The sequence below is a fragment of the Perna viridis genome, chromosome 5 (genome assembly GCF_037379345.1).
Source record: "Perna viridis isolate PV_CMFRI_1.1 ecotype Kerala chromosome 5, ASM3737934v1, whole genome shotgun sequence".
Classification (NCBI taxonomy): domain Eukaryota; kingdom Metazoa; phylum Mollusca; class Bivalvia; order Mytilida; family Mytilidae; genus Perna; species Perna viridis.
Window position 1 is genome coordinate 24,715,499 of NC_142449.1, and position 124,637 is coordinate 24,840,135.

The 124,637-nt window shown below is 35.1% G+C and overlaps 1 protein-coding gene and 119 non-coding genes across 121 annotated transcripts in view; 119 read left to right on the forward strand and 1 right to left on the reverse strand.

Annotated features, from left to right (window-relative positions):
• Positions 1-6,503, reverse strand: part of LOC148616671 (alpha-protein kinase vwkA-like) — a 22,911-nt gene extending 16,408 nt beyond the window's left edge. The window contains exons 1-2 of one of the 2 annotated variants that reach the window (XM_088583875.1): positions 6,294-6,503; positions 4,627-4,741 (exon numbers count right to left, since the gene is read on the reverse strand). The gene's annotated coding sequence lies outside the window, so the exon portion shown is untranslated. Of the gene's footprint in view, positions 1-4,141; positions 4,240-4,626; positions 4,742-6,293 lie in introns of those variants that run through there. The other variant, XM_088583876.1, reaches the window with a different exon arrangement.
• A 35,246-nt stretch (positions 6,504-41,749) lies between these two features.
• Trnal-uaa (transfer RNA leucine (anticodon UAA)) lies at positions 41,750-41,832 on the forward strand. The gene has a single exon. It is a non-coding gene; the product is annotated as a tRNA-Leu (tRNA).
• Positions 41,833-42,277: 445 nt separating this feature from the next.
• Positions 42,278-42,360, forward strand: Trnal-uaa (transfer RNA leucine (anticodon UAA)). The gene has a single exon. It is a non-coding gene; the product is annotated as a tRNA-Leu (tRNA).
• Positions 42,361-42,805: 445 nt separating this feature from the next.
• Trnal-uaa (transfer RNA leucine (anticodon UAA)) lies at positions 42,806-42,888 on the forward strand. The gene has a single exon. It is a non-coding gene; the product is annotated as a tRNA-Leu (tRNA).
• Positions 42,889-43,333: 445 nt separating this feature from the next.
• Positions 43,334-43,416, forward strand: Trnal-uaa (transfer RNA leucine (anticodon UAA)). The gene has a single exon. It is a non-coding gene; the product is annotated as a tRNA-Leu (tRNA).
• Positions 43,417-43,861: 445 nt separating this feature from the next.
• Positions 43,862-43,944, forward strand: Trnal-uaa (transfer RNA leucine (anticodon UAA)). Its single transcript has one exon. It is a non-coding gene; the product is annotated as a tRNA-Leu (tRNA).
• A 445-nt stretch (positions 43,945-44,389) lies between these two features.
• Trnal-uaa (transfer RNA leucine (anticodon UAA)) lies at positions 44,390-44,472 on the forward strand. Its single transcript has one exon. It is a non-coding gene; the product is annotated as a tRNA-Leu (tRNA).
• Positions 44,473-44,917: 445 nt separating this feature from the next.
• Trnal-uaa (transfer RNA leucine (anticodon UAA)) lies at positions 44,918-45,000 on the forward strand. The gene has a single exon. It is a non-coding gene; the product is annotated as a tRNA-Leu (tRNA).
• A 445-nt stretch (positions 45,001-45,445) lies between these two features.
• Trnal-uaa (transfer RNA leucine (anticodon UAA)) lies at positions 45,446-45,528 on the forward strand. Its single transcript has one exon. It is a non-coding gene; the product is annotated as a tRNA-Leu (tRNA).
• A 445-nt stretch (positions 45,529-45,973) lies between these two features.
• Positions 45,974-46,056, forward strand: Trnal-uaa (transfer RNA leucine (anticodon UAA)). Its single transcript has one exon. It is a non-coding gene; the product is annotated as a tRNA-Leu (tRNA).
• Positions 46,057-46,501: 445 nt separating this feature from the next.
• On the forward strand, positions 46,502-46,584 carry Trnal-uaa (transfer RNA leucine (anticodon UAA)). Its single transcript has one exon. It is a non-coding gene; the product is annotated as a tRNA-Leu (tRNA).
• Positions 46,585-47,029: 445 nt separating this feature from the next.
• Trnal-uaa (transfer RNA leucine (anticodon UAA)) lies at positions 47,030-47,112 on the forward strand. The gene has a single exon. It is a non-coding gene; the product is annotated as a tRNA-Leu (tRNA).
• A 445-nt stretch (positions 47,113-47,557) lies between these two features.
• On the forward strand, positions 47,558-47,640 carry Trnal-uaa (transfer RNA leucine (anticodon UAA)). Its single transcript has one exon. It is a non-coding gene; the product is annotated as a tRNA-Leu (tRNA).
• A 445-nt stretch (positions 47,641-48,085) lies between these two features.
• On the forward strand, positions 48,086-48,168 carry Trnal-uaa (transfer RNA leucine (anticodon UAA)). Its single transcript has one exon. It is a non-coding gene; the product is annotated as a tRNA-Leu (tRNA).
• Positions 48,169-48,613: 445 nt separating this feature from the next.
• Positions 48,614-48,696, forward strand: Trnal-uaa (transfer RNA leucine (anticodon UAA)). The gene has a single exon. It is a non-coding gene; the product is annotated as a tRNA-Leu (tRNA).
• A 445-nt stretch (positions 48,697-49,141) lies between these two features.
• Trnal-uaa (transfer RNA leucine (anticodon UAA)) lies at positions 49,142-49,224 on the forward strand. The gene has a single exon. It is a non-coding gene; the product is annotated as a tRNA-Leu (tRNA).
• Positions 49,225-49,669: 445 nt separating this feature from the next.
• On the forward strand, positions 49,670-49,752 carry Trnal-uaa (transfer RNA leucine (anticodon UAA)). The gene has a single exon. It is a non-coding gene; the product is annotated as a tRNA-Leu (tRNA).
• Positions 49,753-50,725: 973 nt separating this feature from the next.
• Positions 50,726-50,808, forward strand: Trnal-uaa (transfer RNA leucine (anticodon UAA)). The gene has a single exon. It is a non-coding gene; the product is annotated as a tRNA-Leu (tRNA).
• A 445-nt stretch (positions 50,809-51,253) lies between these two features.
• Trnal-uaa (transfer RNA leucine (anticodon UAA)) lies at positions 51,254-51,336 on the forward strand. Its single transcript has one exon. It is a non-coding gene; the product is annotated as a tRNA-Leu (tRNA).
• A 445-nt stretch (positions 51,337-51,781) lies between these two features.
• Trnal-uaa (transfer RNA leucine (anticodon UAA)) lies at positions 51,782-51,864 on the forward strand. The gene has a single exon. It is a non-coding gene; the product is annotated as a tRNA-Leu (tRNA).
• Positions 51,865-52,309: 445 nt separating this feature from the next.
• On the forward strand, positions 52,310-52,392 carry Trnal-uaa (transfer RNA leucine (anticodon UAA)). Its single transcript has one exon. It is a non-coding gene; the product is annotated as a tRNA-Leu (tRNA).
• A 445-nt stretch (positions 52,393-52,837) lies between these two features.
• Trnal-uaa (transfer RNA leucine (anticodon UAA)) lies at positions 52,838-52,920 on the forward strand. The gene has a single exon. It is a non-coding gene; the product is annotated as a tRNA-Leu (tRNA).
• Positions 52,921-53,893: 973 nt separating this feature from the next.
• Positions 53,894-53,976, forward strand: Trnal-uaa (transfer RNA leucine (anticodon UAA)). The gene has a single exon. It is a non-coding gene; the product is annotated as a tRNA-Leu (tRNA).
• A 445-nt stretch (positions 53,977-54,421) lies between these two features.
• Trnal-uaa (transfer RNA leucine (anticodon UAA)) lies at positions 54,422-54,504 on the forward strand. Its single transcript has one exon. It is a non-coding gene; the product is annotated as a tRNA-Leu (tRNA).
• Positions 54,505-54,949: 445 nt separating this feature from the next.
• Trnal-uaa (transfer RNA leucine (anticodon UAA)) lies at positions 54,950-55,032 on the forward strand. The gene has a single exon. It is a non-coding gene; the product is annotated as a tRNA-Leu (tRNA).
• A 973-nt stretch (positions 55,033-56,005) lies between these two features.
• Positions 56,006-56,088, forward strand: Trnal-uaa (transfer RNA leucine (anticodon UAA)). The gene has a single exon. It is a non-coding gene; the product is annotated as a tRNA-Leu (tRNA).
• A 445-nt stretch (positions 56,089-56,533) lies between these two features.
• Trnal-uaa (transfer RNA leucine (anticodon UAA)) lies at positions 56,534-56,616 on the forward strand. Its single transcript has one exon. It is a non-coding gene; the product is annotated as a tRNA-Leu (tRNA).
• Positions 56,617-57,061: 445 nt separating this feature from the next.
• Trnal-uaa (transfer RNA leucine (anticodon UAA)) lies at positions 57,062-57,144 on the forward strand. Its single transcript has one exon. It is a non-coding gene; the product is annotated as a tRNA-Leu (tRNA).
• A 445-nt stretch (positions 57,145-57,589) lies between these two features.
• Positions 57,590-57,672, forward strand: Trnal-uaa (transfer RNA leucine (anticodon UAA)). Its single transcript has one exon. It is a non-coding gene; the product is annotated as a tRNA-Leu (tRNA).
• A 973-nt stretch (positions 57,673-58,645) lies between these two features.
• Positions 58,646-58,728, forward strand: Trnal-uaa (transfer RNA leucine (anticodon UAA)). The gene has a single exon. It is a non-coding gene; the product is annotated as a tRNA-Leu (tRNA).
• A 445-nt stretch (positions 58,729-59,173) lies between these two features.
• Positions 59,174-59,256, forward strand: Trnal-uaa (transfer RNA leucine (anticodon UAA)). The gene has a single exon. It is a non-coding gene; the product is annotated as a tRNA-Leu (tRNA).
• A 445-nt stretch (positions 59,257-59,701) lies between these two features.
• Trnal-uaa (transfer RNA leucine (anticodon UAA)) lies at positions 59,702-59,784 on the forward strand. Its single transcript has one exon. It is a non-coding gene; the product is annotated as a tRNA-Leu (tRNA).
• Positions 59,785-60,229: 445 nt separating this feature from the next.
• Positions 60,230-60,312, forward strand: Trnal-uaa (transfer RNA leucine (anticodon UAA)). The gene has a single exon. It is a non-coding gene; the product is annotated as a tRNA-Leu (tRNA).
• Positions 60,313-60,757: 445 nt separating this feature from the next.
• Trnal-uaa (transfer RNA leucine (anticodon UAA)) lies at positions 60,758-60,840 on the forward strand. The gene has a single exon. It is a non-coding gene; the product is annotated as a tRNA-Leu (tRNA).
• A 445-nt stretch (positions 60,841-61,285) lies between these two features.
• Trnal-uaa (transfer RNA leucine (anticodon UAA)) lies at positions 61,286-61,368 on the forward strand. Its single transcript has one exon. It is a non-coding gene; the product is annotated as a tRNA-Leu (tRNA).
• A 974-nt stretch (positions 61,369-62,342) lies between these two features.
• Trnal-uaa (transfer RNA leucine (anticodon UAA)) lies at positions 62,343-62,425 on the forward strand. The gene has a single exon. It is a non-coding gene; the product is annotated as a tRNA-Leu (tRNA).
• A 445-nt stretch (positions 62,426-62,870) lies between these two features.
• On the forward strand, positions 62,871-62,953 carry Trnal-uaa (transfer RNA leucine (anticodon UAA)). Its single transcript has one exon. It is a non-coding gene; the product is annotated as a tRNA-Leu (tRNA).
• A 446-nt stretch (positions 62,954-63,399) lies between these two features.
• On the forward strand, positions 63,400-63,482 carry Trnal-uaa (transfer RNA leucine (anticodon UAA)). The gene has a single exon. It is a non-coding gene; the product is annotated as a tRNA-Leu (tRNA).
• Positions 63,483-63,927: 445 nt separating this feature from the next.
• Positions 63,928-64,010, forward strand: Trnal-uaa (transfer RNA leucine (anticodon UAA)). Its single transcript has one exon. It is a non-coding gene; the product is annotated as a tRNA-Leu (tRNA).
• Positions 64,011-64,456: 446 nt separating this feature from the next.
• Positions 64,457-64,539, forward strand: Trnal-uaa (transfer RNA leucine (anticodon UAA)). The gene has a single exon. It is a non-coding gene; the product is annotated as a tRNA-Leu (tRNA).
• Positions 64,540-64,984: 445 nt separating this feature from the next.
• On the forward strand, positions 64,985-65,067 carry Trnal-uaa (transfer RNA leucine (anticodon UAA)). The gene has a single exon. It is a non-coding gene; the product is annotated as a tRNA-Leu (tRNA).
• Positions 65,068-65,512: 445 nt separating this feature from the next.
• Positions 65,513-65,595, forward strand: Trnal-uaa (transfer RNA leucine (anticodon UAA)). The gene has a single exon. It is a non-coding gene; the product is annotated as a tRNA-Leu (tRNA).
• Positions 65,596-66,040: 445 nt separating this feature from the next.
• Trnal-uaa (transfer RNA leucine (anticodon UAA)) lies at positions 66,041-66,123 on the forward strand. Its single transcript has one exon. It is a non-coding gene; the product is annotated as a tRNA-Leu (tRNA).
• Positions 66,124-66,568: 445 nt separating this feature from the next.
• On the forward strand, positions 66,569-66,651 carry Trnal-uaa (transfer RNA leucine (anticodon UAA)). The gene has a single exon. It is a non-coding gene; the product is annotated as a tRNA-Leu (tRNA).
• Positions 66,652-67,096: 445 nt separating this feature from the next.
• Trnal-uaa (transfer RNA leucine (anticodon UAA)) lies at positions 67,097-67,179 on the forward strand. The gene has a single exon. It is a non-coding gene; the product is annotated as a tRNA-Leu (tRNA).
• Positions 67,180-67,624: 445 nt separating this feature from the next.
• Positions 67,625-67,707, forward strand: Trnal-uaa (transfer RNA leucine (anticodon UAA)). The gene has a single exon. It is a non-coding gene; the product is annotated as a tRNA-Leu (tRNA).
• A 445-nt stretch (positions 67,708-68,152) lies between these two features.
• Trnal-uaa (transfer RNA leucine (anticodon UAA)) lies at positions 68,153-68,235 on the forward strand. The gene has a single exon. It is a non-coding gene; the product is annotated as a tRNA-Leu (tRNA).
• Positions 68,236-68,680: 445 nt separating this feature from the next.
• Trnal-uaa (transfer RNA leucine (anticodon UAA)) lies at positions 68,681-68,763 on the forward strand. Its single transcript has one exon. It is a non-coding gene; the product is annotated as a tRNA-Leu (tRNA).
• A 446-nt stretch (positions 68,764-69,209) lies between these two features.
• On the forward strand, positions 69,210-69,292 carry Trnal-uaa (transfer RNA leucine (anticodon UAA)). Its single transcript has one exon. It is a non-coding gene; the product is annotated as a tRNA-Leu (tRNA).
• Positions 69,293-69,737: 445 nt separating this feature from the next.
• Trnal-uaa (transfer RNA leucine (anticodon UAA)) lies at positions 69,738-69,820 on the forward strand. Its single transcript has one exon. It is a non-coding gene; the product is annotated as a tRNA-Leu (tRNA).
• Positions 69,821-70,266: 446 nt separating this feature from the next.
• Positions 70,267-70,349, forward strand: Trnal-uaa (transfer RNA leucine (anticodon UAA)). Its single transcript has one exon. It is a non-coding gene; the product is annotated as a tRNA-Leu (tRNA).
• A 445-nt stretch (positions 70,350-70,794) lies between these two features.
• On the forward strand, positions 70,795-70,877 carry Trnal-uaa (transfer RNA leucine (anticodon UAA)). Its single transcript has one exon. It is a non-coding gene; the product is annotated as a tRNA-Leu (tRNA).
• A 445-nt stretch (positions 70,878-71,322) lies between these two features.
• Trnal-uaa (transfer RNA leucine (anticodon UAA)) lies at positions 71,323-71,405 on the forward strand. Its single transcript has one exon. It is a non-coding gene; the product is annotated as a tRNA-Leu (tRNA).
• Positions 71,406-71,850: 445 nt separating this feature from the next.
• Trnal-uaa (transfer RNA leucine (anticodon UAA)) lies at positions 71,851-71,933 on the forward strand. The gene has a single exon. It is a non-coding gene; the product is annotated as a tRNA-Leu (tRNA).
• A 446-nt stretch (positions 71,934-72,379) lies between these two features.
• On the forward strand, positions 72,380-72,462 carry Trnal-uaa (transfer RNA leucine (anticodon UAA)). Its single transcript has one exon. It is a non-coding gene; the product is annotated as a tRNA-Leu (tRNA).
• A 445-nt stretch (positions 72,463-72,907) lies between these two features.
• Positions 72,908-72,990, forward strand: Trnal-uaa (transfer RNA leucine (anticodon UAA)). The gene has a single exon. It is a non-coding gene; the product is annotated as a tRNA-Leu (tRNA).
• A 445-nt stretch (positions 72,991-73,435) lies between these two features.
• Positions 73,436-73,518, forward strand: Trnal-uaa (transfer RNA leucine (anticodon UAA)). The gene has a single exon. It is a non-coding gene; the product is annotated as a tRNA-Leu (tRNA).
• Positions 73,519-73,963: 445 nt separating this feature from the next.
• On the forward strand, positions 73,964-74,046 carry Trnal-uaa (transfer RNA leucine (anticodon UAA)). Its single transcript has one exon. It is a non-coding gene; the product is annotated as a tRNA-Leu (tRNA).
• Positions 74,047-74,491: 445 nt separating this feature from the next.
• On the forward strand, positions 74,492-74,574 carry Trnal-uaa (transfer RNA leucine (anticodon UAA)). Its single transcript has one exon. It is a non-coding gene; the product is annotated as a tRNA-Leu (tRNA).
• Positions 74,575-75,019: 445 nt separating this feature from the next.
• Trnal-uaa (transfer RNA leucine (anticodon UAA)) lies at positions 75,020-75,102 on the forward strand. The gene has a single exon. It is a non-coding gene; the product is annotated as a tRNA-Leu (tRNA).
• Positions 75,103-75,547: 445 nt separating this feature from the next.
• Positions 75,548-75,630, forward strand: Trnal-uaa (transfer RNA leucine (anticodon UAA)). Its single transcript has one exon. It is a non-coding gene; the product is annotated as a tRNA-Leu (tRNA).
• A 445-nt stretch (positions 75,631-76,075) lies between these two features.
• On the forward strand, positions 76,076-76,158 carry Trnal-uaa (transfer RNA leucine (anticodon UAA)). Its single transcript has one exon. It is a non-coding gene; the product is annotated as a tRNA-Leu (tRNA).
• Positions 76,159-76,603: 445 nt separating this feature from the next.
• Trnal-uaa (transfer RNA leucine (anticodon UAA)) lies at positions 76,604-76,686 on the forward strand. The gene has a single exon. It is a non-coding gene; the product is annotated as a tRNA-Leu (tRNA).
• A 446-nt stretch (positions 76,687-77,132) lies between these two features.
• On the forward strand, positions 77,133-77,215 carry Trnal-uaa (transfer RNA leucine (anticodon UAA)). The gene has a single exon. It is a non-coding gene; the product is annotated as a tRNA-Leu (tRNA).
• Positions 77,216-77,660: 445 nt separating this feature from the next.
• On the forward strand, positions 77,661-77,743 carry Trnal-uaa (transfer RNA leucine (anticodon UAA)). The gene has a single exon. It is a non-coding gene; the product is annotated as a tRNA-Leu (tRNA).
• Positions 77,744-78,188: 445 nt separating this feature from the next.
• Trnal-uaa (transfer RNA leucine (anticodon UAA)) lies at positions 78,189-78,271 on the forward strand. Its single transcript has one exon. It is a non-coding gene; the product is annotated as a tRNA-Leu (tRNA).
• Positions 78,272-78,715: 444 nt separating this feature from the next.
• On the forward strand, positions 78,716-78,798 carry Trnal-uaa (transfer RNA leucine (anticodon UAA)). Its single transcript has one exon. It is a non-coding gene; the product is annotated as a tRNA-Leu (tRNA).
• A 445-nt stretch (positions 78,799-79,243) lies between these two features.
• Positions 79,244-79,326, forward strand: Trnal-uaa (transfer RNA leucine (anticodon UAA)). Its single transcript has one exon. It is a non-coding gene; the product is annotated as a tRNA-Leu (tRNA).
• A 445-nt stretch (positions 79,327-79,771) lies between these two features.
• Trnal-uaa (transfer RNA leucine (anticodon UAA)) lies at positions 79,772-79,854 on the forward strand. Its single transcript has one exon. It is a non-coding gene; the product is annotated as a tRNA-Leu (tRNA).
• Positions 79,855-80,299: 445 nt separating this feature from the next.
• Trnal-uaa (transfer RNA leucine (anticodon UAA)) lies at positions 80,300-80,382 on the forward strand. The gene has a single exon. It is a non-coding gene; the product is annotated as a tRNA-Leu (tRNA).
• A 445-nt stretch (positions 80,383-80,827) lies between these two features.
• On the forward strand, positions 80,828-80,910 carry Trnal-uaa (transfer RNA leucine (anticodon UAA)). Its single transcript has one exon. It is a non-coding gene; the product is annotated as a tRNA-Leu (tRNA).
• A 445-nt stretch (positions 80,911-81,355) lies between these two features.
• Trnal-uaa (transfer RNA leucine (anticodon UAA)) lies at positions 81,356-81,438 on the forward strand. The gene has a single exon. It is a non-coding gene; the product is annotated as a tRNA-Leu (tRNA).
• A 445-nt stretch (positions 81,439-81,883) lies between these two features.
• On the forward strand, positions 81,884-81,966 carry Trnal-uaa (transfer RNA leucine (anticodon UAA)). Its single transcript has one exon. It is a non-coding gene; the product is annotated as a tRNA-Leu (tRNA).
• A 445-nt stretch (positions 81,967-82,411) lies between these two features.
• Trnal-uaa (transfer RNA leucine (anticodon UAA)) lies at positions 82,412-82,494 on the forward strand. Its single transcript has one exon. It is a non-coding gene; the product is annotated as a tRNA-Leu (tRNA).
• A 445-nt stretch (positions 82,495-82,939) lies between these two features.
• On the forward strand, positions 82,940-83,022 carry Trnal-uaa (transfer RNA leucine (anticodon UAA)). The gene has a single exon. It is a non-coding gene; the product is annotated as a tRNA-Leu (tRNA).
• A 445-nt stretch (positions 83,023-83,467) lies between these two features.
• Trnal-uaa (transfer RNA leucine (anticodon UAA)) lies at positions 83,468-83,550 on the forward strand. The gene has a single exon. It is a non-coding gene; the product is annotated as a tRNA-Leu (tRNA).
• A 445-nt stretch (positions 83,551-83,995) lies between these two features.
• Trnal-uaa (transfer RNA leucine (anticodon UAA)) lies at positions 83,996-84,078 on the forward strand. Its single transcript has one exon. It is a non-coding gene; the product is annotated as a tRNA-Leu (tRNA).
• A 445-nt stretch (positions 84,079-84,523) lies between these two features.
• Positions 84,524-84,606, forward strand: Trnal-uaa (transfer RNA leucine (anticodon UAA)). Its single transcript has one exon. It is a non-coding gene; the product is annotated as a tRNA-Leu (tRNA).
• Positions 84,607-85,051: 445 nt separating this feature from the next.
• Positions 85,052-85,134, forward strand: Trnal-uaa (transfer RNA leucine (anticodon UAA)). Its single transcript has one exon. It is a non-coding gene; the product is annotated as a tRNA-Leu (tRNA).
• A 445-nt stretch (positions 85,135-85,579) lies between these two features.
• Trnal-uaa (transfer RNA leucine (anticodon UAA)) lies at positions 85,580-85,662 on the forward strand. The gene has a single exon. It is a non-coding gene; the product is annotated as a tRNA-Leu (tRNA).
• A 445-nt stretch (positions 85,663-86,107) lies between these two features.
• Positions 86,108-86,190, forward strand: Trnal-uaa (transfer RNA leucine (anticodon UAA)). The gene has a single exon. It is a non-coding gene; the product is annotated as a tRNA-Leu (tRNA).
• Positions 86,191-86,636: 446 nt separating this feature from the next.
• Positions 86,637-86,719, forward strand: Trnal-uaa (transfer RNA leucine (anticodon UAA)). The gene has a single exon. It is a non-coding gene; the product is annotated as a tRNA-Leu (tRNA).
• Positions 86,720-87,164: 445 nt separating this feature from the next.
• On the forward strand, positions 87,165-87,247 carry Trnal-uaa (transfer RNA leucine (anticodon UAA)). Its single transcript has one exon. It is a non-coding gene; the product is annotated as a tRNA-Leu (tRNA).
• A 448-nt stretch (positions 87,248-87,695) lies between these two features.
• Positions 87,696-87,778, forward strand: Trnal-uaa (transfer RNA leucine (anticodon UAA)). Its single transcript has one exon. It is a non-coding gene; the product is annotated as a tRNA-Leu (tRNA).
• Positions 87,779-88,224: 446 nt separating this feature from the next.
• Positions 88,225-88,307, forward strand: Trnal-uaa (transfer RNA leucine (anticodon UAA)). Its single transcript has one exon. It is a non-coding gene; the product is annotated as a tRNA-Leu (tRNA).
• Positions 88,308-88,752: 445 nt separating this feature from the next.
• Positions 88,753-88,835, forward strand: Trnal-uaa (transfer RNA leucine (anticodon UAA)). The gene has a single exon. It is a non-coding gene; the product is annotated as a tRNA-Leu (tRNA).
• A 447-nt stretch (positions 88,836-89,282) lies between these two features.
• On the forward strand, positions 89,283-89,365 carry Trnal-uaa (transfer RNA leucine (anticodon UAA)). The gene has a single exon. It is a non-coding gene; the product is annotated as a tRNA-Leu (tRNA).
• Positions 89,366-89,810: 445 nt separating this feature from the next.
• Positions 89,811-89,893, forward strand: Trnal-uaa (transfer RNA leucine (anticodon UAA)). The gene has a single exon. It is a non-coding gene; the product is annotated as a tRNA-Leu (tRNA).
• Positions 89,894-90,338: 445 nt separating this feature from the next.
• Positions 90,339-90,421, forward strand: Trnal-uaa (transfer RNA leucine (anticodon UAA)). The gene has a single exon. It is a non-coding gene; the product is annotated as a tRNA-Leu (tRNA).
• Positions 90,422-90,867: 446 nt separating this feature from the next.
• Positions 90,868-90,950, forward strand: Trnal-uaa (transfer RNA leucine (anticodon UAA)). Its single transcript has one exon. It is a non-coding gene; the product is annotated as a tRNA-Leu (tRNA).
• A 445-nt stretch (positions 90,951-91,395) lies between these two features.
• On the forward strand, positions 91,396-91,478 carry Trnal-uaa (transfer RNA leucine (anticodon UAA)). Its single transcript has one exon. It is a non-coding gene; the product is annotated as a tRNA-Leu (tRNA).
• A 446-nt stretch (positions 91,479-91,924) lies between these two features.
• Trnal-uaa (transfer RNA leucine (anticodon UAA)) lies at positions 91,925-92,007 on the forward strand. Its single transcript has one exon. It is a non-coding gene; the product is annotated as a tRNA-Leu (tRNA).
• Positions 92,008-92,452: 445 nt separating this feature from the next.
• Positions 92,453-92,535, forward strand: Trnal-uaa (transfer RNA leucine (anticodon UAA)). Its single transcript has one exon. It is a non-coding gene; the product is annotated as a tRNA-Leu (tRNA).
• Positions 92,536-92,982: 447 nt separating this feature from the next.
• Positions 92,983-93,065, forward strand: Trnal-uaa (transfer RNA leucine (anticodon UAA)). Its single transcript has one exon. It is a non-coding gene; the product is annotated as a tRNA-Leu (tRNA).
• A 445-nt stretch (positions 93,066-93,510) lies between these two features.
• On the forward strand, positions 93,511-93,593 carry Trnal-uaa (transfer RNA leucine (anticodon UAA)). Its single transcript has one exon. It is a non-coding gene; the product is annotated as a tRNA-Leu (tRNA).
• A 445-nt stretch (positions 93,594-94,038) lies between these two features.
• Trnal-uaa (transfer RNA leucine (anticodon UAA)) lies at positions 94,039-94,121 on the forward strand. Its single transcript has one exon. It is a non-coding gene; the product is annotated as a tRNA-Leu (tRNA).
• Positions 94,122-94,566: 445 nt separating this feature from the next.
• On the forward strand, positions 94,567-94,649 carry Trnal-uaa (transfer RNA leucine (anticodon UAA)). Its single transcript has one exon. It is a non-coding gene; the product is annotated as a tRNA-Leu (tRNA).
• Positions 94,650-95,093: 444 nt separating this feature from the next.
• Trnal-uaa (transfer RNA leucine (anticodon UAA)) lies at positions 95,094-95,176 on the forward strand. The gene has a single exon. It is a non-coding gene; the product is annotated as a tRNA-Leu (tRNA).
• Positions 95,177-95,621: 445 nt separating this feature from the next.
• Positions 95,622-95,704, forward strand: Trnal-uaa (transfer RNA leucine (anticodon UAA)). Its single transcript has one exon. It is a non-coding gene; the product is annotated as a tRNA-Leu (tRNA).
• A 445-nt stretch (positions 95,705-96,149) lies between these two features.
• Trnal-uaa (transfer RNA leucine (anticodon UAA)) lies at positions 96,150-96,232 on the forward strand. Its single transcript has one exon. It is a non-coding gene; the product is annotated as a tRNA-Leu (tRNA).
• Positions 96,233-96,678: 446 nt separating this feature from the next.
• Trnal-uaa (transfer RNA leucine (anticodon UAA)) lies at positions 96,679-96,761 on the forward strand. Its single transcript has one exon. It is a non-coding gene; the product is annotated as a tRNA-Leu (tRNA).
• A 445-nt stretch (positions 96,762-97,206) lies between these two features.
• Trnal-uaa (transfer RNA leucine (anticodon UAA)) lies at positions 97,207-97,289 on the forward strand. The gene has a single exon. It is a non-coding gene; the product is annotated as a tRNA-Leu (tRNA).
• A 446-nt stretch (positions 97,290-97,735) lies between these two features.
• Trnal-uaa (transfer RNA leucine (anticodon UAA)) lies at positions 97,736-97,818 on the forward strand. The gene has a single exon. It is a non-coding gene; the product is annotated as a tRNA-Leu (tRNA).
• Positions 97,819-98,263: 445 nt separating this feature from the next.
• Trnal-uaa (transfer RNA leucine (anticodon UAA)) lies at positions 98,264-98,346 on the forward strand. Its single transcript has one exon. It is a non-coding gene; the product is annotated as a tRNA-Leu (tRNA).
• A 447-nt stretch (positions 98,347-98,793) lies between these two features.
• Trnal-uaa (transfer RNA leucine (anticodon UAA)) lies at positions 98,794-98,876 on the forward strand. Its single transcript has one exon. It is a non-coding gene; the product is annotated as a tRNA-Leu (tRNA).
• Positions 98,877-99,321: 445 nt separating this feature from the next.
• Trnal-uaa (transfer RNA leucine (anticodon UAA)) lies at positions 99,322-99,404 on the forward strand. The gene has a single exon. It is a non-coding gene; the product is annotated as a tRNA-Leu (tRNA).
• A 445-nt stretch (positions 99,405-99,849) lies between these two features.
• Trnal-uaa (transfer RNA leucine (anticodon UAA)) lies at positions 99,850-99,932 on the forward strand. The gene has a single exon. It is a non-coding gene; the product is annotated as a tRNA-Leu (tRNA).
• Positions 99,933-100,377: 445 nt separating this feature from the next.
• Positions 100,378-100,460, forward strand: Trnal-uaa (transfer RNA leucine (anticodon UAA)). The gene has a single exon. It is a non-coding gene; the product is annotated as a tRNA-Leu (tRNA).
• A 446-nt stretch (positions 100,461-100,906) lies between these two features.
• Positions 100,907-100,989, forward strand: Trnal-uaa (transfer RNA leucine (anticodon UAA)). The gene has a single exon. It is a non-coding gene; the product is annotated as a tRNA-Leu (tRNA).
• Positions 100,990-101,436: 447 nt separating this feature from the next.
• Trnal-uaa (transfer RNA leucine (anticodon UAA)) lies at positions 101,437-101,519 on the forward strand. The gene has a single exon. It is a non-coding gene; the product is annotated as a tRNA-Leu (tRNA).
• Positions 101,520-101,964: 445 nt separating this feature from the next.
• Positions 101,965-102,047, forward strand: Trnal-uaa (transfer RNA leucine (anticodon UAA)). The gene has a single exon. It is a non-coding gene; the product is annotated as a tRNA-Leu (tRNA).
• A 445-nt stretch (positions 102,048-102,492) lies between these two features.
• Positions 102,493-102,575, forward strand: Trnal-uaa (transfer RNA leucine (anticodon UAA)). Its single transcript has one exon. It is a non-coding gene; the product is annotated as a tRNA-Leu (tRNA).
• A 443-nt stretch (positions 102,576-103,018) lies between these two features.
• Positions 103,019-103,101, forward strand: Trnal-uaa (transfer RNA leucine (anticodon UAA)). The gene has a single exon. It is a non-coding gene; the product is annotated as a tRNA-Leu (tRNA).
• A 7,319-nt stretch (positions 103,102-110,420) lies between these two features.
• Trnal-uaa (transfer RNA leucine (anticodon UAA)) lies at positions 110,421-110,503 on the forward strand. Its single transcript has one exon. It is a non-coding gene; the product is annotated as a tRNA-Leu (tRNA).
• A 445-nt stretch (positions 110,504-110,948) lies between these two features.
• Positions 110,949-111,031, forward strand: Trnal-uaa (transfer RNA leucine (anticodon UAA)). The gene has a single exon. It is a non-coding gene; the product is annotated as a tRNA-Leu (tRNA).
• Positions 111,032-111,476: 445 nt separating this feature from the next.
• Trnal-uaa (transfer RNA leucine (anticodon UAA)) lies at positions 111,477-111,559 on the forward strand. Its single transcript has one exon. It is a non-coding gene; the product is annotated as a tRNA-Leu (tRNA).
• Positions 111,560-113,062: 1,503 nt separating this feature from the next.
• Positions 113,063-113,145, forward strand: Trnal-uaa (transfer RNA leucine (anticodon UAA)). The gene has a single exon. It is a non-coding gene; the product is annotated as a tRNA-Leu (tRNA).
• A 7,183-nt stretch (positions 113,146-120,328) lies between these two features.
• Trnal-uaa (transfer RNA leucine (anticodon UAA)) lies at positions 120,329-120,411 on the forward strand. Its single transcript has one exon. It is a non-coding gene; the product is annotated as a tRNA-Leu (tRNA).
• Positions 120,412-120,857: 446 nt separating this feature from the next.
• On the forward strand, positions 120,858-120,940 carry Trnal-uaa (transfer RNA leucine (anticodon UAA)). Its single transcript has one exon. It is a non-coding gene; the product is annotated as a tRNA-Leu (tRNA).
• Positions 120,941-121,386: 446 nt separating this feature from the next.
• Trnal-uaa (transfer RNA leucine (anticodon UAA)) lies at positions 121,387-121,469 on the forward strand. The gene has a single exon. It is a non-coding gene; the product is annotated as a tRNA-Leu (tRNA).
• The last annotated feature ends 3,168 nt before the right edge of the window (positions 121,470-124,637 follow it).

Below are 124,637 nucleotides of genomic sequence, written 5' to 3' on the forward strand. Positions count from 1 at the left end.
TCATTTTAAAATAGGCATCGTGGGAGAATTCATTACAATTATTTAAAAAATATATAAATGGTTGTTTTGTTTGATAATTAGTACTTACAGTCATAACTTATAGAACTACATAGAATTTTCATAATGCTTCAAATATATTATTCTAGCCACTGCTGATAAAATGGTGTAAAACGTCAAATGCTTTTGTTTCATCTACAAATTATTCACATCCTTTTTTTTCTTCAACTAATTGTCAATCAATAATTACTAAGTTCAAAATTTCTATGTAGGCAATTTTTGTTTGTTTTTCAATTATACTGAAAAATAAAAGCAGCTATTCATTACCTATCTCCACACACACACACGCACACACACACACACACACATGGATAACACACATGGATACATACATAATTCGCTCAGATATTAAACACTGTATATTATTTTTTGTCAATCTCAGCGGACAAAAAACTTCACACTGGATGTACTCAATATAATTGGGTACTAACAATTAAGACCCAAAACTGACTATCATGATAACTGCCATAAGAGTCATACAGTGTATTTTAAAGACTTGGACAAGTTAATTATAATGCTTCCAATTATTTTGGTCTTGTAAAGGGTCAACAACTTTACTTTTAAGATAGTATGGGAAACGAACAAAGATCCATTGTAAAAGAATCATGAGCCTCTAATTTGTCTAAATATAATGAAAAAAAAAGAAAGTCAGACCACAAATTTCAACAACAAAGGATAAATGTCACGAACCTTTATTAAACAAACCCTTTTAATCCTTATATCATATGGATGCCCCTTATTAACTTCATAGTTCACCCAATGTAAAGGAGTTCAATATGGTACGGTTTTTTAAATTGGGAAAGTCCATCGAAACAGTGCAACATATGATCTATTTCCAATTCTTTAATTTACTAGTTGTATAAAAATTATTTTAAAACACTTGGTGTCGGTTCTTGGACTTGTTGATAATTCATTGTTTGGCGAATGTCAGTGCGTGAATGTCATTATTTATGTGAATTATTCATCAACCAAAATGATTCATTGGCATCAATTAAAATGAACTGACCAAATAAATTTTAAGCGGTTGCCGTTGTCAATGCGTGATAATTCAATATATGGCCAATTATGCAATTTGGAATTCAAAACTGGGTTTAAATATTTGGCTCTATCTGTTAATATATATATATATTATATATTTATTCAATTATCGACATTATCAATATCATTTCAAAAGTGCACGAACTGACTATCGCAAAAATTATATACATGTAACTTACTCTCACTGCATGAACAATTTAACTTATTTTAAGCAAACTTTTATAATAAATATTCGTCCTTATACATAGGTTATGCTCAGAAGACTTGTTTTGTTATCTCAATACACAACAAAATTAAGGAAACGGCCATAAATAAAAAGCTTTACAATCATGGAAAGACTTCATATTGTCTTATAATTTTTAAATCATTATAATCTTAAATAGTTAATTTAATCAACATTATCTTTCTGATTTCTTTGAACGACATAAATATCTGCGTAACGGACTCCTGAATCAGGGGGTATAAGAAAATGCGTCTTAAAAGGTCTGTTACCAAATTCTTTTTAGATATCAGTCCTTGGGGTGCACTATACAGTTACAATAAGGCGCATTGTTTCGCACACCAAGTTACCCCCGTCAAATTTTGTACTTAAAATTAAAAGTGGAAATTTGGTGGATATATTGTTTAAATGTAGATAAGCATTTATACATAGACAGATGTAATATATGTTATGGTAAACAGGTGTAATTCAAATGAGGAATGGTATCCGGAACGTTTCAATCCCCTGCCGTATTAGGTTCTCTACTCAGCATCAGATAGCTGATTTTCAAAATACCTTATTTCGCACGAACATTTGGGACTAAAATTCTGAGAGAATGAATCGAAAAGGGTCGTATTATATTTATCTTTTTCTACCTACTCCTTGCATGTTTTCATCCTGTGGTAGTGTCTAAGTGCCTGATATTTTATAAAACATAGTATTTGGCTGTTAGTTTTGAAAAGGCATCCCTGATTTGTACTAAAACCCAGTAATATTTTTTCAGTATGTTACCATGGCTACTGGATTTCATAAGAATAATCACCAAATTACTTATAAATGATTTGAACCTCCACATACCACGGATTTGCAATCCTTTATGACAAAGCACTAGAAATTTATGTGTGGACTGCCTCAAAATAGCTTTATTTCAACAAAATGAGACCAAATTTTCAGAAATAACCTAACTGTATTGTACTACCTTTGTTAAAAAATACTCAGTCTGTTCTAAAACAATGAGTAATGATTATTTTTTGTAAATTGTTCTTTGTGATGATGTGACCGATTATTTACCGAATATGACAATAGCATGCAAATGCTTTTTAATCACCATTTGTATAGTCACCCCGCAATGGAAGAGGGATATTTAGCTGTAAAACCTAGATTTAACCCACCATTTTGAAGTTCCTGTACCAAGTCAGGACCATTGTGGTACCAGCTGCTCCGGTGGTGTAATATATATTTTGCAAGATTTATTTTGGACTTGATTATGAAACGGATTAGTGTTCGGTAATTCTGTTGTTACCCTTATTTCATATTTATATAAGGCTGCAATGTAATCATTGAAATATTATACTTCCTTGACATATTTCGATATCACAAAGCATCAAATACATCTAATATTTTAGTGAAATTGCTGAATATTTTTTTTTTTGATATTTGCAAATAACAAGTCTGAATATGTACTACAAGCTGAAAGCAACCATCTTTGTCATTAGATTTGACTTAAGTACATTTGCTTAAATATTTTTTCTAAGATTTTTGCGACTAACAAGTTTGAATATCAACCAACTATTTTTGTAAAAACACAAGTCACCAGTGACCGTGTCTTCACTATTTCTCTTACTGATTCTTGATGGAGGGTAACTGAAAAATTACCGAACAGATAAAATCAAGGCAGTAGTCAAAAGGAGGGTCAAAAAGAATGTCCGTATAACAAACGAAAATATCAGGGTGAAAAAGATGGAAACCATCCCATTTGTCCTGACATGGTACAGGCATTGCACAGACTCTTCTAGATTCATAGAATGAGATGACTGTAAAATTAGTGAATGCGTATCTCACAATGTTAACTTCAATAAAATCTACGGACAGTAAACCAGACTTCAACCCTTTAATGAAATTTGATCAACTGTGTTCAAACATATTAATATTAAAAGAAAAGTAAATATTGAATAATTGCCTACGTCTCCGACAATCTTCAGCCTATCAAAAGAAAATTATCAGAAGTAGCAGACACATTTTGAGACACCCGTCCAGACGAAATTGACATGAAAAGAACAATGTGACACGTCTCAGCTTTAGATTTCTAGGAAAGCATCCTTCATTTTTTTCACAGTCAAACTATAAAGATAACTATAGTTTTCAATCATCTCTTGTATTTTCATATGTCGGAAGATAAAACAGTTTTAAGGAGTCGACCAGGGGTAAGGGACATAACGTTTGAAATCAGTGATATAGTTGTATGATATTCAACTTCACCAAGCCTGTCAAGCTTTCATTTGAAACAGAATGAAATCATCCCATGTTACTATGATGCTTACATAAGATTGATGTAAAATGCTGAATACAAACGTTCCAGCGATTTGTAAGAGTTGTGTTTCTAACCCTAGGTCTACCTGCTAAATTAGTTTAAAAAAAAACAACAACAAAAATCATACGAAACATCTAGCCAACTTTGGTTCAGGCGCACCTGTATCAGACTTGTACGGTATTTAACAATTTGTCTCTAGAAACAGCAATTACTTCTGTTACAAAGAAAGCATGCATTGTCCATTGTCATCTTGATTAAAATTCTTATATATATATTACTGCCTACAAGACATGTTGTTATTTATTTGCGTTTTGTACATTTTTGCGTTTTGATATGGTTACTATCCACCTAAATATTATTCATATTTGCAGTCAATAAAGCCGGGTCAAACTTTTTGGGGAGAAAAGCATATCACTGCGTTTTTCATTATTTCTTTAAAATTTTCGAAATATAAAATGAAAAAAACGGTAATTTATCAAACTAATATTTAAAACAAAATAAATTGTAAAAAACTCAATATGAATGATTGGTCTTACCGTCTCAAAGCAAGCTATATCTTTTATCAGTCGCCTGACAAGAATGAACACTGAATAACTATAGTTTCATGGATAATTATATTTACAATATACTAATGATTTCATGATCACAGTATACAATAATAGGAATACAGATATTTTGATCACATGATAGTATCTATTGACCAAATATACATGCTTTACAATTAATTAACAAATAATTGGGAGTACATTCACAACTACTTATCTAAAACTAAACATTACTTTGTGTACCACATTAAGGCATTGTTCGCCTGATACAAATGCATGAAAAATTAATAAAGAGGATTATGCAAGTACTGCATGTTGATGTTTTTGAAAGAATCAGGCAGGCTTTATTGAAGTTTGATTTTTGAAGAAAACACATGCTGTAATAAAGAAGAGATTTGGTATATTGAGAAAACAATGCGTAGAAAGATGATAAAATATTTCTATGGATGTAAAAGGGGCATGTAAAAGGTACATACCGTATTCGCTTTTTGCGTCGGAGAAAGTTGGTTTTTCGTCCCAATTTGGACCGTTTTGGCCTTTGGACGAGTTTTGGCCGTTTCAGACAATCACGATACCCTTTATGTATTCAGACTGTAAAGAAATATAGAAGCCGGTTTTGCTATAAAGCTAAATGTTCATTTTGTCTGCTTTCAAAATTAATATACTTAAATGTTTCATTCTGCTATGACCCATGAGTAATCATCCAATGGCTGATATTTATGCAATATGCATGAATTTTAGTAAGACTTTGTCTTTAATTAAGAGTGCTATATATCACTATGTTGTGATTATAACTGTTACAACACAGCCTTAAGCTGATCGTAGTAGGTGTTTTTGAAGTCTTAATGTCCAATGACTTTGTGAAAATGTTCTTTATGTCACCCAAGAGTAGCATTACGATTGTTTCAAACAGATAATTCAGGATCACCTAATTTCATGATGGAATTATTGGATTTCTCTTGTTAACGAGAACTAAATTATTGGTCGGAAATTACAAACGATATACATGTATATTAAGGTTTTGCTAATTTTGGTAAACAGCAAAGACTTTGACGTGTGTTATTCACAAAAGGCATAAAACGAAATTAACAATTAGGAAAATATATAATGCAATACTACCCGTCTTAACCGAATCAATTTTGGACTTTTAAAAAAATATTGGTTCTTTTTATTAAAGTTCAAAATACATTTAACCTAACATAAATGGACTCAAAGTGTGTCATTAAGACAAGTTTTGGGTTTTCCATGGTTCGGTACGGACAGGTTTAATTATTATCTTACTGAGTGTTTTTAAAGTCCAATTTAAACTTTCCAAAAAAAGAAGCAAATAAAGTTTTTGGTATCAAGGTATCACGTTCACGCTCAATACAAAAAAATAAATATAGTAAAGATCAACTTGCAATAAACTGCAAAAAGTATCAAGTTCTTACTTGAGTAATAAAAGACTTAGAAAACGTTTGCAATCAACCTTTTGATTGGTTGTTTGTTTCAATTATTGAAATGATATCAAACGGTAAATTAACAAAATCGTTATGAAAGTCAAACACCTTCAATAAATCATAAGTTTAAATCGCTCTAATGAAATTTAATAGTTTTTGGGCAACCCGAACCCCTTAAATCTGACCATTAGGAAGTAGAATTTCATAAAAGAATCATGCAAAATATGATTAATGGTTGGAAAGCCTACATATTTCTATTTTTTATATTTTGTTTAAAATGTTAAACAGAAATTAACATGAGAGATAAAAATTATACAGAATGTTCTGTAGAAATTAAGGGAAATAAATCTGTAAATAACACTTAAATACTACAGAAACTGTAGGATTTTCGATGTGCATTATATTCTAAGAGCAGACAGATTGGAATAAATAATTATATAACACATCATATAGACCTATAAAGCCACTTAATAAGAGAAATAAAAATGTGTAGCGTTTTTGGGGTGTATAACATACACTGTATTACAGAATTTGTATGATTCTTACAAGGACTTAAAATAGTGATCTATCAGTATACAATTATAATCACATTTGGTGGTAATAAAGACAAAAATAATTCTTGAAGTTGCAAAATGAAAATTTGATTCAATATTACAATAGAAAGTCAATGTCACTACATACATTTATAGTATAAACATATTTACCTTAACAGAAATAGTCCAGCTGGTCTCCACTGTCGTTTAAGAAGAAAATTATCTTTGACAAGTTGTCTTCATTAGTTTTGTTAGTCGTATTTTGTTATTGAAATATCAGCCACGTTCGTTTAAAGATGACAGAGTCCCTCACGGGAACTTATAACTCATCACTTTGACCGTTACAGGTTCGTGCAGTTCTTTGGAGGATTGTAAGGATAATTCACTATGCCATTCAATCAACAAAACGGCTAAAGACATAATTAAATCCTCACGATAGTCAGCAGCGATAAAATTGGTTTCAGGTAGTCCGTAAAGTCTTATCGATCTGTTATTCAAATTTCTCTAGGAAAGGATTGCATTGACTTAAATCGAAGCAGCAGTTTCAAGAAAGCGAAAAACATTGTTCAATATTTCATTGGAACAGTATTAGAAGTGCACAGAACATGCATTGTTTTTATTCCTTTTACAGAGCTCTGGCACGATATAAAATCGAAATAGCCTATAAAATCTTCCAAGAATGGGTGTTTTACGACAGCTTTCTGTGTACAAATGTAATTACGCTTTCTAGTCAAAAGCAAAGGGTCGTATTGTGTAGTGATTTTGGATGTTAATGGCAGTATAACTAGAAGGAAAAAGCAAAAATTTAAAGTCATTTTTGTGAACGATGCCTACAATTGTTTTACAATTTACAGTGTACATATATACAAGACACATACTACAAAATGAAATAATCGACATAAAAAACTCCCTACATTTTAAACAGGAATAGAAAGTTAGAAAACCAACACCCAACACTCTTTAAGGGTCAGTTATCTTATTCATTTCAAAAATTTAACAAATGGATGGCACAAAAAACTGACAATAAAAAAAAACATCAAAGTATTTGACAATAACAACAGATAATATGTTCGATTTCATAACTCCCACCAGAACTAATCTTTGTCCAGGTAACTATAGCAAAGTTAAGGCACAACATAAATGCAACATCTGCAGACAACCAAAACATTCATACGATACTTTATCCACCCCACCCCCACCATTTTAGGAGTGAGGGCAGCATAACAATATACTAAAAATATAAGGTATGATCTATCTTATGTAAACCAACAACTATGAAAAAAAGTTTCTTTACCAATATTTAATCGAGTTTTGTTGTTCAATATATCGCAAATTTGACAGTTCTAACATCGTTGGGAATTTTTCAGATCCTTCTATAAGGTTACGTTATCTTCCCTGTATCAATTTGATCCCATGGAGCAGTGTAGCGAATAGAGGCGTCACATGCTACAAAATTGGTTTCTGTCTAAAGAACGGTCAGAGAATATTTTTTTTTTTTTTTTTTTGTCTTACTAAAGTATTTGCCGTCGTTTGCATCTCCAATGGTACCACATCTTTTTTTTATTCAATGGGCATAAAATGAACCTAGTATATATATAAATGCATCAAGCAATATCAATTATTTGTAAAAGTGAGGTGGCTGTCTTCGTAACTATCATGTAAAATCTGAAAAAATGTGATACACCCAAAAAAAAGGCTACATATTTTTATTTTTGTAATTAAGTTGTATTATGGATCTAACAAAATATCAAAAATAAAAATATGTAGGTTTTTTACCCATGAATCATATTTTGCATGATTCTTAGCTGGAGTGCTACTTAATTTGTCTGTAAATAAGTTACGTAAGGGTACAGACAAGTCATATTCGATTCGATGAGTCGAGATGGTTGACTATTGATTCGTCTCAAACAGGATGATAGAGGGGGATTGTCTGCATTGATTACATATTCGGATCTGGTCCGACCTCCCCTTACTGAGATTTTTTAGTTTCCGTTGTTTGTAGTAAACCAACAATGTTTGGTAGTGCAGAACCCAATCTTTGAGTTGGGTCAGAGTATTTCTCACTAATGGCTTGGCTGCTGCGCTTACGTTCTGGTGCACTCTTATCTAAGAAGTATGCCAACTGAATAGGTTATTCATGTCAGTCCATGGATTATTATACAACAAAAATATGGATGTTGTGAGTATGTCAGAAAGACAACAACCCCATCTGGATGAAAAAATTCAGCTAAAGGCCACCCACGGGCCTTCAAAGAATGACGATGAAACCATTGCATCACAGGGCGGGCTACAGCTGGCCCCCCAACAACATTATTCACGGGTATATATTACGGAGAATTATATAATACAGAACAATTAACATTGCGTCATAAATGCAGAAAACTAATGTAACGAAACGAACGTTACTTTCTTTGGTGGGTTGACCTTGCAACAGCTGCAGCCAAAACGATGAAAGCCAATACCCAAGTAAAACCAATAGACTGGTATTTTATTTATAACTCTAATCAGTTCTGGTCGAGTGTCTTATCTTTCTAATGGTATGGCCATAAAAGGTAGCTATTTGATATGACTCGCCTTTGGCAAACACAAACTTTCCATCATTAAGGTTTGAAATTGCAAGCCGGTAAATATAGGTTAGGTCAATTATCTTTAAGATGCTTAAAATGAGTAACTCAATAGTATTTTCCTAATACGCTTGTATAACAACATAATTCTTAAATTGTCAAACTTAAGTTCAAATGGGAAACAAACAAGTACTTTTGGCAATCCAATGTCTGTTTATCATACAATACCTCAAAACGTTTGATTGAAAGACATATCTATATCTTTCTAATTCTTGACGAGAAAATTTGTTTTAGGGAAATAGGTTTTATAAATACTGTTATGACTGCTTCTGTCGAAGTCACAAATTTCCAATATTTTTCATTTTACTGAAATTTACTAAAATAATTTGTATTAACCGGGATCGATCATGTAGCAATACACTATTCTTTTCTTGGTAAAAACTTTGTATATCTTAGATGAATACTTTGTCTATGGAAGTAAAACATTTCTTTTACTTTGGATACAAAATCGTTTAAATGTTTCATTTCGAAGAAGCTAATTTGAAACAGAGAACCTATTTGTATTGGTCATAAAAGCGTCGAGTCACGTATTATCAGATTTACAACTTCATTTTATTACTGAAGCAGATTACAGCAGACCAATTTTCACCTTAAAAGGTTTTTTGTATTGAAAACAACGAATTTGTTCCATACAACTTGTGTCCATCGTTTAATACAAGAAAGAGATGTTCGCAAAAAATAAAATGAATATCCTAGTATATAACGTTTTGATGGATACTAATCTTTTGGAGAGGACTTAACAGCTTGCATTTTACTTTCGCTGATCATGGCTATCCTCCATTACAACGAAAGCTCATGTCCATTGTCAGTTCTACAAAAAAATGTGTGTCCTATCTAATATATAAGAAATTATATTTACAACAGGGATACAATACAGTACTATTGTTTGTAGAACAAATAACTATTTTTTTTTAATTAAAGCTTAAAAAAACGTTTCACAATACATTTGTAATTTTAAAAAAAGATTACTACCCTATCGGATTTAGAAATAAAAAAAATAACATAGAGTCCTTTGAAAGAATGTAAAAAAGGAAAAGGTGTGTCCTATGGTATTTTCCACAGGTGTCATCCCATCAATGTTGACCGGTCCATTAACCGTGATTGCTAGTCCATTTACTTTTGTTGTGTTCCCATTTTGCCTTAGTTGTCAAATAAGAGGTAAAAAAAAGGGAAAAAAAGGTCTAAAGGCGAAATGGGAATTATATAATTTTCCTCTTGTAAAACCAAAGCTGTAAACTAATGAGATGTTTTTATAATGATTAAGGCAAGACAATAATATTCAATTATTTACCAGTTTTATATTATTCTATTTAAGTGTTTCCCCCCAAAAAAATAACCGAAATTGCTAGTTTAATAATAAGTAATAAAGTGATTTTTTTTTCATATTTAAGAAAAATATAAGCAATTACAAAGTGAATAAATGAATATTTCAGAAAATGGGTGTAAATGTATCAATGAATTTTATGCTCTGTTATATGAATTTTCAAAGTAAAAACTGCATAGTACGGGGCGCCGAATGGGACTTGATCTTTTTGTGATCAAAATCAATTTTGTGTACACAAAATTGAATTTCGTCACAACAAAATCATTTTTGTCGTACAAAACTATGTTACACAGACTTGTTTTATGATCATTTCAATTTTGTAATGACGTAATTCATTTTTTGAGACATAATTGAATTTTGTGAGACAAATTCAATTTTGTGTCACAAAAGTCAATTCTGTGTCACAAAATTCAATTCTGTGAGACAAAATTCAATTTTGTGTCACAAAAGTCAATTTTGTATGCAAATTAGTTTACAGAATCCTTTGGATATGCAAATGAAACTTAAAGCATTCACTGCAATACAGTGGATAAGGTACGAATGTGCACGGTTATAATGAGGCACATAAGTGAAAGAAATATTGGATACCGTAATCGTATATTAACCAACTGTGTCGCTTAATCTTGAATCTAAAGATAGATTATTTGAGTGTGTGTAAAACAAAAGGGAAACGGAAGTTAGACACGTACTATGTCAGTTTTTCATCTCGCCCGACCTGTTCCACTCAACAGAATTTCTTGTGTCATACATCAATAGAATCGGAATGATAAAAGAAATATGTCTGTATCTGGCAACAAATCGTGAGGGATAGTGGAACAAAATAATCTTTCGCCGACTTTGACAGATTAACAAATGTCATCGCACATTTCTGATATGATTTTCATGGCTAATCTGACATTTCATTTCTTTTTCCAGCAAAATTTGGGACAAATTCAAATTTTAACAAATTTGGTTGCGATTAACAGGTCGGGCAAAAGCATTTTATAGTTGAGTTGAAAGATGTCGGGAAATGATCACATGATTTACCAGGAGAAATCCCAATAAATCGAAAGTAGAAAAATCGCGTATCTTAAAACATGTTTTATCAAACGAATTTCATAGAAAACGTATAATAGCAATTTTAGTAATTTCGAAACAGTTTTACTATAGAATGCAACCTTAAAGATTTTTTTTCCTAATTTCACTTAAAACGGCCTTAACAGTCCTGCGTTGCTCGAAGTAATCGGAAATCTGCGGTTACTATATCCAATGAGAAACCTCCTTACAAAATTATGATGATAGAATTCATTTGCATATTCAAAGGATTCTGTAAACTAATTTGCATACAAAATTTACTTTTGTGACACAAAATTGACTTTTGAATCACAAATTGATTTTTGGACCCCAATTTGAATTTTGTGCCAAAGAATTGACTTTTGTCTCGCAAAATTGACTTTTGTCTCGCAAAATTGATTTTTGTGACACAAAGTTGAATTTTGTCTCACAAAATTGAATTTGTACCATAGAATTGACTTTAGTGACACAAAATATAAAATTTGTAGTATGTTATAAATTTTGTTAATCTGAATTCATTTTAGTTGAACAAAATTCACTTCTGTCTGTATAAAATTGTGATGGTCCAGTATGCAGCTGGTGGCAGAAAGAGAAAACCCCAGAAGGCCTACCGAGAAATTGAAGACAGACTCCATCAGCTGAAAGCCCAACTAACAACTGAAGCTTGACTGATTATTTAGTGCTGATAAACTCAATGTATTGATGAATTTTGTTGAAATGTTATCTATTTATTTGCTTTAAACATATGTTTGAATAATGTTTCATTACAATTGTGCTAAACTTTGTTACATGCTTACAAATATTTCATTTGGCTCATACTTGTTGAATGCTTTATGTGCTTTTAAATGTGCTTGTTATTACATGTAAATTGTGCTAATCGAGGTTTATTGACAAGTCATATGATATGAATAAAGTTTAAAAATATAATATGTTGAATTTTGTTTTGCTAAGCCAATCAGTCAATTAAAATTGGAAATCTTAAAAAAAAGTCCATGGCATTTTAAATAAATCAGAAAAATAATCTACAATTGAAAAATACAGCAATAAACCAAACAACAATATTAATTTTATTTTAATTGTTATACAAAAGGTTATAGCGGAAAATAAAGAGTAATCAAGGAAACCAAGGTTATAGCGGTAGTCAAGAGAATGTAATCAAGGGACAAAGACCAGGTATGGAAAACAGACACACACAACAAAGAACATAAAGTAACTAAAATCATACATATAAAGTAACAAAGGCAAATGAGCAACTCGGACTCCACTAAAAATTGGGAGCATGGATCTATTTACCGAAATAAAATACCTGCTTTCAAATGAATATTGTAAAAAGTTCTAAAGAGTAATCAAGGGAACCAAGGTCATAGCGGTAATCAAAAGAATATAATCCATGGATAAAGACCAGACATGGAAAACAGACATATACAACAAAGAACATAAAGTAACTAAAATCATACATACAAAGTAACAAAGGCAAATGAGCAACTCGGACTCCACTAAAAACTGGGAGCATGGACCTATTAACCGAAATTAAATACCTGCTTTCAAATTAATATTGTAAAAAGCTCTAAAGAGTAATCAAGGGAACCAAGGTCATAGCGGTAATCAAACGAATATAATCCATGGATAAAGACCAGACATGGAAAACAGACATATACAACAAAGGACATAAAGTAACTAAAATCATACATACAAAATAACAAAGGCAAATGAGCAACTCGGACTCCACTAAAAACTGGGAGCATGGACCTATTAACCGAAATTAAATACCTGCTTTCAAATTAATATTGTAAAAAGTTCTAAAGAGTAATCAAGGGAACCAAGGTTATAGCGGTAATCAAAAGAATATAATCCATGGATAAAGACCAGACATGGAAAACAGACATACACAAAAAAGAACACAAAGTAACTAAAATCATACATACAAACAAACCTTCATAAGTTCTTAACATAAGTTCCCATTTCGCCTTAGATCACTCTAAAATCCACTAAGGCGAAATTGGAATTAATCTAACCTTTTATTCAGGTTGACCTCTGGGGTTAAGCGTGTACAGATCGCTCTCATATTTTTAACAACTGACATATGAAATAAGTACACTCAGTATCAACACCAAGAATGTTATTAAACGAAATAAAAATAAGTCAACAAGAATTTTACCAAAATATTAAAACGAAACAAAACAAAACAAAATCAAAAATATTAAAACACATGCATATTTATTTCCGATGTAAGTAAAATGCCGCTGAAGATAGTTCCAACTATAGATAACAATGTTTGGACCATCTTAATACAGCCAAGACATAATGATTGTGGACGCATTGAATCCAAGCTCAAAATGACTAGTAATTGAAAAGAATTGCGACTCTTAACTTTTTTTTATATGACAAATGTTAACCTTTGTATTCCGATGCAACATCCTACTGCGCAATTCTGCTGATAGTATTAAACATTTTAAGCTGCCGTATTAGTAACAGTGTGGTGGCCGAGTGGTTAAGGCGTTGGACTTAAGTGGGAGGAGTCGAACGCACCCAAGATGTCAGACGTGTTTTGTTACAGTGTTCTTAATGTTTGTGGAATTAGTTAGATTATCAGTTTTGGAATGGATTTTCCAGCCGAAATATAGTGATATGATGGACATAGTTACACAAGTAGTAAGTTTCAGTTGACAAAATACGTATTTATATACAATTGACATTATCGTGATAGCTTCTGCCGTTTTTGATTTGAGGGTCTTGTGGAAAATTGATTTATGAATTCAATGTTGAGAGATTAATTTATGTGAAAATGGATTGTCTACCGAAAACATTAACTTCTTTGTTGAAAATTGTAAATGAACAATATACTGATTTTAGCTGGACATCTACTGAACAAAATGGAAGAATGAAAATATCTTTATTGTGGACAAATGGTGATAAATCAACGAAACGGAAATCTAATGCATCTAGAAAACGTGACCGGAAACGACTGAAGCAATTTGTAGAAAAGAAAAATTCAGAAAATAAAACATCTGAAAGCGAAGATGAATCGTTTATTGAAAGTGATACAGAAAGTGATATTCCATCTGAACCCACCGATGCGTTAATGGACGTGATCGACAGTGTTCCGTGTAGCGCCTCATTGACGGTAAATACTAACAAAGGAAAGCAGTCAAGTGAAGAGAAGAACCAATTGCGAACCGAGAGTGTGAAACATGTTAACGGAAATTTAAATGACGCAGGGAAAATATGTATAAGTGAACATTCGAATACACAGAATATGTTAACTAAATCTCATGACGTTGTGAATACAGAAAATATTTCGAACACTGAAGAGAAATCAAAATCTCGACAGACACCAGTTCTAGATAAAATTGTTATCAAAACTTCGTTGAGTATGTGTAGCGCAACACTATTAACGTTGATCCCAATGATTAATTTAATCATGTCCTACTCATTGGGAAAGGAAGAGGACATTCATTATTTCGGTCCAGGAACAAAGCGGTACACGTACGCTTTGCACAATATTGAAAACGATTTTGATGATGTTAGGAAAACTAAATACATGAATAGTGATATAGCTAGTGCAATTGAGAAAATGGAAATTGTTGCCCGCAGGAAAATAGAGACATGGTTAAACTAGGTCTGATTTGATTTTTAAAATGTATGATAAAGTTTGAATGTATGGAAAATGTTTTGAAATATTTTTTTTTCACATTTTTTGCATGCCAATGTTTTAAAGCAGTATGGAATGGATAGCCAGCCGGAATCTTTAATATTTGGATATGAAATTGTGTAATGTATTTCAATTACCTTTTCACTTGTTTTTACATTTTACCTAAAATTAAAAAAAAAGAAAATAAAAATGTGCATGAATACAGTGAAAGAGTACAACTGTGATATCTCTTGTGCGTACATGATTGTGAATAAAAATATATTAAATGTATGAATATAAAAATTTTGTAGGTATTGCGAAAATGGACAATTGTGGTGACTTTGTTTTCTATGCGTATGTAATTGACATATATGATATAACTAATCAATATGATAATAGTATGTCTATGAGAATATTAATAACAATATCTCTTTGATTTGTAAATGTTTTTCTGTTAATAAAATTTTATCAAGATAAAAAAAAAAAAAAGGCGTTGGACTTAAGTTCCAATGGACGTATGTCCGCGTGGGTTCGAACCCCACCCGCACTAGCTATATTTTTGGTACCTTGAAATCGTATAGTTGTATTCAAAAAACGAATCGTATAGGAGATCGAGTATAATTGATATTTTCGATCAAGAATTGCACAAACCAGTAGAAAAAAATTGTCTGCGGTATTTATCTACAGCAGTTGTGTAGAAAATATGTTGCTGTACATTCGGGTTATAAATTGATCGGCTTTTTTAGTCAAGGAAAATGACCAAAATGCTTTACGAATATAGTTCCATTTAACAAAGTTTGGACCATCTTAATACAACCAAGACATAATGATTGTGGACGCATTGAATCCAAGCTCAAAATGACTAGTAATTGAAAAGAATTGCGACTCTTAACTTTTTTTCATATGACAAATGTTAACCTTTGTATTCCGATGCAACATCCTACTGCGCAATTCTGCTGATAGTTTTAAACATTTTAAGCTGCCGTATTAGTAACAGTGTGGTGGCCGAGTGGTTAAGGCGTTGGACTTAAGTTCCAATGGACGTATGTCCGCGTGGGTTCGAACCCCACCCGCACTAGCTATATTTTTGGTACCTTGAAATCGTATAGTTGTATTCAAAAAACGAATCGTATAGGAGATCGAGTATAATTGATATTTTCGATCAAGAATTGCACAAACCAGTACAAAAAAAAATGTCTGCGGTATTTATCTACAGTAGTTGTGTGGAAAATATGTTGCTGTACATTCGGGTTATAAATTGATCGGCTTTTTTAGTCAAGGAAAATGACCAAAATGCTTTACGAATATAGTTCCATTTAACAAAGTTTGGACCATCTTAATACAGCCAAGACATAATGATTGTGGACGCATTGAATTCAAGCTCAAAATGACTAGTAATTGAAAAGAATTGCGACCCTTAACTTTTTTTCATATGACAAATGTTAACCTTTGTATTCCGATGCAACATCCTACTGCGCAATTCTGCTGATAGTTTTAAACATTTTAAGCTGCCGTATTAGTAACAGTGTGGTGGCCGAGTGGTTAAGGCGTTGGACTTAAGTTCCAATGGACGTATGTCCGCGTGGGTTCGAACCCCACCCGCACTAGCTATATTTTTGGTACCTTGAAATCGTATAGTTGTATTCAAAAAACGAATCGTATAGGAGATCGAGTATAATTGATATTTTCGATCAAGAATTGCACAAACCAGTAGAAAAAAATTGTCTGCGGTATTTATCTACAGCAGTTGTGTAGAAAATATGTTGCTGTACATTCGGGTTATAAATTGATCGGCTTTTTTAGTCAAGGAAAATGACCAAAATGCTTTACGAATATAGTTCCATTTAACAAAGTTTGGACCATCTTAATACAACCAAGACATAATGATTGTGGACGCATTGAATCCAAGCTCAAAATGACTAGTAATTGAAAAGAATTGCGACTCTTAACTTTTTTTCATATGACAAATGTTAACCTTTGTATTCCGATGCAACATCCTACTGCGCAATTCTGCTGATAGTTTTAAACATTTTAAGCTGCCGTATTAGTAACAGTGTGGTGGCCGAGTGGTTAAGGCGTTGGACTTAAGTTCCAATGGACGTATGTCCGCGTGGGTTCGAACCCCACCCGCACTAGCTATATTTTTGGTACCTTGAAATCGTATAGCTGTATTCAAAAAACGAATCGTATAGGAGATCGAGTATAATTGATATTTTCGATCAAGAATTGCACAAACCAGTAGAAAAAAAAATGTCTGCGGTATTTATCTACAGTAGTTGTGTGGAAAATATGTTGCTGTACATTCGGGTTATAAATTGATCGGCTTTTTTAGTCAAGGAAAATGACCAAAATGCTTTACGAATATAGTTCCATTTAACAAAGTTTGGACCATCTTAATACAGCCAAGACATAATGATTGTGGACGCATTGAATTCAAGCTCAAAATGACTAGTAATTGAAAAGAATTGCGACCCTTAACTTTTTTTCATATGACAAATGTTAACCTTTGTATTCCGATGCAACATCCTACTGCGCAATTCTGCTGATAGTTTTAAACATTTTAAGCTGCCGTATTAGTAACAGTGTGGTGGCCGAGTGGTTAAGGCGTTGGACTTAAGTTCCAATGGACGTATGTCCGCGTGGGTTCGAACCCCACCCGCACTAGCTATATTTTTGGTACCTTGAAATCGTATAGTTGTATTCAAAAAACGAATCGTATAGGAGATCGAGTATAATTGATATTTTCGATCAAGAATTGCACAAACCAGTAGAAAAAAATTGTCTGCGGTATTTATCTACAGCAGTTGTGTAGAAAATATGTTGCTGTACATTCGGGTTATAAATTGATCGGCTTTTTTAGTCAAGGAAAATGACCAAAATGCTTTACGAATATAGTTCCATTTAACAAAGTTTGGACCATCTTAATACAACCAAGACATAATGATTATGGACGCATTGAATCCAAGCTCAAAATGACTAGTAATTGAAAAGAATTGCGACTCTTAACTTTTTTTCATATGACAAATGTTAACCTTTGTATTCCGATGCAACATCCTACTGCGCAATTCTGCTGATAGTTTTAAACATTTTAAGCTGCCGTATTAGTAACAGTGTGGTGGCCGAGTGGTTAAGGCGTTGGACTTAAGTTCCAATGGACGTATGTCCGCGTGGGTTCGAACCCCACCCGCACTAGCTATATTTTTGGTACCTTGAAATCGTATAGTTGTATTCAAAAAACGAATCGTATAGGAGATCGAGTATAATTGATATTTTCGATCAAGAATTGCACAAACCAGTAGAAAAAAATTGTCTGCGGTATTTATCTACAGCAGTTGTGTAGAAAATATGTTGCTGTACATTCGGGTTATAAATTGATCGGCTTTTTTAGTCAAGGAAAATGACCAAAATGCTTTACGAATATAGTTCCATTTAACAAAGTTTGGACCATCTTAATACAACCAAGACATAATGATTGTGGACGCATTGAATCCAAGCTCAAAATGACTAGTAATTGAAAAGAATTGCGACCCTTAACTTTTTTTCATATGACAAATGTTAACCTTTGTATTCCGATGCAACATCCTACTGCGCAATTCTGCTGATAGTTTTAAACATTTTAAGCTGCCGTATTAGTAACAGTGTGGTGGCCGAGTGGTTAAGGCGTTGGACTTAAGTTCCAATGGACGTATGTCCGCGTGGGTTCGAACCCCACCCGCACTAGCTATATTTTTGGTACCTTGAAATCGTATAGTTGTATTCAAAAAACGAATCGTATAGGAGATCGAGTATAATTGATATTTTCGATCAAGAATTGCACAAACCAGTAGAAAAAAATTGTCTGCGGTATTTATCTACAGCAGTTGTGTAGAAAATATGTTGCTGTACATTCGGGTTATAAATTGATCGGCTTTTTTAGTCAAGGAAAATGACCAAAATGCTTTACGAATATAGTTCCATTTAACAAAGTTTGGACCATCTTAATACAACCAAGACATAATGATTGTGGACGCATTGAATCCAAGCTCAAAATGACTAGTAATTGAAAAGAATTGCGACCCTTAACTTTTTTTCATATGACAAATGTTAACCTTTGTATTCCGATGCAACATCCTACTGCGCAATTCTGCTGATAGTTTTAAACATTTTAAGCTGCCGTATTAGTAACAGTGTGGTGGCCGAGTGGTTAAGGCGTTGGACTTAAGTTCCAATGGACGTATGTCCGCGTGGGTTCGAACCCCACCCGCACTAGCTATATTTTTGGTACCTTGAAATCGTATAGTTGTATTCAAAAAACGAATCGTATAGGAGATCGAGTATAATTGATATTTTCGATCAAGAATTGCACAAACCAGTAGAAAAAAATTGTCTGCGGTATTTATCTACAGCAGTTGTGTAGAAAATATGTTGCTGTACATTCGGGTTATAAATTGATCGGCTTTTTTAGTCAAGGAAAATGACCAAAATGCTTTACGAATATAGTTCCATTTAACAAAGTTTGGACCATCTTAATACAACCAAGACATAATGATTGTGGACGCATTGAATCCAAGCTCAAAATGACTAGTAATTGAAAAGAATTGCGACCCTTAACTTTTTTTCATATGACAAATGTTAACCTTTGTATTCCGATGCAACATCCTACTGCGCAATTCTGCTGATAGTTTTAAACATTTTAAGCTGCCGTATTAGTAACAGTGTGGTGGCCGAGTGGTTAAGGCGTTGGACTTAAGTTCCAATGGACGTATGTCCGCGTGGGTTCGAACCCCACCCGCACTAGCTATATTTTTGGTACCTTGAAATCGTATAGTTGTATTCAAAAAACGAATCGTATAGGAGATCGAGTATAATTGATATTTTCGATCAAGAATTGCACAAACCAGTAGAAAAAAATTGTCTGCGGTATTTATCTACAGCAGTTGTGTAGAAAATATGTTGCTGTACATTCGGGTTATAAATTGATCGGCTTTTTTAGTCAAGGAAAATGACCAAAATGCTTTACGAATATAGTTCCATTTAACAAAGTTTGGACCATCTTAATACAACCAAGACATAATGATTATGGACGCATTGAATCCAAGCTCAAAATGACTAGTAATTGAAAAGAATTGCGACTCTTAACTTTTTTTCATATGACAAATGTTAACCTTTGTATTCCGATGCAACATCCTACTGCGCAATTCTGCTGATAGTTTTAAACATTTTAAGCTGCCGTATTAGTAACAGTGTGGTGGCCGAGTGGTTAAGGCGTTGGACTTAAGTTCCAATGGACGTATGTCCGCGTGGGTTCGAACCCCACCCGCACTAGCTATATTTTTGGTACCTTGAAATCGTATAGTAGTATTCAAAAAACGAATCGTATAGGAGATCGAGTATAATTGATATTTTCGATCAAGAATTGCACAAACCAGTAGAAAAAAATTGTCTGCGGTATTTATCTACAGCAGTTGTGTAGAAAATATGTTGCTGTACATTCGGGTTATAAATTGATCGGCTTTTTTAGTCAAGGAAAATGACCAAAATGCTTTACGAATATAGTTCCATTTAACAAAGTTTGGACCATCTTAATACAACCAAGACATAATGATTGTGGACGCATTGAATCCAAGCTCAAAATGACTAGTAATTGAAAAGAATTGCGACCCTTAACTTTTTTTCATATGACAAATGTTAACCTTTGTATTCCGATGCAACATCCTACTGCGCAATTCTGCTGATAGTTTTAAACATTTTAAGCTGCCGTATTAGTAACAGTGTGGTGGCCGAGTGGTTAAGGCGTTGGACTTAAGTTCCAATGGACGTATGTCCGCGTGGGTTCGAACCCCACCCGCACTAGCTATATTTTTGGTACCTTGAAATCGTATAGTTGTATTCAAAAAACGAATCGTATAGGAGATCGAGTATAATTGATATTTTCGATCAAGAATTGCACAAACCAGTAGAAAAAAATTGTCTGCGGTATTTATCTACAGCAGTTGTGTAGAAAATATGTTGCTGTACATTCGGGTTATAAATTGATCGGCTTTTTTAGTCAAGGAAAATGACCAAAATGCTTTACGAATATAGTTCCATTTAACAAAGTTTGGACCATCTTAATACAACCAAGACATAATGATTGTGGACGCATTGAATCCAAGCTCAAAATGACTAGTAATTGAAAAGAATTGCGACCCTTAACTTTTTTTCATATGACAAATGTTAACCTTTGTATTCCGATGCAACATCCTACTGCGCAATTCTGCTGATAGTTTTAAACATTTTAAGCTGCCGTATTAGTAACAGTGTGGTGGCCGAGTGGTTAAGGCGTTGGACTTAAGTTCCAATGGACGTATGTCCGCGTGGGTTCGAACCCCACCCGCACTAGCTATATTTTTGGTACCTTGAAATCGTATAGTTGTATTCAAAAAACGAATCGTATAGGAGATCGAGTATAATTGATATTTTCGATCAAGAATTGCACAAACCAGTAGAAAAAAATTGTCTGCGGTATTTATCTACAGCAGTTGTGTAGAAAATATGTTGCTGTACATTCGGGTTATAAATTGATCGGCTTTTTTAGTCAAGGAAAATGACCAAAATGCTTTACGAATATAGTTCCATTTAACAAAGTTTGGACCATCTTAATACAACCAAGACATAATGATTATGGACGCATTGAATCCAAGCTCAAAATGACTAGTAATTGAAAAGAATTGCGACTCTTAACTTTTTTTCATATGACAAATGTTAACCTTTGTATTCCGATGCAACATCCTACTGCGCAATTCTGCTGATAGTTTTAAACATTTTAAGCTGCCGTATTAGTAACAGTGTGGTGGCCGAGTGGTTAAGGCGTTGGACTTAAGTTCCAATGGACGTATGTCCGCGTGGGTTCGAACCCCACCCGCACTAGCTATATTTTTGGTACCTTGAAATCGTATAGTTGTATTCAAAAAACGAATCGTATAGGAGATCGAGTATAATTGATATTTTCGATCAAGAATTGCACAAACCAGTAGAAAAAAATTGTCTGCGGTATTTATCTACAGCAGTTGTGTAGAAAATATGTTGCTGTACATTCGGGTTATAAATTGATCGGCTTTTTTAGTCAAGGAAAATGACCAAAATGCTTTACGAATATAGTTCCATTTAACAAAGTTTGGACCATCTTAATACAACCAAGACATAATGATTATGGACGCATTGAATCCAAGCTCAAAATGACTAGTAATTGAAAAGAATTGCGACTCTTAACTTTTTTTCATATGACAAATGTTAACCTTTGTATTCCGATGCAACATCCTACTGCGCAATTCTGCTGATAGTTTTAAACATTTTAAGCTGCCGTATTAGTAACAGTGTGGTGGCCGAGTGGTTAAGGCGTTGGACTTAAGTTCCAATGGACGTATGTCCGCGTGGGTTCGAACCCCACCCGCACTAGCTATATTTTTGGTACCTTGAAATCGTATAGTTGTATTCAAAAAACGAATCGTATAGGAGATCGAGTATAATTGATATTTTCGATCAAGAATTGCACAAACCAGTAGAAAAAAATTGTCTGCGGTATTTATCTACAGCAGTTGTGTAGAAAATATGTTGCTGTACATTCGGGTTATAAATTGATCGGCTTTTTTAGTCAAGGAAAATGACCAAAATGCTTTACGAATATAGTTCCATTTAACAAAGTTTGGACCATCTTAATACAACCAAGACATAATGATTGTGGACGCATTGAATCCAAGCTCAAAATGACTAGTAATTGAAAAGAATTGCGACCCTTAACTTTTTTTCATATGACAAATGTTAACCTTTGTATTCCGATGCAACATCCTACTGCGCAATTCTGCTGATAGTTTTAAACATTTTAAGCTGCCGTATTAGTAACAGTGTGGTGGCCGAGTGGTTAAGGCGTTGGACTTAAGTTCCAATGGACGTATGTCCGCGTGGGTTCGAACCCCACCCGCACTAGCTATATTTTTGGTACCTTGAAATCGTATAGTTGTATTCAAAAAACGAATCGTATAGGAGATCGAGTATAATTGATATTTTCGATCAAGAATTGCACAAACCAGTAGAAAAAAATTGTCTGCGGTATTTATCTACAGCAGTTGTGTAGAAAATATGTTGCTGTACATTCGGGTTATAAATTGATCGGCTTTTTTAGTCAAGGAAAATGACCAAAATGCTTTACGAATATAGTTCCATTTAACAAAGTTTGGACCATCTTAATACAACCAAGACATAATGATTGTGGACGCATTGAATCCAAGCTCAAAATGACTAGTAATTGAAAAGAATTGCGACCCTTAACTTTTTTTCATATGACAAATGTTAACCTTTGTATTCCGATGCAACATCCTACTGCGCAATTCTGCTGATAGTTTTAAACATTTTAAGCTGCCGTATTAGTAACAGTGTGGTGGCCGAGTGGTTAAGGCGTTGGACTTAAGTTCCAATGGACGTATGTCCGCGTGGGTTCGAACCCCACCCGCACTAGCTATATTTTTGGTACCTTGAAATCGTATAGTTGTATTCAAAAAACGAATCGTATAGGAGATCGAGTATAATTGATATTTTCGATCAAGAATTGCACAAACCAGTAGAAAAAAATTGTCTGCGGTATTTATCTACAGCAGTTGTGTAGAAAATATGTTGCTGTACATTCGGGTTATAAATTGATCGGCTTTTTTAGTCAAGGAAAATGACCAAAATGCTTTACGAATATAGTTCCATTTAACAAAGTTTGGACCATCTTAATACAACCAAGACATAATGATTGTGGACGCATTGAATCCAAGCTCAAAATGACTAGTAATTAAAAAGAATTGCGACCCTTAACTTTTTTTCATATGACAAATGTTAACCTTTGTATTCCGATGCAACATCCTACTGCGCAATTCTGCTGATAGTTTTAAACATTTTAAGCTGCCGTATTAGTAACAGTGTGGTGGCCGAGTGGTTAAGGCGTTGGACTTAAGTTCCAATGGACGTATGTCCGCGTGGGTTCGAACCCCACCCGCACTAGCTATATTTTTGGTACCTTGAAATCGTATAGTTGTATTCAAAAAACGAATCGTATAGGAGATCGAGTATAATTGATATTTTCGATCAAGAATTGCACAAACCAGTAGAAAAAAATTGTCTGCGGTATTTATCTACAGCAGTTGTGTAGAAAATATGTTGCTGTACATTCGGGTTATAAATTGATCGGCTTTTTTAGTCAAGGAAAATGACCAAAATGCTTTACGAATATAGTTCCATTTAACAAAGTTTGGACCATCTTAATACAACCAAGACATAATGATTGTGGACGCAATGAATCCAAGCTCAAAATGACTAGTAATTGAAAAGAATTGCGACCCTTAACTTTTTTTCATATGACAAATGTTAACCTTTGTATTCCGATGCAACATCCTACTGCGCAATTCTGCTGATAGTTTTAAACATTTTAAGCTGCCGTATTAGTAACAGTGTGGTGGCCGAGTGGTTAAGGCGTTGGACTTAAGTTCCAATGGACGTATGTCCGCGTGGGTTCGAACCCCACCCGCACTAGCTATATTTTTGGTACCTTGAAATCGTATAGTTGTATTCAAAAAACGAATCGTATAGGAGATCGAGTATAATTGATATTTTCGATCAAGAATTGCACAAACCAGTAGAAAAAAATTGTCTGCGGTATTTATCTACAGCAGTTGTGTAGAAAATATGTTGCTGTACATTCGGGTTATAAATTGATCGGCTTTTTTAGTCAAGGAAAATGACCAAAATGCTTTACGAATATAGTTCCATTTAACAAAGTTTGGACCATCTTAATACAACCAAGACATAATGATTGTGGACGCATTGAATCCAAGCTCAAAATGACTAGTAATTGAAAAGAATTGCGACCCTTAACTTTTTTTCATATGACAAATGTTAACCTTTGTATTCCGATGCAACATCCTACTGCGCAATTCTGCTGATAGTTTTAAACATTTTAAGCTGCCGTATTAGTAACAGTGTGGTGGCCGAGTGGTTAAGGCGTTGGACTTAAGTTCCAATGGACGTATGTCCGCGTGGGTTCGAACCCCACCCGCACTAGCTATATTTTTGGTACCTTGAAATCGTATAGTTGTATTCAAAAAACGAATCGTATAGGAGATCGAGTATAATTGATATTTTCGATCAAGAATTGCACAAACCAGTAGAAAAAAATTGTCTGCGGTATTTATCTACAGCAGTTGTGTAGAAAATATGTTGCTGTACATTCGGGTTATAAATTGATCGGCTTTTTTAGTCAAGGAAAATGACCAAAATGCTTTACGAATATAGTTCCATTTAACAAAGTTTGGACCATCTTAATACAACCAAGACATAATGATTGTGGACGCATTGAATCCAAGCTCAAAATGACTAGTAATTGAAAAGAATTGCGACCCTTAACTTTTTTTCATATGACAAATGTTAACCTTTGTATTCCGATGCAACATCCTACTGCGCAATTCTGCTGATAGTTTTAAACATTTTAAGCTGCCGTATTAGTAACAGTGTGGTGGCCGAGTGGTTAAGGCGTTGGACTTAAGTTCCAATGGACGTATGTCCGCGTGGGTTCGAACCCCACCCGCACTAGCTATATTTTTGGTACCTTGAAATCGTATAGTTGTATTCAAAAAACGAATCGTATAGGAGATCGAGTATAATTGATATTTTCGATCAAGAATTGCACAAACCAGTAGAAAAAAATTGTCTGCGGTATTTATCTACAGCAGTTGTGTAGAAAATATGTTGCTGTACATTCGGGTTATAAATTGATCGGCTTTTTTAGTCAAGGAAAATGACCAAAATGCTTTACGAATATAGTTCCATTTAACAAAGTTTGGACCATCTTAATACAACCAAGACATAATGATTATGGACGCATTGAATCCAAGCTCAAAATGACTAGTAATTGAAAAGAATTGCGACTCTTAACTTTTTTTCATATGACAAATGTTAACCTTTGTATTCCGATGCAACATCCTACTGCGCAATTCTGCTGATAGTTTTAAACATTTTAAGCTGCCGTATTAGTAACAGTGTGGTGGCCGAGTGGTTAAGGCGTTGGACTTAAGTTCCAATGGACGTATGTCCGCGTGGGTTCGAACCCCACCCGCACTAGCTATATTTTTGGTACCTTGAAATCGTATAGTTGTATTCAAAAAACGAATCGTATAGGAGATCGAGTATAATTGATATTTTCGATCAAGAATTGCACAAACCAGTAGAAAAAAATTGTCTGCGGTATTTATCTACAGCAGTTGTGTAGAAAATATGTTGCTGTACATTCGGGTTATAAATTGATCGGCTTTTTTAGTCAAGGAAAATGACCAAAATGCTTTACGAATATAGTTCCATTTAACAAAGTTTGGACCATCTTAATACAACCAAGACATAATGATTGTGGACGCATTGAATCCAAGCTCAAAATGACTAGTAATTGAAAAGAATTGCGACCCTTAACTTTTTTTCATATGACAAATGTTAACCTTTGTATTCCGATGCAACATCCTACTGCGCAATTCTGCTGATAGTTTTAAACATTTTAAGCTGCCGTATTAGTAACAGTGTGGTGGCCGAGTGGTTAAGGCGTTGGACTTAAGTTCCAATGGACGTATGTCCGCGTGGGTTCGAACCCCACCCGCACTAGCTATATTTTTGGTACCTTGAAATCGTATAGTTGTATTCAAAAAACGAATCGTATAGGAGATCGAGTATAATTGATATTTTCGATCAAGAATTGCACAAACCAGTAGAAAAAAATTGTCTGCGGTATTTATCTACAGCAGTTGTGTAGAAAATATGTTGCTGTACATTCGGGTTATAAATTGATCGGCTTTTTTAGTCAAGGAAAATGACCAAAATGCTTTACGAATATAGTTCCATTTAACAAAGTTTGGACCATCTTAATACAACCAAGACATAATGATTGTGGACGCATTGAATCCAAGCTCAAAATGACTAGTAATTGAAAAGAATTGCGACCCTTAACTTTTTTTCATATGACAAATGTTAACCTTTGTATTCCGATGCAACATCCTACTGCGCAATTCTGCTGATAGTTTTAAACATTTTAAGCTGCCGTATTAGTAACAGTGTGGTGGCCGAGTGGTTAAGGCGTTGGACTTAAGTTCCAATGGACGTATGTCCGCGTGGGTTCGAACCCCACCCGCACTAGCTATATTTTTGGTACCTTGAAATCGTATAGTTGTATTCAAAAAACGAATCGTATAGGAGATCGAGTATAATTGATATTTTCGATCAAGAATTGCACAAACCAGTAGAAAAAAATTGTCTGCGGTATTTATCTACAGCAGTTGTGTAGAAAATATGTTGCTGTACATTCGGGTTATAAATTGATCGGCTTTTTTAGTCAAGGAAAATGACCAAAATGCTTTACGAATATAGTTCCATTTAACAAAGTTTGGACCATCTTAATACAACCAAGACATAATGATTGTGGACGCATTGAATCCAAGCTCAAAATGACTAGTAATTGAAAAGAATTGCGACCCTTAATTTTTTTTCATATGACAAATGTTAACCTTTGTATTCCGATGCAACATCCTACTGCGCAATTCTGCTGATAGTTTTAAACATTTTAAGCTGCCGTATTAGTAACAGTGTGGTGGCCGAGTGGTTAAGGCGTTGGACTTAAGTTCCAATGGACGTATGTCCGCGTGGGTTCGAACCCCACCCGCACTAGCTATATTTTTGGTACCTTGAAATCGTATAGTTGTATTCAAAAAACGAATCGTATAGGAGATCGAGTATAATTGATATTTTCGATCAAGAATTGCACAAACCAGTAGAAAAAAATTGTCTGCGGTATTTATCTACAGCAGTTGTGTAGAAAATATGTTGCTGTACATTCGGGTTATAAATTGATCGGCTTTTTTAGTCAAGGAAAATGACCAAAATGCTTTACGAATATAGTTCCATTTAACAAAGTTTGGACCATCTTAATACAACCAAGACATAATGATTGTGGACGCATTGAATCCAAGCTCAAAATGACTAGTAATTGAAAAGAATTGCGACCCTTAACTTTTTTTCATATGACAAATGTTAACCTTTGTATTCCGATGCAACATCCTACTGCGCAATTCTGCTGATAGTTTTAAACATTTTAAGCTGCCGTATTAGTAACAGTGTGGTGGCCGAGTGGTTAAGGCGTTGGACTTAAGTTCCAATGGACGTATGTCCGCGTGGGTTCGAACCCCACCCGCACTAGCTATATTTTTGGTACCTTGAAATCGTATAGTTGTATTCAAAAAACGAATCGTATAGGAGATCGAGTATAATTGATATTTTCGATCAAGAATTGCACAAACCAGTAGAAAAAAATTGTCTGCGGTATTTATCTACAGCAGTTGTGTAGAAAATATGTTGCTGTACATTCGGGTTATAAATTGATCGGCTTTTTTAGTCAAGGAAAATGACCAAAATGCTTTACGAATATAGTTCCATTTAACAAAGTTTGGACCATCTTAATACAACCAAGACATAATGATTATGGACGCATTGAATCCAAGCTCAAAATGACTAGTAATTGAAAAGAATTGCCACTCTTAACTTTTTTTCATATGACAAATGTTAACCTTTGTATTCCGATGCAACATCCTACTGCGCAATTCTGCTGATAGTTTTAAACATTTTAAGCTGCCGTATTAGTAACAGTGTGGTGGCCGAGTGGTTAAGGCGTTGGACTTAAGTTCCAATGGACGTGGTGGTCGGTTTTTGGATGCATCATCTGTAGGATGTAAACATTGTGTCGTCCGAGAATTTTTCTTTGTTTGGTGAGTTCTTCGCCGTATTTTTGTGTGTAAATATTTCCTGAACATTGTTAGATGATATTTGCTTTAAAGTGATAATAGTTTCCATATAAATATTCGTTTTATATCCCCTTTTCCTGCTTTTTCGTAGCAGGAAAAAGGGGGAGGAAAGGTGCGCTCGATTCGTTTCTTGAGATCCATCTAAGAACTAATGGCGAACTTTGAAAGAAGTGGACCAGAAAGGTCCAATAGAAAGTCTTTTAATGTTGAAAATGAATTTTCAAAGGAGAAAACTGTTTTAATTTCATGTGTACTTGAAGGTTCTGGGAAAGTTGAACCTGATTCAGTAATTGATGAAATTGAATTGAAATGTGGTAGAGGAAGTGTTATAGCATGTGTGCCAAAGACCGGCAGTGGGTATGAAGTTGTATTTAGAGAGAGGCAGATGATGGAACCAATTCTTGGTGATTTATCAGTCAGTGGTAAAACATTTAAAGTGACTGAATTAGAATCCAGCTTCAGATATGTTTCAATACTCAACTTGAGTATGTATGTAACTGATGCTGAAATCATTGAAAGATTTTCAAAAATTGGAGTTGAAGTGGTGTCACCAATTAAAAAACATAAGATGAAGTCGAAAAACTATATTTATGATGGAACAAGAGTATTTAAGGCAAAACTTCCACCTAATATGAAATCCATCCCCTACTCGATGAAGTTCTCAGTGAATGAAAAAGAAACTGCATACTATCGTGTGATCCACAATCATCAAGTTAGAGTGTGTCATGGGTGTTTTAGCCCGGACCACATATATAAAGATTGTCCTGATTTTAAGTGTTTTGAGTGTGGCGAGCAAGGTCATATTAGTAGGAAATGCTTGAAAAATAAGTGTTCTTTCTGCTTTTACAAGAAGGAGAACTGTAAGTGTGAAACCTTGAGGAAGACAGGCGTGGGTAATTCATGTACAGAATTCCAAACTGATTCCTACTCGGGCATTTTTAAGGATCATGACATTCAACATTCAAGTGACAGAATGTTTCATACAGAAAATGATGATTCAAGTGATGTTTCTGAAGATGACGAATGGGCACAGAACACCAGAAGACGTGAAAATGTTGTCAGTAGTGTTCATTCCCGTTGTCGTGATGATGTCAGTCATGTTGACATTAATGGCGATGCTACCCATACAACTGTGGAGGCGGTTGTTGAGCCGATAGCGAATGGTGATAATGGTGTTGCTAGCCATATCACAGATGATGTTCCGAATGGTGTTGCTAGCCAGTGTATTGATGAATGTGACGGTGCTAGTCACGATGGAGCGAATCATGAAGTGGATGGTGATGACGTTTCTGAGGTGTTAGATGATGTTTGTGACATGATTCATGGTGTTGAAGATATTGTAAGTGGTGAAGATAAAGAAAAAGTAGAATCAGAAATCGATCATGACAATCTTACTAATAATGTAGATGTTAGCCATGTTAATTTGGTTGAATTTAATGATGTCTCTGGTGTATCTGAGAATAATGTTAAAGATATTGATCATATATCTAATATAGAAAATACTGTCTCCTCTCAGGATAAAATCAAAAGCCAGGGAGAAGTCAGCCATAGTACTTGTGATACTTTGGATGATTTTGAAATGGACACTCATTCATTGACAAGTGATTGTCAGTTGGCGAGTGGTGATGAGTTTACTGTTGTGGGTAAGAAAAAATCCTACTTGGGTATCAAAAGGCGAAATAAATTTCAGATTAAGCCTAATTTAAAGGCAGCTAGATTGTCAAATGTTAAAAATAAGTTAATGAAGTAACAATGGAGTGGAATGTGTCATTAGTTATGAACTTTTGTTTTGTGATGGCTACTTTTAACTTCATTAGCCTTAATTGTAATGGTTTGTGTGACAAAAATAAAAGGGATTGTATTTTTGCATTATGTATTGAAAGAAAATATGACATTGTTTGTTTACAGGAAACATTTTGGACTGATAAATTGTATGAGGATATTCAAATTGATAAAACTGTATGGGATGGTGAGATTTTTGCCAGTAATAGCATTTGTAATAGGAAAGGGGTTGCCATTCTTGTAAGTAAAAGGTTGAAAAATGTTTTTAAAGTTTGTGAGAGTGTATGTGGAAGATTAGTTCATATACAAGGTAAAATTCTTGACAAAAGTTTGGACATAATTAATGTGTATGCTCCAAATAATGTTAGTGAAAAGTGTAATTTTTTCAATGATTGTAAAAGTAAAATATATGGAGATGAATTTATTATAATAGCAGGTGATTATAATACCACTCTTTCCCCTTTAGACAAAAGTGGGAAAACTGTTTTTTATGCTGACAGATCTTTAAAATGTCTGACTGAATTGATAAATGAAAATGGTTTATCTGATGTATGGAGAGATAGAAATGTAGGTGTTAAAATGTTTTCAAGAAAACAAGTTGTACAAAGTTTTTTAACTCAAAGTAGAATTGATTATTTTTTAGTTTCTTGTAATTTAAAACCATTTATAAAGAATGTTTTTTACAATGATACATCTTTCAGTGATCATTCTATTGTTAGTATGAAATTAGATTTTTCTGAAGTTGAAAAAGGACCTGGTGTTTGGATATTTAACAAGTCCTTATTGAGTGATGATTTTTTTGTTGAAAAAATTAGAAATATCTTACTTGATGAAATTGGTTCAGATTTTTATTTTTCACATCCATTAATTTGGTGGGATAATTTGAAATATAAAATCAAGAAAACAAGTCAACTCTATGGTAAAGAAAAACAGAGAGAGTTATATAGAGATTATTATAGAATACAGAATAAGTTACAAGAATTGTCAATAAAGGCTGCTTGTGGTAATGATATAGATCATGTCAAATATTTAGAGTTGAAAGAGGAACTTGAAGGTTTAGAAAAACATAGATGTAATGGTGCTGTTATTAGATCCAAATGTCAATATTCATTAGAAAGTGATAAAAATACAACCTATTTTTTGAATTTAGAGAAACATAGACAGAATAGAAATATGATAAATGGTTTAAAAAATTGTGATGGTAATGTTGTCAGTGAAACTGCTGAAATTTTAGATGTTATTTATAGTTTTTATAAAAGGCTATTTTCTTGTGTACAAACTGATTATGAAGCAATTGATAAAATGTTAGATTGTATTAATGTCAATGTTGACGTTTGTGATGTTGAAAAATGTGATGAGGAAATTAATATTGAAGAAATAAAAACCTCTATAAAAGGTATGAAACAAGGAAAAACACCTGGTCCTGATGGACTCACGGTGGAGTTTTATTTATATTTTTTTAATGAGTTGAAAGATGTTTTGAAATATATTTATGATACAGTTGAAGAGAATAAAGTTTTATCTAGGTCTATGAGGTATGGAATGATTAACCTAATTTATAAAAATAGAGGTGACAAAACTGACTTGAAAAATTTTAGACCTATCAGTTTATTGAATGTAGATTATAAAATATTAGCAAGAGTCATGGCAAATAGGTTTAAATTTGTACTTCCAAAGATTATTTCACCAACTCAGAGTTGTTGTATAATAGGTAAAGACATCTCTGATACTACTGTTACTGTAAGAGACATAATTGACTTGGTTGAAATGGATAATCTAGAATGTTATTTGTTAAAGTTAGATCAGGAAAAGGCTTTTGACAGGGTTGGGCATGAATATCTTTTTTCGGTTTTACAAAAATTTGGTTTTGGGGAGAGATTTATATCTTGGATAAAAATTTTTTATACAGATATTTTTAGTACTGTCAAGTGCAATGGTTTCCTATCCAAATATTTTCCATTGGCAAACTCTGTTAAACAAGGTTGCCCAATATCTGCTTTATTGTATGTTTTAGTTGCTGAACCTTTAAGTATAATGATCAAAAGGAATGATAGGATTCAAGGTATTAACATTCCTGTTGTGAATATTGAAGAAAAAATATTTTCACATGCTGATGACACTACATTGATATTGTCTGACAAAAATTCAGTAACTGAATCATTTAATGTTTTACAATTGTATGAACAAGCATCTGGGGCAAAATTAAATAAAGATAAATCTGAAATTTTGGCATTGGGTACTGGAAAAATATCAAAAAATGATTTAGATGCTTGGAAAATTAAAGAGTGTGATGGGGTTTTACAGCTTTTAGGCATATGGATTGGCAAGGATAAAAAGTTATGTGATAGTCTGAATTGGGAATGCAAAGTGCAGTCTATTTCAAAAATACTGAATCTTTGGAAAATGAGACAATTGTCAATACATGGTAGAGTAACTGTGATAAATACTCTTTTAATGAGCAAACTTTGGTATACTCTGATGGTAGTTAATATACCAGAAAAATACTATTTAGATATAAAGAAATTGTGCATCGGGTTTTTGTGGAATGATAAACCATCTTTGGTTGCTTATGATGTTGTTATTAATAGAATACTAGATGGAGGTTTGAACTTTCCAGAAATTTTACATAAGATGTATGCTTTTAGACTTAAATTTTTAAGTCGTTTGTTAGATGTAGAGTATTGTGCTGTTTGGAAGCATCTTTGTACTTATTTCTTTACCAAAGTACAAGATATGAAACTTGGTATTGAGATTTTGTTCTGTCAATTTAAGCAGAGACAGTTGGGGAGTTTACCTGATTTTTATAAATGTATGCTGTTTGCTTGGGGAAAGATACGTGATTATATTGAAATTGATATCAATTTGAATAATGTATTTGACCTGCCTCTGTTCAATAATCCTTTGATTACTAATAATGGTAATATGCTGTATATCAAGACTTTTATAGATGCAGGCATTATTAAAGTGAAAGATTTAGCATTTGAATGTAAAAAGGGATTCATGAGAGATGAGTTTGTTCAAGATATTGTTTCTGAAAAGTTTCCACAGGTATCTGCTGCTAAGATTATTAAGGTAGTACAATGTATAAAACAATGTATTCCTGATGAATGTAAAATTTTAGTAGAAAATAATGAAAATGTTCGTAGAAATCTCAGTTTGAATATAGAATGTAATGTTAATAATAGAAAGTACTCTTTTCCTAGTACAACAAAGTTTTTTTATTCTATGTTGTTGAAATCATTATCAAAGGAACCAAATGCTGTCAAATATTGGTGTGAGATGTGTTCTGATTTTGATACTCAAAAAGTCCAAACAATTTTGAACTTTCCATTTTTACCAAGTGATTGGATTGAGTTATCATTTAAAATATTTCATAGAGTTTTATTTACTAAGGAGAGGTTATTGAGATGTCGCATTACTGATGATTCATTGTGTCCAGTTTGTGATGATATGCATGAGGACTTAGAACATCTTATAATTTCGTGTAGATGTTTGACTCGATTCAATGACTTTTTTAAAGACTTTTTACATAATATATTGTGTAATAGTTCAGCTAGCTTTATCAATATGTTAGACTTTAATTTTCTATGTTATTTCGGTCTACTCAAGAAAGATAAAAAAGTAAACTTTTATTTTGTTAATACTGCTTTATCTGTTAGAAGGTTTTGTGTTGTAAAGAGAAGAAATTTAGTCATGAAAGATGAGAAATATTTGCACATTATTTCTTATTTTAAATCTGTTCTTCAAAAGCATGTTAATTATGCTTACATATATTATATACAGAAAAAGAACTTTTCTTTGTTTCAAAAATATTACTTGAATGACAATCCTATTCTGCGCATCTCTGATGATAATGTTGTGATAGACTTTTAAATATACTTATTCATATATATACTGTCAATGTAATTTAAGGACAATTTGTGATCTGTGATATGTGAATTATTGGGAGACTAGCCCAATAATTCTTTTATATGATGTTTTACTGTGAATAAAATTTTATCAAGATAAAAAAAAAAAGGCGTTGGACTTAAGTTCCAATGGACGTATGTCCGCGTGGGTTCGAACCCCACCCGCACTAGCTATATTTTTGGTACCTTGAAATCGTATAGTTGTATTCAAAAAACGAATCGTATAGGAGATCGAGTATAATTGATATTTTCGATCAAGAATTGCACAAACCAGTAGAAAAAAATTGTCTGCGGTATTTATCTACAGCAGTTGTGTAGAAAATATGTTGCTGTACATTCGGGTTATAAATTGATCGGCTTTTTTAGTCAAGGAAAATGACCAAAATGCTTTACGAATATAGTTCCATTTAACAAAGTTTGGACCATCTTAATACAACCAAGACATAATGATTGTGGACGCATTGAATCCAAGCTCAAAATGACTAGTAATTGAAAAGAATTGCGACCCTTAACTTTTTTTCATATGACAAATGTTAACCTTTGTATTCCGATGCAACATCCTACTGCGCAATTCTGCTGATAGTTTTAAACATTTTAAGCTGCCGTATTAGTAACAGTGTGGTGGCCGAGTGGTTAAGGCGTTGGACTTAAGTTCCAATGGACGTATGTCCGCGTGGGTTCGAACCCCACCCGCACTAGCTATATTTTTGGTACCTTGAAATCGTATAGTTGTATTCAAAAAACGAATCGTATAGGAGATCGAGTATAATTGATATTTTCGATCAAGAATTGCACAAACCAGTAGAAAAAAATTGTCTGCGGTATTTATCTACAGCAGTTGTGTAGAAAATATGTTGCTGTACATTCGGGTTATAAATTGATCGGCTTTTTTAGTCAAGGAAAATGACCAAAATGCTTTACGAATATAGTTCCATTTAACAAAGTTTGGACCATCTTAATACAACCAAGACATAATGATTGTGGACGCATTGAATCCAAGCTCAAAATGACTAGTAATTGAAAAGAATTGCGACCCTTAACTTTTTTTCATATGACAAATGTTAACCTTTGTATTCCGATGCAACATCCTACTGCGCAATTCTGCTGATAGTTTTAAACATTTTAAGCTGCCGTATTAGTAACAGTGTGGTGGCCGAGTGGTTAAGGCGTTGGACTTAAGTTCCAATGGACGTATGTCCGCGTGGGTTCGAACCCCACCCGCACTAGCTATATTTTTGGTACCTTGAAATCGTATAGTTGTATTCAAAAAACGAATCGTATAGGAGATCGAGTATAATTGATATTTTCGATCAAGAATTGCACAAACCAGTAGAAAAAAATTGTCTGCGGTATTTATCTACAGCAGTTGTGTAGAAAATATGTTGCTGTACATTCGGGTTATAAATTGATCGGCTTTTTTAGTCAAGGAAAATGACCAAAATGCTTTACGAATATAGTTCCATTTAACAAAGTTTGGACCATCTTAATACAACCAAGACATAATGATTATGGACGCATTGAATCCAAGCTCAAAATGACTAGTAATTGAAAAGAATTGCCACTCTTAACTTTTTTTCATATGACAAATGTTAACCTTTGTATTCCGATGCAACATCCTACTGCGCAATTCTGCTGATAGTTTTAAACATTTTAAGCTGCCGTATTAGTAACAGTGTGGTGGCCGAGTGGTTAAGGCGTTGGACTTAAGTTCCAATGGACGTATGTCCGCGTGGGTTCGAACCCCACCCGCACTAGCTATATTTTTGGTACCTTGAAATCGTATAGTTGTATTCAAAAAACGAATCGTATAGGAGATCGAGTATAATTGATATTTTCGATCAAGAATTGCACAAACCAGTAGAAAAAAATTGTCTGCGGTATTTATCTACAGCAGTTGTGTAGAAAATATGTTGCTGTACATTCGGGTTATAAATTGATCGGCTTTTTTAGTCAAGGAAAATGACCAAAATGCTTTACGAATATAGTTCCATTTAACAAAGTTTGGACCATCTTAATACAACCAAGACATAATGATTATGGACGCATTGAATCCAAGCTCAAAATGACTAGTAATTGAAAAGAATTGCGACTCTTAACTTTTTTTCATATGACAAATGTTAACCTTTGTATTCCGATGCAACATCCTACTGCGCAATTCTGCTGATAGTTTTAAACATTTTAAGCTGCCGTATTAGTAACAGTGTGGTGGCCGAGTGGTTAAGGCGTTGGACTTAAGTTCCAATGGACGTATGTCCGCGTGGGTTCGAACCCCACCCGCACTAGCTATATTTTTGGTACCTTGAAATCGTATAGTTGTATTCAAAAAACGAATCGTATAGGAGATCGAGTATAATTGATATTTTCGATCAAGAATTGCACAAACCAGTAGAAAAAAATTGTCTGCGGTATTTATCTACAGCAGTTGTGTAGAAAATATGTTGCTGTACATTCGGGTTATAAATTGATCGGCTTTTTTAGTCAAGGAAAATGACCAAAATGCTTTACGAATATAGTTCCATTTAACAAAGTTTGGACCATCTTAATACAACCAAGACATAATGATTGTGGACGCATTGAATCCAAGCTCAAAATGACTAGTAATTGAAAAGAATTGCGACCCTTAACTTTTTTTCATATGACAAATGTTAACCTTTGTATTCCGATGCAACATCCTACTGCGCAATTCTGCTGATAGTTTTAAACATTTTAAGCTGCCGTATTAGTAACAGTGTGGTGGCCGAGTGGTTAAGGCGTTGGACTTAAGTTCCAATGGACGTATGTCCGCGTGGGTTCGAACCCCACCCGCACTAGCTATATTTTTGGTACCTTGAAATCGTATAGTTGTATTCAAAAAACGAATCGTATAGGAGATCGAGTATAATTGATATTTTCGATCAAGAATTGCACAAACCAGTAGAAAAAAATTGTCTGCGGTATTTATCTACAGCAGTTGTGTAGAAAATATGTTGCTGTACATTCGGGTTATAAATTGATCGGCTTTTTTAGTCAAGGAAAATGACCAAAATGCTTTACGAATATAGTTCCATTTAACAAAGTTTGGACCATCTTAATACAACCAAGACATAATGATTGTGGACGCATTGAATCCAAGCTCAAAATGACTAGTAATTGAAAAGAATTGCGACCCTTAACTTTTTTTCATATGACAAATGTTAACCTTTGTATTCCGATGCAACATCCTACTGCGCAATTCTGCTGATAGTTTTAAACATTTTAAGCTGCCGTATTAGTAACAGTGTGGTGGCCGAGTGGTTAAGGCGTTGGACTTAAGTTCCAATGGACGTATGTCCGCGTGGGTTCGAACCCCACCCGCACTAGTTATATTTTTGGTACCTTGAAATCGTATAGTTGTATTCAAAAAACGAATCGTATAGGAGATCGAGTATAATTGATATTTTCGATCAAGAATTGCACAAACCAGTAGAAAAAAATTGTCTGCGGTATTTATCTACAGCAGTTGTGTAGAAAATATGTTGCTGTACATTCGGGTTATAAATTGATCGGCTTTTTTAGTCAAGGAAAATGACCAAAATGCTTTATGAATATAGTTCCATTTAACAAAGTTTGGACCATCTTAATACAACCAAGACATAATGATTGTGGACGCATTGAATCCAAGCTCAAAATGACTAGTAATTGAAAAGAATTGCGACCCTTAACTTTTTTTCATATGACAAATGTTAACCTTTGTATTCCGATGCAACATCCTACTGCGCAATTCTGCTGATAGTTTTAAACATTTTAAGCTGCCGTATTAGTAACAGTGTGGTGGCCGAGTGGTTAAGGCGTTGGACTTAAGTTCCAATGGACGTATGTCCGCGTGGGTTCGAACCCCACCCGCACTAGCTATATTTTTGGTACCTTGAAATCGTATAGTTGTATTCAAAAAACGAATCGTATAGGAGATCGAGTATAATTGATATTTTCGATCAAGAATTGCACAAACCAGTAGAAAAAAATTGTCTGCGGTATTTATCTACAGCAGTTGTGTAGAAAATATGTTGCTGTACATTCGGGTTATAAATTGATCGGCTTTTTTAGTCAAGGAAAATGACCAAAATGCTTTACGAATATAGTTCCATTTAACAAAGTTTGGACCATCTTAATACAACCAAGACATAATGATTATGGACGCATTGAATCCAAGCTCAAAATGACTAGTAATTGAAAAGAATTGCGACTCTTAACTTTTTTTCATATGACAAATGTTAACCTTTGTATTCCGATGCAACATCCTACTGCGCAATTCTGCTGATAGTTTTAAACATTTTAAGCTGCCGTATTAGTAACAGTGTGGTGGCCGAGTGGTTAAGGCGTTGGACTTAAGTTCCAATGGACGTATGTCCGCGTGGGTTCGAACCCCACCCGCACTAGCTATATTTTTGGTACCTTGAAATCGTATAGTTGTATTCAAAAAACGAATCGTATAGGAGATCGAGTATAATTGATATTTTCGATCAAGAATTGCACAAACCAGTAGAAAAAAATTGTCTGCCGTATTTATCTACAGCAGTTGTGTAGAAAATATGTTGCTGTACATTCGGGTTATAAATTGATCGGCTTTTTTAGTCAAGGAAAATGACCAAAATGCTTTACGAATATAGTTCCATTTAACAAAGTTTGGACCATCTTAATACAACCAAGACATAATGATTGTGGACGCATTGAATCCAAGCTCAAAATGACTAGTAATTGAAAAGAATTGCGACTCTTAACTTTTTTTCATATGACAAATGTTAACCTTTGTATTCCGATGCAACATCCTACTGCGCAATTCTGCTGATAGTTTTAAACATTTTAAGCTGCCGTATTAGTAACAGTGTGGTGGCCGAGTGGTTAAGGCGTTGGACTTAAGTTCCAATGGACGTATGTCCGCGTGGGTTCGAACCCCACCCGCACTAGCTATATTTTTGGTACCTTGAAATCGTATAGTTGTATTCAAAAAACGAATCGTATAGGAGATCGAGTATAATTGATATTTTCGATCAAGAATTGCACAAACCAGTAGAAAAAAATTGTCTGCCGTATTTATCTACAGCAGTTGTGTAGAAAATATGTTGCTGTACATTCGGGTTATAAATTGATCGGCTTTTTTAGTCAAGGAAAATGACCAAAATGCTTTACGAATATAGTTCCATTTAACAAAGTTTGGACCATCTTAATACAACCAAGACATAATGATTGTGGACGCATTGAATCCAAGCTCAAAATGACTAGTAATTGAAAAGAATTGCGACTCTTAACTTTTTTTCATATGACAAATGTTAACCTTTGTATTCCGATGCAACATCCTACTGCGCAATTCTGCTGATAGTTTTAAACATTTTAAGCTGCCGTATTAGTAACAGTGTGGTGGCCGAGTGGTTAAGGCGTTGGACTTAAGTTCCAATGGACGTATGTCCGCGTGGGTTCGAACCCCACCCGCACTAGCTATATTTTTGGTACCTTGAAATCGTATAGTTGTATTCAAAAAACGAATCGTATAGGAGATCGAGTATAATTGATATTTTCGATCAAGAATTGCACAAACCAGTAGAAAAAAATTGTCTGCGGTATTTATCTACAGCAGTTGTGTAGAAAATATGTTGCTGTACATTCGGGTTATAAATTGATCGGCTTTTTTAGTCAAGGAAAATGACCAAAATGCTTTACGAATATAGTTCCATTTAACAAAGTTTGGACCATCTTAATACAACCAAGACATAATGATTGTGGACGCATTGAATCCAAGCTCAAAATGACTAGTAATTGAAAAGAATTGCGACCCTTAACTTTTTTTCATATGACAAATGTTAACCTTTGTATTCCGATGCAACATCCTACTGCGCAATTCTGCTGATAGTTTTAAACATTTTAAGCTGCCGTATTAGTAACAGTGTGGTGGCCGAGTGGTTAAGGCGTTGGACTTAAGTTCCAATGGACGTATGTCCGCGTGGGTTCGAACCCCACCCGCACTAGTTATATTTTTGGTACCTTGAAATCGTATAGTTGTATTCAAAAAACGAATCGTATAGGAGATCGAGTATAATTGATATTTTCGATCAAGAATTGCACAAACCAGTAGAAAAAAATTGTCTGCGGTATTTATCTACAGCAGTTGTGTAGAAAATATGTTGCTGTACATTCGGGTTATAAATTGATCGGCTTTTTTAGTCAAGGAAAATGACCAAAATGCTTTATGAATATAGTTCCATTTAACAAAGTTTGGACCATCTTAATACAACCAAGACATAATGATTGTGGACGCATTGAATCCAAGCTCAAAATGACTAGTAATTGAAAAGAATTGCGACCCTTAACTTTTTTTCATATGACAAATGTTAACCTTTGTATTCCGATGCAACATCCTACTGCGCAATTCTGCTGATAGTTTTAAACATTTTAAGCTGCCGTATTAGTAACAGTGTGGTGGCCGAGTGGTTAAGGCGTTGGACTTAAGTTCCAATGGACGTATGTCCGCGTGGGTTCGAACCCCACCCGCACTAGCTATATTTTTGGTACCTTGAAATCGTATAGTTGTATTCAAAAAACGAATCGTATAGGAGATCGAGTATAATTGATATTTTCGATCAAGAATTGCACAAACCAGTAGAAAAAAATTGTCTGCGGTATTTATCTACAGCAGTTGTGTAGAAAATATGTTGCTGTACATTCGGGTTATAAATTGATCGGCTTTTTTAGTCAAGGAAAATGACCAAAATGCTTTACGAATATAGTTCCATTTAACAAAGTTTGGACCATCTTAATACAACCAAGACATAATGATTATGGACGCATTGAATCCAAGCTCAAAATGACTAGTAATTGAAAAGAATTGCGACTCTTAACTTTTTTTCATATGACAAATGTTAACCTTTGTATTCCGATGCAACATCCTACTGCGCAATTCTGCTGATAGTTTTAAACATTTTAAGCTGCCGTATTAGTAACAGTGTGGTGGCCGAGTGGTTAAGGCGTTGGACTTAAGTTCCAATGGACGTATGTCCGCGTGGGTTCGAACCCCACCCGCACTAGCTATATTTTTGGTACCTTGAAATCGTATAGTTGTATTCAAAAAACGAATCGTATAGGAGATCGAGTATAATTGATATTTTCGATCAAGAATTGCACAAACCAGTAGAAAAAAATTGTCTGCCGTATTTATCTACAGCAGTTGTGTAGAAAATATGTTGCTGTACATTCGGGTTATAAATTGATCGGCTTTTTTAGTCAAGGAAAATGACCAAAATGCTTTACGAATATAGTTCCATTTAACAAAGTTTGGACCATCTTAATACAACCAAGACATAATGATTGTGGACGCATTGAATCCAAGCTCAAAATGACTAGTAATTGAAAAGAATTGCGACTCTTAACTTTTTTTCATATGACAAATGTTAACCTTTGTATTCCGATGCAACATCCTACTGCGCAATTCTGCTGATAGTTTTAAACATTTTAAGCTGCCGTATTAGTAACAGTGTGGTGGCCGAGTGGTTAAGGCGTTGGACTTAAGTTCCAATGGACGTATGTCCGCGTGGGTTCGAACCCCACCCGCACTAGCTATATTTTTGGTACCTTGAAATCGTATAGTTGTATTCAAAAAACGAATCGTATAGGAGATCGAGTATAATTGATATTTTCGATCAAGAATTGCACAAACCAGTAGAAAAAAATTGTCTGCCGTATTTATCTACAGCAGTTGTGTAGAAAATATGTTGCTGTACATTCGGGTTATAAATTGATCGGCTTTTTTAGTCAAGGAAAATGACCAAAATGCTTTACGAATATAGTTCCATTTAACAAAGTTTGGACCATCTTAATACAACCAAGACATAATGATTGTGGACGCATTGAATCCAAGCTCAAAATGACTAGTAATTGAAAAGAATTGCGACTCTTAACTTTTTTTCATATGACAAATGTTAACCTTTGTATTCCGATGCAACATCCTACTGCGCAATTCTGCTGATAGTTTTAAACATTTTAAGCTGCCGTATTAGTAACAGTGTGGTGGCCGAGTGGTTAAGGCGTTGGACTTAAGTTCCAATGGACGTATGTCCGCGTGGGTTCGAACCCCACCCGCACTAGCTATATTTTTGGTACCTTGAAATCGTATAGTTGTATTCAAAAAACGAATCGTATAGGAGATCGAGTATAATTGATATTTTCGATCAAGAATTGCACAAACCAGTAGAAAAAAATTGTCTGCGGTATTTATCTACAGCAGTTGTGTAGAAAATATGTTGCTGTACATTCGGGTTATAAATTGATCGGCTTTTTTAGTCAAGGAAAATGACCAAAATGCTTTACGAATATAGTTCCATTTAACAAAGTTTGGACCATCTTAATACAACCAAGACATAATGATTGTGGACGCATTGAATCCAAGCTCAAAATGACTAGTAATTGAAAAGAATTGCGACCCTTAACTTTTTTTCATATGACAAATGTTAACCTTTGTATTCCGATGCAACATCCTACTGCGCAATTCTGCTGATAGTTTTAAACATTTTAAGCTGCCGTATTAGTAACAGTGTGGTGGCCGAGTGGTTAAGGCGTTGGACTTAAGTTCCAATGGACGTATGTCCGCGTGGGTTCGAACCCCACCCGCACTAGCTATATTTTTGGTACCTTGAAATCGTATAGTTGTATTCAAAAAACGAATCGTATAGGAGATCGAGTATAATTGATATTTTCGATCAAGAATTGCACAAACCAGTAGAAAAAAATTGTCTGCGGTATTTATCTACAGCAGTTGTGTAGAAAATATGTTGCTGTACATTCGGGTTATAAATTGATCGGCTTTTTTAGTCAAGGAAAATGACCAAAATGCTTTACGAATATAGTTCCATTTAACAAAGTTTGGACCATCTTAATACAACCAAGACATAATGATTATGGACGCATTGAATCCAAGCTCAAAATGACTAGTAATTGAAAAGAATTGCGACTCTTAACTTTTTTTCATATGACAAATGTTAACCTTTGTATTCCGATGCAACATCCTACTGCGCAATTCTGCTGATAGTTTTAAACATTTTAAGCTGCCGTATTAGTAACAGTGTGGTGGCCGAGTGGTTAAGGCGTTGGACTTAAGTTCCAATGGACGTATGTCCGCGTGGGTTCGAACCCCACCCGCACTAGCTATATTTTTGGTACCTTGAAATCGTATAGTTGTATTCAAAAAACGAATCGTATAGGAGATCGAGTATAATTGATATTTTCGATCAAGAATTGCACAAACCAGTAGAAAAAAATTGTCTGCGGTATTTATCTACAGCAGTTGTGTAGAAAATATGTTGCTGTACATTCGGGTTATAAATTGATCGGCTTTTTTAGTCAAGGAAAATGACCAAAATGCTTTACGAATATAGTTCCATTTAACAAAGTTTGGACCATCTTAATACAACCAAGACATAATGATTGTGGACGCATTGAATCCAAGCTCAAAATGACTAGTAATTGAAAAGAATTGCGACCCTTAACTTTTTTTCATATGACAAATGTTAACCTTTGTATTCCGATGCAACATCCTACTGCGCAATTCTGCTGATAGTTTTAAACATTTTAAGCTGCCGTATTAGTAACAGTGTGGTGGCCGAGTGGTTAAGGCGTTGGACTTAAGTTCCAATGGACGTATGTCCGCGTGGGTTCGAACCCCACCCGCACTAGCTATATTTTTGGTACCTTGAAATCGTATAGTTGTATTCAAAAAACGAATCGTATAGGAGATCGAGTATAATTGATATTTTCGATCAAGAATTGCACAAACCAGTAGAAAAAAATTGTCTGCGGTATTTATCTACAGCAGTTGTGTAGAAAATATGTTGCTGTACATTCGGGTTATAAATTGATCGGCTTTTTTAGTCAAGGAAAGTGACCAAAATGCTTTACGAATATAGTTCCATTTAACAAAGTTTGGACCATCTTAATACAACCAAGACATAATGATTGTGGACGCATTGAATCCAAGCTCAAAATGACTAGTAATTGAAAAGAATTGCGACCCTTAACTTTTTTTCATATGACAAATGTTAACCTTTGTATTCCGATGCAACATCCTACTGCGCAATTCTGCTGATAGTTTTAAACATTTTAAGCTGCCGTATTAGTAACAGTGTGGTGGCCGAGTGGTTAAGGCGTTGGACTTAAGTTCCAATGGACGTATGTCCGCGTGGGTTCGAACCCCACCCGCACTAGCTATATTTTTGGTACCTTGAAATCGTATAGTTGTATTCAAAAAACGAATCGTATAGGAGATCGAGTATAATTGATATTTTCGATCAAGAATTGCACAAACCAGTAGAAAAAAATTGTCTGCGGTATTTATCTACAGCAGTTGTGTAGAAAATATGTTGCTGTACATTCGGGTTATAAATTGATCGGCTTTTTTAGTCAAGGAAAATGACCAAAATGCTTTACGAATATAGTTCCATTTAACAAAGTTTGGACCATCTTAATACAACCAAGACATAATGATTGTGGACGCATTGAATCCAAGCTCAAAATGACTAGTAATTGAAAAGAATTGCGACCCTTAACTTTTTTTCATATGACAAATGTTAACCTTTGTATTCCGATGCAACATCCTACTGCGCAATTCTGCTGATAGTTTTAAACATTTTAAGCTGCCGTATTAGTAACAGTGTGGTGGCCGAGTGGTTAAGGCGTTGGACTTAAGTTCCAATGGACGTATGTCCGCGTGGGTTCGAACCCCACCCGCACTAGTTATATTTTTGGTACCTTGAAATCGTATAGTTGTATTCAAAAAACGAATCGTATAGGAGATCGAGTATAATTGATATTTTCGATCAAGAATTGCACAAACCAGTAGAAAAAAATTGTCTGCGGTATTTATCTACAGCAGTTGTGTAGAAAATATGTTGCTGTACATTCGGGTTATAAATTGATCGGCTTTTTTAGTCAAGGAAAATGACCAAAATGCTTTATGAATATAGTTCCATTTAACAAAGTTTGGACCATCTTAATACAACCAAGACATAATGATTGTGGACGCATTGAATCCAAGCTCAAAATGACTAGTAATTGAAAAGAATTGCGACCCTTAACTTTTTTTCATATGACAAATGTTAACCTTTGTATTCCGATGCAACATCCTACTGCGCAATTCTGCTGATAGTTTTAAACATTTTAAGCTGCCGTATTAGTAACAGTGTGGTGGCCGAGTGGTTAAGGCGTTGGACTTAAGTTCCAATGGACGTATGTCCGCGTGGGTTCGAACCCCACCCGCACTAGCTATATTTTTGGTACCTTGAAATCGTATAGTTGTATTCAAAAAACGAATCGTATAGGAGATCGAGTATAATTGATATTTTCGATCAAGAATTGCACAAACCAGTAGAAAAAAATTGTCTGCGGTATTTATCTACAGCAGTTGTGTAGAAAATATGTTGCTGTACATTCGGGTTATAAATTGATCGGCTTTTTTAGTCAAGGAAAATGACCAAAATGCTTTACGAATATAGTTCCATTTAACAAAGTTTGGACCATCTTAATACAACCAAGACATAATGATTATGGACGCATTGAATCCAAGCTCAAAATGACTAGTAATTGAAAAGAATTGCGACTCTTAACTTTTTTTCATATGACAAATGTTAACCTTTGTATTCCGATGCAACATCCTACTGCGCAATTCTGCTGATAGTTTTAAACATTTTAAGCTGCCGTATTAGTAACAGTGTGGTGGCCGAGTGGTTAAGGCGTTGGACTTAAGTTCCAATGGACGTATGTCCGCGTGGGTTCGAACCCCACCCGCACTAGCTATATTTTTGGTACCTTGAAATCGTATAGTTGTATTCAAAAAACGAATCGTATAGGAGATCGAGTATAATTGATATTTTCGATCAAGAATTGCACAAACCAGTAGAAAAAAATTGTCTGCCGTATTTATCTACAGCAGTTGTGTAGAAAATATGTTGCTGTACATTCGGGTTATAAATTGATCGGCTTTTTTAGTCAAGGAAAATGACCAAAATGCTTTACGAATATAGTTCCATTTAACAAAGTTTGGACCATCTTAATACAACCAAGACATAATGATTGTGGACGCATTGAATCCAAGCTCAAAATGACTAGTAATTGAAAAGAATTGCGACTCTTAACTTTTTTTCATATGACAAATGTTAACCTTTGTATTCCGATGCAACATCCTACTGCGCAATTCTGCTGATAGTTTTAAACATTTTAAGCTGCCGTATTAGTAACAGTGTGGTGGCCGAGTGGTTAAGGCGTTGGACTTAAGTTCCAATGGACGTATGTCCGCGTGGGTTCGAACCCCACCCGCACTAGCTATATTTTTGGTACCTTGAAATCGTATAGTTGTATTCAAAAAACGAATCGTATAGGAGATCGAGTATAATTGATATTTTCGATCAAGAATTGCACAAACCAGTAGAAAAAAATTGTCTGCGGTATTTATCTACAGCAGTTGTGTAGAAAATATGTTGCTGTACATTCGGGTTATAAATTGATCGGCTTTTTTAGTCAAGGAAAATGACCAAAATGCTTTACGAATATAGTTCCATTTAACAAAGTTTGGACCATCTTAATACAACCAAGACATAATGATTGTGGACGCATTGAATCCAAGCTCAAAATGACTAGTAATTGAAAAGAATTGCGACCCTTAACTTTTTTTCATATGACAAATGTTAACCTTTGTATTCCGATGCAACATCCTACTGCGCAATTCTGCTGATAGTTTTAAACATTTTAAGCTGCCGTATTAGTAACAGTGTGGTGGCCGAGTGGTTAAGGCGTTGGACTTAAGTTCCAATGGACGTATGTCCGCGTGGGTTCGAACCCCACCCGCACTAGCTATATTTTTGGTACCTTGAAATCGTATAGTTGTATTCAAAAAACGAATCGTATAGGAGATCGAGTATAATTGATATTTTCGATCAAGAATTGCACAAACCAGTAGAAAAAAATTGTCTGCGGTATTTATCTACAGCAGTTGTGTAGAAAATATGTTGCTGTACATTCGGGTTATAAATTGATCGGCTTTTTTAGTCAAGGAAAATGACCAAAATGCTTTACGAATATAGTTCCATTTAACAAAGTTTGGACCATCTTAATACAACCAAGACATAATGATTATGGACGCATTGAATCCAAGCTCAAAATGACTAGTAATTGAAAAGAATTGCGACTCTTAACTTTTTTTCATATGACAAATGTTAACCTTTGTATTCCGATGCAACATCCTACTGCGCAATTCTGCTGATAGTTTTAAACATTTTAAGCTGCCGTATTAGTAACAGTGTGGTGGCCGAGTGGTTAAGGCGTTGGACTTAAGTTCCAATGGACGTATGTCCGCGTGGGTTCGAACCCCACCCGCACTAGCTATATTTTTGGTACCTTGAAATCGTATAGTTGTATTCAAAAAACGAATCGTATAGGAGATCGAGTATAATTGATATTTTCGATCAAGAATTGCACAAACCAGTAGAAAAAAATTGTCTGCGGTATTTATCTACAGCAGTTGTGTAGAAAATATGTTGCTGTACATTCGGGTTATAAATTGATCGGCTTTTTTAGTCAAGGAAAATGACCAAAATGCTTTACGAATATAGTTCCATTTAACAAAGTTTGGACCATCTTAATACAACCAAGACATAATGATTGTGGACGCATTGAATCCAAGCTCAAAATGACTAGTAATTGAAAAGAATTGCGACCCTTAACTTTTTTTCATATGACAAATGTTAACCTTTGTATTCCGATGCAACATCCTACTGCGCAATTCTGCTGATAGTTTTAAACATTTTAAGCTGCCGTATTAGTAACAGTGTGGTGGCCGAGTGGTTAAGGCGTTGGACTTAAGTTCCAATGGACGTATGTCCGCGTGGGTTCGAACCCCACCCGCACTAGCTATATTTTTGGTACCTTGAAATCGTATAGTTGTATTCAAAAAACGAATCGTATAGGAGATCGAGTATAATTGATATTTTCGATCAAGAATTGCACAAACCAGTAGAAAAAAATTGTCTGCGGTATTTATCTACAGCAGTTGTGTAGAAAATATGTTGCTGTACATTCGGGTTATAAATTGATCGGCTTTTTTAGTCAAGGAAAGTGACCAAAATGCTTTACGAATATAGTTCCATTTAACAAAGTTTGGACCATCTTAATACAACCAAGACATAATGATTGTGGACGCATTGAATCCAAGCTCAAAATGACTAGTAATTGAAAAGAATTGCGACCCTTAACTTTTTTTCATATGACAAATGTTAACCTTTGTATTCCGATGCAACATCCTACTGCGCAATTCTGCTGATAGTTTTAAACATTTTAAGCTGCCGTATTAGTAACAGTGTGGTGGCCGAGTGGTTAAGGCGTTGGACTTAAGTTCCAATGGACGTATGTCCGCGTGGGTTCGAACCCCACCCGCACTAGCTATATTTTTGGTACCTTGAAATCGTATAGTTGTATTCAAAAAACGAATCGTATAGGAGATCGAGTATAATTGATATTTTCGATCAAGAATTGCACAAACCAGTAGAAAAAAATTGTCTGCGGTATTTATCTACAGCAGTTGTGTAGAAAATATGTTGCTGTACATTCGGGTTATAAATTGATCGGCTTTTTTAGTCAAGGAAAATGACCAAAATGCTTTACGAATATAGTTCCATTTAACAAAGTTTGGACCATCTTAATACAACCAAGACATAATGATTATGGACGCATTGAATCCAAGCTCAAAATGACTAGTAATTGAAAAGAATTGCCACTCTTAACTTTTTTTCATATGACAAATGTTAACCTTTGTATTCCGATGCAACATCCTACTGCGCAATTCTGCTGATAGTTTTAAACATTTTAAGCTGCCGTATTAGTAACAGTGTGGTGGCCGAGTGGTTAAGGCGTTGGACTTAAGTTCCAATGGACGTATGTCCGCGTGGGTTCGAACCCCACCCGCACTAGCTATATTTTTGGTACCTTGAAATCGTATAGTTGTATTCAAAAAACGAATCGTATAGGAGATCGAGTATAATTGATATTTTCGATCAAGAATTGCACAAACCAGTAGAAAAAAATTGTCTGCGGTATTTATCTACAGCAGTTGTGTAGAAAATATGTTGCTGTACATTCGGGTTATAAATTGATCGGCTTTTTTAGTCAAGGAAAATGACCAAAATGCTTTACGAATATAGTTCCATTTAACAAAGTTTGGACCATCTTAATACAACCAAGACATAATGATTATAGACGCATTGAATCCAAGCTCAAAATGACTAGTAATTAAAAAGAATTGCGACTCTTAACTTTTTTTCATATGACAAATGTTAACCTTTGTATTCCGATGCAACATCCTACTGCGCAATTCTGCTGATAGTTTTAAACATTTTAAGCTGCCGTATTAGTAACAGTGTGGTGGCCGAGTGGTTAAGGCGTTGGACTTAAGTTCCAATGGACGTATGTCCGCGTGGGTTCGAACCCCACCCGCACTAGCTATATTTTTGGTACCTTGAAATCGTATAGTTGTATTCAAAAAACGAATCGTATAGGAGATCGAGTATAATTGATATTTTCGATCAAGAATTGCACAAACCAGTAGAAAAAAATTGTCTGCGGTATTTATCTACAGCAGTTGTGTAGAAAATATGTTGCTGTACATTCGGGTTATAAATTGATCGGCTTTTTTAGTCAAGGAAAATGACCAAAATGCTTTACGAATATAGTTCCATTTAACAAAGTTTGGACCATCTTAATACAACCAAGACATAATGATTGTGGACGCATTGAATCCAAGCTCAAAATGACTAGTAATTGAAAAGAATTGCGACCCTTAACTTTTTTTCATATGACAAATGTTAACCTTTGTATTCCGATGCAACATCCTACTGCGCAATTCTGCTGATAGTTTTAAACATTTTAAGCTGCCGTATTAGTAACAGTGTGGTGGCCGAGTCGTTAAGGCGTTGGACTTAAGTTCCAATGGACGTATGTCCGCGTGGGTTCGAACCCCACCCGCACTAGCTATATTTTTGGTACCTTGAAATCGTATAGTTGTATTCAAAAAACGAATCGTATAGGAGATCGAGTATAATTGATATTTTCGATCAAGAATTGCACAAACCAGTAGAAAAAAATTGTCTGCGGTATTTATCTACAGCAGTTGTGTAGAAAATATGTTGCTGTACATTCGGGTTATAAATTGATCGGCTTTTTTAGTCAAGGAAAATGACCAAAATGCTTTACGAATATAGTTCCATTTAACAAAGTTTGGACCATCTTAATACAACCAAGACATAATGATTATGGACGCATTGAATCCAAGCTCAAAATGACTAGTAATTGAAAAGAATTGCGACTCTTAACTTTTTTTCATATGACAAATGTTAACCTTTGTATTCCGATGCAACATCCTACTGCGCAATTCTGCTGATAGTTTTAAACATTTTAAGCTGCCGTATTAGTAACAGTGTGGTGGCCGAGTGGTTAAGGCGTTGGACTTAAGTTCCAATGGACGTATGTCCGCGTGGGTTCGAACCCCACCCGCACTAGCTATATTTTTGGTACCTTGAAATCGTATAGTTGTATTCAAAAAACGAATCGTATAGGAGATCGAGTATAATTGATATTTTCGATCAAGAATTGCACAAACCAGTAGAAAAAAATTGTCTGCGGTATTTATCTACAGCAGTTGTGTAGAAAATATGTTGCTGTACATTCGGGTTATAAATTGATCGGCTTTTTTAGTCAAGGAAAATGACCAAAATGCTTTACGAATATAGTTCCATTTAACAAAGTTTGGACCATCTTAATACAACCAAGACATAATGATTGTGGACGCATTGAATCCAAGCTCAAAATGACTAGTAATTGAAAAGAATTGCGACCCTTAACTTTTTTTCATATGACAAATGTTAACCTTTGTATTCCGATGCAACATCCTACTGCGCAATTCTGCTGATAGTTTTAAACATTTTAAGCTGCCGTATTAGTAACAGTGTGGTGGCCGAGTGGTTAAGGCGTTGGACTTAAGTTCCAATGGACGTATGTCCGCGTGGGTTCGAACCCCACCCGCACTAGCTATATTTTTGGTACCTTGAAATCGTATAGTTGTATTCAAAAAACGAATCGTATAGGAGATCGAGTATAATTGATATTTTCGATCAAGAATTGCACAAACCAGTAGAAAAAAATTGTCTGCGGTATTTATCTACAGCAGTTGTGTAGAAAATATGTTGCTGTACATTCGGGTTATAAATTGATCGGCTTTTTTAGTCAAGGAAAATGACCAAAATGCTTTACGAATATAGTTCCATTTAACAAAGTTTGGACCATCTTAATACAACCAAGACATAATGATTGTGGACGCATTGAATCCAAGCTCAAAATGACTAGTAATTGAAAAGAATTGCGACCCTTAACTTTTTTTCATATGACAAATGTTAACCTTTGTATTCCGATGCAACATCCTACTGCGCAATTCTGCTGATAGTTTTAAACATTTTAAGCTGCCGTATTAGTAACAGTGTGGTGGCCGAGTGGTTAAGGCGTTGGACTTAAGTTCCAATGGACGTATGTCCGCGTGGGTTCGAACCCCACCCGCACTAGCTATATTTTTGGTACCTTGAAATCGTATAGTTGTATTCAAAAAACGAATCGTATAGGAGATCGAGTATAATTGATATTTTCGATCAAGAATTGCACAAACCAGTAGAAAAAAATTGTCTGCGGTATTTATCTACAGCAGTTGTGTAGAAAATATGTTGCTGTACATTCGGGTTATAAATTGATCGGCTTTTTTAGTCAAGGAAAATGACCAAAATGCTTTACGAATATAGTTCCATTTAACAAAGTTTGGACCATCTTAATACAACCAAGACATAATGATTGTGGACGCATTGAATCCAAGCTCAAAATGACTAGTAATTGAAAAGAATTGCGACCCTTAACTTTTTTTCATATGACAAATGTTAACCTTTGTATTCCGATGCAACATCCTACTGCGCAATTCTGCTGATAGTTTTAAACATTTTAAGCTGCCGTATTAGTAACAGTGTGGTGGCCGAGTGGTTAAGGCGTTGGACTTAAGTTCCAATGGACGTATGTCCGCGTGGGTTCGAACCCCACCCGCACTAGCTATATTTTTGGTACCTTGAAATCGTATAGTTGTATTCAAAAAACGAATCGTATAGGAGATCGAGTATAATTGATATTTTCGATCAAGAATTGCACAAACCAGTAGAAAAAAATTGTCTGCGGTATTTATCTACAGCAGTTGTGTAGAAAATATGTTGCTGTACATTCGGGTTATAAATTGATCGGCTTTTTTAGTCAAGGAAAATGACCAAAATGCTTTACGAATATAGTTCCATTTAACAAAGTTTGGACCATCTTAATACAACCAAGACATAATGATTATGGACGCATTGAATCCAAGCTCAAAATGACTAGTAATTGAAAAGAATTGCGACCCTTAACTTTTTTTCATATGACAAATGTTAACCTTTGTATTCCGATGCAACATCCTACTGCGCAATTCTGCTGATAGTTTTAAACATTTTAAGCTGCCGTATTAGTAACAGTGTGGTGGCCGAGTGGTTAAGGCGTTGGACTTAAGTTCCAATGGACGTATGTCCGCGTGGGTTCGAACCCCACCCGCACTAGCTATATTTTTGGTACCTTGAAATCGTATAGTTGTATTCAAAAAACGAATCGTATAGGAGATCGAGTATAATTGATATTTTCGATCAAGAATTGCACAAACCAGTAGTAAAAAATTGTCTGCGGTATTTATCTACAGCAGTTGTGTAGAAAATATGTTGCTGTACATTCGGGTTATAAATTGATCGGCTTTTTTAGTCAAGGAAAATGACCAAAATGCTTTACGAATATAGTTCCATTTAACAAAGTTTGGACCATCTTAATACAACCAAGACATAATGATTGTGGACGCATTGAATCCAAGCTCAAAATGACTAGTAATTGAAAAGAATTGCGACCCTTAACTTTTTTTCATATGACAAATGTTAACCTTTGTATTCCGATGCAACATCCTACTGCGCAATTCTGCTGATAGTTTTAAACATTTTAAGCTGCCGTATTAGTAACAGTGTGGTGGCCGAGTCGTTAAGGCGTTGGACTTAAGTTCCAATGGACGTATGTCCGCGTGGGTTCGAACCCCACCCGCACTAGCTATATTTTTGGTACCTTGAAATCGTATAGTTGTATTCAAAAAACGAATCGTATAGGAGATCGAGTATAATTGATATTTTCGATCAAGAATTGCACAAACCAGTAGAAAAAAATTGTCTGCGGTATTTATCTACAGCAGTTGTGTAGAAAATATGTTGCTGTACATTCGGGTTATAAATTGATCGGCTTTTTTAGTCAAGGAAAATGACCAAAATGCTTTACGAATATAGTTCCATTTAACAAAGTTTGGACCATCTTAATACAACCAAGACATAATGATTATGGACGCATTGAATCCAAGCTCAAAATGACTAGTAATTGAAAAGAATTGCGACTCTTAACTTTTTTTCATATGACAAATGTTAACCTTTGTATTCCGATGCAACATCCTACTGCGCAATTCTGCTGATAGTTTTAAACATTTTAAGCTGCCGTATTAGTAACAGTGTGGTGGCCGAGTGGTTAAGGCGTTGGACTTAAGTTCCAATGGACGTATGTCCGCGTGGGTTCGAACCCCACCCGCACTAGCTATATTTTTGGTACCTTGAAATCGTATAGTTGTATTCAAAAAACGAATCGTATAGGAGATCGAGTATAATTGATATTTTCGATCAAGAATTGCACAAACCAGTAGAAAAAAATTGTCTGCGGTATTTATCTACAGCAGTTGTGTAGAAAATATGTTGCTGTACATTCGGGTTATAAATTGATCGGCTTTTTTAGTCAAGGAAAATGACCAAAATGCTTTACGAATATAGTTCCATTTAACAAAGTTTGGACCATCTTAATACAACCAAGACATAATGATTGTGGACGCATTGAATCCAAGCTCAAAATGACTAGTAATTGAAAAGAATTGCGACCCTTAACTTTTTTTCATATGACAAATGTTAACCTTTGTATTCCGATGCAACATCCTACTGCGCAATTCTGCTGATAGTTTTAAACATTTTAAGCTGCCGTATTAGTAACAGTGTGGTGGCCGAGTGGTTAAGGCGTTGGACTTAAGTTCCAATGGACGTATGTCCGCGTGGGTTCGAACCCCACCCGCACTAGCTATATTTTTGGTACCTTGAAATCGTATAGTTGTATTCAAAAAACGAATCGTATAGGAGATCGAGTATAATTGATATTTTCGATCAAGAATTGCACAAACCAGTAGAAAAAAATTGTCTGCGGTATTTATCTACAGCAGTTGTGTAGAAAATATGTTGCTGTACATTCGGGTTATAAATTGATCGGCTTTTTTAGTCAAGGAAAATGACCAAAATGCTTTACGAATATAGTTCCATTTAACAAAGTTTGGACCATCTTAATACAACCAAGACATAATGATTGTGGACGCATTGAATCCAAGCTCAAAATGACTAGTAATTGAAAAGAATTGCGACCCTTAACTTTTTTTCATATGACAAATGTTAACCTTTGTATTCCGATGCAACATCCTACTGCGCAATTCTGCTGATAGTTTTAAACATTTTAAGCTGCCGTATTAGTAACAGTGTGGTGGCCGAGTGGTTAAGGCGTTGGACTTAAGTTCCAATGGACGTATGTCCGCGTGGGTTCGAACCCCACCCGCACTAGCTATATTTTTGGTACCTTGAAATCGTATAGTTGTATTCAAAAAACGAATCGTATAGGAGATCGAGTATAATTGATATTTTCGATCAAGAATTGCACAAACCAGTAGAAAAAAATTGTCTGCGGTATTTATCTACAGCAGTTGTGTAGAAAATATGTTGCTGTACATTCGGGTTATAAATTGATCGGCTTTTTTAGTCAAGGAAAATGACCAAAATGCTTTACGAATATAGTTCCATTTAACAAAGTTTGGACCATCTTAATACAACCAAGACATAATGATTGTGGACGCATTGAATCCAAGCTCAAAATGACTAGTAATTGAAAAGAATTGCGACCCTTAACTTTTTTTCATATGACAAATGTTAACCTTTGTATTCCGATGCAACATCCTACTGCGCAATTCTGCTGATAGTTTTAAACATTTTAAGCTGCCGTATTAGTAACAGTGTGGTGGCCGAGTCGTTAAGGCGTTGGACTTAAGTTCCAATGGACGTATGTCCGCGTGGGTTCGAACCCCACCCGCACTAGCTATATTTTTGGTACCTTGAAATCGTATAGTTGTATTCAAAAAACGAATCGTATAGGAGATCGAGTATAATTGATATTTTCGATCAAGAATTGCACAAACCAGTAGAAAAAAATTGTCTGCGGTATTTATCTACAGCAGTTGTGTAGAAAATATGTTGCTGTACATTCGGGTTATAAATTGATCGGCTTTTTTAGTCAAGGAAAATGACCAAAATGCTTTACGAATATAGTTCCATTTAACAAAGTTTGGACCATCTTAATACAACCAAGACATAATGATTATGGACGCATTGAATCCAAGCTCAAAATGACTAGTAATTGAAAAGAATTGCGACCCTTAACTTTTTTTCATATGACAAATGTTAACCTTTGTATTCCGATGCAACATCCTACTGCGCAATTCTGCTGATAGTTTTAAACATTTTAAGCTGCCGTATTAGTAACAGTGTGGTGGCCGAGTGGTTAAGGCGTTGGACTTAAGTTCCAATGGACGTATGTCCGCGTGGGTTCGAACCCCACCCGCACTAGCTATATTTTTGGTACCTTGAAATCGTATAGTTGTATTCAAAAAACGAATCGTATAGGAGATCGAGTATAATTGATATTTTCGATCAAGAATTGCACAAACCAGTAGAAAAAAATTGTCTGCGGTATTTATCTACAGCAGTTGTGTAGAAAATATGTTGCTGTACATTCGGGTTATAAATTGATCGGCTTTTTTAGTCAAGGAAAATGACCAAAATGCTTTACGAATATAGTTCCATTTAACAAAGTTTGGACCATCTTAATACAACCAAGACATAATGATTATGGACGCATTGAATCCAAGCTCAAAATGACTAGTAATTGAAAAGAATTGCCACTCTTAACTTTTTTTCATATGACAAATGTTAACCTTTGTATTCCGATGCAACATCCTACTGCGCAATTCTGCTGATAGTTTTAAACATTTTAAGCTGCCGTATTAGTAACAGTGTGGTGGCCGAGTGGTTAAGGCGTTGGACTTAAGTTCCAATGGACGTATGTCCGCGTGGGTTCGAACCCCACCCACACTAGCTATATTTTTGGTACCTTGAAATCGTATAGTTGTATTCAAAAAACGAATCGTATAGGAGATCGAGTATAATTGATATTTTCGATCAAGAATTGCACAAACCAGTAGAAAAAAATTGTCTGCGGTATTTATCTACAGCAGTTGTGTAGAAAATATGTTGCTGTACATTCGGGTTATAAATTGATCGGCTTTTTTAGTCAAGGAAAATGACCAAAATGCTTTACGAATATAGTTCCATTTAACAAAGTTTGGACCATCTTAATACAACCAAGACATAATGATTGTGGACGCATTGAATCCAAGCTCAAAATGACTAGTAATTGAAAAGAATTGCGACCCTTAACTTTTTTTCATATGACAAATGTTAACCTTTGTATTCCGATGCAACATCCTACTGCGCAATTCTGCTGATAGTTTTAAACATTTTAAGCTGCCGTATTAGTAACAGTGTGGTGGCCGAGTGGTTAAGGCGTTGGACTTAAGTTCCAATGGACGTATGTCCGCGTGGGTTCGAACCCCACCCGCACTAGCTATATTTTTGGTACCTTGAAATCGTATAGTTGTATTCAAAAAACGAATCGTATAGGAGATCGAGTATAATTGATATTTTCGATCAAGAATTGCACAAACCAGTAGAAAAAAATTGTCTGCGGTATTTATCTACAGCAGTTGTGTAGAAAATATGTTGCTGTACATTCGGGTTATAAATTGATCGGCTTTTTTAGTCAAGGAAAATGACCAAAATGCTTTACGAATATAGTTCCATTTAACAAAGTTTGGACCATCTTAATACAACCAAGACATAATGATTATGGACGCATTGAATCCAAGCTCAAAATGACTAGTAATTGAAAAGAATTGCGACTCTTAACTTTTTTTCATATGACAAATGTTAACCTTTGTATTCCGATGCAACATCCTACTGCGCAATTCTGCTGATAGTTTTAAACATTTTAAGCTGCCGTATTAGTAACAGTGTGGTGGCCGAGTGGTTAAGGCGTTGGACTTAAGTTCCAATGGACGTATGTCCGCGTGGGTTCGAACCCCACCCGCACTAGCTATATTTTTGGTACCTTGAAATCGTATAGTTGTATTCAAAAAACGAATCGTATAGGAGATCGAGTATAATTGATATTTTCGATCAAGAATTGCACAAACCAGTAGAAAAAAATTGTCTGCGGTATTTATCTACAGCAGTTGTGTAGAAAATATGTTGCTGTACATTCGGGTTATAAATTGATCGGCTTTTTTAGTCAAGGAAAATGACCAAAATGCTTTACGAATATAGTTCCATTTAACAAAGTTTGGACCATCTTAATACAACCAAGACATAATGATTGTGGACGCATTGAATCCAAGCTCAAAATGACTAGTAATTGAAAAGAATTGCGACCCTTAACTTTTTTTCATATGACAAATGTTAACCTTTGTATTCCGATGCAACATCCTACTGCGCAATTCTGCTGATAGTTTTAAACATTTTAAGCTGCCGTATTAGTAACAGTGTGGTGGCCGAGTCGTTAAGGCGTTGGACTTAAGTTCCAATGGACGTATGTCCGCGTGGGTTCGAACCCCACCCGTACTAGCTATATTTTTGGTACCTTGAAATCGTATAGTTGTATTCAAAAAACGAATCGTATAGGAGATCGAGTATAATTGATATTTTCGATCAAGAATTGCACAAACCAGTAGAAAAAAATTGTCTGCGGTATTTATCTACAGCAGTTGTGTAGAAAATATGTTGCTGTACATTCGGGTTATAAATTGATCGGCTTTTTTAGTCAAGGAAAATGACCAAAATGCTTTACGAATATAGTTCCATTTAACAAAGTTTGGACCATCTTAATACAACCAAGACATAATGATTGTGGACGCATTGAATCCAAGCTCAAAATGACTAGTAATTGAAAAGAATTGCGACCCTTAACTTTTTTTCATATGACAAATGTTAACCTTTGTATTCCGATGCAACATCCTACTGCGCAATTCTGCTGATAGTTTTAAACATTTTAAGCTGCCGTATTAGTAACAGTGTGGTGGCCGAGTGGTTAAGGCGTTGGACTTAAGTTCCAATGGACGTATGTCCGCGTGGGTTCGAACCCCACCCGCACTAGCTATATTTTTGGTACCTTGAAATCGTATAGTTGTATTCAAAAAACGAATCGTATAGGAGATCGAGTATAATTGATATTTTCGATCAAGAATTGCACAAACCAGTAGAAAAAAATTGTCTGCGGTATTTATCTACAGCAGTTGTGTAGAAAATATGTTGCTGTACATTCGGGTTATAAATTGATCGGCTTTTTTAGTCAAGGAAAATGACCAAAATGCTTTACGAATATAGTTCCATTTAACAAAGTTTGGACCATCTTAATACAACCAAGACATAATGATTATGGACGCATTGAATCCAAGCTCAAAATGACTAGTAATTGAAAAGAATTGCGACTCTTAACTTTTTTTCATATGACAAATGTTAACCTTTGTATTCCGATGCAACATCCTACTGCGCAATTCTGCTGATAGTTTTAAACATTTTAAGCTGCCGTATTAGTAACAGTGTGGTGGCCGAGTGGTTAAGGCGTTGGACTTAAGTTCCAATGGACGTATGTCCGCGTGGGTTCGAACCCCACCCGCACTAGCTATATTTTTGGTACCTTGAAATCGTATAGTTGTATTCAAAAAACGAATCGTATAGGAGATCGAGTATAATTGATATTTTCGATCAAGAATTGCACAAACCAGTAGAAAAAAATTGTCTGCGGTATTTATCTACAGCAGTTGTGTAGAAAATATGTTGCTGTACATTCGGGTTATAAATTGATCGGCTTTTTTAGTCAAGGAAAATGACCAAAATGCTTTACGAATATAGTTCCATTTAACAAAGTTTGGACCATCTTAATACAACCAAGACATAATGATTGTGGACGCATTGAATCCAAGCTCAAAATGACTAGTAATTGAAAAGAATTGCGACTCTTAACTTTTTTTCATATGACAAATGTTAACCTTTGTATTCCGATGCAACATCCTACTGCGCAATTCTGCTGATAGTTTTAAACATTTTAAGCTGCCGTATTAGTAACAGTGTGGTGGCCGAGTGGTTAAGGCGTTGGACTTAAGTTCCAATGGACGTATGTCCGCGTGGGTTCGAACCCCACCCGCACTAGCTATATTTTTGGTACCTTGAAATCGTATAGTTGTATTCAAAAAACGAATCGTATAGGAGATCGAGTATAATTGATATTTTCGATCAAGAATTGCACAAACCAGTAGAAAAAAATTGTCTGCGGTATTTATCTACAGCAGTTGTGTAGAAAATATGTTGCTGTACATTCGGGTTATAAATTGATCGGCTTTTTTAGTCAAGGAAAATGACCAAAATGCTTTACGAATATAGTTCCATTTAACAAAGTTTGGACCATCTTAATACAACCAAGACATAATGATTATGGACGCATTGAATCCAAGCTCAAAATGACTAGTAATTGAAAAGAATTGCGACTCTTAACTTTTTTTCATATGACAAATGTTAACCTTTGTATTCCGATGCAACATCCTACTGCGCAATTCTGCTGATAGTTTTAAACATTTTAAGCTGCCGTATTAGTAACAGTGTGGTGGCCGAGTGGTTAAGGCGTTGGACTTAAGTTCCAATGGACGTATGTCCGCGTGGGTTCGAACCCCACCCGCACTAGCTATATTTTTGGTACCTTGAAATCGTATAGTTGTATTCAAAAAACGAATCGTATAGGAGATCGAGTATAATTGATATTTTCGATCAAGAATTGCACAAACCAGTAGAAAAAAATTGTCTGCGGTATTTATCTACAGCAGTTGTGTAGAAAATATGTTGCTGTACATTCGGGTTATAAATTGATCGGCTTTTTTAGTCAAGGAAAATGACCAAAATGCTTTACGAATATAGTTCCATTTAACAAAGTTTGGACCATCTTAATACAACCAAGACATAATGATTGTGGACGCATTGAATCCAAGCTCAAAATGACTAGTAATTGAAAAGAATTGCGACCCTTAACTTTTTTTCATATGACAAATGTTAACCTTTGTATTCCGATGCAACATCCTACTGCGCAATTCTGCTGATAGTTTTAAACATTTTAAGCTGCCGTATTAGTAACAGTGTGGTGGCCGAGTGGTTAAGGCGTTGGACTTAAGTTCCAATGGACGTATGTCCGCGTGGGTTCGAACCCCACCCGCACTAGCTATATTTTTGGTACCTTGAAATCGTATAGTTGTATTCAAAAAACGAATCGTATAGGAGATCGAGTATAATTGATATTTTCGATCAAGAATTGCACAAACCAGTAGAAAAAAATTGTCTGCGGTATTTATCTACAGCAGTTGTGTAGAAAATATGTTGCTGTACATTCGGGTTATAAATTGATCGGCTTTTTTAGTCAAGGAAAATGACCAAAATGCTTTACGAATATAGTTCCATTTAACAAAGTTTGGACCATCTTAATACAACCAAGACATAATGATTGTGGACGCATTGAATCCAAGCTCAAAATGACTAGTAATTGAAAAGAATTGCGACTCTTAACTTTTTTTCATATGACAAATGTTAACCTTTGTATTCCGATGCAACATCCTACTGCGCAATTCTGCTGATAGTTTTAAACATTTTAAGCTGCCGTATTAGTAACAGTGTGGTGGCCGAGTGGTTAAGGCGTTGGACTTAAGTTCCAATGGACGTATGTCCGCGTGGGTTCGAACCCCACCCGCACTAGCTATATTTTTGGTACCTTGAAATCGTATAGTTGTATTCAAAAAACGAATCGTATAGGAGATCGAGTATAATTGATATTTTCGATCAAGAATTGCACAAACCAGTAGAAAAAAATTGTCTGCGGTATTTATCTACAGCAGTTGTGTAGAAAATATGTTGCTGTACATTCGGGTTATAAATTGATCGGCTTTTTTAGTCAAGGAAAATGACCAAAATGCTTTACGAATATAGTTCCATTTAACAAAGTTTGGACCATCTTAATACAACCAAGACATAATGATTGTGGACGCATTGAATCCAAGCTCAAAATGACTAGTAATTGAAAAGAATTGCGACCCTTAACTTTTTTTCATATGACAAATGTTAACCTTTGTATTCCGATGCAACATCCTACTGCGCAATTCTGCTGATAGTTTTAAACATTTTAAGCTGCCGTATTAGTAACAGTGTGGTGGCCGAGTGGTTAAGGCGTTGGGCTTAAGTTCCAATGGACGTATGTCCGCGTGGGTTCGAACCCCACCCGCACTAGCTATATTTTTGGTACCTTGAAATCGTATAGTTGTATTCAAAAAACGAATCGTATAGGAGATCGAGTATAATTGATATTTTCGATCAAGAATTGCACAAACCAGTAGAAAAAAAAATGTCTGCGGTATTTATCTACAGTAGTTGTGTGGAAAATATGTTGCTGTACATTCGGGTTATAAATTGATCGGCTTTTTTAGTCAAGGAAAATGACCAAAATGCTTTACGAATATAGTTCCATTTAACAAAGTTTGGACCATCTTAATACAACCAAGACATAATGATTGTGGACGCATTGAATCCAAGCTCAAAATGACTAGTAATTGAAAAGAATTGCGACTCTTAACTTTTTTTCATATGACAAATGTTAACCTTTGTATTCCGATGCAACATCCTACTGCGCAATTCTGCTGATAGTTTTAAACATTTTAAGCTGCCGTATTAGTAACAGTGTGGTGGCCGAGTGGTTAAGGCGTTGGACTTAAGTTCCAATGGACGTATGTCCGCGTGGGTTCGAACCCCACCCGCACTAGCTATATTTTTGGTACCTTGAAATCGTATAGTTGTATTCAAAAAACGAATCGTATAGGAGATCGAGTATAATTGATATTTTCGATCAAGAATTGCACAAACCAGTAGAAAAAAATTGTCTGCGGTATTTATCTACAGCAGTTGTGTAGAAAATATGTTGCTGTACATTCGGGTTATAAATTGATCGGCTTTTTTAGTCAAGGAAAATGACCAAAATGCTTTACGAATATAGTTCCATTTAACAAAGTTTGGACCATCTTAATACAACCAAGACATAATGATTGTGGACGCATTGAATCCAAGCTCAAAATGACTAGTAATTGAAAAGAATTGCGACCCTTAACTTTTTTTCATATGACAAATGTTAACCTTTGTATTCCGATGCAACATCCTACTGCGCAATTCTGCTGATAGTTTTAAACATTTTAAGCTGCCGTATTAGTAACAGTGTGGTGGCCGAGTGGTTAAGGCGTTGGACTTAAGTTCCAATGGACGTATGTCCGCGTGGGTTCGAACCCCACCCGCACTAGCTATATTTTTGGTACCTTGAAATCGTATAGTTGTATTCAAAAAACGAATCGTATAGGAGATCGAGTATAATTGATATTTTCGATCAAGAATTGCACAAACCAGTAGAAAAAAAAATGTCTGCGGTATTTATCTACAGTAGTTGTGTGGAAAATATGTTGCTGTACATTCGGGTTATAAATTGATCGGCTTTTTTAGTCAAGGAAAATGACCAAAATGCTTTACGAATATAGTTCCATTTAACAAAGTTTGGACCATCTTAATACAACCAAGACATAATGATTGTGGACGCATTGAATCCAAGCTCAAAATGACTAGTAATTGAAAAGAATTGCGACTCTTAACTTTTTTTCATATGACAAATGTTAACCTTTGTATTCCGATGCAACATCCTACTGCGCAATTCTGCTGATAGTTTTAAACATTTTAAGCTGCCGTATTAGTAACAGTGTGGTGGCCGAGTGGTTAAGGCGTTGGACTTAAGTTCCAATGGACGTATGTCCGCGTGGGTTCGAACCCCACCCGCACTAGCTATATTTTTGGTACCTTGAAATCGTATAGTTGTATTCAAAAAACGAATCGTATAGGAGATCGAGTATAATTGATATTTTCGATCAAGAATTGCACAAACCAGTAGAAAAAAATTGTCTGCGGTATTTATCTACAGCAGTTGTGTAGAAAATATGTTGCTGTACATTCGGGTTATAAATTGATCGGCTTTTTTAGTCAAGGAAAATGACCAAAATGCTTTACGAATATAGTTCCATTTAACAAAGTTTGGACCATCTTAATACAACCAAGACATAATGATTGTGGACGCATTGAATCCAAGCTCAAAATGACTAGTAATTGAAAAGAATTGCGACCCTTAACTTTTTTTCATATGACAAATGTTAACCTTTGTATTCCGATGCAACATCCTACTGCGCAATTCTGCTGATAGTTTTAAACATTTTAAGCTGCCGTATTAGTAACAGTGTGGTGGCCGAGTGGTTAAGGCGTTGGACTTAAGTTCCAATGGACGTATGTCCGCGTGGGTTCGAACCCCACCCGCACTAGCTATATTTTTGGTACCTTGAAATCGTATAGTTGTATTCAAAAAACGAATCGTATAGGAGATCGAGTATAATTGATATTTTCGATCAAGAATTGCACAAACCAGTAGAAAAAAAAATGTCTGCGGTATTTATCTACAGTAGTTGTGTGGAAAATATGTTGCTGTACATTCGGGTTATAAATTGATCGGCTTTTTTAGTCAAGGAAAATGACCAAAATGCTTTACGAATATAGTTCCATTTAACAAAGTTTGGACCATCTTAATACAACCAAGACATAATGATTGTGGACGCATTGAATCCAAGCTCAAAATGACTAGTAATTGAAAAGAATTGCGACTCTTAACTTTTTTTCATATGACAAATGTTAACCTTTGTATTCCGATGCAACATCCTACTGCGCAATTCTGCTGATAGTTTTAAACATTTTAAGCTGCCGTATTAGTAACAGTGTGGTGGCCGAGTGGTTAAGGCGTTGGACTTAAGTTCCAATGGACGTATGTCCGCGTGGGTTCGAACCCCACCCGCACTAGCTATATTTTTGGTACCTTGAAATCGTATAGTTGTATTCAAAAAACGAATCGTATAGGAGATCGAGTATAATTGATATTTTCGATCAAGAATTGCACAAACCAGTAGAAAAAAATTGTCTGCGGTATTTATCTACAGCAGTTGTGTAGAAAATATGTTGCTGTACATTCGGGTTATAAATTGATCGGCTTTTTTAGTCAAGGAAAATGACCAAAATGCTTTACGAATATAGTTCCATTTAACAAAGTTTGGACCATCTTAATACAACCAAGACATAATGATTGTGGACGCATTGAATCCAAGCTCAAAATGACTAGTAATTGAAAAGAATTGCGACCCTTAACTTTTTTTCATATGACAAATGTTAACCTTTGTATTCCGATGCAACATCCTACTGCGCAATTCTGCTGATAGTTTTAAACATTTTAAGCTGCCGTATTAGTAACAGTGTGGTGGCCGAGTGGTTAAGGCGTTGGACTTAAGTTCCAATGGACGTATGTCCGCGTGGGTTCGAACCCCACCCGCACTAGCTATATTTTTGGTACCTTGAAATCGTATAGTTGTATTCAAAAAACGAATCGTATAGGAGATCGAGTATAATTGATATTTTCGATCAAGAATTGCACAAACCAGTAGAAAAAAATTGTCTGCGGTATTTATCTACAGCAGTTGTGTAGAAAATATGTTGCTGTACATTCGGGTTATAAATTGATCGGCTTTTTTAGTCAAGGAAAATGACCAAAATGCTTTACGAATATAGTTCCATTTAACAAAGTTTGGACCATCTTAATACAACCAAGACATAATGATTGTGGACGCATTGAATCCAAGCTCAAAATGACTAGTAATTGAAAAGAATTGCGACCCTTAACTTTTTTTCATATGACAAATGTTAACCTTTGTATTCCGATGCAACATCCTACTGCGCAATTCTGCTGATAGTTTTAAACATTTTAAGCTGCCGTATTAGTAACAGTGTGGTGGCCGAGTGGTTAAGGCGTTGGACTTAAGTTCCAATGGACGTATGTCCGCGTGGGTTCGAACCCCACCCGCACTAGCTATATTTTTGGTACCTTGAAATCGTATAGTTGTATTCAAAAAACGAATCGTATAGGAGATCGAGTATAATTGATATTTTCGATCAAGAATTGCACAAACCAGTAGAAAAAAATTGTCTGCGGTATTTATCTACAGCAGTTGTGTAGAAAATATGTTGCTGTACATTCGGGTTATAAATTGATCGGCTTTTTTAGTCAAGGAAAATGACCAAAATGCTTTACGAATATAGTTCCATTTAACAAAGTTTGGACCATCTTAATACAACCAAGACATAATGATTGTGGACGCATTGAATCCAAGCTCAAAATGACTAGTAATTGAAAAGAATTGCGACCCTTAACTTTTTTTCATATGACAAATGTTAACCTTTGTATTCCGATGCAACATCCTACTGCGCAATTCTGCTGATAGTTTTAAACATTTTAAGCTGCCGTATTAGTAACAGTGTGGTGGCCGAGTGGTTAAGGCGTTGGACTTAAGTTCCAATGGACGTATGTCCGCGTGGGTTCGAACCCCACCCGCACTAGCTATATTTTTGGTACCTTGAAATCGTATAGTTGTATTCAAAAAACGAATCGTATAGGAGATCGAGTATAATTGATATTTTCGATCAAGAATTGCACAAACCAGTAGAAAAAAATTGTCTGCGGTATTTATCTACAGCAGTTGTGTAGAAAATATGTTGCTGTACATTCGGGTTATAAATTGATCGGCTTTTTTAGTCAAGGAAAATGACCAAAATGCTTTACGAATATAGTTCCATTTAACAAAGTTTGGACCATCTTAATACAACCAAGACATAATGATTGTGGACGCATTGAATCCAAGCTCAAAATGACTAGTAATTGAAAAGAATTGCGACCCTTAACTTTTTTTCATATGACAAATGTTAACCTTTGTATTCCGATGCAACATCCTACTGCGCAATTCTGCTGATAGTTTTAAACATTTTAAGCTGCCGTATTAGTAACAGTGTGGTGGCCGAGTGGTTAAGGCGTTGGACTTAAGTTCCAATGGACGTATGTCCGCGTGGGTTCGAACCCCACCCGCACTAGCTATATTTTTGGTACCTTGAAATCGTATAGTTGTATTCAAAAAACGAATCGTATAGGAGATCGAGTATAATTGATATTTTCGATCAAGAATTGCACAAACCAGTAGAAAAAAATTGTCTGCGGTATTTATCTACAGCAGTTGTGTAGAAAATATGTTGCTGTACATTCGGGTTATAAATTGATCGGCTTTTTTAGTCAAGGAAAATGACCAAAATGCTTTACGAATATAGTTCCATTTAACAAAGTTTGGACCATCTTAATACAACCAAGACATAATGATTGTGGACGCATTGAATCCAAGCTCAAAATGACTAGTAATTGAAAAGAATTGCGACCCTTAACTTTTTTTCATATGACAAATGTTAACCTTTGTATTCCGATGCAACATCCTACTGCGCAATTCTGCTGATAGTTTTAAACATTTTAAGCTGCCGTATTAGTAACAGTGTGGTGGCCGAGTGGTTAAGGCGTTGGACTTAAGTTCCAATGGACGTATGTCCGCGTGGGTTCGAACCCCACCCGCACTAGCTATATTTTTGGTACCTTGAAATCGTATAGTTGTATTCAAAAAACGAATCGTATAGGAGATCGAGTATAATTGATATTTTCGATCAAGAATTGCACAAACCAGTAGAAAAAAATTGTCTGCGGTATTTATCTACAGCAGTTGTGTAGAAAATATGTTGCTGTACATTCGGGTTATAAATTGATCGGCTTTTTTAGTCAAGGAAAATGACCAAAATGCTTTACGAATATAGTTCCATTTAACAAAGTTTGGACCATCTTAATACAACCAAGACATAATGATTGTGGACGCATTGAATCCAAGCTCAAAATGACTAGTAATTGAAAAGAATTGCGACCCTTAACTTTTTTTCATATGACAAATGTTAACCTTTGTATTCCGATGCAACATCCTACTGCGCAATTCTGCTGATAGTTTTAAACATTTTAAGCTGCCGTATTAGTAACAGTGTGGTGGCCGAGTGGTTAAGGCGTTGGACTTAAGTTCCAATGGACGTATGTCCGCGTGGGTTCGAACCCCACCCGCACTAGCTATATTTTTGGTACCTTGAAATCGTATAGTTGTATTCAAAAAACGAATCGTATAGGAGATCGAGTATAATTGATATTTTCGATCAAGAATTGCACAAACCAGTAGAAAAAAATTGTCTGCGGTATTTATCTACAGCAGTTGTGTAGAAAATATGTTGCTGTACATTCGGGTTATAAATTGATCGGCTTTTTTAGTCAAGGAAAATGACCAAAATGCTTTACGAATATAGTTCCATTTAACAAAGTTTGGACCATCTTAATACAACCAAGACATAATGATTGTGGACGCATTGAATCCAAGCTCAAAATGACTAGTAATTGAAAAGAATTGCGACCCTTAACTTTTTTTCATATGACAAATGTTAACCTTTGTATTCCGATGCAACATCCTACTGCGCAATTCTGCTGATAGTTTTAAACATTTTAAGCTGCCGTATTAGTAACAGTGTGGTGGCCGAGTGGTTAAGGCGTTGGACTTAAGTTCCAATGGACGTATGTCCGCGTGGGTTCGAACCCCACCCGCACTAGCTATATTTTTGGTACCTTGAAATCGTATAGTTGTATTCAAAAAACGAATCGTATAGGAGATCGAGTATAATTGATATTTTCGATCAAGAATTGCACAAACCAGTAGAAAAAAATTGTCTGCGGTATTTATCTACAGCAGTTGTGTAGAAAATATGTTGCTGTACATTCGGGTTATAAATTGATCGGCTTTTTTAGTCAAGGAAAATGACCAAAATGCTTTACGAATATAGTTCCATTTAACAAAGTTTGGACCATCTTAATACAACCAAGACATAATGATTGTGGACGCATTGAATCCAAGCTCAAAATGACTAGTAATTGAAAAGAATTGCGACCCTTAACTTTTTTTCATATGACAAATGTTAACCTTTGTATTCCGATGCAACATCCTACTGCGCAATTCTGCTGATAGTTTTAAACATTTTAAGCTGCCGTATTAGTAACAGTGTGGTGGCCGAGTGGTTAAGGCGTTGGACTTAAGTTCCAATGGACGTATGTCCGCGTGGGTTCGAACCCCACCCGCACTAGCTATATTTTTGGTACCTTGAAATCGTATAGTTGTATTCAAAAAACGAATCGTATAGGAGATCGAGTATAATTGATATTTTCGATCAAGAATTGCACAAACCAGTAGAAAAAAAAATGTCTGCGGTATTTATCTACAGTAGTTGTGTGGAAAATATGTTGCTGTACATTCGGGTTATAAATTGATCGGCTTTTTTAGTCAAGGAAAATGACCAAAATGCTTTACGAATATAGTTCCATTTAACAAAGTTTGGACCATCTTAATACAACCAAGACATAATGATTGTGGACGCATTGAATCCAAGCTCAAAATGACTAGTAATTGAAAAGAATTGCGACTCTTAACTTTTTTTCATATGACAAATGTTAACCTTTGTATTCCGATGCAACATCCTACTGCGCAATTCTGCTGATAGTTTTAAACATTTTAAGCTGCCGTATTAGTAACAGTGTGGTGGCCGAGTGGTTAAGGCGTTGGACTTAAGTTCCAATGGACGTATGTCCGCGTGGGTTCGAACCCCACCCGCACTAGCTATATTTTTGGTACCTTGAAATCGTATAGTTGTATTCAAAAAACGAATCGTATAGGAGATCGAGTATAATTGATATTTTCGATCAAGAATTGCACAAACCAGTAGAAAAAAATTGTCTGCGGTATTTATCTACAGCAGTTGTGTAGAAAATATGTTGCTGTACATTCGGGTTATAAATTGATCGGCTTTTTTAGTCAAGGAAAATGACCAAAATGCTTTACGAATATAGTTCCATTTAACAAAGTTTGGACCATCTTAATACAACCAAGACATAATGATTGTGGACGCATTGAATCCAAGCTCAAAATGACTAGTAATTGAAAAGAATTGCGACCCTTAACTTTTTTTCATATGACAAATGTTAACCTTTGTATTCCGATGCAACATCCTACTGCGCAATTCTGCTGATAGTTTTAAACATTTTAAGCTGCCGTATTAGTAACAGTGTGGTGGCCGAGTGGTTAAGGCGTTGGACTTAAGTTCCAATGGACGTATGTCCGCGTGGGTTCGAACCCCACCCGCACTAGCTATATTTTTGGTACCTTGAAATCGTATAGTTGTATTCAAAAAACGAATCGTATAGGAGATCGAGTATAATTGATATTTTCGATCAAGAATTGCACAAACCAGTAGAAAAAAAAATGTCTGCGGTATTTATCTACAGTAGTTGTGTGGAAAATATGTTGCTGTACATTCGGGTTATAAATTGATCGGCTTTTTTAGTCAAGGAAAATGACCAAAATGCTTTACGAATATAGTTCCATTTAACAAAGTTTGGACCATCTTAATACAACCAAGACATAATGATTGTGGACGCATTGAATCCAAGCTCAAAATGACTAGTAATTGAAAAGAATTGCGACCCTTAACTTTTTTTCATATGACAAATGTTAACCTTTGTATTCCGATGCAACATCCTACTGCGCAATTCTGCTGATAGTTTTAAACATTTTAAGCTGCCGTATTAGTAACAGTGTGGTGGCCGAGTGGTTAAGGCGTTGGACTTAAGTTCCAATGGACGTATGTCCGCGTGGGTTCGAACCCCACCCGCACTAGCTATATTTTTGGTACCTTGAAATCGTATAGTTGTATTCAAAAAACGAATCGTATAGGAGATCGAGTATAATTGATATTTTCGATCAAGAATTGCACAAACCAGTAGAAAAAAATTGTCTGCGGTATTTATCTACAGCAGTTGTGTAGAAAATATGTTGCTGTACATTCGGGTTATAAATTGATCGGCTTTTTTAGTCAAGGAAAATGACCAAAATGCTTTACGAATATAGTTCCATTTAACAAAGTTTGGACCATCTTAATACAACCAAGACATAATGATTGTGGACGCATTGAATCCAAGCTCAAAATGACTAGTAATTGAAAAGAATTGCGACCCTTAACTTTTTTTCATATGACAAATGTTAACCTTTGTATTCCGATGCAACATCCTACTGCGCAATTCTGCTGATAGTTTTAAACATTTTAAGCTGCCGTATTAGTAACAGTGTGGTGGCCGAGTGGTTAAGGCGTTGGACTTAAGTTCCAATGGACGTATGTCCGCGTGGGTTCGAACCCCACCCGCACTAGCTATATTTTTGGTACCTTGAAATCGTATAGTTGTATTCAAAAAACGAATCGTATAGGAGATCGAGTATAATTGATATTTTCGATCAAGAATTGCACAAACCAGTAGAAAAAAATTGTCTGCGGTATTTATCTACAGCAGTTGTGTAGAAAATATGTTGCTGTACATTCGGGTTATAAATTGATCGGCTTTTTTAGTCAAGGAAAATGACCAAAATGCTTTACGAATATAGTTCCATTTAACAAAGTTTGGACCATCTTAATACAACCAAGACATAATGATTATGGACGCATTGAATCCAAGCTCAAAATGACTAGTAATTGAAAAGAATTGCGACTCTTAACTTTTTTTCATATGACAAATGTTAACCTTTGTATTCCGATGCAACATCCTACTGCGCAATTCTGCTGATAGTTTTAAACATTTTAAGCTGCCGTATTAGTAACAGTGTGGTGGCCGAGTGGTTAAGGCGTTGGACTTAAGTTCCAATGGACGTATGTCCGCGTGGGTTCGAACCCCACCCGCACTAGCTATATTTTTGGTACCTTGAAATCGTATAGTTGTATTCAAAAAACGAATCGTATAGGAGATCGAGTATAATTGATATTTTCGATCAAGAATTGCACAAACCAGTAGAAAAAAATTGTCTGCGGTATTTATCTACAGCAGTTGTGTAGAAAATATGTTGCTGTACATTCGGGTTATAAATTGATCGGCTTTTTTAGTCAAGGAAAATGACCAAAATGCTTTACGAATATAGTTCCATTTAACAAAGTTTGGACCATCTTAATACAACCAAGACATAATGATTGTGGACGCATTGAATCCAAGCTCAAAATGACTAGTAATTGAAAAGAATTGCGACCCTTAACTTTTTTTCATATGACAAATGTTAACCTTTGTATTCCGATGCAACATCCTACTGCGCAATTCTGCTGATAGTTTTAAACATTTTAAGCTGCCGTATTAGTAACAGTGTGGTGGCCGAGTGGTTAAGGCGTTGGACTTAAGTTCCAATGGACGTATGTCCGCGTGGGTTCGAACCCCACCCGCACTAGCTATATTTTTGGTACCTTGAAATCGTATAGTTGTATTCAAAAAACGAATCGTATAGGAGATCGAGTATAATTGATATTTTCGATCAAGAATTGCACAAACCAGTAGAAAAAAAAATGTCTGCGGTATTTATCTACAGTAGTTGTGTGGAAAATATGTTGCTGTACATTCGGGTTATAAATTGATCGGCTTTTTTAGTCAAGGAAAATGACCAAAATGCTTTACGAATATAGTTCCATTTAACAAAGTTTGGACCATCTTAATACAACCAAGACATAATGATTGTGGACGCATTGAATCCAAGCTCAAAATGACTAGTAATTGAAAAGAATTGCGACTCTTAACTTTTTTTCATATGACAAATGTTAACCTTTGTATTCCGATGCAACATCCTACTGCGCAATTCTGCTGATAGTTTTAAACATTTTAAGCTGCCGTATTAGTAACAGTGTGGTGGCCGAGTGGTTAAGGCGTTGGACTTAAGTTCCAATGGACGTATGTCCGCGTGGGTTCGAACCCCACCCGCACTAGCTATATTTTTGGTACCTTGAAATCGTATAGTTGTATTCAAAAAACGAATCGTATAGGAGATCGAGTATAATTGATATTTTCGATCAAGAATTGCACAAACCAGTAGAAAAAAATTGTCTGCGGTATTTATCTACAGCAGTTGTGTAGAAAATATGTTGCTGTACATTCGGGTTATAAATTGATCGGCTTTTTTAGTCAAGGAAAATGACCAAAATGCTTTACGAATATAGTTCCATTTAACAAAGTTTGGACCATCTTAATACAACCAAGACATAATGATTGTGGACGCATTGAATCCAAGCTCAAAATGACTAGTAATTGAAAAGAATTGCGACCCTTAACTTTTTTTCATATGACAAATGTTAACCTTTGTATTCCGATGCAACATCCTACTGCGCAATTCTGCTGATAGTTTTAAACATTTTAAGCTGCCGTATTAGTAACAGTGTGGTGGCCGAGTGGTTAAGGCGTTGGACTTAAGTTCCAATGGACGTATGTCCGCGTGGGTTCGAACCCCACCCGCACTAGCTATATTTTTGGTACCTTGAAATCGTATAGTTGTATTCAAAAAACGAATCGTATAGGAGATCGAGTATAATTGATATTTTCGATCAAGAATTGCACAAACCAGTAGAAAAAAATTGTCTGCGGTATTTATCTACAGCAGTTGTGTAGAAAATATGTTGCTGTACATTCGGGTTATAAATTGATCGGCTTTTTTAGTCAAGGAAAATGACCAAAATGCTTTACGAATATAGTTCCATTTAACAAAGTTTGGACCATCTTAATACAACCAAGACATAATGATTGTGGACGCATTGAATCCAAGCTCAAAATGACTAGTAATTGAAAAGAATTGCGACCCTTAACTTTTTTTCATATGACAAATGTTAACCTTTGTATTCCGATGCAACATCCTACTGCGCAATTCTGCTGATAGTTTTAAACATTTTAAGCTGCCGTATTAGTAACAGTGTGGTGGCCGAGTGGTTAAGGCGTTGGACTTAAGTTCCAATGGACGTATGTCCGCGTGGGTTCGAACCCCACCCGCACTAGCTATATTTTTGGTACCTTGAAATCGTATAGTTGTATTCAAAAAACGAATCGTATAGGAGATCGAGTATAATTGATATTTTCGATCAAGAATTGCACAAACCAGTAGAAAAAAATTGTCTGCGGTATTTATCTACAGCAGTTGTGTAGAAAATATGTTGCTGTACATTCGGGTTATAAATTGATCGGCTTTTTTAGTCAAGGAAAATGACCAAAATGCTTTACGAATATAGTTCCATTTAACAAAGTTTGGACCATCTTAATACAACCAAGACATAATGATTGTGGACGCATTGAATCCAAGCTCAAAATGACTAGTAATTGAAAAGAATTGCGACCCTTAACTTTTTTTCATATGACAAATGTTAACCTTTGTATTCCGATGCAACATCCTACTGCGCAATTCTGCTGATAGTTTTAAACATTTTAAGCTGCCGTATTAGTAACAGTGTGGTGGCCGAGTGGTTAAGGCGTTGGACTTAAGTTCCAATGGACGTATGTCCGCGTGGGTTCGAACCCCACCCGCACTAGCTATATTTTTGGTACCTTGAAATCGTATAGTTGTATTCAAAAAACGAATCGTATAGGAGATCGAGTATAATTGATATTTTCGATCAAGAATTGCACAAACCAGTAGAAAAAAATTGTCTGCGGTATTTATCTACAGCAGTTGTGTAGAAAATATGTTGCTGTACATTCGGGTTATAAATTGATCGGCTTTTTTAGTCAAGGAAAATGACCAAAATGCTTTACGAATATAGTTCCATTTAACAAAGTTTGGACCATCTTAATACAACCAAGACATAATGATTGTGGACGCATTGAATCCAAGCTCAAAATGACTAGTAATTGAAAAGAATTGCGACCCTTAACTTTTTTTCATATGACAAATGTTAACCTTTGTATTCCGATGCAACATCCTACTGCGCAATTCTGCTGATAGTTTTAAACATTTTAAGCTGCCGTATTAGTAACAGTGTGGTGGCCGAGTGGTTAAGGCGTTGGACTTAAGTTCCAATGGACGTATGTCCGCGTGGGTTCGAACCCCACCCGCACTAGCTATATTTTTGGTACCTTGAAATCGTATAGTTGTATTCAAAAAACGAATCGTATAGGAGATCGAGTATAATTGATATTTTCGATCAAGAATTGCACAAACCAGTAGAAAAAAATTGTCTGCGGTATTTATCTACAGCAGTTGTGTAGAAAATATGTTGCTGTACATTCGGGTTATAAATTGATCGGCTTTTTTAGTCAAGGAAAATGACCAAAATGCTTTACGAATATAGTTCCATTTAACAAAGTTTGGACCATCTTAATACAACCAAGACATAATGATTGTGGACGCATTGAATCCAAGCTCAAAATGACTAGTAATTGAAAAGAATTGCGACCCTTAACTTTTTTTCATATGACAAATGTTAACCTTTGTATTCCGATGCAACATCCTACTGCGCAATTCTGCTGATAGTTTTAAACATTTTAAGCTGCCGTATTAGTAACAGTGTGGTGGCCGAGTGGTTAAGGCGTTGGACTTAAGTTCCAATGGACGTATGTCCGCGTGGGTTCGAACCCCACCCGCACTAGCTATATTTTTGGTACCTTGAAATCGTATAGTTGTATTCAAAAAACGAATCGTATAGGAGATCGAGTATAATTGATATTTTCGATCAAGAATTGCACAAACCAGTAGAAAAAAATTGTCTGCGGTATTTATCTACAGCAGTTGTGTAGAAAATATGTTGCTGTACATTCGGGTTATAAATTGATCGGCTTTTTTAGTCAAGGAAAATGACCAAAATGCTTTACGAATATAGTTCCATTTAACAAAGTTTGGACCATCTTAATACAACCAAGACATAATGATTGTGGACGCATTGAATCCAAGCTCAAAATGACTAGTAATTGAAAAGAATTGCGACCCTTAACTTTTTTTCATATGACAAATGTTAACCTTTGTATTCCGATGCAACATCCTACTGCGCAATTCTGCTGATAGTTTTAAACATTTTAAGCTGCCGTATTAGTAACAGTGTGGTGGCCGAGTGGTTAAGGCGTTGGACTTAAGTTCCAATGGACGTATGTCCGCGTGGGTTCGAACCCCACCCGCACTAGCTATATTTTTGGTACCTTGAAATCGTATAGTTGTATTCAAAAAACGAATCGTATAGGAGATCGAGTATAATTGATATTTTCGATCAAGAATTGCACAAACCAGTAGAAAAAAATTGTCTGCGGTATTTATCTACAGCAGTTGTGTAGAAAATATGTTGCTGTACATTCGGGTTATAAATTGATCGGCTTTTTTAGTCAAGGAAAATGACCAAAATGCTTTACGAATATAGTTCCATTTAACAAAGTTTGGACCATCTTAATACAACCAAGACATAATGATTGTGGACGCATTGAATCCAAGCTCAAAATGACTAGTAATTGAAAAGAATTGCGACCCTTAACTTTTTTTCATATGACAAATGTTAACCTTTGTATTCCGATGCAACATCCTACTGCGCAATTCTGCTGATAGTTTTAAACATTTTAAGCTGCCGTATTAGTAACAGTGTGGTGGCCGAGTGGTTAAGGCGTTGGACTTAAGTTCCAATGGACGTATGTCCGCGTGGGTTCGAACCCCACCCGCACTAGCTATATTTTTGGTACCTTGAAATCGTATAGTTGTATTCAAAAAACGAATCGTATAGGAGATCGAGTATAATTGATATTTTCGATCAAGAATTGCACAAACCAGTAGAAAAAAATTGTCTGCGGTATTTATCTACAGCAGTTGTGTAGAAAATATGTTGCTGTACATTCGGGTTATAAATTGATCGGCTTTTTTAGTCAAGGAAAATGACCAAAATGCTTTACGAATATAGTTCCATTTAACAAAGTTTGGACCATCTTAATACAACCAAGACATAATGATTGTGGACGCATTGAATCCAAGCTCAAAATGACTAGTAATTGAAAAGAATTGCGACCCTTAACTTTTTTTCATATGACAAATGTTAACCTTTGTATTCCGATGCAACATCCTACTGCGCAATTCTGCTGATAGTTTTAAACATTTTAAGCTGCCGTATTAGTAACAGTGTGGTGGCCGAGTGGTTAAGGCGTTGGACTTAAGTTCCAATGGACGTATGTCCGCGTGGGTTCGAACCCCACCCGCACTAGCTATATTTTTGGTACCTTGAAATCGTATAGTTGTATTCAAAAAACGAATCGTATAGGAGATCGAGTATAATTGATATTTTCGATCAAGAATTGCACAAACCAGTAGAAAAAAAAATGTCTGCGGTATTTATCTACAGTAGTTGTGTGGAAAATATGTTGCTGTACATTCGGGTTATAAATTGATCGGCTTTTTTAGTCAAGGAAAATGACCAAAATGCTTTACGAATATAGTTCCATTTAACAAAGTTTGGACCATCTTAATACAACCAAGACATAATGATTGTGGACGCATTGAATCCAAGCTCAAAATGACTAGTAATTGAAAAGAATTGCGACTCTTAACTTTTTTTCATATGACAAATGTTAACCTTTGTATTCCGATGCAACATCCTACTGCGCAATTCTGCTGATAGTTTTAAACATTTTAAGCTGCCGTATTAGTAACAGTGTGGTGGCCGAGTGGTTAAGGCGTTGGACTTAAGTTCCAATGGACGTATGTCCGCGTGGGTTCGAACCCCACCCGCACTAGCTATATTTTTGGTACCTTGAAATCGTATAGTTGTATTCAAAAAACGAATCGTATAGGAGATCGAGTATAATTGATATTTTCGATCAAGAATTGCACAAACCAGTAGAAAAAAATTGTCTGCGGTATTTATCTACAGCAGTTGTGTAGAAAATATGTTGCTGTACATTCGGGTTATAAATTGATCGGCTTTTTTAGTCAAGGAAAATGACCAAAATGCTTTACGAATATAGTTCCATTTAACAAAGTTTGGACCATCTTAATACAACCAAGACATAATGATTGTGGACGCATTGAATCCAAGCTCAAAATGACTAGTAATTGAAAAGAATTGCGACCCTTAACTTTTTTTCATATGACAAATGTTAACCTTTGTATTCCGATGCAACATCCTACTGCGCAATTCTGCTGATAGTTTTAAACATTTTAAGCTGCCGTATTAGTAACAGTGTGGTGGCCGAGTGGTTAAGGCGTTGGACTTAAGTTCCAATGGACGTATGTCCGCGTGGGTTCGAACCCCACCCGCACTAGCTATATTTTTGGTACCTTGAAATCGTATAGTTGTATTCAAAAAACGAATCGTATAGGAGATCGAGTATAATTGATATTTTCGATCAAGAATTGCACAAACCAGTAGAAAAAAAAATGTCTGCGGTATTTATCTACAGTAGTTGTGTGGAAAATATGTTGCTGTACATTCGGGTTATAAATTGATCGGCTTTTTTAGTCAAGGAAAATGACCAAAATGCTTTACGAATATAGTTCCATTTAACAAAGTTTGGACCATCTTAATACAACCAAGACATAATGATTATGGACGCATTGAATCCAAGCTCAAAATGACTAGTAATTGAAAAGAATTGCGACTCTTAATTTTTTTTATATGACAAATGTTAACCTTTGTATTCCGATGCAACATCCTACTGCGCAATTCTGCTGATAGTTTTAAACATTTTAAGCTGCCGTATTAGTAACAGTGTGGTGGCCGAGTGGTTAAGGCGTTGGACTTAAGTTCCAATGGACGTATGTCCGCGTGGGTTCGAACCCCACCCGCACTAGCTATATTTTTGGTACCTTGAAATCGTATAGTTGTATTCAAAAAACGAATCGTATAGGAGATCGAGTATAATTGATATTTTCGATCAAGAATTGCACAAACCAGTAGAAAAAAATTGTCTGCGGTATTTATCTACAGCAGTTGTGTAGAAAATATGTTGCTGTACATTCGGGTTATAAATTGATCGGCTTTTTTAGTCAAGGAAAATGACCAAAATGCTTTACGAATATAGTTCCATTTAACAAAGTTTGGACCATCTTAATACAACCAAGACATAATGATTGTGGACGCATTGAATTCAAGCTCAAAATGACTAGTAATTGAAAAGAATTGCGACCTTAACTTTTTTTCATATGACAAATGTTAACCTTTGTATTCCGATGCAACATCCTACTGCGCAATTCTGCTGATAGTTTTAAACATTTTAAGCTGCCGTATTAGTAACAGTGTGGTGGCCGAGTGGTTAAGGCGTTGGACTTAAGTTCCAATGGACGTATGTCCGCGTGGGTTCGAACCCCACCCGCACTAGCTATATTTTTGGTACCTTGAAATCGTATAGTTGTATTCAAAAAACGAATCGTATAGGAGATCGAGTATAATTGATATTTTCGATCAAGAATTGCACAAACCAGTAGAAAAAAATTGTCTGCGGTATTTATCTACAGCAGTTGTGTAGAAAATATGTTGCTGTACATTCGGGTTATAAATTGATCGGCTTTTTTAGTCAAGGAAAATGACCAAAATGCTTTACGAATATAGTTCCATTTAACAAAGTTTGGACCATCTTAATACAACCAAGACATAATGATTGTGGACGCATTGAATCCAAGCTCAAAATGACTAGTAATTGAAAAGAATTGCGACTCTTAACTTTTTTTCATATGACAAATGTTAACCTTTGTATTCCGATGCAACATCCTACTGCGCAATTCTGCTGATAGTTTTAAACATTTTAAGCTGCCGTATTAGTAACAGTGTGGTGGCCGAGTGGTTAAGGCGTTGGACTTAAGTTCCAATGGACGTATGTCCGCGTGGGTTCGAACCCCACCCGCACTAGCTATATTTTTGGTACCTTGAAATCGTATAGTTGTATTCAAAAAACGAATCGTATAGGAGATCGAGTATAATTGATATTTTCGATCAAGAATTGCACAAACCAGTAGAAAAAAATTGTCTGCGGTATTTATCTACAGCAGTTGTGTAGAAAATATGTTGCTGTACATTCGGGTTATAAATTGATCGGCTTTTTTAGTCAAGGAAAATGACCAAAATGCTTTACGAATATAGTTCCATTTAACAAAGTTTGGACCATCTTAATACAACCAAGACATAATGATTGTGGACGCATTGAATCCAAGCTCAAAATGACTAGTAATTGAAAAGAATTGCGACCCTTAACTTTTCTTCATATGACAAATGTTAACCTTTGTATTCCGATGCAACATCCTACTGCGCAATTCTGCTGATAGTTTTAAACATTTTAAGCTGCCGTATTAGTAACAGTGTGGTGGCCGAGTGGTTAAGGCGTTGGACTTAAGTTCCAATGGACGTATGTCCGCGTGGGTTCGAACCCCACCCGCACTAGCTATATTTTTGGTACCTTGAAATCGTATAGTTGTATTCAAAAAACGAATCGTATAGGAGATCGAGTATAATTGATATTTTCGATCAAGAATTGCACAAACCAGTAGAAAAAAATTGTCTGCGGTATTTATCTACAGCAGTTGTGTAGAAAATATGTTGCTGTACATTCGGGTTATAAATTGATCGGCTTTTTTAGTCAAGGAAAATGACCAAAATGCTTTACGAATATAGTTCCATTTAACAAAGTTTGGACCATCTTAATACAACCAAGACATAATGATTGTGGACGCATTGAATCCAAGCTCAAAATGACTAGTAATTGAAAAGAATTGCGACCCTTAACTTTTTTTCATATGACAAATGTTAACCTTTGTATTCCGATGCAACATCCTACTGCGCAATTCTGCTGATAGTTTTAAACATTTTAAGCTGCCGTATTAGTAACAGTGTGGTGGCCGAGTGGTTAAGGCGTTGGACTTAAGTTCCAATGGACGTATGTCCGCGTGGGTTCGAACCCCACCCGCACTAGCTATATTTTTGGTACCTTGAAATCGTATAGTTGTATTCAAAAAACGAATCGTATAGGAGATCGAGTATAATTGATATTTTCGATCAAGAATTGCACAAACCAGTAGAAAAAAATTGTCTGCGGTATTTATCTACAGCAGTTGTGTAGAAAATATGTTGCTGTACATTCGGGTTATAAATTGATCGGCTTTTTTAGTCAAGGAAAATGACCAAAATGCTTTACGAATATAGTTCCATTTAACAAAGTTTGGACCATCTTAATACAACCAAGACATAATGATTGTGGACGCATTGAATCCAAGCTCAAAATGACTAGTAATTGAAAAGAATTGCGACCCTTAACTTTTTTTCATATGACAAATGTTAACCTTTGTATTCCGATGCAACATCCTACTGCGCAATTCTGCTGATAGTTTTAAACATTTTAAGCTGCCGTATTAGTAACAGTGTGGTGGCCGAGTGGTTAAGGCGTTGGACTTAAGTTCCAATGGACGTATGTCCGCGTGGGTTCGAACCCCACCCGCACTAGCTATATTTTTGGTACCTTGAAATCGTATAGTTGTATTCAAAAAACGAATCGTATAGGAGATCGAGTATAATTGATATTTTCGATCAAGAATTGCACAAACCAGTAGAAAAAAATTGTCTGCGGTATTTATCTACAGCAGTTGTGTAGAAAATATGTTGCTGTACATTCGGGTTATAAATTGATCGGCTTTTTTAGTCAAGGAAAATGACCAAAATGCTTTACGAATATAGTTCCATTTAACAAAGTTTGGACCATCTTAATACAACCAAGACATAATGATTATGGACGCATTGAATCCAAGCTCAAAATGACTAGTAATTGAAAAGAATTGCGACTCTTAACTTTTTTTCATATGACAAATGTTAACCTTTGTATTCCGATGCAACATCCTACTGCACAATTCTGCTGATAGTTTTAAACATTTTAAGCTGCCGTATTAGTAACAGTGTGGTGGCCGAGTGGTTAAGGCGTTGGACTTAAGTTCCAATGGACGTATGTCCGCGTGGGTTCGAACCCCACCCGCACTAGCTATATTTTTGGTACCTTGAAATCGTATAGTTGTATTCAAAAAACGAATCGTATAGGAGATCGAGTATAATTGATATTTTCGATCAAGAATTGCACAAACCAGTAGAAAAAAATTGTCTGCGGTATTTATCTACAGCAGTTGTGTAGAAAATATGTTGCTGTACATTCGGGTTATAAATTGATCGGCTTTTTTAGTCAAGGAAAATGACCAAAATGCTTTACGAATATAGTTCCATTTAACAAAGTTTGGACCATCTTAATACAACCAAGACATAATGATTGTGGACGCATTGAATCCAAGCTCAAAATGACTAGTAATTGAAAAGAATTGCGACTCTTAACTTTTTTTCATATGACAAATGTTAACCTTTGTATTCCGATGCAACATCCTACTGCGCAATTCTGCTGATAGTTTTAAACATTTTAAGCTGCCGTATTAGTAACAGTGTGGTGGCCGAGTGGTTAAGGCGTTGGACTTAAGTTCCAATGGACGTATGTCCGCGTGGGTTCGAACCCCACCCGCACTAGCTATATTTTTGGTACCTTGAAATCGTATAGTTGTATTCAAAAAACGAATCGTATAGGAGATCGAGTATAATTGATATTTTCGATCAAGAATTGCACAAACCAGTAGAAAAAAATTGTCTGCGGTATTTATCTACAGCAGTTGTGTAGAAAATATGTTGCTGTACATTCGGGTTATAAATTGATCGGCTTTTTTAGTCAAGGAAAATGACCAAAATGCTTTACGAATATAGTTCCATTTAACAAAGTTTGGACCATCTTAATACAACCAAGACATAATGATTGTGGACGCATTGAATCCAAGCTCAAAATGACTAGTAATTGAAAAGAATTGCGACCCTTAACTTTTCTTCATATGACAAATGTTAACCTTTGTATTCCGATGCAACATCCTACTGCGCAATTCTGCTGATAGTTTTAAACATTTTAAGCTGCCGTATTAGTAACAGTGTGGTGGCCGAGTGGTTAAGGCGTTGGACTTAAGTTCCAATGGACGTATGTCCGCGTGGGTTCGAACCCCACCCGCACTAGCTATATTTTTGGTACCTTGAAATCGTATAGTTGTATTCAAAAAACGAATCGTATAGGAGATCGAGTATAATTGATATTTTCGATCAAGAATTGCACAAACCAGTAGAAAAAAATTGTCTGCGGTATTTATCTACAGCAGTTGTGTAGAAAATATGTTGCTGTACATTCGGGTTATAAATTGATCGGCTTTTTTAGTCAAGGAAAATGACCAAAATGCTTTACGAATATAGTTCCATTTAACAAAGTTTGGACCATCTTAATACAACCAAGACATAATGATTGTGGACGCATTGAATCCAAGCTCAAAATGACTAGTAATTGAAAAGAATTGCGACCCTTAACTTTTTTTCATATGACAAATGTTAACCTTTGTATTCCGATGCAACATCCTACTGCGCAATTCTGCTGATAGTTTTAAACATTTTAAGCTGCCGTATTAGTAACAGTGTGGTGGCCGAGTGGTTAAGGCGTTGGACTTAAGTTCCAATGGACGTATGTCCGCGTGGGTTCGAACCCCACCCGCACTAGCTATATTTTTGGTACCTTGAAATCGTATAGTTGTATTCAAAAAACGAATCGTATAGGAGATCGAGTATAATTGATATTTTCGATCAAGAATTGCACAAACCAGTAGAAAAAAATTGTCTGCGGTATTTATCTACAGCAGTTGTGTAGAAAATATGTTGCTGTACATTCGGGTTATAAATTGATCGGCTTTTTTAGTCAAGGAAAATGACCAAAATGCTTTACGAATATAGTTCCATTTAACAAAGTTTGGACCATCTTAATACAACCAAGACATAATGATTGTGGACGCATTGAATCCAAGCTCAAAATGACTAGTAATTGAAAAGAATTGCGACCCTTAACTTTTTTTCATATGACAAATGTTAACCTTTGTATTCCGATGCAACATCCTACTGCGCAATTCTGCTGATAGTTTTAAACATTTTAAGCTGCCGTATTAGTAACAGTGTGGTGGCCGAGTGGTTAAGGCGTTGGACTTAAGTTCCAATGGACGTATGTCCGCGTGGGTTCGAACCCCACCCGCACTAGCTATATTTTTGGTACCTTGAAATCGTATAGTTGTATTCAAAAAACGAATCGTATAGGAGATCGAGTATAATTGATATTTTCGATCAAGAATTGCACAAACCAGTAGAAAAAAATTGTCTGCGGTATTTATCTACAGCAGTTGTGTAGAAAATATGTTGCTGTACATTCGGGTTATAAATTGATCGGCTTTTTTAGTCAAGGAAAATGACCAAAATGCTTTACGAATATAGTTCCATTTAACAAAGTTTGGACCATCTTAATACAACCAAGACATAATGATTATGGACGCATTGAATCCAAGCTCAAAATGACTAGTAATTGAAAAGAATTGCGACTCTTAACTTTTTTTCATATGACAAATGTTAACCTTTGTATTCCGATGCAACATCCTACTGCACAATTCTGCTGATAGTTTTAAACATTTTAAGCTGCCGTATTAGTAACAGTGTGGTGGCCGAGTGGTTAAGGCGTTGGACTTAAGTTCCAATGGACGTATGTCCGCGTGGGTTCGAACCCCACCCGCACTAGCTATATTTTTGGTACCTTGAAATCGTATAGTTGTATTCAAAAAACGAATCGTATAGGAGATCGAGTATAATTGATATTTTCGATCAAGAATTGCACAAACCAGTAGAAAAAAATTGTCTGCGGTATTTATCTACAGCAGTTGTGTAGAAAATATGTTGCTGTACATTCGGGTTATAAATTGATCGGCTTTTTTAGTCAAGGAAAATGACCAAAATGCTTTACGAATATAGTTCCATTTAACAAAGTTTGGACCATCTTAATACAACCAAGACATAATGATTGTGGACGCATTGAATCCAAGCTCAAAATGACTAGTAATTGAAAAGAATTGCGACTCTTAACTTTTTTTCATATGACAAATGTTAACCTTTGTATTCCGATGCAACATCCTACTGCGCAATTCTGCTGATAGTTTTAAACATTTTAAGCTGCCGTATTAGTAACAGTGTGGTGGCCGAGTGGTTAAGGCGTTGGACTTAAGTTCCAATGGACGTATGTCCGCGTGGGTTCGAACCCCACCCGCACTAGCTATATTTTTGGTACCTTGAAATCGTATAGTTGTATTCAAAAAACGAATCGTATAGGAGATCGAGTATAATTGATATTTTCGATCAAGAATTGCACAAACCAGTAGAAAAAAATTGTCTGCGGTATTTATCTACAGCAGTTGTGTAGAAAATATGTTGCTGTACATTCGGGTTATAAATTGATCGGCTTTTTTAGTCAAGGAAAATGACCAAAATGCTTTACGAATATAGTTCCATTTAACAAAGTTTGGACCATCTTAATACAACCAAGACATAATGATTGTGGACGCATTGAATCCAAGCTCAAAATGACTAGTAATTGAAAAGAATTGCGACCCTTAACTTTTTTTCATATGACAAATGTTAACCTTTGTATTCCGATGCAACATCCTACTGCGCAATTCTGCTGATAGTTTTAAACATTTTAAGCTGCCGTATTAGTAACAGTGTGGTGGCCGAGTGGTTAAGGCGTTGGACTTAAGTTCCAATGGACGTATGTCCGCGTGGGTTCGAACCCCACCCGCACTAGCTATATTTTTGGTACCTTGAAATCGTATAGTTGTATTCAAAAAACGAATCGTATAGGAGATCGAGTATAATTGATATTTTCGATCAAGAATTGCACAAACCAGTAGAAAAAAATTGTCTGCGGTATTTATCTACAGCAGTTGTGTAGAAAATATGTTGCTGTACATTCGGGTTATAAATTGATCGGCTTTTTTAGTCAAGGAAAATGACCAAAATGCTTTACGAATATAGTTCCATTTAACAAAGTTTGGACCATCTTAATACAACCAAGACATAATGATTGTGGACGCATTGAATCCAAGCTCAAAATGACTAGTAATTGAAAAGAATTGCGACTCTTAACTTTTTTTCATATGACAAATGTTAACCTTTGTATTCCGATGCAACATCCTACTGCGCAATTCTGCTGATAGTTTTAAACATTTTAAGCTGCCGTATTAGTAACAGTGTGGTGGCCGAGTGGTTAAGGCGTTGGACTTAAGTTCCAATGGACGTATGTCCGCGTGGGTTCGAACCCCACCCGCACTAGCTATATTTTTGGTACCTTGAAATCGTATAGTTGTATTCAAAAAACGAATCGTATAGGAGATCGAGTATAATTGATATTTTCGATCAAGAATTGCACAAATCAGTAGAAAAAAATTGTCTGCGGTATTTATCTACAGCAGTTGTGTAGAAAATATGTTGCTGTACATTCGGGTTATAAATTGATCGGCTTTTTTAGTCAAGGAAAATGACCAAAATGCTTTACGAATATAGTTCCATTTAACAAAGTTTGGACCATCTTAATACAACCAAGACATAATGATTGTGGACGCATTGAATCCAAGCTCAAAATGACTAGTAATTGAAAAGAATTGCGACCCTTAACTTTTTTTCATATGACAAATGTTAACCTTTGTATTCCGATGCAACATCCTACTGCGCAATTCTGCTGATAGTTTTAAACATTTTAAGCTGCCGTATTAGTAACAGTGTGGTGGCCGAGTGGTTAAGGCGTTGGACTTAAGTTCCAATGGACGTATGTCCGCGTGGGTTCGAACCCCACCCGCACTAGCTATATTTTTGGTACCTTGAAATCGTATAGTTGTATTCAAAAAACGAATCGTATAGGAGATCGAGTATAATTGATATTTTCGATCAAGAATTGCACAAACCAGTAGAAAAAAAAATGTCTGCGGTATTTATCTACAGTAGTTGTGTGGAAAATATGTTGCTGTACATTCGGGTTATAAATTGATCGGCTTTTTTAGTCAAGGAAAATGACCAAAATGCTTTACGAATATAGTTCCATTTAACAAAGTTTGGACCATCTTAATACAACCAAGACATAATGATTGTGGACGCATTGAATCCAAGCTCAAAATGACTAGTAATTGAAAAGAATTGCGACCCTTAACTTTTTTTCATATGACAAATGTTAACCTTTGTATTCCGATGCAACATCCTACTGCGCAATTCTGCTGATAGTTTTAAACATTTTAAGCTGCCGTATTAGTAACAGTGTGGTGGCCGAGTGGTTAAGGCGTTGGACTTAAGTTCCAATGGACGTATGTCCGCGTGGGTTCGAACCCCACCCGCACTAGCTATATTTTTGGTACCTTGAAATCGTATAGTTGTATTCAAAAAACGAATCGTATAGGAGATCGAGTATAATTGATATTTTCGATCAAGAATTGCACAAACCAGTAGAAAAAAATTGTCTGCGGTATTTATCTACAGCAGTTGTGTAGAAAATATGTTGCTGTACATTCGGGTTATAAATTGATCGGCTTTTTTAGTCAAGGAAAATGACCAAAATGCTTTACGAATATAGTTCCATTTAACAAAGTTTGGACCATCTTAATACAACCAAGACATAATGATTGTGGACGCATTGAATCCAAGCTCAAAATGACTAGTAATTGAAAAGAATTGCGACCCTTAACTTTTTTTCATATGACAAATGTTAACCTTTGTATTCCGATGCAACATCCTACTGCGCAATTCTGCTGATAGTTTTAAACATTTTAAGCTGCCGTATTAGTAACAGTGTGGTGGCCGAGTGGTTAAGGCGTTGGACTTAAGTTCCAATGGACGTATGTCCGCGTGGGTTCGAACCCCACCCGCACTAGCTATATTTTTGGTACCTTGAAATCGTATAGTTGTATTCAAAAAACGAATCGTATAGGAGATCGAGTATAATTGATATTTTCGATCAAGAATTGCACAAACCAGTAGAAAAAAAAAATGTCTGCGGTATTTATCTACAGTAGTTTTGTGGAAAATATGTTGCTGTACATTCGGGTTATAAATTGATCGGCTTTTTTAGTCAAGGAAAATGACCAAAATGCTTTACGAATATAGTTCCATTTAACAAAGTTTGGACCATCTTAATACAACCAAGACATAATGATTATGGACGCATTGAATCCAAGCTCAAAATGACTAGTAATTGAAAAGAATTGCGACCCTTAACTTTTTTTTCATAAGACAAATGTTAACCTTTGTATTCCGATGCAACATCCTACTGCGCAATTCTGCTGATAGTTTTAAACATTTTAAGCTGCCGTATTAGTAACAGTGTGGTGGCCGAGTGGTTAAGGCGTTGGACTTAAGTTCCAATGGACGTATGTCCGCGTGGGTTCGAACCCCACCCGCACTAGCTATATTTTTGGTACCTTGAAATCGTATAGTTGTATTCAAAAAACGAATCGTATAGGAGATCGAGTATAATTGATATTTTCGATCAAGAATTGCACAAACCAGTAGAAAAAAAAATGTCTGCGGTATTTATCTACAGTAGTTGTGTGGAAAATATGTTGCTGTACATTCGGGTTATAAATTGATCGGCTTTTTTAGTCAAGGAAAATGACCAAAATGCTTTACGAATATAGTTCCATTTAACAAAGTTTGGACCATCTTAATACAACCAAGACATAATGATTGTGGACGCATTGAATCCAAGCTCAAAATGACTAGTAATTGAAAAGAATTGCGACCCTTAACTTTTTTTCATATGACAAATGTTAACCTTTGTATTCCGATGCAACATCCTACTGCGCAATTCTGCTGATAGTTTTAAACATTTTAAGCTGCCGTATTAGTAACAGTGTGGTGGCCGAGTGGTTAAGGCGTTGGACTTAAGTTCCAATGGACGTATGTCCGCGTGGGTTCGAACCCCACCCGCACTAGCTATATTTTTGGTACCTTGAAATCGTATAGTTGTATTCAAAAAACGAATCGTATAGGAGATCGAGTATAATTGATATTTTCGATCAAGAATTGCACAAACCAGTAGAAAAAAATTGTCTGCGGTATTTATCTACAGCAGTTGTGTAGAAAATATGTTGCTGTACATTCGGGTTATAAATTGATCGGCTTTTTTAGTCAAGGAAAATGACCAAAATGCTTTACGAATATAGTTCCATTTAACAAAGTTTGGACCATCTTAATACAACCAAGACATAATGATTGTGGACGCATTGAATCCAAGCTCAAAATGACTAGTAATTGAAAAGAATTGCGACCCTTAACTTTTTTTCATATGACAAATGTTAACCTTTGTATTCCGATGCAACATCCTACTGCGCAATTCTGCTGATAGTTTTAAACATTTTAAGCTGCCGTATTAGTAACAGTGTGGTGGCCGAGTGGTTAAGGCGTTGGACTTAAGTTCCAATGGACGTATGTCCGCGTGGGTTCGAACCCCACCCGCACTAGCTATATTTTTGGTACCTTGAAATCGTATAGTTGTATTCAAAAAACGAATCGTATAGGAGATCGAGTATAATTGATATTTTCGATCAAGAATTGCACAAACCAGTAGAAAAAAAAATGTCTGCGGTATTTATCTACAGTAGTTTTGTGGAAAATATGTTGCTGTACATTCGGGTTATAAATTGATCGGCTTTTTTAGTCAAGGAAAATGACCAAAATGCTTTACGAATATAGTTCCATTTAACAAAGTTTGGACCATCTTAATACAACCAAGACATAATGATTATGGACGCATTGAATCCAAGCTCAAAATGACTAGTAATTGAAAAGAATTGCGACCCTTAACTTTTTTTTCATAAGACAAATGTTAACCTTTGTATTCCGATGCAACATCCTACTGCGCAATTCTGCTGATAGTTTTAAACATTTTAAGCTGCCGTATTAGTAACAGTGTGGTGGCCGAGTGGTTAAGGCGTTGGACTTAAGTTCCAATGGACGTATGTCCGCGTGGGTTCGAACCCCACCCGCACTAGCTATATTTTTGGTACCTTGAAATCGTATAGTTATATTCAAAAAACGAATCGTATAGGAGATCGAGTATAATTGATATTTTCGATCAAGAATTGCACAAACCAGTAGAAAAAAATTGTCTGCGGTATTTATCTACAGCAGTTGTGTAGAAAATATGTTGCTGTACATTCGGGTTATAAATTGATCGGCTTTTTTAGTCAAGGAAAATGACCAAAATGCTTTACGAATATAGTTCCATTTAACAAAGTTTGGACCATCTTAATACAACCAAGACATAATGATTGTGGACGCATTGAATCCAAGCTCAAAATGACTAGTAATTGAAAAGAATTGCGACTCTTAACTTTTTTTCATATGACAAATGTTAACCTTTGTATTCCGATGCAACATCCTACTGCGCAATTCTGCTGATAGTTTTAAACATTTTAAGCTGCCGTATTAGTAACAGTGTGGTGGCCGAGTGGTTAAGGCGTTGGACTTAAGTTCCAATGGACGTATGTCCGCGTGGGTTCGAACCCCACCCGCACTAGCTATATTTTTGGTACCTTGAAATCGTATAGTTGTATTCAAAAAACGAATCGTATAGGAGATCGAGTATAATTGATATTTTCGATCAAGAATTGCACAAACCAGTAGAAAAAAATTGTCTGCGGTATTTATCTACAGCAGTTGTGTAGAAAATATGTTGCTGTACATTCGGGTTATAAATTGATCGGCTTTTTTAGTCAAGGAAAATGACCAAAATGCTTTACGAATATAGTTCCATTTAACAAAGTTTGGACCATCTTAATACAACCAAGACATAATGATTGTGGACGCATTGAATCCAAGCTCAAAATGACTAGTAATTGAAAAGAATTGCGACCCTTAACTTTTTTTCATATGACAAATGTTAACCTTTGTATTCCGATGCAACATCCTACTGCGCAATTCTGCTGATAGTTTTAAACATTTTAAGCTGCCGTATTAGTAACAGTGTGGTGGCCGAGTGGTTAAGGCGTTGGACTTAAGTTCCAATGGACGTATGTCCGCGTGGGTTCGAACCCCACCCGCACTAGCTATATTTTTGGTACCTTGAAATCGTATAGTTGTATTCAAAAAACGAATCGTATAGGAGATCGAGTATAATTGATATTTTCGATCAAGAATTGCACAAACCAGTAGAAAAAAAAATGTCTGCGGTATTTATCTACAGTAGTTGTGTGGAAAATATGTTGCTGTACATTCGGGTTATAAATTGATCGGCTTTTTTAGTCAAGGAAAATGACCAAAATGCTTTACGAATATAGTTCCATTTAACAAAGTTTGGACCATCTTAATACAACCAAGACATAATGATTGTGGACGCATTGAATCCAAGCTCAAAATGACTAGTAATTGAAAAGAATTGCGACCCTTAACTTTTTTTCATATGACAAATGTTAACCTTTGTATTCCGATGCAACATCCTACTGCGCAATTCTGCTGATAGTTTTAAACATTTTAAGCTGCCGTATTAGTAACAGTGTGGTGGCCGAGTGGTTAAGGCGTTGGACTTAAGTTCCAATGGACGTATGTCCGCGTGGGTTCGAACCCCACCCGCACTAGCTATATTTTTGGTACCTTGAAATCGTATAGTTGTATTCAAAAAACGAATCGTATAGGAGATCGAGTATAATTGATATTTTCGATCAAGAATTGCACAAACCAGTAGAAAAAAATTGTCTGCGGTATTTATCTACAGCAGTTGTGTAGAAAATATGTTGCTGTACATTCGGGTTATAAATTGATCGGCTTTTTTAGTCAAGGAAAATGACCAAAATGCTTTACGAATATAGTTCCATTTAACAAAGTTTGGACCATCTTAATACAACCAAGACATAATGATTGTGGACGCATTGAATCCAAGCTCAAAATGACTAGTAATTGAAAAGAATTGCGACCCTTAACTTTTTTTCATATGACAAATGTTAACCTTTGTATTCCGATGCAACATCCTACTGCGCAATTCTGCTGATAGTTTTAAACATTTTAAGCTGCCGTATTAGTAACAGTGTGGTGGCCGAGTGGTTAAGGCGTTGGACTTAAGTTCCAATGGACGTATGTCCGCGTGGGTTCGAACCCCACCCGCACTAGCTATATTTTTGGTACCTTGAAATCGTATAGTTGTATTCAAAAAACGAATCGTATAGGAGATCGAGTATAATTGATATTTTCGATCAAGAATTGCACAAACCAGTAGAAAAAAAAATGTCTGCGGTATTTATCTACAGTAGTTTTGTGGAAAATATGTTGCTGTACATTCGGGTTATAAATTGATCGGCTTTTTTAGTCAAGGAAAATGACCAAAATGCTTTACGAATATAGTTCCATTTAACAAAGTTTGGACCATCTTAATACAACCAAGACATAATGATTGTGGACGCATTGAATCCAAGCTCAAAATGACTAGTAATTGAAAAGAATTGCGACCCTTAACTTTTTTTCATATGACAAATGTTAACCTTTGTATTCCGATGCAACATCCTACTGCGCAATTCTGCTGATAGTTTTAAACATTTTAAGCTGCCGTATTAGTAACAGTGTGGTGGCCGAGTGGTTAAGGCGTTGGACTTAAGTTCCAATGGACGTATGTCCGCGTGGGTTCGAACCCCACCCGCACTAGCTATATTTTTGGTACCTTGAAATCGTATAGTTGTATTCAAAAAACGAATCGTATAGGAGATCGAGTATAATTGATATTTTCGATCAAGAATTGCACAAACCAGTAGAAAAAAATTGTCTGCGGTATTTATCTACAGCAGTTGTGTAGAAAATATGTTGCTGTACATTCGGGTTATAAATTGATCGGCTTTTTTAGTCAAGGAAAATGACCAAAATGCTTTACGAATATAGTTCCATTTAACAAAGTTTGGACCATCTTAATACAACCAAGACATAATGATTGTGGACGCATTGAATCCAAGCTCAAAATGACTAGTAATTGAAAAGAATTGCGACCCTTAACTTTTTTTCATATGACAAATGTTAACCTTTGTATTCCGATGCAACATCCTACTGCGCAATTCTGCTGATAGTTTTAAACATTTTAAGCTGCCGTATTAGTAACAGTGTGGTGGCCGAGTGGTTAAGGCGTTGGACTTAAGTTCCAATGGACGTATGTCCGCGTGGGTTCGAACCCCACCCGCACTAGCTATATTTTTGGTACCTTGAAATCGTATAGTTGTATTCAAAAAACGAATCGTATAGGAGATCGAGTATAATTGATATTTTCGATCAAGAATTGCACAAACCAGTAGAAAAAAAAATGTCTGCGGTATTTATCTACAGTAGTTTTGTGGAAAATATGTTGCTGTACATTCGGGTTATAAATTGATCGGCTTTTTTAGTCAAGGAAAATGACCAAAATGCTTTACGAATATAGTTCCATTTAACAAAGTTTGGACCATCTTAATACAACCAAGACATAATGATTATGGACGCATTGAATCCAAGCTCAAAATGACTAGTAATTGAAAAGAATTGCGACCCTTAACTTTTTTTTCATAAGACAAATGTTAACCTTTGTATTCCGATGCAACATCCTACTGCGCAATTCTGCTGATAGTTTTAAACATTTTAAGCTGCCGTATTAGTAACAGTGTGGTGGCCGAGTGGTTAAGGCGTTGGACTTAAGTTCCAATGGACGTATGTCCGCGTGGGTTCGAACCCCACCCGCACTAGCTATATTTTTGGTACCTTGAAATCGTATAGTTATATTCAAAAAACGAATCGTATAGGAGATCGAGTATAATTGATATTTTCGATCAAGAATTGCACAAACCAGTAGAAAAAAATTGTCTGCGGTATTTATCTACAGCAGTTGTGTAGAAAATATGTTGCTGTACATTCGGGTTATAAATTGATCGGCTTTTTTAGTCAAGGAAAATGACCAAAATGCTTTACGAATATAGTTCCATTTAACAAAGTTTGGACCATCTTAATACAACCAAGACATAATGATTATGGACGCATTGAATCCAAGCTCAAAATGACTAGTAATTGAAAAGAATTGCGACTCTTAACTTTTTTTCATATGACAAATGTTAACCTTTGTATTCCGATGCAACATCCTACTGCGCAATTCTGCTGATAGTTTTAAACATTTTAAGCTGCCGTATTAGTAACAGTGTGGTGGCCGAGTGGTTAAGGCGTTGGACTTAAGTTCCAATGGACGTATGTCCGCGTGGGTTCGAACCCCACCCGCACTAGCTATATTTTTGGTACCTTGAAATCGTATAGTTGTATTCAAAAAACGAATCGTATAGGAGATCGAGTATAATTGATATTTTCGATCAAGAATTGCACAAACCAGTAGAAAAAAATTGTCTGCGGTATTTATCTACAGCAGTTGTGTAGAAAATATGTTGCTGTACATTCGGGTTATAAATTGATCGGCTTTTTTAGTCAAGGAAAATGACCAAAATGCTTTACGAATATAGTTCCATTTAACAAAGTTTGGACCATCTTAATACAACCAAGACATAATGATTGTGGACGCATTGAATCCAAGCTCAAAATGACTAGTAATTGAAAAGAATTGCGACCCTTAACTTTTTTTCATATGACAAATGTTAACCTTTGTATTCCGATGCAACATCCTACTGCGCAATTCTGCTGATAGTTTTAAACATTTTAAGCTGCCGTATTAGTAACAGTGTGGTGGCCGAGTGGTTAAGGCGTTGGACTTAAGTTCCAATGGACGTATGTCCGCGTGGGTTCGAACCCCACCCGCACTAGCTATATTTTTGGTACCTTGAAATCGTATAGTTGTATTCAAAAAACGAATCGTATAGGAGATCGAGTATAATTGATATTTTCGATCAAGAATTGCACAAACCAGTAGAAAAAAAAATGTCTGCGGTATTTATCTACAGTAGTTGTGTGGAAAATATGTTGCTGTACATTCGGGTTATAAATTGATCGGCTTTTTTAGTCAAGGAAAATGACCAAAATGCTTTACGAATATAGTTCCATTTAACAAAGTTTGGACCATCTTAATACAACCAAGACATAATGATTATGGACGCATTGAATCCAAGCTCAAAATGACTAGTAATTGAAAAGAATTGCGACTCTTAATTTTTTTTATATGACAAATGTTAACCTTTGTATTCCGATGCAACATCCTACTGCGCAATTCTGCTGATAGTTTTAAACATTTTAAGCTGCCGTATTAGTAACAGTGTGGTGGCCGAGTGGTTAAGGCGTTGGACTTAAGTTCCAATGGACGTATGTCCGCGTGGGTTCGAACCCCACCCGCACTAGCTATATTTTTGGTACCTTGAAATCGTATAGTTGTATTCAAAAAACGAATCGTATAGGAGATCGAGTATAATTGATATTTTCGATCAAGAATTGCACAAACCAGTAGAAAAAAATTGTCTGCGGTATTTATCTACAGCAGTTGTGTAGAAAATATGTTGCTGTACATTCGGGTTATAAATTGATCGGCTTTTTTAGTCAAGGAAAATGACCAAAATGCTTTACGAATATAGTTCCATTTAACAAAGTTTGGACCATCTTAATACAACCAAGACATAATGATTGTGGACGCATTGAATTCAAGCTCAAAATGACTAGTAATTGAAAAGAATTGCGACCTTAACTTTTTTTCATATGACAAATGTTAACCTTTGTATTCCGATGCAACATCCTACTGCGCAATTCTGCTGATAGTTTTAAACATTTTAAGCTGCCGTATTAGTAACAGTGTGGTGGCCGAGTGGTTAAGGCGTTGGACTTAAGTTCCAATGGACGTATGTCCGCGTGGGTTCGAACCCCACCCGCACTAGCTATATTTTTGGTACCTTGAAATCGTATAGTTGTATTCAAAAAACGAATCGTATAGGAGATCGAGTATAATTGATATTTTCGATCAAGAATTGCACAAACCAGTAGAAAAAAATTGTCTGCGGTATTTATCTACAGCAGTTGTGTAGAAAATATGTTGCTGTACATTCGGGTTATAAATTGATCGGCTTTTTTAGTCAAGGAAAATGACCAAAATGCTTTACGAATATAGTTCCATTTAACAAAGTTTGGACCATCTTAATACAACCAAGACATAATGATTGTGGACGCATTGAATCCAAGCTCAAAATGACTAGTAATTGAAAAGAATTGCGACTCTTAACTTTTTTTCATATGACAAATGTTAACCTTTGTATTCCGATGCAACATCCTACTGCGCAATTCTGCTGATAGTTTTAAACATTTTAAGCTGCCGTATTAGTAACAGTGTGGTGGCCGAGTGGTTAAGGCGTTGGACTTAAGTTCCAATGGACGTATGTCCGCGTGGGTTCGAACCCCACCCGCACTAGCTATATTTTTGGTACCTTGAAATCGTATAGTTGTATTCAAAAAACGAATCGTATAGGAGATCGAGTATAATTGATATTTTCGATCAAGAATTGCACAAACCAGTAGAAAAAAATTGTCTGCGGTATTTATCTACAGCAGTTGTGTAGAAAATATGTTGCTGTACATTCGGGTTATAAATTGATCGGCTTTTTTAGTCAAGGAAAATGACCAAAATGCTTTACGAATATAGTTCCATTTAACAAAGTTTGGACCATCTTAATACAACCAAGACATAATGATTGTGGACGCATTGAATCCAAGCTCAAAATGACTAGTAATTGAAAAGAATTGCGACCCTTAACTTTTCTTCATATGACAAATGTTAACCTTTGTATTCCGATGCAACATCCTACTGCGCAATTCTGCTGATAGTTTTAAACATTTTAAGCTGCCGTATTAGTAACAGTGTGGTGGCCGAGTGGTTAAGGCGTTGGACTTAAGTTCCAATGGACGTATGTCCGCGTGGGTTCGAACCCCACCCGCACTAGCTATATCTTTGGTACCTTGAAATCGTATAGTTGTAATCAAAAAACGAATCGTATAGGAGATCGAGTATAATTGATATTTTCGATCAAGAATTGCACAAACCAGTAGAAAAAAAAATGTCTGCGGTATTTATCTACAGTAGTTGTGTGGAAAATATGTTGCTGTACATTCGGGTTATAAATTGATCGGCTTTTTTAGTCACGGAAAATGACCAAAATGCTTTACGAATATAGTTCCATTTAACAAAGTTTGGACCATCTTAATACAACCAAGACATAATGATTGTGGACGCATTGAATCCAAGCTCAAAATGACTAGTAATTGAAAAGAATTGCGACCCTTAACTTTTTTTCATATGACAAATGTTAACCTTTGTATTCCGATGCAACATCCTACTGCGCAATTCTGCTGATAGTTTTAAACATTTTAAGCTGCCGTATTAGTAACAGTGTGGTGGCCGAGTGGTTAAGGCGTTGGACTTAAGTTCCAATGGACGTATGTCCGCGTGGGTTCGAACCCCACCCGCACTAGCTATATTTTTGGTACCTTGAAATCGTATAGTTGTATTCAAAAAACGAATCGTATAGGAGATCGAGTATAATTGATATTTTCGATCAAGAATTGCACAAACCAGTAGAAAAAAATTGTCTGCGGTATTTATCTACAGCAGTTGTGTAGAAAATATGTTGCTGTACATTCGGGTTATAAATTGATCGGCTTTTTTAGTCAAGGAAAATGACCAAAATGCTTTACGAATATAGTTCCATTTAACAAAGTTTGGACCATCTTAATACAACCAAGACATAATGATTGTGGACGCATTGAATCCAAGCTCAAAATGACTAGTAATTGAAAAGAATTGCGACCCTTAACTTTTCTTCATATGACAAATGTTAACCTTTGTATTCCGATGCAACATCCTACTGCGCAATTCTGCTGATAGTTTTAAACATTTTAAGCTGCCGTATTAGTAACAGTGTGGTGGCCGAGTGGTTAAGGCGTTGGACTTAAGTTCCAATGGACGTATGTCCGCGTGGGTTCGAACCCCACCCGCACTAGCTATATCTTTGGTACCTTGAAATCGTATAGTTGTAATCAAAAAACGAATCGTATAGGAGATCGAGTATAATTGATATTTTCGATCAAGAATTGCACAAACCAGTAGAAAAAAAAATGTCTGCGGTATTTATCTACAGTAGTTGTGTGGAAAATATGTTGCTGTACATTCGGGTTATAAATTGATCGGCTTTTTTAGTCACGGAAAATGACCAAAATGCTTTACGAATATAGTTCCATTTAACAAAGTTTGGACCATCTTAATACAACCAAGACATAATGATTGTGGACGCATTGAATCCAAGCTCAAAATGACTAGTAATTGAAAAGAATTGCGACCCTTAACTTTTTTTCATATGACAAATGTTAACCTTTGTATTCCGATGCAACATCCTACTGCGCAATTCTGCTGATAGTTTTAAACATTTTAAGCTGCCGTATTAGTAACAGTGTGGTGGCCGAGTGGTTAAGGCGTTGGACTTAAGTTCCAATGGACGTATGTCCGCGTGGGTTCGAACCCCACCCGCACTAGCTATATTTTTGGTACCTTGAAATCGTATAGTTGTATTCAAAAAACGAATCGTATAGGAGATCGAGTATAATTGATATTTTCGATCAAGAATTGCACAAACCAGTAGAAAAAAATTGTCTGCGGTATTTATCTACAGCAGTTGTGTAGAAAATATGTTGCTGTACATTCGGGTTATAAATTGATCGGCTTTTTTAGTCAAGGAAAATGACCAAAATGCTTTACGAATATAGTTCCATTTAACAAAGTTTGGACCATCTTAATACAACCAAGACATAATGATTGTGGACGCATTGAATCCAAGCTCAAAATGACTAGTAATTGAAAAGAATTGCGACCCTTAACTTTTTTTCATATGACAAATGTTAACCTTTGTATTCCGATGCAACATCCTACTGCGCAATTCTGCTGATAGTTTTAAACATTTTAAGCTGCCGTATTAGTAACAGTGTGGTGGCCGAGTGGTTAAGGCGTTGGACTTAAGTTCCAATGGACGTATGTCCGCGTGGGTTCGAACCCCACCCGCACTAGCTATATTTTTGGTACCTTGAAATCGTATAGTTGTATTCAAAAAACGAATCGTATAGGAGATCGAGTATAATTGATATTTTCGATCAAGAATTGCACAAACCAGTAGAAAAAAAAATGTCTGCGGTATTTATCTACAGTAGTTTTGTGGAAAATATGTTGCTGTACATTCGGGTTATAAATTGATCGGCTTTTTTAGTCAAGGAAAATGACCAAAATGCTTTACGAATATAGTTCCATTTAACAAAGTTTGGACCATCTTAATACAACCAAGACATAATGATTATGGACGCATTGAATCCAAGCTCAAAATGACTAGTAATTGAAAAGAATTGCGACCCTTAACTTTTTTTTCATATGACAAATGTTAACCTTTGTATTCCGATGCAACATCCTACTGCGCAATTCTGCTGATAGTTTTAAACATTTTAAGCTGCCGTATTAGTAACAGTGTGGTGGCCGAGTGGTTAAGGCGTTGGACTTAAGTTCCAATGGACGTATGTCCGCGTGGGTTCGAACCCCACCCGCACTAGCTATATTTTTGGTACCTTGAAATCGTATAGTTGTATTCAAAAAACGAATCGTATAGGAGATCGAGTATAATTGATATTTTCGATCAAGAATTGCACAAACCAGTAGAAAAAAATTGTCTGCGGTATTTATCTACAGCAGTTGTGTAGAAAATATGTTGCTGTACATTCGGGTTATAAATTGATCGGCTTTTTTAGTCAAGGAAAATGACCAAAATGCTTTACGAATATAGTTCCATTTAACAAAGTTTGGACCATCTTAATACAACCAAGACATAATGATTATGGACGCATTGAATCCAAGCTCAAAATGACTAGTAATTGAAAAGAATTGCGACTCTTAACTTTTTTTCATATGACAAATGTTAACCTTTGTATTCCGATGCAACATCCTACTGCGCAATTCTGCTGATAGTTTTAAACATTTTAAGCTGCCGTATTAGTAACAGTGTGGTGGCCGAGTGGTTAAGGCGTTGGACTTAAGTTCCAATGGACGTATGTCCGCGTGGGTTCGAACCCCACCCGCACTAGCTATATTTTTGGTACCTTGAAATCGTATAGTTGTATTCAAAAAACGAATCGTATAGGAGATCGAGTATAATTGATATTTTCGATCAAGAATTGCACAAACCAGTAGAAAAAAATTGTCTGCGGTATTTATCTACAGCAGTTGTGTAGAAAATATGTTGCTGTACATTCGGGTTATAAATTGATCGGCTTTTTTAGTCAAGGAAAATGACCAAAATGCTTTACGAATATAGTTCCATTTAACAAAGTTTGGACCATCTTAATACAACCAAGACATAATGATTATGGACGCATTGAATCCAAGCTCAAAATGACTAGTAATTGAAAAGAATTGCGACTCTTAACTTTTTTTCATATGACAAATGTTAACCTTTGTATTCCGATGCAACATCCTACTGCGCAATTCTGCTGATAGTTTTAAACATTTTAAGCTGCCGTATTAGTAACAGTGTGGTGGCCGAGTGGTTAAGGCGTTGGACTTAAGTTCCAATGGACGTATGTCCGCGTGGGTTCGAACCCCACCCGCACTAGCTATATTTTTGGTACCTTGAAATCGTATAGTTGTATTCAAAAAACGAATCGTATAGGAGATCGAGTATAATTGATATTTTCGATCAAGAATTGCACAAACCAGTAGAAAAAAATTGTCTGCGGTATTTATCTACAGCAGTTGTGTAGAAAATATGTTGCTGTACATTCGGGTTATAAATTGATCGGCTTTTTTAGTCAAGGAAAATGACCAAAATGCTTTACGAATATAGTTCCATTTAACAAAGTTTGGACCATCTTAATACAACCAAGACATAATGATTGTGGACGCATTGAATCCAAGCTCAAAATGACTAGTAATTGAAAAGAATTGCGACCCTTAACTTTTTTTCATATGACAAATGTTAACCTTTGTATTCCGATGCAACATCCTACTGCGCAATTCTGCTGATAGTTTTAAACATTTTAAGCTGCCGTATTAGTAACAGTGTGGTGGCCGAGTGGTTAAGGCGTTGGACTTAAGTTCCAATGGACGTATGTCCGCGTGGGTTCGAACCCCACCCGCACTAGCTATATTTTTGGTACCTTGAAATCGTATAGTTGTATTCAAAAAACGAATCGTATAGGAGATCGAGTATAATTGATATTTTCGATCAAGAATTGCACAAACCAGTAGAAAAAAAAATGTCTGCGGTATTTATCTACAGTAGTTGTGTGGAAAATATGTTGCTGTACATTCGGGTTATAAATTGATCGGCTTTTTTAGTCAAGGAAAATGACCAAAATGCTTTACGAATATAGTTCCATTTAACAAAGTTTGGACCATCTTAATACAACCAAGACATAATGATTGTGGACGCATTGAATCCAAGCTCAAAATGACTAGTAATTGAAAAGAATTGCGACCCTTAACTTTTTTTCATATGACAAATGTTAACCTTTGTATTCCGATGCAACATCCTACTGCGCAATTCTGCTGATAGTTTTAAACATTTTAAGCTGCCGTATTAGTAACAGTGTGGTGGCCGAGTGGTTAAGGCGTTGGACTTAAGTTCCAATGGACGTATGTCCGCGTGGGTTCGAACCCCACCCGCACTAGCTATATTTTTGGTACCTTGAAATCGTATAGTTGTATTCAAAAAACGAATCGTATAGGAGATCGAGTATAATTGATATTTTCGATCAAGAATTGCACAAACCAGTAGAAAAAAAAATGTCTGCGGTATTTATCTACAGTAGTTTTGTGGAAAATATGTTGCTGTACATTCGGGTTATAAATTGATCGGCTTTTTTAGTCAAGGAAAATGACCAAAATGCTTTACGAATATAGTTCCATTTAACAAAGTTTGGACCATCTTAATACAACCAAGACATAATGATTGTGGACGCATTGAATCCAAGCTCAAAATGACTAGTAATTGAAAAGAATTGCGACCCTTAACTTTTTTTTCATATGACAAATGTTAACCTTTGTATTCCGATGCAACATCCTACTGCGCAATTCTGCTGATAGTTTTAAACATTTTAAGCTGCCGTATTAGTAACAGTGTGGTGGCCGAGTGGTTAAGGCGTTGGACTTAAGTTCCAATGGACGTATGTCCGCGTGGGTTCGAACCCCACCCGCACTAGCTATATTTTTGGTACCTTGAAATCGTATAGTTGTATTCAAAAAACGAATCGTATAGGAGATCGAGTATAATTGATATTTTCGATCAAGAATTGCACAAACCAGTAGAAAAAAATTGTCTGCGGTATTTATCTACAGCAGTTGTGTAGAAAATATGTTGCTGTACATTCGGGTTATAAATTGATCGGCTTATTTAGTCAAGGAAAATGACCAAAATGCTTTACGAATATAGTTCCATTTAACAAAGTTTGGACCATCTTAATACAACCAAGACATAATGATTATGGACGCATTGAATCCAAGCTCAAAATGACTAGTAATTGAAAAGAATTGCGACTCTTAACTTTTTTTCATATGACAAATGTTAACCTTTGTATTCCGATGCAACATCCTACTGCGCAATTCTGCTGATAGTTTTAAACATTTTAAGCTGCCGTATTAGTAACAGTGTGGTGGCCGAGTGGTTAAGGCGTTGGACTTAAGTTCCAATGGACGTATGTCCGCGTGGGTTCGAACCCCACCCGCACTAGCTATATTTTTGGTACCTTGAAATCGTATAGTTGTATTCAAAAAACGAATCGTATAGGAGATCGAGTATAATTGATATTTTCGATCAAGAATTGCACAAACCAGTAGAAAAAAATTGTCTGCGGTATTTATCTACAGCAGTTGTGTAGAAAATATGTTGCTGTACATTCGGGTTATAAATTGATCGGCTTTTTTAGTCAAGGAAAATGACCAAAATGCTTTACGAATATAGTTCCATTTAACAAAGTTTGGACCATCTTAATACAACCAAGACATAATGATTGTGGACGCATTGAATCCAAGCTCAAAATGACTAGTAATTGAAAAGAATTGCGACCCTTAACTTTTTTTCATATGACAAATGTTAACCTTTGTATTCCGATGCAACATCCTACTGCGCAATTCTGCTGATAGTTTTAAACATTTTAAGCTGCCGTATTAGTAACAGTGTGGTGGCCGAGTGGTTAAGGCGTTGGACTTAAGTTCCAATGGACGTATGTCCGCGTGGGTTCGAACCCCACCCGCACTAGCTATATTTTTGGTACCTTGAAATCGTATAGTTGTATTCAAAAAACGAATCGTATAGGAGATCGAGTATAATTGATATTTTCGATCAAGAATTGCACAAACCAGTAGAAAAAAATTGTCTGCGGTATTTATCTACAGCAGTTGTGTAGAAAATATGTTGCTGTACATTCGGGTTATAAATTGATCGGCTTTTTTAGTCAAGGAAAATGACCAAAATGCTTTACGAATATAGTTCCATTTAACAAAGTTTGGACCATCTTAATACAACCAAGACATAATGATTATGGACGCATTGAATCCAAGCTCAAAATGACTAGTAATTGAAAAGAATTGCGACTCTTAACTTTTTTTCATATGACAAATGTTAACCTTTGTATTCCGATGCAACATCCTACTGCGCAATTCTGCTGATAGTTTTAAACATTTTAAGCTGCCATTAGTAACAGTGTGGTGGCCGAGTGGTTAAGGCGTTGGACTTAAGTTCCAATGGACGTATGTCCGCGTGGGTTCGAACCCCACCCGCACTAGCTATATTTTTGGTACCTTGAAATCGTATAGTTGTATTCAAAAAACGAATCGTATAGGAGATCGAGTATAATTGATATTTTCGATCAAGAATTGCACAAACCAGTAGAAAAAAATTGTCTGCGGTATTTATCTACAGCAGTTGTGTAGAAAATATGTTGCTGTACATTCGGGTTATAAATTGATCGGCTTTTTTAGTCAAGGAAAATGACCAAAATGCTTTACGAATATAGTTCCATTTAACAAAGTTTGGACCATCTTAATACAACCAAGACATAATGATTGTGGACGCATTGAATCCAAGCTCAAAATGACTAGTAATTGAAAAGAATTGCGACTCTTAATTTTTTTTATATGACAAATGTTAACCTTTGTATTCCGATGCAACATCCTACTGCGCAATTCTGCTGATAGTTTTAAACATTTTAAGCTGCGGGCTGGTTTTTGGATGTACCATGTTTAACATGTAAACAAAGTGTTGTCCGGAAATTATTCTGATTTTGGTGAGTTCTTCGCCATATTTGTAACTGTAAACATTTCCTGAAGTTTAATGTGTATTATTTGATTGAATGTGACATATATTATCGCATAATATTTGTTGAATAGCCCCTTTTCCTGTGTTTTCGTTACAGGGAAAAGGGGGAGGGAAGGTGTGTTCGATTTGTATTCAGTGGTTTGACTAAAGACTGATGGCAAACTTTAATAATAGTGAGGGAGAAAGTTCCCGAAAAAACATGAATTTTTCAAATGAACAGTTCTCAAAGGAGAAAACCGTTTTAGTTGGGTGCCCCGTAGATGGTTTTGGTGCCGTGGAGGCTGAAATGATTATTGATGAAATTGAGACGAAATGTGGTGTTGGAAGTGTCGTTGCATGCGTACCGAAAAATGGAGTTGGTTATGAGGTGGTACTAAGAGAGAGAAAAATGATGGAATCCGTTATTGGTGAACTATCTTTAAATGGTAAAAAGTGGGCTGTTAATGAATTAGAGGCAAGTTTTAAGTACGTTTCAATTCTAAATTTAAGTATGTATGTCTCAGATCGAGAAATTATTGATAGATTTTCCAAGATTGGAGTGGAGATTGTTTCTCCGATAAAGAAGCATAGGATGAAGTCAAAGAATAATGTCTTTGACGGAACTCGTATTTTCAAAGTTAAACTTCCGCCGAACATGGCTTCAATACCGTATTCAATGAAGTTTTCAGTTAATGAAAAGGAGACGGCTTACTACCGGGTTATTCATAACCAACAAGTCAAGGTGTGCTCTGGGTGCTTTAGCTCAGAACATATATACAAAGACTGTCCAGAATTTAAATGTTTTGAATGTGGTCAGCAGGGGCACATTAGTAGAAAATGTTTAAAAAACAAGTGTGCGTTTTGTTTTCGAAAGAAAGACTATTGTAATTGCAAAGCCAGAGAAGAATTGCAAATTGTGAATCATTTTCCACAATTTTCTTCTGAGAATTTGCAGGAAATGTCATGTCGGGAGTTGATAAAAGAAGCAGATGAGGAGGTTATGAAAACCACAGATGTGAAAGTTGGATATATGGATAAAAATTGTAAGGAGAAGGAGGTTTGTACAAGTGTGCAGGAGAATGTTGATTCTCGTGAAGGTACAGATGTAGGAGATAGTATGGAAGATGGAATCGTGAGTGTAAATGGCGATGCTAGTCATTACACTGAGGATGTAGATGAAGTGGGTTTTGGTGAAAGTGCTAAAGGTGGTGCTAGCCTTTGCACTGATGATGAGGGTGACGGTGATTGGAATGGAGATGGTATTTACATTGATGAGGAGGAGTGTTTTGAGATGGATGATGGTGTTGGTGATGACAGTGCGGAATGTGTCAGAGATGATAAAGTCAAGAAAGGTACAGATAAAGAATTAAACAATATTTGTTTGAATAATTGTAATATTGAACCAGTTTTGCTTACTAAATCAAATGTTGAATTGTCTGGTGAAAATAGAATTGATAAAATGTCTGATGGTTTTAGTGTTGAAAGTGCTGTCTCCCCCCTTGAACAAAATGACAGTAGCCAGGGGGAAGTCAGAAGTTCATGTGATTCTCTGGATGAGATTACTATGGACACTTTTCCCGTGGTCAGTGAAGACCAAGAGGAAAGTGGAGATACTTTCACTGTTGTAGGGAAGAAGAGAAATTACTTGGGTATTAAAAGGAGAAGTATGCTTAATATCAAGCCTAATATTAAAGCAGCAAGGTTGTCAAATTTACAAAAACATTTGAATAGTTAATAATGGAGTGTTTAATGTTGTATATTATTAGAATTATTTTTGTGATGGCTACTTATAACTTCATAAGTTTTAATTGTAATGGTCTATGTAACCAAAGTAAAAAGGATTGTATTTTTTCATTATGTAATGAAAGAAAGTATGATATTGTATGCTTACAGGAAACATTTTGGAATAATATTATTTTTGAAGATATAAAGAATGATAAGACATTATGGAATGGTGATATTTTTGCAAGTAATAGTAACTGTAATAGACAGGGTGTTGCAATTCTTGTCAGTAAAAACCTTAAAAATGTATTTAAAGTTTGTGAATGTGTACCTGGTAGATTTATTCATATTCAAGGTAAAATCAATGATAAAATTGTAGATATTTTTAATTTGTATGTTCCTAATAGTGTAAGTGAAAAATGTGAATTTTTTGAAGATTGTAAAAGTAAAATTAAAGGAGACGGATATGTTATAGTAGCAGGCGATTTTAATACTGCACTGTCTCCTTTAGATAAAAGTGGGAAAACTGCTTTTTATGCAGATAGGTCTGTGAAATATATTAATACTATGATGCACGATAATTGTTTGTTTGATGTCTGGAGAGACAGAAATGCAGGTGTCAAAATGTTTTCACGAAAACAAGTTGTACAAGGTTTTTTGACACAAAGTAGAATTGACTATTTTTTAGTTTCTAGTAATGTTAAGCCCTGTATTAAAAATATTTTTTATAGAGATACTTGTTTTAGTGATCACTGTATTGTTAGCATGAAATTAGATTTTACAGAGGTTGAAAGAGGACCAGGTATCTGGATTTTTAACTATTCCTTATTAGATAATGAAGAATATGTAACAAGAATCAGAAAGTTATTAGAAGATGAAATATGTTCAGATTTTTATTATTCAAACCCTATCATTTGGTGGGATAATTTGAAATTTAGTATTAAGAGAATAAGTCAAATCTATGGCAAAGAAAATCAGAAAGAGAGAAGCAAAGAATATTTTAAATTGCAAAATAAGTTACAAGAATTGTCAGTGAAGTCTGCATGTGGTATAAAAATTGATTATGTAAAATATTTAGAATTAAAAGATGAACTTGAAGCTATAGAAAAACATAGATGTAATGGTGCTATATTAAGGTCTAAATGTCAACATGCCTTAGAAAGTGACAAGAATACTGCTTATTTCTTAAGTCTGGAAAAATATAAACAAAATAAGAATTTGATAAGTACTTTGAGAAATTGTGATGGTAATGCTGTTAGTAGTACTGTGGAATTATTAGATGTTGTGCATAATTTTTATAAAAAATTGTTTTCATGTGTAAATACTGACAATGATGCAATCAATGACATGTTAGATTGTGTTGATGTTAAAGTTGATGATATTGATATTACTAAATGTGATGATGATATATGTATTGATGAGATTGAACAATCATTGAAAGGAATGAAAAAAGGCAAAACGCCTGGCTCTGATGGATTGACTGTTGAATTCTATCTTTATTTTTTAAATGAATTGAAACCTGTATTGAAATATATTTATGATAGTATTGAAGAAAATAAAGTTTTATCTAGGTCTATGAGATATGGCATGATTAATTTGATATATAAGAATAGAGGTGACAAATCTGAACTTAAAAATTTCAGACCTATAACTTTATTAAATGTGGATTATAAAATACTAGCAAGAGTAATGGCTAACAGGTTTAAGTTTGTATTACCAAAAATTATATCACCTACTCAAAGTTGCTGTATTATAGGTAAAGACATTTCTGACACTACTGCAAGTGTTAGAGATATTATTGATTTGGTTGAAATGGATGATTTAGAATGTTACTTGTTGAAACTTGATCAGGAAAAAGCATTTGACAGGGTTGGACATGAATATTTATTTTCTGTCTTGCAGAAATTTGGATTTGGGGAGAAATTTATTTCTTGGATAAAAATATTTTATACTGACATTTTCAGCACTGTCAAGTGTAATGGGTTCCTGTCCAAATACTTTCAATTAAAGAATTCTGTAAAGCAAGGTTGTCCTATATCAGCTTTATTATATGTATTAGTAGCTGAACCATTGAGTACAATGATTAAAAAGAATAGTAGTATTAGAGGTTTGAATATTCCTAATACAAACGTTGAAGAAAAGATTTTTTCACATGCTGATGACACTACTTTAATTTTGTCTGACAAAAATTCAGTAGATGAAGCCTTTAGAGTTTTACATTTGTATGAACAAGCATCTGGGGCAAAATTAAATAAGGATAAATCGGAAATTTTGGCATTGGGAACTGGAACTATTTCAAAACATGAATTAGATGCTTGGAGTATTAGAGAGTGTGATGGGGTTTTACAGCTTTTAGGCATATGGATTGGTAAGGATAAATCTCTTTGTGATAGTTTGAATTGGGATTGCAAAGTACAATCTATTTTGAAGCTATTGAATTTTTGGAAAATGAGACACTTATCAATACATGGTAGATTAACTGTAATAAATACTTTATTGATGAGTAAACTTTGGTATACTCTTATGGTTGTTAATATACCAGAAAAACATTATTTAGAAATTAAGAAGATATGTATTGATTTTTTGTGGAATGATAAACCATCTCTAGTTGCATATGATGTAATAACTAATAAGGTGTTAGATGGTGGTTTAAATTTTCCTGACATTTTTCATAAAATGTATGCATTTAGACTAAAGTTTTTAAGTAGGCTATTAGATATGGATTATAATGCTGTTTGGAAAGTTACATGTCTTTATTTCTTTTCTAAAGTACAAGGAATGAATCTTGGTGTTGAAATATTGCATTGCGATTTTACTCATAGACAATTAGGATGTTTGCCTGATTTTTATAAATGTATGTTGTATGCATGGGGGAAGATACGTCATTGTATGGAAATAAAAATTAATGTGACTAACGTTTTTGATATTCCCCTCTTCTGTAATCCAATGATTGTGAATGGTGATAGTATGTTATATATGAGAACATTTATAGAAGCAGGTATTGTCAAGATTAAGGACTTAGCTTATGAATGCAAGAAAGGTTTTATGAAGGACACTTATATTCAAGATATTGTATCTCAAAAGTTCCCTGATGTTTCCGTTGATAAAATTATTAAAGTAGTGAAATGTATTAAGCAATGTATTCCACAAGATTATGTAGTTTTAGTTGAAGAAAATGCAAACACTTGTAAAGCAACTGTTTTAAATATAATTTACAGCGTTAATGGTAGAAAGTATGCTTTACCTAATACAACAAGATCATTTTATGATATACTGTTAAAGACATTAACAAGAGAACCTAATTCTATAAAATACTGGTGTGAAATATTTCCAGATTTTGATGTTCAAAAAGTACAAAAAGTTTTGAACTTTTCATTTTTACAAAGTGATTGGATTGAGTCATCATTCAAAATTTTCCATAGAGTTTTCTTCACTAAGGAGAGACTGATGAAATGCCAAATTACTGTTGATTCTATTTGTCCAGTTTGCAAAGATGTGCATGAAGACTTGGAGCACTTGATCATTGTGTGTAGATGTTTGACTCAGTTCAATGACTTTTTTAAAGATTTCCTACATAACATTATGTGTAATAGTTCTACTAGCTTTGTCAATACTCTAGATTTCAATTATATATGTTACTTTGGTCTAGTCAAGAAGGATAAAAATATAAACTTATACTTTGTAAATACAGTTTTATGTGCTAGAAGATTCTGTGTAGTAAAGAGGAGAAATATCTCTATGAAGGATGATCATTTGATAGACATAGTGCCATATTTTAAAAATGTTCTGCAAAAACATGTGAGTTATGCATACTTGTATTATAAACAGAAGAAGTGCATGTATTTATTTGAAAAGTATTATTTAAACAAAAATCCTGTATTAAGGATAAGTAATGATGAAGTACATATTGAGTTTTAATTGAGATCTGTTGTTAATAATTGTTACAATTCTAACCAACACTGTGATAATATGAATTAATGGGAGACTAGCCCAATAATTCTTTTATGAATGTATTTATTTGAATAAAATTTTATCAAAATAAAAAAAAGGCGTTGGACTTAAGTTCCAATGGACGTATGTCCGCGTGGGTTCGAACCCCACCCGCACTAGCTATATTTTTGGTACCTTGAAATCGTATAGTTGTATTCAAAAAACGAATCGTATAGGAGATCGAGTATAATTGATATTTTCGATCAAGAATTGCACAAACCAGTAGAAAAAAAAATGTCTGCGGTATTTATCTACAGTAGTTTTGTGGAAAATATGTTGCTGTACATTCGGGTTATAAATTGATCGGCTTTTTTAGTCAAGGAAAATGACCAAAATGCTTTACGAATATAGTTCCATTTAACAAAGTTTGGACCATCTTAATACAACCAAGACATAATGATTGTGGACGCATTGAATCCAAGCTCAAAATGACTAGTAATTGAAAAGAATTGCGACCCTTAACTTTTTTTTCATATGACAAATGTTAACCTTTGTATTCCGATGCAACATCCTACTGCGCAATTCTGCTGATAGTTTTAAACATTTTAAGCTGCCGTATTAGTAACAGTGTGGTGGCCGAATGGTTAAGGCGTTGGACTTAAGTTCCAATGGACGTATGTCCGCGTGGGTTCGAACCCCACCCGCACTAGCTATATTTTTGGTACCTTGAAATCGTATAGTTGTATTCAAAAAACGAATCGTATAGGAGATCGAGTATAATTGATATTTTCGATCAAGAATTGCACAAACCAGTAGAAAAAAATTGTCTGCGGTATTTATCTACAGCAGTTGTGTAGAAAATATGTTGCTGTACATTCGGGTTATAAATTGATCGGCTTTTTTAGTCAAGGAAAATGACCAAAATGCTTTACGAATATAGTTCCATTTAACAAAGTTTGGACCATCTTAATACAACCAAGACATAATGATTGTGGACGCATTGAATCCAAGCTCAAAATGACTAGTAATTGAAAAGAATTGCGACCCTTAACTTTTTTTTCATATGACAAATGTTAACCTTTGTATTCCGATGCAACATCCTACTGCGCAATTCTGCTGATAGTTTTAAACATTTTAAGCTGCCGTATTAGTAACAGTGTGGTGGCCGAGTGGTTAAGGCGTTGGACTTAAGTTCCAATGGACGTATGTCCGCGTGGGTTCGAACCCCACCCGCACTAGCTATATTTTTGGTACCTTGAAATCGTATAGTTGTATTCAAAAAACGAATCGTATAGGAGATCGAGTATAATTGATATTTTCGATCAAGAATTGCACAAACCAGTAGAAAAAAATTGTCTGCGGTATTTATCTACAGCAGTTGTGTAGAAAATATGTTGCTGTACATTCGGGTTATAAATTGATCGGCTTTTTTAGTCAAGGAAAATGACCAAAATGCTTTACGAATATAGTTCCATTTAACAAAGTTTGGACCATCTTAATACAACCAAGACATAATGATTATGGACGCATTGAATCCAAGCTCAAAATGACTAGTAATTGAAAAGAATTGCGACTCTTAACTTTTTTTCATATGACAAATGTTAACCTTTGTATTCCGATGCAACATCCTACTGCGCAATTCTGCTGATAGTTTTAAACATTTTAAGCTGCCGTATTAGTAACAGTGTGGTGGCCGAGTGGTTAAGGCGTTGGACTTAAGTTCCAATGGACGTATGTCCGCGTGGGTTCGAACCCCACCCGCACTAGCTATATTTTTGGTACCTTGAAATCGTATAGTTGTATTCAAAAAACGAATCGTATAGGAGATCGAGTATAATTGATATTTTCGATCAAGAATTGCACAAACCAGTAGAAAAAAATTGTCTGCGGTATTTATCTACAGCAGTTGTGTAGAAAATATGTTGCTGTACATTCGGGTTATAAATTGATCGGCTTTTTTAGTCAAGGAAAATGACCAAAATGCTTTACGAATATAGTTCCATTTAACAAAGTTTGGACCATCTTAATACAACCAAGACATAATGATTGTGGACGCATTGAATCCAAGCTCAAAATGACTAGTAATTGAAAAGAATTGCGACCCTTAACTTTTTTTCATATGACAAATGTTAACCTTTGTATTCCGATGCAACATCCTACTGCGCAATTCTCCTGATAGTTTTAAACATTTTAAGCTGCCGTATTAGTAACAGTGTGGTGGCCGAGTGGTTAAGGCGTTGGACTTAAGTTCCAATGGACGTATGTCCGCGTGGGTTCGAACCCCACCCGCACTAGCTATATTTTTGGTACCTTGAAATCGTATAGTTGTATTCAAAAAACGAATCGTATAGGAGATCGAGTATAATTGATATTTTCGATCAAGAATTGCACAAACCAGTAGAAAAAAAAATGTCTGCGGTATTTATCTACAGTAGTTTTGTGGAAAATATGTTGCTGTACATTCGGGTTATAAATTGATCGGCTTTTTTAGTCAAGGAAAATGACCAAAATGCTTTACGAATATAGTTCCATTTAACAAAGTTTGGACCATCTTAATACAACCAAGACATAATGATTGTGGACGCATTGAATCCAAGCTCAAAATGACTAGTAATTGAAAAGAATTGCGACCCTTAACTTTTTTTCATATGACAAATGTTAACCTTTGTATTCCGATGCAACATCCTACTGCGCAATTCTGCTGATAGTTTTAAACATTTTAAGCTGCCGTATTAGTAACAGTGTGGTGGCCGAATGGTTAAGGCGTTGGACTTAAGTTCCAATGGACGTATGTCCGCGTGGGTTCGAACCCCACCCGCACTAGCTATATTTTTGGTACCTTGAAATCGTATAGTTGTATTCAAAAAACGAATCGTATAGGAGATCGAGTATAATTGATATTTTCGATCAAGAATTGCACAAACCAGTAGAAAAAAATTGTCTGCGGTATTTATCTACAGCAGTTGTGTAGAAAATATGTTGCTGTACATTCGGGTTATAAATTGATCGGCTTTTTTAGTCAAGGAAAATGACCAAAATGCTTTACGAATATAGTTCCATTTAACAAAGTTTGGACCATCTTAATACAACCAAGACATAATGATTGTGGACGCATTGAATCCAAGCTCAAAATGACTAGTAATTGAAAAGAATTGCGACCCTTAACTTTTTTTTCATATGACAAATGTTAACCTTTGTATTCCGATGCAACATCCTACTGCGCAATTCTGCTGATAGTTTTAAACATTTTAAGCTGCCGTATTAGTAACAGTGTGGTGGCCGAATGGTTAAGGCGTTGGACTTAAGTTCCAATGGACGTATGTCCGCGTGGGTTCGAACCCCACCCGCACTAGCTATATTTTTGGTACCTTGAAATCGTATAGTTGTATTCAAAAAACGAATCGTATAGGAGATCGAGTATAATTGATATTTTCGATCAAGAATTGCACAAACCAGTAGAAAAAAATTGTCTGCGGTATTTATCTACAGCAGTTGTGTAGAAAATATGTTGCTGTACATTCGGGTTATAAATTGATCGGCTTTTTTAGTCAAGGAAAATGACCAAAATGCTTTACGAATATAGTTCCATTTAACAAAGTTTGGACCATCTTAATACAACCAAGACATAATGATTATGGACGCATTGAATCCAAGCTCAAAATGACTAGTAATTGAAAAGAATTGCGACTCTTAACTTTTTTTCATATGACAAATGTTAACCTTTGTATTCCGATGCAACATCCTACTGCGCAATTCTGCTGATAGTTTTAAACATTTTAAGCTGCCGTATTAGTAACAGTGTGGTGGCCGAGTGGTTAAGGCGTTGGACTTAAGTTCCAATGGACGTATGTCCGCGTGGGTTCGAACCCCACCCGCACTAGCTATATTTTTGGTACCTTGAAATCGTATAGTTGTATTCAAAAAACGAATCGTATAGGAGATCGAGTATAATTGATATTTTCGATCAAGAATTGCACAAACCAGTAGAAAAAAATTGTCTGCGGTATTTATCTACAGCAGTTGTGTAGAAAATATGTTGCTGTACATTCGGGTTATAAATTGATCGGCTTTTTTAGTCAAGGAAAATGACCAAAATGCTTTACGAATATAGTTCCATTTAACAAAGTTTGGACCATCTTAATACAACCAAGACATAATGATTGTGGACGCATTGAATCCAAGCTCAAAATGACTAGTAATTGAAAAGAATTGCGACCCTTAACTTTTTTTCATATGACAAATGTTAACCTTTGTATTCCGATGCAACATCCTACTGCGCAATTCTGCTGATAGTTTTAAACATTTTAAGCTGCCGTATTAGTAACAGTGTGGTGGCCGAGTGGTTAAGGCGTTGGACTTAAGTTCCAATGGACGTATGTCCGCGTGGGTTCGAACCTCATATAGCACTAGCTATATTTTTGGTACCTTGAAATCGTATAGTTGTATTCAAAAAACGAATCGTATAGGAGATCGAGTATAATTGATATTTTCGATCAAGAATTGCACAAACCAGTAGAAATGACTAGTAATTGAAAAGAATTGCCACTCTTGGGGGATCGGTTATTGGACATATCATAGGATGGTGTTTACATATTGCCGCTCCGGTTGAATGTGCCGTTTTGGTGAGTTCAGCTTTATTTCTGTGTTCAGATACATTTCGTTTTGTAGAGCATTGTTTATTTGACTTAAAGTGATAAGACCACTTGTCTATTTTGTTCGTTTATTTCCCCTTTTCCTGCATTTCACTGCAGGAAAGAGGGGGGAGGAAAGGTGCGTTTGATTCGGTTTTACTGATACAACCAATCACCAAATTTAGTTATGGAGAACAAAGCACCGGAAAGTTCTGGAAATCGCAATATTGGTGCGAAAAGGTATGATAGTGGTAGAAAAGGTGAAAGAACCCGAAAATACACGAGTTCAAAAAGGGAATATAAAAAAGAGTGTACCGTTAAGATTGTTAAAATTGGGAAAACATCTGAGACTCCATCAAAAATAATTAAAGCAGTGGAGGATGTTTGTGGAGTAAACACTGTGTTAGCAGTTGTCCCTGATGATATGGAGGATTCGTACTGTATTACGATGGATAGTGAACAAAATGCTGACAAATTAACCAGGGGTGTTAATATTGAAAGTAAAAACTATGATTGCCTATTTTTGTTTGATAATTCAGTTATAGTTTCATTCATTCATTTGCCTGCTCATCTTAGTGATGAGCTTATTCTTGACGTATTGAGAGAAAAGAATTGTAAGCCTCTGTCCCAGGTATTTAGGCATGTTCATCCAGGAACTGAGGTTGCTGATGGAACAAGATATGTGAGAGTACAGTTTCCGCCTGGCCTAATTTCTCTTCCATGGTCAATAAAATTTGATACTGGATTAGGAACACGAAGTTTCCGTGTTAAACATGATCACCAGAGGCAATTATGCAACTATTGTGGATCTCCTGGCCATAAATATAGACAATGTCTACAATTAGTTTGCTATAATTGTGATAAACATGGACATAAAGAAAATGAATGTAAAATTCCACCGTGCCAGAGGTGCAAAAAAAGATTGAGACATTGTGAGTGCAAGGAAACAAAATGCCAATATTGTAACAAAGAAATTTGTGAATGTCCTTGTTTTACTTGTGACCAATCTAAAGAAGAATGCAGATGTAAGTGCAGAGAATGTGGAATAGTAACTGCGCGATGTGCATGTAGAAAGGGATATACTGGTAGAGGTAGAGAATTTAGGGGTAAAGAGAAGGAAGAAGAAAGTCATGACAGTGATCAAATATCACGTGAGAATGGCGATAGGGAGGATTTGGAAGGTACATACTCTGACGAGGACGAAAATGGAGGTGACTCAGTTCAGATAGAAAACAAGCGAGATAATAAGTGTGATGACAAGCAGTCTCTTGAAGGTGAAGTTTCGGTAAATATACGTAATGAGACAACAGATGTGGTCTTCGGGGCCACTGTAGAAAATGATGATATGGTCTTCGGGACCACTGCCAAGAAACGGGATGTGGTCTTCGGGACTACAGAAGAGAGAACTAAGGTCTTCGGGGCCAATGCAAATGATGGAAAGCTCAAAAAGAGCATGAATGATAAAAATGTGGTCTTCGGGGCCTCAGATAACCGGGATAAGGTCTTCGGGACCGAAGGTAACAAAAGTGTTGATAAACAATGCACTGGAGATTTGGTAGAAGATGAATCAATGATAGAAAAGACTAAAGGACAGAAAAGACAGAGAAATGAGATTTCGAGAGCATGTGACTCTGATGATGAAATTGTGATTATTAACAAGCATATTGTAACACAAAATGACATTAAAGAAAATAGTTTTGATAGTGATGATATGGAAACTGACATCTCCTCCAGTGATTGTAACACTGGAGTTGATGTCGCAAATGATGCAAAAGATAATTTGTCTTGTTCCCAGAGCAGTGGTACAAGTACTGTGGACTTAAGTCCACCTGAAGGGAAAAAAAGAAGGAACAGGATGAAATTTTATCCTAATATCAATAGTGTTCAGAAAGACAAACTCAACCAAAAGAATGTTAATAATGGAGATGTTTAATTTATTTTATCTGATTTTTACTTTTGCAATGGTGCTTTTTGTAAGTAACAATTGTAATGGTTTGAGAGATTGTGATAAATTTAAGAAGTATGTAGCCATTATAAATAATAGTAAGATTGATTTTTTGTTACTGCAAGAAACTTTCTGGGATGATGATTTTATGTTGAATATTGATAGGATGTATGATGGATGTGTCTTATACTCTAATAGTAAGACTAAAAGACAAGGTGTTGCTATACTTGTAAATAAAAAATTTAAAAACAATGTAAAAGAAATTTTTAAGGATGAAGAAGGTAGATTTTTACATGTTCAACTTCAACATGAAGGATGTATTTACAACATACTGAATGTATATGCTTATAATTCTATTAAGGAAAAATGTGAACTGTTTTCTTTTCTTTGTCATTATATGAATTCATATGATAATATAATACTATCTGGTGATTGGAATACAACTTTGTCAAACCTTGATAGGTCTGGTAAATCAATTCATAGAGATGATATGAGTTTTAAGTCATTGTGTAATTTTATGACTGATAACAATCTATATGATATATGGAGAGCTAGAAATCCTGGTGTTCGAACTTTTTCATGGAAACGTGTTAGTGAATCCTATTTACAACAATCAAGGTTGGATTATTTTTTAATTTCTAGAAATTTGTCAAGTTTTGTACAATATGTAAATTACAAAGATACCACATTAAGTGATCATTCTTTTGTAGAAATGAGAGTTGTTTTTGATAATGTAGAAAGAGGTCCAGGTATATGGATTTTGAATAATACTTTATTAGATAATGAAGAATATGTATTAAATATTACGAATATGATTGAGGACAATAAGAAATGTACTCTTTTTGATGATGATGTATTGATTTGGTGGGATAATTTAAAATATAGAATTAAGAAATTCTCTCAAGTTTTTAGTAAGAGAATTGCAAAAGAGAAAAATGCTGAATATTATTGTTTACAAAATAAGATTCAAAGGTTATGTATGAGGATTGCTGAAGGAGAAATTATAGATGTAGAAAGATATGAAAACTTAAAATTAGAATTAAGTTTATTAGAAGAAGAAAAATGTAAAGGTGCTATTTTGAGATCAAAAGCTTTTTGGGCTACAGAAAACGATAAATGTACAAGGTATTTTTTGAATTTAGAAAAGTACAAGCAAGAAAGTAACTGTATTAAAGAACTTACTGATTATGATGGTAAAACTGTTGTGTCTGATACTGAAGGTTTGTTAAACTTACAGTATAAGTTTTATGATAAGTTGTATTCATGTGTGGAAACAGACAAAAATGCTATGGATGATTTTTTGCAAAATATAGATGTAAAAGTAGATGATCATGATCAAGAAATATGTGATAATGATATTACTGCAAAAGAGATCTTTGTTGCATTACATAAAATGTCCAAAAATAAGAGTCCAGGATCTGATGGACTAACAGTTGAGTTTTATTGTAAATTTTATCATGTTTTAAAGGATATTTTACTGAAGGTGTTTAAGGCAATAGAAAATCGTAACACGTTATCAAGGTCAATGAGAAATGGTGTACTTTCTCTTATTTATAAGAAGAAAGGTGATAGAAGGGATTTGAAGAATTATAGGCCGATTTCATTGTTACAAGTTGATTATAAGATATTAGCACGTGTCATGTCAAATAGATTTAAGTCAGTACTTTGTAAAATAATATCAAATAGCCAGTCATGTTGTATACCTGGTAGAGATATTGCAGATACAATAGCCAGTGTACGTGATGTAATAAATATGGTTGATAATGATGATGTAGAAGGGTATATTTTAAAATTTGATCAAGAGAAAGCTTTTGACAGAGTGAGTCATGATTATCTCATTAGAGTATTAGAAGGTTTTGGTTTTGGATGTAAATTTATTAATTGGATTAGGATTTTTTATACTGATATTCAAAGTACTGTCAAGTGTAATGGTTTTTTAACAAAATATTTTAAAGTTAGAAATGGTATTAGGCAAGGATGCCCTATTAGTGCTTTATTGTATGTTTTATCAGCAGAACCACTGTCAATGACAATAAAGAAAGACTGTAATATTAATGGTATACGTATACCTTATAGTAATGAAACTGCAGTTTTGTTTCAACATGCAGATGATACTACATTATGTTTGAGTGATAAAAAATCTATTAAATATACTTTTGATGTATTTGATTTATATAGTAGAGCATCAGGTTCTAAGATTAACAGAAGTAAGTCTGAAATTTTATGTATTGGAAAAGGAAATTTGACTGATGATGATAAGACTGTACTTGGATTAAGAGTTTGTGAAAAATGTATTCAAGTTCTTGGTGTTTATGTTGGTGTAGATATTGATGTATGTAATGATATGAATTGGAAGGATAAGATAAGAAAAATAAGATGTATTGTTAATATGTGGAAACAAAGACGTTTGACTTTATCTGGAAGGAATGTTGTAATTTCTTCTTTATTGGTATCTAGAATTTGGTATTTATTAGCTGTTTCTCCAATACCTGAAAATGTGTTGACAGATTTGAAACAAATATGTATTGATTTTTTGTGGGATTCTAAATCTCATTTAATACAATATGCAACTATTACTGGTATGAAACAAGATGGTGGCTTGAATTTTCAAGATATATATTTAAAAATGTTATCATTTAGATTAAAATTTTTAGGGAGATTTTTAAATCCTGATTGCAATTGTATTTGGAAAAGTACCTTTAGCTATTTTTTGAGAAGAGTGCATTGTATGAATCTTTCGAGGTCTGTTCTATTTTTGTTTTTAAACAAAAAGGATTTATTATGTTTACCGCATGTGTACAGAGAAATGTTGGAAGCATGGCAGTGTATTAGAAAAGATATAACTTTTAATATAGGAGACTCTGATGTTTATAATCAACCACTGTTTTATAATAGTTCTAAGTTTGTGTCTGGTAAAGAATGGGAATATTTTATAAAAGCTGGTATTGTTCAAATTAAAGATATTTCATATGAAGCTATACCTGGATTTTTGCCAGTTCATGCAATTTTTGATATGATGAGAGAAAAAGAAATAGATGTTACTTTTAACATTGTCAGAAAATTGTATATGTTATTATTGAATCACATTCCTGTCGAGTGGAAAGAAGTTGTTTTGACAAAATGTAATGTGAAAAATGATGAACTGTCTCAATTCTATGTTCAGTTTGACAATAAAGTATGTGACATGTCGTTGTGTAAAACAAAAAGATTTTATACGTTACTGTTACAAAAGTGTTTTATTAAACCTAAATGTTATGAATTTTGGTGTGAACAATGTGATATTCATGAAAGTGATTTCTGTTTTGTTTGGAAACAGATACATAGTTTCTGGAAACCATCTGAATGTATTGATCTAGATTTCAAGTTATGTCACAATAAGATTTTTACTAATGTTAAACTATGTAAAATAGGAATAATAGACAGCAATGTGTGTCAAAACTGTGACTGTGAAGAGGAAACTTTATTTCATATATTTATAACATGTGACATACTTGTTAACTTTCATGATTTCGTATTTGATATTTTAGAGACACTATTTGTACAATCAGAGGTGAACTTAATACAGGAATATACTTATATGACGTTATTTTTGTTGGGTGTATCAACCAGTGTAAAGGGTGTAAATGTTCACTTTGTTAATTTTTTGCTGTCTATTGGAAGACTGTGTATAATGAAACAAAGACAAATGTTCAAAAATGGTACACGAAGTATTAACCTAATTCAATATTTCAAATACACACTGAGACATTACATTTGTTATTTTTATATGTATTGTAAATCTACAAACAGACTTTCAGTCTTTCATAAAAAGTTCTTGAGAGACAATCCCATTGTAATATTAGAAGAAGATGTGTTGTTATTCAAACTGTGATAAATTGTATATTCTTAAATTGTGTAATATTCTGATTTTATAGACAGTCTGATTTGCATTGTTATTTAGTATTGTTTTATTCAATAAAGATAAAAAAAAAAAAAAAAAAAGGCGTTGGACTTAAGTTCCAATGGACGTATGTCCGCGTGGGTTCGAACCCCACCCGCACTAGCTATATTTTTGGTACCTTGAAATCGTATAGTTGTATTCAAAAAACGAATCGTATAGGAGATCGAGTATAATTGATATTTTCGATCAAGAATTGCACAAACCAGTAGAAAAAAATTGTCTGCGGTATTTATCTACAGCAGTTGTGTAGAAAATATGTTGCTGTACATTCGGGTTATAAATTGATCGGCTTTTTTAGTCAAGGAAAATGACCAAAATGCTTTACGAATATAGTTCCATTTAACAAAGTTTGGACCATCTTAATACAACCAAGACATAATGATTATGGACGCATTGAATCCAAGCTCAAAATGACTAGTAATTGAAAAGAATTGCGACTCTTAATTTTTTTTCATATGACAAATGTTAACCTTTGTATTCCGATGCAACATCCTACTGCGCAATTCTGCTGATAGTTTTAAACATTTTAAGCTGCCGTATTAGTAACAGTGTGGTGGCCGAGTGGTTAAGGCGTTGGACTTAAGTTCCAATGGACGTATGTCCGCGTGGGTTCGAACCCCACCCGCACTAGCTATATTTTTGGTACCTTGAAATCGTATAGTTGTATTCAAAAAACGAATCGTATAGGAGATCGAGTATAATTGATATTTTCGATCAAGAATTGCACAAACCAGTAGAAAAAAATTGTCTGCGGTATTTATCTACAGCAGTTGTGTAGAAAATATGTTGCTGTACATTCGGGTTATAAATTTGATCGGTTTTTTTAGTCAAGGAAAATGACCAAAATGCTTTACGAATATAGTTCCATTTAACAAAGTTTGGACCATCTTAATACAACCAAGACATAATGATTGTGGACGCATTGAATCCAAGCTCAAAATGACTAGTAATTGAAAAGAATTGCGACCCTTAACTTTTTTTCATATGACAAATGTTAACCTTTGTATTCCAATGCAACATCCTACTGCGCAATTCTGCTGATAGTTTTAAACATTTTAAGCTGCCGTATTAGTAACAGTGTGGTGGCCGAGTGGTTAAGGCGTTGGACTTAAGTTCCAATGGACGTATGTCCGCGTGGGTTCGAACCCCACCCGCACTAGCTATATTTTTGGTACCTTGAAATCGTATAGTTGTATTCAAAAAACGAATCGTATAGGAGATCGAGTATAATTGATATTTTCGATCAAGAATTGCACAAACCAGTAGAAAAAAAAATGTCTGCGGTATTTATCTACAGTAGTTGTGTGGAAAATATGTTGCTGTACATTCGGGTTATAAATTGATCGGCTTTTTTAGTCAAGGAAAATGACCAAAATGCTTTACGAATATAGTTCCATTTAACAAAGTTTGGACCATCTTAATACAACCAAGACATAATGATTGTGGACGCATTGAATCCAAGCTCAAAATGACTAGTAATTGAAAAGAATTGCGACCCTTAACTTTTTTTCATATGACAAATGTTAACCTTTGTATTCCGATGCAACATCCTACTGCGCAATTCTGCTGATAGTTTTAAACATTTTAAGCTGCCGTATTAGTAACAGTGTGGTGGCCGAGTGGTTAAGGCGTTGGACTTAAGTTCCAATGGACGTATGTCCGCGTGGGTTCGAACCCCACCCGCACTAGCTATATTTTTGGTACCTTGAAATCGTATAGTTGTATTCAAAAAACGAATCGTATAGGAGATCGAGTATAATTGATATTTTCGATCAAGAATTGCACAAACCAGTAGAAAAAAAATGTCTGCGGTATTTATCTACAGTAGTTGTGTGGAAAATATGTTGCTGTACATTCGGGTTATAAATTGATCGGCTTTTTTAGTCAAGGAAAATGACCAAAATGCTTTACGAATATAGTTCCATTTAACAAAGTTTGGACCATCTTAATACAACCAAGACATAATGATTGTGGACGCATTGAATCCAAGCTCAAAATGACTAGTAATTGAAAAGAATTGCGACCCTTAACTTTTTTTTCATATGACAAATGTTAACCTTTGTATTCCGATGCAACATCCTACTGCGCAATTCTGCTGATAGTTTTAAACATTTTAAGCTGCGGGCTGGTTTTTGGATGTACCATGTTTAACATGTAAACAAAGTGTTGTCCGGAAATTATTCTGATTTTGGTGAGTTCTTCGCCATATTTGTAACTGTAAACATTTCCTGAAGTTTAATGTGTATTATTTGATTGAATGTGACATATATTATCGCATAATATTTGTTGAATAGCCCCTTTTCCTGTGTTTTCGTTACAGGGAAAAGGGGGAGGGAAGGTGTGTTCGATTTGTATTCAGTGGTTTGACTAAAGACTGATGGCAAACTTTAATAATAGTGAGGGAGAAAGTTCCCGAAAAAACATGAATTTTTCAAATGAACAGTTCTCAAAGGAGAAAACCGTTTTAGTTGGGTGCCCCGTAGATGGTTTTGGTGCCGTGGAGGCTGAAATGATTATTGATGAAATTGAGACGAAATGTGGTGTTGGAAGTGTCGTTGCATGCGTACCGAAAAATGGAGTTGGTTATGAGGTGGTACTAAGAGAGAGAAAAATGATGGAATCCGTTATTGGTGAACTATCTTTAAATGGTAAAAAGTGGGCTGTTAATGAATTAGAGGCAAGTTTTAAGTACGTTTCAATTCTAAATTTAAGTATGTATGTCTCAGATCGAGAAATTATTGATAGATTTTCCAAGATTGGAGTGGAGATTGTTTCTCCGATAAAGAAGCATAGGATGAAGTCAAAGAATAATGTCTTTGACGGAACTCGTATTTTCAAAGTTAAACTTCCGCCGAACATGGCTTCAATACCGTATTCAATGAAGTTTTCAGTTAATGAAAAGGAGACGGCTTACTACCGGGTTATTCATAACCAACAAGTCAAGGTGTGCTCTGGGTGCTTTAGCTCAGAACATATATACAAAGACTGTCCAGAATTTAAATGTTTTGAATGTGGTCAGCAGGGGCACATTAGTAGAAAATGTTTAAAAAACAAGTGTGCGTTTTGTTTTCGAAAGAAAGACTATTGTAATTGCAAAGCCAGAGAAGAATTGCAAATTGTGAATCATTTTCCACAATTTTCTTCTGAGAATTTGCAGGAAATGTCATGTCGGGAGTTGATAAAAGAAGCAGATGAGGAGGCTATGAAAACCACAGATGTGAAAGTTGGATATATGGATAAAAATTGTAAGGAGAAGGAGGTTTGTACAAGTGTGCAGGAGAATGTTGATTCTCGTGAAGGTACAGATGTAGGAGATAGTATGGAAGATGGAATCGTGAGTGTAAATGGCGATGCTAGTCATTACACTGAGGATGTAGATGAAGTGGGTTTTGGTGAAAGTGCTAAAGGTGGTGCTAGCCTTTGCACTGATGATGAGGGTGACGGTGATTGGAATGGAGATGGTATTTACATTGATGAGGAGGAGTGTTTTGAGATGGATGATGGTGTTGGTGATGACAGTGCGGAATGTGTCAGAGATGATAAAGTCAAGAAAGGTACAGATAAAGAATTAAACAATATTTGTTTGAATAATTGTAATATTGAACCAGTTTTGCTTACTAAATCAAATGTTGAATTGTCTGGTGAAAATAGAATTGATAAAATGTCTGATGGTTTTAGTGTTGAAAGTGCTGTCTCCCCCCTTGAACAAAATGACAGTAGCCAGGGGGAAGTCAGAAGTTCATGTGATTCTCTGGATGAGATTACTATGGACACTTTTCCCGTGGTCAGTGAAGACCAAGAGGAAAGTGGAGATACTTTCACTGTTGTAGGGAAGAAGAGAAATTACTTGGGTATTAAAAGGAGAAGTATGCTTAATATCAAGCCTAATATTAAAGCAGCAAGGTTGTCAAATTTACAAAAACATTTGAATAGTTAATAATGGAGTGTTTAATGTTGTATATTATTAGAATTATTTTTGTGATGGCTACTTATAACTTCATAAGTTTTAATTGTAATGGTCTATGTAACCAAAGTAAAAAGGATTGTATTTTTTCATTATGTAATGAAAGAAAGTATGATATTGTATGCTTACAGGAAACATTTTGGAATAATATTATTTTTGAAGATATAAAGAATGATAAGACATTATGGAATGGTGATATTTTTGCAAGTAATAGTAACTGTAATAGACAGGGTGTTGCAATTCTTGTCAGTAAAAACCTTAAAAATGTATTTAAAGTTTGTGAATGTGTACCTGGTAGATTTATTCATATTCAAGGTAAAATCAATGATAAAATTGTAGATATTTTTAATTTGTATGTTCCTAATAGTGTAAGTGAAAAATGTGAATTTTTTGAAGATTGTAAAAGTAAAATTAAAGGAGACGGATATGTTATAGTAGCAGGCGATTTTAATACTGCACTGTCTCCTTTAGATAAAAGTGGGAAAACTGCTTTTTATGCAGATAGGTCTGTGAAATATCTTAATACTATGATGCACGATAATTGTTTGTTTGATGTCTGGAGAGACAGAAATGCAGGTGTCAAAATGTTTTCACGAAAACAAGTTGTACAAGGTTTTTTGACACAAAGTAGAATTGACTATTTTTTAGTTTCTAGTAATGTTAAGCCCTGTATTAAAAATATTTTTTATAGAGATACTTGTTTTAGTGATCACTGTATTGTTAGCATGAAATTAGATTTTACAGAGGTTGAAAGAGGACCAGGTATCTGGATTTTTAACTATTCCTTATTAGATAATGAAGAATATGTAACAAGAATCAGAAAGTTATTAGAAGATGAAATATGTTCAGATTTTTATTATTCAAACCCTATCATTTGGTGGGATAATTTGAA